Source organism: Leucoraja erinacea, chromosome 6, assembly GCF_028641065.1.
Source record: "Leucoraja erinacea ecotype New England chromosome 6, Leri_hhj_1, whole genome shotgun sequence".
NCBI classification, from domain to species: domain Eukaryota; kingdom Metazoa; phylum Chordata; class Chondrichthyes; order Rajiformes; family Rajidae; genus Leucoraja; species Leucoraja erinaceus.
This window is the reverse complement of record NC_073382.1, coordinates 38,922,825-39,067,003: the sequence shown is the minus strand read 5'-3', so window position 1 is coordinate 39,067,003 and position 144,179 is coordinate 38,922,825. Positions and strand designations below refer to the sequence as shown.

General features: G+C 42.1%; 1 long non-coding RNA gene across 1 annotated transcript; it reads left to right on the top strand.

The window, feature by feature from the left end:
* Positions 1–71,139: 71,139 nt before the first annotated feature.
* Positions 71,140–132,061, top strand: LOC129698000 (uncharacterized). The gene is made up of 3 exons (XR_008723605.1): positions 71,140–71,806; positions 71,920–72,176; positions 128,416–132,061. It is a non-coding gene; the product is annotated as an uncharacterized LOC129698000 (long non-coding RNA).
* Positions 132,062–144,179: the final 12,118 nt, after the last annotated feature.

The following is a 144,179-nucleotide window of genomic DNA, read 5'->3' as shown; positions in this document are numbered from 1 at the left end:
TATATATGCCTGGAGGAGGTTCTTTGATAATTATTCAGCAATTGCATTCATCTTGGGGTTGTGAACAATTTATTTCTACTGTTGAATATAGCAGCAAATGTGACTAATACTGGAACTTTATCCGTGTGGTTGAACAACTAATAGTCTGAAGGACATGGTCTCTGCTTTGTAAGCAACTGTAGATAGTTTTCTAACTGATGGCATAATATGAAAATTATGCAAAAAAATCTTATTTAGTCATGCCCTCTTCTTGCTAACAGGCAGTTAATATAGAAGCCTGAAGCCCCACACCATCAGGTTCAGGAACTGCTACTTTTCAATAACCATCAGTTTCCTGAACTAATGTCCACAATCCTAATACTACCTCTGTAACAGATCACTAAGGACTACATCTTACGCTACCATGGACTTGTTTTCTAATTGTGCTTTTGCACTGTCTATATTTTTATACAGTTTTTTTTTATTTTTGCTGTCTTGCAGAACCCATATATGTAATTCATGTATCATTTATGTATTTCTGTGTTGGCTTGAGTATATGTGTGTGTGTGAGGCTACTTCAAACAAGTTTTATGTTGAACCTGTACTTCATTATACCCATGAATATGACAATAAACACAGCTTGACGATATAAAAAAATGGATCCCCATTCAATTCAGATTACTTTGAAACTAATTTTCCCTATGTATGCCTGGAGGCGATTATTTTAGAAATGCACAGGCAGTGTGGCACTTTTGATAATATTACCTGCTTCTCATCTGCCTGAATATATAACAGGAATTGCTAATATTTTTGACCAAATTACCCATTACGATTGTAGAAAGACATCCTTTAGAAAGAGAATTCAAGCGCATTACCATATATTAACAAACATATACATGCAAAATGCGAATCATAAATAAATACAGTACAAATTCATTGTTCAGATCATTGCATCAAATAACTTATAGATGAAGATATGTGTCTGTAAATTCTTGCAAATTTTATGACATACATGCTTCTCTGAGTACTTCCTCTAGTGATTGACACATGTAGAAAATACCTATTTTCAGTATAGGACCTGTATGTCTTTTCATCATTCATCATCCAATACGGGTTTGGTGCATTGACAGGAAAATCTAGGTCAATTTGATTTATATCAGACCAGTGAAAACTGCCAACAGCAGTATCGGGTTTTGTTGCCTCTTCAGCATCTCAACTTAAAGGGCCAGCCACACACATTGATTAAGTTTCCACAGAAAAACACTTGAGGCTATTGCTTACTCCGAAACTGTTATCTTTCAAACGCTGACAGCTGGTCGATCTTCACTGACATTTCAACACTTTAACATTCCTCAAAATGTGTCCATCTGTTGTCCCACTGAGTGTGGAACTGCAGGACATGCATCAGAGGTAGGAAGAAGAGGGTTAGAAGTTTTTAAAGAGCTGAACTAGAATGGGTCATGTATTCACACCTGTTTGCAAAGCCTAGAAAATACAGGAGCATACTCTCTATTTAAATCTTTCCAACGTGTCATATTTCAGAGGTCAAGTGATACTGCAGATCTACAACCTTTTTGCCACCATTTTTGCAGCAATACTCCCTCGTCGGAGTTATTCTGAATGAAGAATTCCAAGCTACAATCAGTCTTTATTCCTTGTTCAAGAAGGAACTGCAGATGCTGGAAGATCGAAGGTACACAAAAATGCTGGAGAAACTCAGCGGGTGCAGCAGCATCTATGGAGCAAAGGAAATAGGCGACGTTTTGAGCCAAAACCCTTCTTCAGACTGATGAGGGGTGGGGGGAGAAAGAAGGGCTTTATTCCTTAATCACTATGTCAATCTCATAATTTTGGGTGAACTTTGAATATCTCACAATTGTGCTGGTCACTGTAGATTTCGGGAGGGCACTGATGCTCAATCAACTGATTCTCTTCTGCATTGAACATGAAACAAAGTGAGTTAAGTACTTCACCAATATTAGGCAGTACTACATACAGCATTCAGACTCTTATTGAAAACCCAAAGCTACTAACAGATTGGGTGAACCATTATTGTCTGAATGTATGTCGTGTTCAATTATGGCTAACCTCGAATACCCTGGGATTTTGCATAACTCATTCATTCTTAATCATTTCACCTAGTTTACCATTTATTAGAACTGCCAAGTGAATATTCAAAGAAAGTAATATTCTCCAAGCACAAATGGGAAATAGTTGAAAGGCATGTTGAGTGAAATGTCTAACAAAAGGTATTTTTAAATGGCAATAAAGACTGCCAGCTCAGGTAGATAGGGTGGTGAAAAAAGGCTTTTGGCATATTGGCCTTCATCAGAGTATTGAGTATAGAAGTTGGGAGGTCATGTTGCAGTTATATACAATAAGGCGTTGGTGAGGCCGCATTTGGAGTATTGGGTTCAGTTCTGGGCACCATGTTATAGGAAAGATGTTATCTAGCTGGAAAGGGTACAGTGAAAATTTACGAGAATGTTGCCAGGAATTGAAGGTTTTAGCTATAGGGAGAGGTTGAGCAGGCTGGGACTCTATTTCTTGTATCACAGGATGATGAGGGGTAATCTTATAGAGGCGTATAAAATCATGAGAGAGATAGTCAGGCAGACACATAGAGTCTCTTTCCCAGAGGACATAGATTCAAGGTGAAAGGGGAAAGACAATAAGAATCTGAGGGGTAACTTTTTCACACAAAAGGTGGTGGGTGCATGGAACGAGTTGCCAGAAGAGGTAATTGAGGCAGGGACTATTGCAACGTTTAATAAACAATTGGACATGTACAAGGATAGGATAGGTTTAGAGGAAGGTGGGCCAAACACAGGGAGGTGGGTGGGACTTGTGAAGATGGGACTTGTTGATCAGTGTGGGCAAGTTGGGTTGAAGGGCCTTTTTCCATGCTGTATCACTCTATGACTCTATGACTCTAAATGCTGAATCAATAAGAGTCGTCACGTTAATGTATGTAGGTTGTAGTGACAGATTTTTATATCATTTCAAGGATTCTTTCCTTTATGCCCCTGTCCCACTTAGGAAACCTGAACGGAAACCTCTGGAGACTTTGCACCCCACCCAAGGTTTCCGTGCGGTTCCCGGAGGTTTTAGTCTCCCTACCTGCTTCCACTACCTGCAAACTCCAGCAACCACCTGCAACCTCCAGGAACTGCATGGAAACCTTGGGTGGGGCGCAAAGTCTCCAGAGGTTTCCGTTCAGGTTTCCTAAGTGGGACAGGGGCATTAGTCACTATGATTGAAGACAGGGGTTCAGCAGATAATCAAAATGCCCTCACAAGCTCTTCACTACACATTCAATGCCGTCGAAAGATAAATCGTCCAAACACAGTCTCGTAATTAATACTTTCTTTATTGTAGTAGTAAAAACAGTAATATATTCATCCAAACTTGTATATTTGACTTTTGATATTTGATTGACAGCAGCAGCAGGGTACTTCTTCTGGTTCCTGCTTTCGTTGTTCCTTCTCAAGGAGCCATAGTTAACCCATCCCAGTAGTGTTTTCACAGCAAACGGTCCATCCCCTTGGCTCCTTGCAGTCTGTATAGGTTCCAATGCCTTCAAAGCATAAGTAGGTCGACACCAGAGTTTATTTTAGGTATCTTGACATCCTTCAAGTAAAGCCATTGTTTCAAGTCCTCATGTCCGGGTATATTTTGATGACAAACAGGCATGGTTTCATGTGTAAACACCTCAGATATTGGTATAAAATTGTCTTCATCCAGATTAGATATTTCCATATTTGTCTATGGAAATGACTATCGCAGGATTTCACCACATTCATGGTATGCAATAGAACCTTAACCTCTTCTCATGTAATGTCCAGCCTTCTCATCAAGCTTTCTGTACAAAAGGTAGTCGAGCTACCATGATCCGAAAATGCATATGTTTACAACACTGTATTCCCCTGGCTGCACCTTACCTGTACTGGTAAAATAGAGAAGATACAGGTATCTACACCAGCCCCAATATTGGCAGTTATCTGAGGTGAGATGACAGCATCACTAGTAGCTGGCTTCTCCTTCTGTTCTATTTGCTCTGCTTCTTCTGCTCAGTGTGAAGTGCCACAGGGTGACCTTGCTTGCACTTATCACATTATAGGACTCTTGCAGTCTTTAACCATGTGTCCGTTCTTCAAACATCCAAAGCAGATTCCCTTCTCCTTTAAGAAGTTCATCTTTTCTTTATATGCCTTCACCTTGAATCTTTGACACCACCTTAAGGTGTGACCAACCTCATCACATAACAAACAAAATCCTTTTTGCTTGATAGTAGGCAAATCTCCTTTCATTCCTCCTGTCCTTTCCATAGGTATTATAGCAGTAGCAAAACTACCTTTCTTCGGTCCTTATCTTCCTTTTGTTTTAGTAAAGGTAGAACCTTTAACAGTTGCTTGTTTAGGATCTTGTTTAGGCTCCACAAGAACCTGCGGATATGGAAATGTATATATAGAGGGGATTGCAGAAAACATAAAAATCGAGAAACTAAATCAGTTAATATTTTTACATGTAACATACAACATTTAACATCATCTGGAGTAGAGACACAAGAATCTGCAGAATCTTAAGCAAAATATTGAGCAAAAAAACCCCAAGAGGAATTCAGCGGGCCAACCGAGATCCTCCAGCAGTTTGTTTTTTGCTTATAATCTGGAGAGGTTGGCGAGGCAGTCATTCCTGGATGAAATACTGGTCATTCAGAAAGGTAGACTGGACATTTCTAATCACGTGATTCTTTACAATTTTTCCCAGCAGGTGATCTGTTCCTAATTATTCCAGCATTCCCTAAATGTCCATCTTTGTCCTTCCTGGCATAAATTGTAACCTAAGAATGCATCTATGTGTGTAATATGACAGTCTGGCAGCATAATGCCGCTACCTCACATGTTCAGTAACCTCGGTTCGGGAAGGTTTAAACTGGAATGGCAGAGGGGTGACAACAGGAGCAGCAGATCAGCAAATAAAAGAGGTGATGAGAGAGTGAAGTTTATTACAAGTAAGTCTCATAGAAAGGACAGGGCAGGGAGAGCTTCATGAATATTAGAATAATGAAGGGATGAAGTGAGTTTACTTCAATGCAAGGGGTAGTATGGGTAAATCTGATTAATCTAAACCCTGGATCAGTGCTTGGAATTATGGTTGTGACTATTACAGAAACTTGGTTGCAAGAGGGACATGATTGGCAACTTGGGTGCACTAATCTTCTCCCACATTTCAAATGTGCCAGTGATATGGATTATTTGGAGTTAAATAATTATGTGGATTAATACAAATAAGAAATGGTCTTCAAAAAAGACCAAACCCATTTTAATCGCATCAGTAATCAGTTTAAAATTTAAAAAGTTGTGTGTCAAATAAACTACTGTCCACAGATTACAGTGTACTGACTCACTGCAGGAAGTCACTCAAGAGATGTGGTTTGTAAATTGACATGATGTTTTCATATGCATCAGCCAAATGTAAGGCAATTAGCTAACAACAAAGCAGGCATCAGATAATTTTGGCTCCAGTTATTTTTCACCACAGTGATAAAAGTCAAGGAAGCTCCTCGACCAGACTTGTTTTGCCATTTGACACATCAACTATGGTCATAGTCATATTAGCTCTCTCTGTGAATAATTGAGATAGTTGTGCATTCAGAGAGTTGACTCTCACAACATTAATTTTGGGAATCTTAAGAAGGGCCTTGGCCCGAAAGGTCACTTACACATGTTCTTCAGAGATGTTGCCTGACATGCTGAGTTACTCCAGCACTTTGTATCCTTTTGTATATTAACCATGTTTCTACTAATTTTAGGTGTCAGTGTTAGACCATCCATGTGAATTACTTTGTCCCAGCAAAGGTAGTAGAATAAAGACATCTTGGTGGTTGAAGCATGCTTCCATTGTTAATATGTGATTCAATAGAACCATTGTCAGAGTCAAAGTATTACAGTAAACAGTGTCATTGTAGTTATTGAAATTGCATCGAATCACCTGCTTTTAGCTTTGCTCTTAAGACTATATAAAAAATGGATTTACTTTGAGTTTGGAGACATTTTACTGAAAGAAATTATGAGAAAATGCCTGCTTGTCATGATGAATTTAAAGCTTTCAAATTTCCAGTTTCAATGTCTCCATTGACTCAATCCATAGTCATGACAAATTCAGGTTAACTGGCTACAGTAAATGACCCTTAATGCGTTGGTGAATGGTAAAACATAGAACATAGAACAGTTGAGCACAGAATACTGATTGGGTCATGTATTGACTTTGGTGCCTTCCCTCACAGTGGGAAACTTTTGATTCTGCTGTGTGGTGATGTTTTATGTTTAAATCTATCGTGTGTTGTGTTCTTTATTTTAGTGTATGGTTGTATGGTAATCACATTTCACTGTGCCATCTGGCACATGTGACAAATAAATGTATCTTGTATCTTGTATCTTGTATTCCTTCAAGCTTCCTGATGTCAATAACTAGCTGCTTTGTCTTGTTGACATTGAGGGAGAGTTATTGTCCTGATACCATATCACTAAAAATAGACACAAAAGGCTAGAATAACTCAGTTGGACCACTAGCATCTCTGGAGAGATGGAATGAGTGACGTTTCGGTTCGAGACTCTTCTTCAAACTGAAGAAGGGTTTCGACCCGAAACGTCACCCATTCCTTCTCTCTAGAGATACGATTGTGTGGATTCATTGTGTCTATCTTCGGTTTAAACTAGCATCTGCAGTTCCTTTTTACACATCATATCATTAAGGTCTCTCTCTCCATCCTGTACTCTGTCTCATCATTGTTCGTGATCCGACCCACCACAATGGTGTCATCTGTAAACGTGTAGATGGAGTTATAGCCAAATTTGACTGTGGAGTCGCAAGGTTTATAAGGACTAAAGTAGGGGACAGAGTCCTTGCTAGGCTCTGGTGTTGAGAAATATTGTAGCGGAGGTGTTGTCACCTATCCTCACTGATTGCGGTCTGTGGGTCAGAAGGTCAAGGATCCAGTGGTCGAGGGGAATGGCGATTCCTAGATCCAGGATTTTGGAGATAGTTTTAGATGGGATTTTCGTGTTGAAGACACAGCTAAAGTTGAAGTGTAATGTAAGAGTCTTCGTTGTTTAGATATTCCAAAGATGAGTGTAGGGAGATGGCATCTGTCATGGATCTGTTGCGACGATAAGCAAACTGCAGTGGATCAAGGCAAGCTGGGATGGTGGAGTTAATGTGCGCCATCACCAGCCTTTCAAAGTATTTCATAATGGTGGATGTCATAACCACTGGACAGGTAACCATTAAGACACACTATCTTACTTTGACACCTAGATGATAGTCGTCTTTTTGAAGTAAGTGGGGATCACAGAATAGTGTAGTAAGAGAGCAAATATGTCTATAAATCTGCCAGCTGATTCAGATAGCTCATGAGGATGTAGACATGAACTCCATCCGGGCCAGCTGCTTTCTGTGGATTCATTCTCTGTAAAGTTGTTCTTACGTCAGCCACAGTAACCTCTGGTACAGGTACACCCAAGGTTGATGGAGCGGATTACATTCCTCCACAAAACGTCTGTTCAAAGTGGGCATAGGGTGCATGGAATTCATTGTGAAGGGACCCATTTTGCCAGAGATACTGCCCTCCCATCGCAAGCCTTATCAAAATCTATGAATCTGCATATCATTGCCTCAGTACTCCAGATTGGTCCAAAAGTCCCTCTTGGCATCCTTAATGACTCTGCGAAGGTCTTAGGAAGATCTATTCTACTCCTCAGGATCATTTCATTTGAATGCTGCAGAATTGGTAAGCCTTGAATATGGATCAGCCCATTGACTCAAATGAGTCATAAAAGATTGCATCTGTTTCCTAGGATCAGCGCCTGCATGAATTTTTATACTGGATCTGCCCGCTTCAGTTTCTGCTTGTTAGCAGTGATTGGAAGCACAGCCAGGTGATCAGATGTACCAAAGTACAGGCTGAAGTCTGTTTTGTGCATGGGAGCTTGGGTGCGTGCCGCGAGCACCGAGACGGTAATAAATAAACGTCTGTCCCCACAGTGGGGGTGAATCACCCTGGTGTGGGGGTTGAGGTTCGATGGTGGTGCATCGCGATCAGTGACTGTGGGACGCTTCCATGGGTGGAGACGGAGAAGAGAGAGAAGGGGGAGAGAAGCGAAGAGAGAGAAGGGAGAGAGAGGGTGGGGAGAAAAAGAAATGGGAGAGAGAGAGAAGGGGGAGAGCGAAGGGAGGGAGAGGGGGGAAGAGGGGAGTGGAAGAGAGAGAAGGAGAGTGATAAGAGTAGAGAGAGAAGGGGGGAGAGAGAAGAGGGGAGAGAGAAGAGGGGAGAGAGAAGAGGGGAGAGAGAAGAGGGGAGAGAGAAGAGGGGATAGTTGAAGGGAGAGAGAGGCGGAGAGAGAAGGGAGAGAGAAAAGTGAGTGAGAGAGAAGAGGGAGATGGGAGCACGGGGTTCATTTTTCCACACAAGCCATAGGTGACTGGGTAATTTGAACTCAAGCACCAAGTTGAAAGATGCCGAAGGTGTGCATCCCTCGGGACAGCCCCCACTCTCCCACAGCCACCCTCCGCGGGCTGCGGGTTGGGTGGAGTGGAGGTTTGGGTCAATGTTCATGCCATCACAGTGATGTGATGGACGCGGGGGTCTGGACCAATCACTGACAAGTCTCGCCCCCCGGCAACGTAATGCCCGTTATTGGACTTTTCTGTTGAGCGGCAGTCAGTCCTTTGGTTTGTAGGCGACGCCGCCTTTTGGGTAGGTGGGGTTTTGACAGCAGCCATTCAGTAAGTTTGCTTTTAGGCAATGCAGCTTTTCGGTTCGTTGGCTTTTAGGCATCCCGCCCTTTCGGTTAGTTTGCATTTAGGCGTCCCATCCTTTCGGTTAGTAGGCATTTCGTCTTCGGACGCTTTCGGTTTATTAGAGTTTCGGCCTTGTTTCCATTCGGTTCTTTGGCTTCGACTTCTTTGCTTCGGCTTCTTGTCTGTCGGCGCCACGTCCGGGTACCGTGGCAATGCGTTCCACAGATTCACCACCTTCTGACTAAAGACATTCCTCCTCCTCTCCTTTCTAAAGGAACATCCTTTAATTCTGAGGCTATAACCTCTGGTCCTAGACACTCCCACTTGTGGAAACATCTTCTCCACATCCACTCTATCCAGGCCTTTCACTGTTTAGGCATACGACGATAAATACTTGACTAATTGATTCGTTGTTTGTGCAGCACAAATAGCTTCTGAATGCACAATCCCTTTGACCTTGAAGAACTATATCAGTGACCATCTCTCTTTATTTATTGGCAAACAAAATCTGCTCATGTGTGGGGTCTCTCTTTCCAGTGAGACTTTCAATAAGCTTGCAGGTGGTATATCGCTCTCTGGATTAGCTCCAAGTTATTTTTACATGACCGTGTGAAGCCATCTGGCTGATGGAGACAGAAAACGGTGTGGCAAACTTCTGGAATCATAAAACGGTACAGCATGAAATCATCCATTTGGCGCAACTCTTCTACGATGACCAGTGGGCATCCTTCTGTATAAAATCCAGCACCCAGCACTTGGTACATAGCAGTCTGTGCCGAAGCAATTCAGTGCTTATCTCCATGTGTTTACAAGCTTCAACCACTCTCTCAGGCAGTGCATTCCAGTTACTTGTCACTCTCTGCATGAAACCAAATTTTGTTTGAATCTCATGTGAGGTTCAAATGACAAATAAATGGTATTGTTTTGTATTGTATTGTATTGTATTGTATTGTATTGTATTGTAAACGGTCCCCTCATATCTCATATAAGTTTAGTTTAGTTTAGCTTAGCATGGTTATGTGTACCAAGGTATAGTGAAAAGATTTTGACCACCTCTCCTTTGGCACCATCAATGTATACAAGGGTGTGAGTGCCACTTTGACTCCTGAAGTCGATCACAATCTCCTTTATCTTATTTTGCTCAATCTCTTTCCTGCACTCTGTCTTGTCATTATACCCCAATATCCAGGCTTCCCTGTATTTGTTACCCTAAGCTTTTAATCTTACAGAAATATGAAAGCTTTGATTTCTTGGTATTTTATTTCCTTTGAATGTTTATGTGTAGATGGAGGCTTACCTGCAAACGGATGTTACCAATCTACCTTTGCCAGCTCCATCCTTATATTATTGTAATTGGGCTCTTACGAGTTTGAAAATGTTAGTAATGGTCCATCCCTTTCTTTTCACATTAACATCAACAGAGTTATGGTTACTATCTCTAAAATGATCTCCCACTAACACTTCACTTCCTCTGAGCCATTAATGCCTACGAAGCCCAAAAAACAACATTCCAGCATCATCCTCTGCATCCTTCCATGACCTAATTTTCTATCCAGCAACTAGCTCTCTCTGGATCCCATGGGTTCTAACTTACAGAGTAATCTACCATGTGGAAATGGTTCAAATGCCTTGCTCACGTCCATATAGACAAGGTCTACGGCTTTTCCCCCATCAATCTTTTTGTTACTTTTCCAAAAATCTCAATCAGATTCATGACACACAACCTACCATAAATTAAAGATGCTAACTGTTGCTGCATATATGTATGCATATATACCTTATCCCTCAGAATACTCTCCAGTAACTTGCCTGCCACATCTCAAGTCAAGTCAAGTTTATTCGTCACATACACATACGAGATGTGCAGTGAAATGAAAAGTGGTAATGCCCGCGGACTTTTGTGCAAAAAGTCTGTCCGGTTCACATGTCTCTTGTTTCCAAGCTTATGCTTGCAGGCCTTCTAATATAATAACATTAGCCACCTCCAGTCTTCTGGCACCTCATTTGTATCAAATTCACATAGCACAGCCAGGCCATCTGACAATTCTTCTATAGCTTCCTGTAGTGTTTTTGGATATATCTGATCAGGCCTGAGAGATACTTTTTTGTTGTATTCCCCTTCTCTGCCTCCATCTGCGCTGAGGCCTAATGGTGAACCTGGCGACCTCAAGGCTCAGGAGGCAGAGCCCGCCAGGACTCACCCTGAGCTCGCTCCAGTGAGGACGGTCCGGCTCGGGGCTGGAACAGTGCTTCCGTGAGGGCGGCCAGCACGAGGGAGGAACGGTGCTCCCGTCGGAGTGGCCGAGCTCGGGGAGGAGTGGCGCCCATGTCGGGGCAGCCCAGCCCAAGGGAGGAGCGGCGCCCGTGTCGGGGCGGCCCAGCCAGAGGGAGGAGCGGCGCCCATGTTGGGGCGGCCTGGCATGAGGCTGAGAACGGTACTTACGTGAGGGCGATCCGGCTCGGGGCTGGAACGGTGGTCCGGTGGCTGGGATGGCGTTCTGGCGGCGGTGACCTGAGTCCGGGGTTCGGCCGCGAGCCAGCGGCTGCGTCAGCGAGGGACTGTTTTTAACATCGCCCAGTGAGGTATCGCCTCAGCGCAGAGGGAGAAGAGGAGGGAAGAGACTGCAGACCTAAGACTTTTGCCTCCATCACAGTGAGGGTGTGCTAGGTGGACTCACTGTGGTGGATGTTAATATGTGTTTGTTGTTGTTTTTTATTGTATTGTATGCATGACTGCAGGCACAAAATTTCGTTCAGACTTCGGTATGAATGACAATAAAGGAAATCTGTAAACTGTAATCTGTAATGTCTATCTTCATATGCCTTAGGATGTTCAGCACCTCATTGATCATAATATTGGTCCTCACCGACCATTGATCTGCACACAAACACTATCCTACACACACTAGGAACAATTTTACCAAGCCAATTAGCCTACAAGCCTGTACGTCTTCGGAGTGTGAGAGGAAACCGAATCACCTGGGAGAAACCCATGCAGGTCTCGGAGAAGACGTACAAACTCCATACATTCAGCACCCGTGGTTAGGATCAAAACCGGGTCTCTGGCACTGTAAGGCAGCCTCTCTACCGCTGCACACCGTGCCCCTTTTAATTCATTTTTCTGTTCTGGGGAAGAACCGTGCATTTGTCCATCTTGGAGAAATCAATTGAATTAGCCAAGCCTTATTAGTCAGCTGCTAGGCAGCACAGCGATTACGATAATCTGAAAGTGGATGGAAAATGCTCAATAGACAATGGACAATAGATAATTGGTGCAGGAGTAGGCCATTCGGCCCTTTGAGCCAGTACTGCCATTCAATGTGATCATGGCTCATCATCCACAATCAGTACCCCGTTCCTGCCTTCTCCCCATATCCCCTGACTCCGCTATTTTTTAAGAGCCCTATCTAGCTCTCTCTTGAAAGCATCCAGAGAACCTGCCTCCACCGCCCTCTGAGGCAGAGAATTCCCCAGACACACCACTCTTTGTGAGAAAAAGTGTTTCCTCGTCTCCGTTCTAAATGGCTTACTCCTTATTCTTAAATGGTGGCCCCTGGTTCTGGACTCCCCCAACATCGGGAACATGTTTCCTGCCTCTAGCGTATCCAAACCCTTAACAATCTTATATGTTTCAATGAGATACCCTCTCATCCTTCTAAACTTCAGAGTGTACAAGCCCAGCTGCTCCATTCTCTCAGCATATGACATCCCGGGAATTAACCTTGTAAACCTACGCTGCACTCCTTCAATAGCAAGAATGTCCTTCCTCAAATTAGGGGACCAAAACTGCACACAATACTCCAGGTGTGGTCTCACTAGGGCTCTGTACAATGCAGAAGGACCTCTTTGCTCCTATACTCGATTCCTCTTGTTATAAAGGCCAACATGCTATTTGCTTTCTTCACTGCCTGCTGTACCTGCATGCTTACTTTCATAGACTGATGTACAAGGACCACCAGATCCCGTTGTACTTCTCCTTTTCCCAACTTGACGCCACTTAGAAAATAATCTGCCTTCATGTTTTTGCTACCAAAGTTGATAACCTCAGATTTATACATTTTAAACTGCATCTGCCATGCATCTGCCCTCTCACCCAACCTGTCCAAGTCACCCTGCATTCTCATAGCATTCTCCTCACAGTTCACACTGCCACCCAGCTTTGTGTCATCTGCAAATTTGCTAATGTTACTTTGAATCCCTTCATCCAAATCATTGATGTATATTGTACATAGCTATGGTCCCAGCACCGAGCCTTGTGGTACCCCACTAGTCACTGCCTGCCATTCTGAAAGGGACCCGTTAATCCCTACTCTTTGTTTCCTGTCTGCCAACCACTTCTCTATCCATGTCAGCACTCTATCCCCAATACCATGAGCCCTAATTTTGCCCACTAATCTCCTATGTGGGACCTTATCAAATGCTTTCTGAAAGTCCAGGTACACTACACCCACTGGCTCTTCCTTGTCCATTTTTCTAGTTACATCTTCAAAAAATTCCAGAAGCTTAGTCACGCATGATTTCCCCTTTGTAAATCCATGCTGACTCAGACCGATCCTGTTACTGGTATCCAAATTTGCGGCTATCTCATCTTTTATCATTGACTCCAGCATCTTCCCCACCACCAATGTCAGGCTAACTGGACTATAATTCCCCGTTTTCTCTCTCCCGCATTTCTTAAAAGGTGGGATAACATTAGCTACCCTCCAATCCACAGGATCTGAGCCTGAGTCTATAAAACATTGAAAAAATATCAACAATGCATCCACAATTTCTAGAGCCACTTCCTTAAGTACCCTGGGATGCAGATCATCAGGCCCTGGGGATTTATCAGTCTTCAGTCCCATCAGTCTATTCAACACCATTTCCTGCCTAATGTGGATTTCCTTCAGTTCCTCTGTCACCTCAGATCATCTGGCCACTATTATATCAGGAAGATAGTTTGTGTCCTCCTTAGTGATGACAGATCCAAAGTACCTGTTCAACTCATCTGACATTTCCTTGTTCCTCATAATAAATTCACCTTTTTCGGTCTTCAATCCAACTTTGGTCTTAACTAATTTTTTCCTCTTCGCATACCTAAAGCAGCTTTTACTATCCTGCTTTATATTCTTGGTTAGCTTACCTTGGTACCTCATCTTTTCTCCCCATATTGGCTTTTTGGTTATATTCTGTTGTTCTTTAAACATTACCCAATCCTTTTGCTTCCCACTCATCTTTGCTACGTTGTACTTCTTTGCTTTAATTTTTATACTGTCCCTGATGTCCCTTGTCAGCCATGATCGTCCCTTTCTCCCCTTGGAATCTTTACTCCTCCTAGGAATTAACTGATCCTGCACCTTCTGTATTACTCTTAGAAACGCCTGCCATTTTTGTTCCACTGTCATCCATGCTAGTGTTTCTTTCCAGTCAACTTTGGCCAGCTCCTCCCTCATGGCCCCATAGTCCCCTTTATTCAACTGCAACACTGACACCTCCGATCTACTCTTCTCCCTCTCCAATTGTAGAATAATCCTGACCATGTTATGGTCACTGCCTCCTAATGACTCATTAACCTCGAGGTCCTTTATGAAATCCGATTCATTACATAACACTAAATCCAGAAATGCCTTCTCCCTGGTAGGCTCCAATACAAGCTGTTCAAACAATCCATCATGAAGGCACTCTACAAAGTCCCTTTCTTGGGGTCCAGTGACAACCTGATTTTTCCATTCTACCTGCATGTTGAAATTTCCCATATCAACCACAGCATTACTTTTACTACATGCCAATTTTAACTCCTGATTCAACGCGTCATTCCATTTAGACTGATAGGAGTCATTAAATTCAGATAACTGGAAACCTGACTAAACAGTTTCTCAAGTTAAAGGAGATGAATAGATGAATAGGACAGGTTGAGCCCAAAGTTTCAATGTAAGATTTGGAAGAGGTTAAAGTAATTAGCAAAGATATATTTAAACTTGCCTTTCTTAGCTGATTTTTGTGACAAGACCAGCAGTGTTTGCGTATTTGGGTCTGGAGTCAATAATGTAATTGGACCTTAATTACATCATAAGCCCAGATCAATATATTGAAAGAATGACGCTGGTGTCCTTGGTGCTGCCATTTTAAACGTTTGCTTTTTCAGTCAGAACAAGTTTTTCAGAGAGTGGGTGGATAAAAATACACTAATTATTATTTCATGTTTTTTTAACTGTTAACCTATATGAGCGAAGGATACCACCTGGATTACTCCTAGGGAGTTTTGCTGGCCAAGAATGCACAAATATTATTTAAACTACCTTTTTCAGAAATTCATACACAATATAGATTTGAACTTCCAATGTTTACACCTAACGGATAAAACTCTCAACTGGCAGAGCTGAAGTGTAAAATGTTCCCTGTGGTCTCCTAGCAGAGTAAAGCTGAAACAGTACCTTATGGGCTAATATCTGATGCAGACATATTAATTAGAGTACCTTGGCAGAATGCTGCTTAATTAATCACAGATAAGAATACATTCCTAACATGGCCTTTTATAAGGCAACAATTAGGTTTCATTAAATGTAATATTTATGCATTCTGCACCACTGGGGGAAGCTTGCCATCAGAAATGCACATTGGAAAGTTGGCCACACACCACATGATTTCTGATAAATCTAAATGTATAATCAGAAGATCCTACTTAATGCTCACATAATTTCTGCTTCCAGCAGACAAGAGGTTGGAATTTAACAGTTGGTACCTGGTAGGTTGCATCAAATTTAAAAAAAATATATCTAGGACTCCGATCTGGATTGGGATGTTGGGCAGTCAAACAGACCCAGGAGGCAATTTGAATAACTTAATATTTTAAAGAGATTGGCAGACTCTGACTTGACTTGTTACCGGTTGAACTGTCACCTATGGGTTTTGCTTCAGTTGAGGCATCAAACAATAATTCAGGGAAATTAAAAGTACATATAAGTTAAGAGGGAAGGCATATTTGCTCCAAATCTAGCAAGCTTCTCCTTGCACACAATTCCCAGTCTCACAAACTCCCCACTTCATTAGATACTTTTTCCCATTCAAATTCCACTGGGGTCAGTAGCCAGCCTCCCCTTCCAATCACCCCTCCACCCCTAACCACACACCTCCAGTAGCTACCATATGTAGGTAGAGCTATACAGCACAGAAGCAGATCATGTGGCCCAACCCATACCTGCAAACCAGCTTTTGTACCTGTTAGTCCTATTTGCCTGCATTTTGCCTATGTTGCTTGAAACCTTTCCAACCATGTCTCTGTGTAATACATCTATTTTTAATATCATTATTTTACCCACCTCTACAGCTACCTCTGTGACATATCTGCACCATTTTCTGTGTGAAACATTGCCCCTCAGGGCCCTTAAATCTTTATCCTCACACTTTAAAACGTTGCCCTCTACTTCTGGACACCTCTACCTTGGGAAACCAATCTGGAATCTTCCCTTGAACCAGAAACTACTGCCTAATCCATGATCAGATCTCCTTGAAGTGCATTTGATGGCACTGGGCCAGTCCCTGTTGGAGTTTAGAAGGATGAGGGGGCACCTCATTGAAAGTTACCGAATAGTGAAAGTGGATGTGGGGGAGATGTTTGCACTAGTAGGAGAGGCCATAGCATCAGAATAAAAGGATGTAATTTTAGAAAGGAGATGAGGAGGAATTTATTTAGTCAGCTGCAGGTGGTGAATCTGTAGAATCCATTACCACAGACAGCTATGGAGGAAGAGTCATTGGGTATTTTTAAGGCGGAGATGGACAGATACAAGATTGGGTTTCAGGGTTTATTGGGAGAAGGCAGGAGAATGGGACTGAGAGAGAAAGATAATTCAACCATCTTTAAATGGCGGAGTAGACTTGATGGGCCGAATTACCTACTGCTCCTCCTATAACTTATGAACATGAAATTCCCTTTCAAATGGGATTTTTTCTACCACCGACATGAGGCTCACTGACCTACAATTTCCTGGATACTCTCTGCATCCTTTCTTAAATAAAGGAACAACATTAGATACTCTCAAGTTTGCTGGGACCTTGCCTGTGGCTGGAGAAGATGCAGATATCATTACCAATGCTCCCGTAATATCTTCTCTTGCCTCTCTTAATAACCTGGGATAAATCCCATCATGGCCATGGGATTTATCCACCTTAATACTCTTCAAGAACCCTCCTTCTTACTATCAAACTATACTTGCATATTAGTATTCTCCACACTGATCTTACTATCCTCCAAGAGTTTCTCCTTGGTGAAAACAAATGCAAAGTACCTGTTTAGTAACTCATCTACATCCATAGACTCCAAGCACAAATCTCTCCTTTAAGCTTGAACGGTCGTACCTTCTCCCTGGTTATCCTTTTGCTTTTAATATAGGCATATAAAGCTTTAGGATTTTCTTAAATCTGACTTTCCAAAGCCATTTTGTTGACCCTTTTGATGCTTCTACTTACCTGCATGAGTTTTTCCTCTTTTCGTTATATTTCTCAAAGGCCCTCTCTGATTTCATCCTCTTAAACCTTGCATGCACTTCCTTTTTCTTTTTGATTAAATTTACAACTTCTTTGGTCATCCAGGTTTCTCTTACTTTGCCACCCCTATCCCTCCTCCTTACTCGAAAAGTTGCTTCTGAACATCAATCAACTAGCCTTTAAACAACTCCTACATGTCAGGTGAACTTACCCAATGACAATTGCTCCCTGTGTACCCTTCAGATATCCTGTTCTATAATATTGTAGTTTGCCTTGTTCCAATTTAGAACCTTCATGCAATGCCCAGCCTTCTCCCTATTCAAAACAATCTTAAAACATATATTTGTGATGACTATCCCCAAAATGTTATTCCACTGAAACACCTAGTCAGGCTCATTTCCCAACATAAGGTCCAGTATGTTCCCTTCTCAACTATTCACATATTGCTTCAAGAAACCCTCAGAGACACCTCACACATTCTCTCCCATCTCAAACTTTGCCACTGGGCATGTCCCAGTCAATACGGGGAAAGTTAAAATCACCAACTAAAACACTGTTACTTTGGCATTTTTCAGTAATAGGTCTCCATATCTTTTCCTCTATCTCCCACTTACTATGGGGGGGGCTATAGTACAATCTCATTAGAGTGCTTGCAGCTTTCTTATTTCTAAACTTCACCCATACTACCTCACCAAATGAACCCTCCAGTATGTCCTCTCCGAGTGCATGATCACCTTGATCAGTAGTGAAAATTCTCCACATCTTTTACCACCTTCTCGATCATGTCTGATGCATCAAAACAAGAGAACATTGAACTGCCAGTCATGACTCTCCTACAACCATGTTTCCACAATGGCCACAACATCATAGTCCCAAGCTTCAATCCAGGCTCTAAATGAATTTGCTTTCTCGACTACACTCCTTGCAATGAAATAACACAATAGACAATAGGTGCAGGAGTAGGCCGTTCGGCCCTTCGATGTGATCATGGCTGATCAGCTCCAATCAGTACCCCATTCCTGCCTTTTCCCCATATCCCCTGACTCTGCTATTTTTAAGAGCCCTATCTAGCTCTCTCTTGAAAGCATCCAGAGAACCTGCCTCCACCGCCCTCTGAGGCAGAGAATTCCACAGACTCATCACTCTCTGTGAGAAAAAGTGTTTCCTCGTCTCCGTTCTAAATGGCTTACTTCTTATTCTTAAACCGTGGTCCTGGTTCTGGATACTCCCAACATCGGGAACATGTTTCCTGCCTCTAGTGTGTCCAAATCCTTAACAATCTTATATGTTTCAATGAGATACCCTCTCATCCTTCTAAACTTCAGAGAGTACAAACCCAGCTGCTCCAACACACATCTGCCCATTGTTTAGTTTAGCTTTGTTTATTGTCACATGTACCAAGGTATGGTGAAAAGCTCTTGTTGCATGCTAACCAGTCAATAGAATGACAAGACATGATTACAATCAAGCAATTCACAGTGTACAGATACATGATCAAGGGAATAACAGGAATAATGTTTAGTGCAAGATAAAGCCAGTGAAGTGCGATCAAAGATAGTTCAAGGGTCTCCAATGAGGTTGATGTTCAGGACAGCTCTCTAGTTGTTGGAGGATGGTTCATTTGCCTGATAACATCTGGGAAGAAACTATCCTTGAATCTGGAGGTATACATTTTCAGACTTCTGTACCTTTTGCTCGATAGGAGAGGAGAGAAGAGGGAGTGGCCAGGCTGCGACTCATCCTTGATTATGCTGTTGGCCTTGCTGATGCAGCATGAGATGTACTTGGGAAGAAACTGTCCTATCTTCCTATTTGTACCCTCACTATTACAAAGTAATCCAGGGATTACTGCTCTCAGTGTCCTGCTTTTCAATATTCTGCCTAATCCCTAGATTCACTTTGCAGGACCACATCCCTGTTCCTACTATTTGTGCCAATGTGCACCATGGCTTCTGGCTGCTCGCTCTCCCTCTTGAGAATGTTCTCCAACCACTTGGAGACATCCTGGATCCTGGCAGCAGGGAGGTAACACACCATCCTGAAGTCTTGTTTGCTACCACAGATCTCCTGTCTGTGTCCCTATCTAACAAGTCTTCTGTCACTGTGGCCCCATCGGAGCTTTACCTTCGCTGCTGTTCCTCAGACCCAGACCTGACACTGCAGGCCAAATGACTGCTGCTGCTGCTCTTCCCTGACCAGTCCTCCGCCATGATAGTATCCAAAGGAGCATACCTGTAATCAAGGGTTACAGGCCTGAATCGACAAAGTCTCTTGAGTAAAAGTCTCAGTGCTGCAATGTCCCTCAACACAGCACTTTGCCTCAACACAGCCTCTCAACCAACACAGCCAAACACAATAGTCTGCACTGCTAAACCTTCTAATTTCTTTTATTGGCCATTGCGTCTCTTCCTCAGCCAAAAAAACATCTGTTTTTAATAGCCTGCCTTTGCTTCAAACAAAGCTTCTCTTCAATCAAAACATAGCTTTCCCGACACTTTCTCACCGATTTTTTTCAAAAATTCTTTCTCTCCTCTCAAAATGGCTGCTCATCATCGCTCTCCTTGTCTTTTAAAGTATAAACAGAACTCTCATCCCTTCTAACAATTGGATGAGGTTGACTCTAGAATCAAACACCTCCTGGTAAAATTGAAGAAGAGATTTTCCAGTAAGCACAAAGTTTTAATTGAGCTCCCGAGATGTTCACTCTGATATTTGCATTTTCTCCGTGCCACTCATGCACATCTGGAAAGCAACCCTATTATAATATCGCTACCACTTATATCATCTTTATTCACATTTAGGTTCATATTCAACATTGAAAATAATCTGTGAGGATTTGTTAAAAATGAGATCCATTAAAAAGCCAATTGCCTCAACCCTTTCATTTCATAAACGCAATTAAAAAAAAAAGTTTATATTCCTAATAATCACTGATAATATCTTGGAGAATCCTATTGTGAGTTAAATGAACATACCTGATGGACATTGATAATGGTGTTCAATATTTAATTTGATTAATTTTCTCACTTTGAAATATTTGGCATAAACTTGCTGATGGCAATTTTCCTCCACAGTGTTTAAAACATTAATGATACAGTGATGCATAAAGACAGCTTAGTTGGTTTTAGCTTTCAGCATTTTATTAGTTCCCCTCGAGACATTTAGCCAATCTCTTTCTTTAATACTAACTGATCAATGGATAACTGAATTGCTGCTGGATTAAAAAAATAAAACCTTAATTTGAAATTACCTTTCAAAACAACATACGCATTTTAATATAGATTTTTAAATGAAAGATAAAGCTCTTATGAAGCTTAAGGGTACAAAAGAGTACTATATTATTCATTGTCAAACTTATTATATTGTCAAATCTGAAAGCTGGAGAAAAATTACATCATTATCATTTCAAAATGGTCTAACCATGTTATAGAAATCCATCCCTACTGTATGAATGAACTAACATAAAATCTACATACCACTCAAAATTAAATGTTGATTGCCATGTTTTTAGATATCTTTTTACTAATTACTGAGTCAAGCAACAGAAATATCCATTGGACTCTTCATCATACCGAGTCCAGTGCCTTGTCAGTTCAACATTACGCGCTTGGAAATTAAGTCAGATTAGGAATGGGACAGGAAGTCAGCTCCATTTAATCCACAACTATCAACAATATGTTGCAAATAAATTCTCAGCAAAAAAAATCTCCAGGGTCCTCTTTCTGTTCACTTTCATCTGTACCCTATTCATTCATCTGCAATATTATCGATGTTGCTGATGTAATTACTGTTTCTTGAATGTATGCATTTGATTATTTCATTCTACAGTCACTTCCACATGCTTTAGACCTATTTAGTTTTATATTTTGGAAACTTAGAAACATTGATTGAAATAAGCTTAATTGGTATTTCACAAGAAATGGGTAAATTAAGATCTCCGAAAGCCATATTGTTGCTAATAATTATTGTGTTTTTTGCAGAAAGGACATTTCATGTGAAGCATTAAACTTAGCTTAAATATTGACAATTGCAATTTTTATCCCATGAAAGCTATTTTGTATGTGCTTCTTAAAATTAATGGCTTGGATTATGCAGTGAAAATAATGCGGTAACTATTATTGCTACCAAAGAGTAAATCAACTAGAAAATTCAACTGATTGCACATGTAACTAAAAGTCACCAGTTCCCCGAGAACATTTATAATAACATTATTTTATGAAAATAATTGACATATGGAATACCATGAAATTGTAATGCTTGAGCAGCAGAATAACACTAACATTGGAGAGAACATTAAGGGTTGTTTTATTTCAAGGCAAATTCTAAATAACATAATTAATATTAGTTACCAACAGACGATCTCTGTGAATTTTTCATGAGTGAATTTTCAATCCTCAGACTATAATAAAAATTGGAAATTTAAAAAAAATGATAAGATATACTGTATATTTTAATCATTTGTTTCCTTCTCACTTCTGTCATCTCATCAACATTCTATCCCTTATTTTACTTTCGTACATATTCTGGCATAACATTTAATATTTTAACTTATATTTTCTACCCCATTATGAATTTTTATTTTACCTAAACATCTATCATATTTCAATATTTTTTTAAAATGGTAATGTGGAGCTAAAGATACAACTGAAAACTATTTTATTGAACGCCCCGAATTGTCAAATGGCATGTGGCACTGTCAATCAGATTTTATTGGAAGAAAACTGTGAAACTAAATATAATATTTTTTGTTTAATATAATGCGGGATGGTTGCATTGAGTTAGATAGCTCTTTTTCAACTGCTGCCATCATAATGGGCTGAATAATGGACTGAAACTAAAAGAGTCTGATGGCAAAACCTATCATAGGTGGTCCACTACACTTGACAGAATTTGTAGTGAGATGCGAGGTGGCTCAATGTTTGGTTACATCTTTCACAGCCTCCTCTTTTATAGGCAGCTCCTCAGGTACAGGGTGACTCGTGTTCTATGGGGTCTTGAGGGGAATTGGGTTCTGATGAGAACAATTGTGGGTACGCCAGATTTGACACAAAAGGGACAGGTGGGTGAGAAGTAAGGGAATGGTGTGCCCCTTCTGTCATTTTATGTTTTGATATAAAGGACATTGTACATTTGCATTCCAGTGTGCTCCTTTTCAATCAGACCAGTCATGGTACAGGTACTGTTAGAAATCAGTGAGGGTGACCACTTTAGCAACAGGCTTAAACCTTATTTTTCAATCTCGGTCATCTCTTGCTCTGATAAACCTTGGATTAGATTACCTGTTTAGAGATTTTGGTGTCAGGTGTATTAATGTGTCAGATGTCCCACCATTGGAAGTGGTTAAGAACCAATTGTCCCTCCATTCAGAGGGTGCTTCCTAGTTATGGTGGAGGCATAAATCAAAGCCCCCTGGATTCCCATTAATCAGGGTGAAGCACATCAGGATCAAACCACATGCCCACAGAAGTTGGCAGCTTTGGTGGGACCTGGGGTTTTATTGTGGCTACACACACTAGGGACAATTTACACTTATACCAAGCCAATCAACCTACAAACCTGTATGTCTTATTATGAGTGTGGGAGGAAACTGAAGATCTTGAAGAAAACCCATATAGTTCAGGGGAGAACGTACAAACTCCGTACAGACAGCACCCATAGCCGGGATCAAACACGGGTCTCTGCCACTGCAAGCGCTGTTAGGCAGCAACTCCACCGCTGCGCCACTATACCGTGCTCTGTAAACATATATCGTCATCCTCAGTGAAATTATGACATTGGAATTTCACCGTGTTTGATAAATTTCCATAAGAAGAGTAGCTAATAGAAAAACTGAGTTTGCTAAAATATGGGAAATAATATGGAATGTTGGAAAAAGAGATTGAGTTTAAAGGGTATCAATTAATGTCAATAAGATATGGCAATAGTGATCCACAAGGATATGTTTCAGGTCCCGAATTATTTAATATCTCTATTGATGAACTGGTTGAATGAATACTGTTTTGTATATTTGTTAATAATTAACAAGATATTAGAGACCAGGGCAGTAGTCTAGATAGTTGCAGAAAGTAGGATACAAAAACAGTAAAACGTGCAGAATGTAGGATACAAAAACAGTAAAACAGTGGCAGATAAAGTGTGGAATGTTAGTGTGAGATCATCTGCATTTGGTGAGAAAACTAAAGAATAATTTTATTTTTTAAGTAATAGAAAAGTCGTCATTGTAAAAGAACCAAGAAATGTGTCAAATGAATATAATTTTAAGAAATCAGACAGATACAAAAAACAATTAAATAGTCTAATAAAATGTTAGCTTTTATCTCATGAGGGCGGGAATACTAAGTGGAGGAAGATAAATGATAATTTTATGTAGATTTGGTTTAATCCTATCATGTAAACAGTTTTCACTAGATTTCATTAAAATTATGTGAACCTGGAGAGGGCGTAATATAGATTAATCAGAAATAACTTATCATGCTAACTGGTCTTAAAAGGTTCAATAAATGGAAATTAGGATGAATTCATAGTTGCATAGAGTTAAACAGAAAAAAAAAAAAACCTTCGACTCAACTTATGCATGTTGACCATCATGTCTTCTAAACTAATTCCATTTGCCTGCATTTGTCCCATTACCCTCTCAACCTTTCCTATCCACATTCCACTGAAAAAGATTTTTGTAATTATACCAGGGACTGGACCAAGGGTTTTGAGCATGAAACGCTTGGCACCCAAAATATACTCTTTTTATTACAATGATACTTGGATATACAAACAACCAGAATGTTAAGTGAAAAAACTGACATTACTGCCACTAGTACACATGTACCATCCTGCACCGCCCGAGCCACATTTTCCCACATGTTCAATGGGCATTTAATAAACACATGTATGTCTTTGGGGTGCATCTGATGAATTTCAATCATTTTCTCCAAACATTTATTCAATAGACACCATAATAAAAAATAAAAATAAGTCATTAATACAGTAAACCCTTGCAATAACAGACCGTGGAGAGGAGGATGGTGTCCATTATTGCTGATTGTCCGCTATAACCGAGTGAGGGGGCTAAAGTTTGACCTGTGATAGGAGGGAAGAATAGCAGGGCTTTTGAGGGCTGGGGGGTTTAAACAAGCAGGAATTCACAGGTCCAGGAAATGCAGAGCCCCCACCCCACACATGTTACGCCAGGGATGGGTGCGGTACTCACTCCTTTATGCTGCTCACGCTCTCTGCTCCTGCAACTGGAAGAATGGCACGTAGCACCTTCTCTTTCAGTAACTGGCTGAAGTATGGTGGAGTAGTGGGGGGGTTGCAATGGGAGCTTCGGTCTGCTATAACCAAAATCCACTATATAGAGGTCCATTATTACGAGGGTTTACTCATTATAAAAAAAACAAATAAACAATATAGTGCAAAGCCAAAACAATACCCCAAGTCCTTACTGCAATCAAGGCAGTTTGTAGTTCAGAGTTTAAAGAAAGTTCGTAGTGTTAAATAATCTGATGATTGTTGGGAAGGAGCTGTTTCTGAACCTGGACACTACAATTTTCAAACTCCTATACCTTCTTCCTGATGGCAGGAATGGAATTGAGACCAAGGCAAGGGTGGTGTGGCCCTTGATGATGCCGACTGCCTTTTCGAGACCTATACATCCCTTCGATGGTGGGGAGGTTAGCACCCGTGATGGACTAGGCAGAGTTCACCACTTTTTGCAATCATCTTTGTTTCTGGGGTTCGAATTCCCAAACCAGGTTGTAATGCAACCAGTCAATATGCTCTCCACCATACACCTGTCCAATGTTGTGCAAAACACACCAAGTACCAAAATTTCACTAGAGAGCATGCCTCAAACAATTTGCAAACAATTAATTGGTGTAGTCAAGACATTTGACAAGGTTATGCATGGTAAGCTGCTCTGGAAGGTTATCTCACATGCGATCCAAGGATGAGGGATGATCTTATAAAGGTGTATATGATCATAAGAGGAATAGATTGCATAAATCCACAGAGACTTTTGTCCAGAGTATAGAATCGAGAACCAGAGGACATAGGTTTAAGGTGAGGGGGGATGTATTTAATGGGAACCTGAGAGCAACCTTTTTACACAAAGGTTGGTGGGTAGTTGGAACGAGTTGCTGGAGGAGGTAGTTGAGGCAGTTACAATCGCAATGTTTAAAAAGCATTTAGACAGGTATATGGATACGATAGGATAGGCTAGGGACATTGGCCGAGTGTGGGCAGGTGAGACTAGTGTAGATTGGACATGTTGTTTGGTGTGGGCAAGTTGGGTTGATGGGCCTGTTTCCACGCTGTATGAGTATATGACTCCATGACAGTCACTGGTGTAATATAAAACAACTTAGCAGCCAATGTGTGCACAGAAAGATTCCAAACAGCAATATGATACTGATCTGATCAAGTTTTACTACTTTTAATTGAATAATTAGTATTGGCCAGATCACCAGATATGGCTCAACTGCTCTTTATGAAAACAGTATTTGATGCATGTTCAAACAATAGTATCCCTGACAGAATAGATGAAGGTGTGGCACTTCTTCAGTACTGGAGTGGACAACAAACCACTTTATTTGGAAATGTATTTGGAAATCAAGCTTCTAGACCTTCCTGAAACGTATAATGAGTCAGCTGCAAGCTTGCTTGTAGGCACATCTGGTGATGATTCAGTATTCTTCATAATGCCTCTGCAATTTAAATTAAAGTAGGTATATATATATTTTTTTATGAAACCAATATTGAAGTTGAACCACAGGACAAATTAAGTTTGGTTAAAAATGAAGGATTTAAGAAGAAGCAAAGTAAATCCAAGAGCTGGGGAAGTTAAGGATAACAATTCAAGGTCTTTGGAGTGTTGCAGTTGAAGTTTTAATCATCAACATGACTCATAGATTTGCACAACATGAAAACAGTGCTGCCAGCCCTCCATGTCCAAGGTGATCAACAAGAACCCATTTACATTAATCCGACGTGGACCCATTTTATTTTTTCCATTTTCCTATCAATTCCCTCAAATCTCCTATCCACCTACCCACATGAGACAATGCACAGTGGTCTTCCCAACTTACCAACCCAGGCATCCTTGGAATGTGGGAGGAATCCAGAGCATGAGGAGGAAATTTGTGCAGTCACAGGAAAAATGTAATAACTCCACAAAGACAACTCTGGAGATAAGAATCCAGGTCCTTGGAGCTATGAGGCAGTAACTTTAAAACACTCTTCAGAACCAAAAGATTGAATGGTTATGAGCTGGACCAGTGGTTTTCTTTTCTGTTTGGTTATTTCTTGTTTATGGACTGCTCAACAGACTTTGGGTCCATTTGTTCCCATTATTTTGTTTTTCCATGAAACTGTATAGAAAATAAGAGGGGGTAGGACCAGAAAAGTTTTCGAACTTCTTCTTACCCCTTTTGAACATGAACGATATTATTTGTATTATTTGAGTTACTTATTTGTTTGTTTTCATTTGTGTTTTATTTTATTTTTTATTGCTTATAAGTTTATTTGTGTTTGTATTTTTTAACATGGTCAATAAATTAATAAAGTAAAGTAAAAACTATATAACATGTACCATTGGATTATAATTAAAACTCAGGAACAATCGAGGAACTACATAGTGGAACACAGATGCTTCAGAAAGATGCTGGGTTGGAGAAGATTAATGGGCTGGATCATGTTGGCTGTTGATTCTGATGGAAACTGCCAGTGTTCAGCTGTTCTGAACAAAAGCGGACTTGAAATAAGTCTGTAATGTGCTGAGGCTGATGTCAGCACATTTGCCAATCTGCCCCATTGCTGGATTCCATGTGGAGTTCAAGGTGGACCAAAATATGCTGGCATTCCCCATAATTGGAAATATGCCTCTGTGCTCCATAGCCGGCAGACTTGTTACATCAGAAACAAAATAACAAATTGTGTGAGGAATTTCAAGAGTGTTTTATTGTCATATGTACTGTAACTGAACAAGGAAATTCTTACTTGTAGCAATGTAGATATGCAAACATATGTACAGATATTGTACTGTACTCTGTAAACTATAAATACCATAATAAACAATAACAATATTTAGTATATACTAGACTAATTGGGACCCGTTAGGTCCCATGTTCACATGGGAGGGCTGGTCCCCCAATGCAATATTCCACCTCTCCACCAATTCCAATATTGATGGGGGGGGGAGGGGGGGGGGGAGTGCTAGTATGTGTGTTGTGGGCTGAAGGGACTGGTTTCCAGAGGGCTAGTATGGACATTGTGGGTTGAATGGATTCTTGGGCTGGCGGCTCAGTCACTAAAGCCTGGTGTGCTGGCAGCTCACTCACTCAAGGCTGGTGAGCTGGAGGTTGACTCACGGCTATTCCTTGAAATGCCACTTCAAGCAGGGTGCAAGGCCACCAAATTCGAGTGCAGTGTCATACCACTTCAAGCAGGATGCAAGGCCACCAAATTCGAGTGCAGTTTCCTACCATTTCAAGAAGGGTGTAAGTGATCTAAAGACAGAGAGTCATGACCTCTCCCTCCCCCTTCTTGCAGAGACTAAGCCACGCCCACACTCCCAGGTTTTATAGTCCCTCCCACCAGAAGGGGCGTGGCCTTCATGGTGTGATTAACAGGAGAGAGAATTTCAACATTTTTAAAACACATAACACTTTTGCATTTTTAAACTTCATTTTCAAACCACATTATGGGCACTGACAGCTCAGTAAAACCTCTCACAGTTTACTTGACGTGGGTTCAGTGTTATTCACAGCTCAGACCTCTCACTCCCCCATCTTGCAGAGAACCGAGGCACCTCCACACTTCCGTGTTTTATAGTCCATTCGGAAGGGGCATGGCCTTCAGGAGAGAGAATCTCAAACTTTTTTAAACATTAATAATTATTTTATTTTTCATCGATGGGAAAAATTGTCTCATCCTGAGCAGCGGAGGGGGACTCTGAGTAAAATGGCCAAAAATCACAGCTGTAAGTGGCAGTGTTTTTTCTAAAATCAATATAGAGTGCAACAGGGAGATGTCTAGATGAGACTTTTAATAATAATAATAATAATAATAATAATAATAATATATTTTATTGTCATTGCACATCAGTGCAACGAGATTTGGTATGCAGCTTCCAACCGATGTCAAAAATAAATAAATAAATAAACTGCGACGTGACCATCTGAGGGAGACAGTCCAGGGGGGGCACTCAGCAGGGCTGGTTCAGAGCCGCTATAGCTCTGGAAATGAAGCTGTTTCTAAGTCTGGAGGTTGAGGCGTAAAAGGCCTTGGAACGTCTGCCGGAGGCAAGTAGTTTGAACAGTCCATTACAAGGGTGTGAGGAGTCTTTATGGATGCTGACAGCCTACCTGAGGCACCGTGTGTGGTAGATGCTCTCCAAGGCTGGTAGCTGTGTCCCAATAATCCTCTGTGCTCTTTGGACGACGCGCTGAAGAGCTCGCCTCTCCGCCTCAGTGCAGCTGAGATACCACACAGAGATGCCATACATTAATATGCTCTCTGTGGTGCAGTGGTAGAAGGTTGTCAGCAGCTGTTGGGGCAGACCAGTCTTTTTCAATGTCCTCAGGAAGAACAGTCATTGCTGTGCCTTCTTGACCAGTGCAGTGGTGTTGGTGGACCATGTGAGGTCCTCTGAAATGCGAGTGCCCAGAAACTCAAAGCTGGACACTCTCTCCACACTCTCCCCGTAGATGGAGATTGGGGCGTATTCTCCATTATGGGACCTCCTGAAGTCAATAATCAGCTCCTTGGTCTTGGAGGTGTTTAGTGACAAGTTGTTACGTGCGCACCAGTCCGCCAGGTTCTGGACCTCCGCTCTGTATTTTGTTTCATCACCGTTGGTGATCAGCCCAATCACTGTTGTGTCGTCTGCAAACTTCACGATGGTGTTGGTGTCGAATGCAGGAACACAGTCGTGAGTGAAGAGGGATTAGAGCATGGGGCTTAGTACACAGCCCTGTGGTGTGCCGGTGCTCAGGGTATTAGTGGAGGGCAGGTGCGGGCCCAGTCTCACTGCCTGCGGTCGCTCCGTCAGAAAGTTCAGGATCCAATCGCATATCGGTGAACTGAAGCCTAGCTGGTGGAGTTTGGTGGTGAGCTTGGTGGGGATGACCGTATTGAATGCAGAGCTATAGTCAATGAAGAGCATCCTTACTGCCCTGTTTATCCAGGTGAGTCAGGACAGTGTGAAGAGCCAGAGAGATGGCATCCATATTATAAATAAATTTAATATTAAATTAAATATTTAATATAAATATATAGATATATTTAGCATTCTCAAACCAACTTTTCAATTAGGCAAGGCAACATGAGCATTCTCAAACCAACTTTTCAATTAGGCAAGGCAACTTTAGCATTCTCAAACTTACTTTTCAATTAGGCAAGGCATTCTCAAACCAACTTTTCATTTAGGCAAGGCAACTTTAACATACTTAAACCATCTTTTCAATTAGGCAAGGCAACTTTAGCATTCTCACACCAACTTTTCAATTAGGCAAGGCATTTTCAATTAGGCAAGGGCATTCTCAAACCAACTTTTCAATTAGACAAGGCGACTTTAGCATTCTCAAACCAACTTTTCTATTAGGCAATGCAACTTTAGCATTCCCAAACCAACTTTTCAATGAGATGAGGCAATGCAACGTTAGCATTCTCAAACCAACTTTTCTATTAGGCTAGGCAACTTTAGCATTCTCAAACCAAATTTTCAATTAGGCAAGGCAACCTTAGCATTCTCAAATTAACTTTTCAATTAGGCAAGGCAATTTAACATTCTCAAACCAACTTTTCAATTAGGCAAGGCAACTTTAACATTCTTAAACGTACTTTTCAATTAGGCAAAGCAACTTTAGCATTCTCAAACCTACTTTTCAATTAGGCAAGGCAACTTTACAATTCTCAAACCTACTTTTCAATTAGGCAAGGCATTCTCAAACCAACTTTTCAATTAGGCAAGGCATTCTCAAACCAACTTTTCAATTAGACACAGCAACTTTAGTATTCTCAAACCACCTTTTCTATTAGGCTAGGAAACTTTAGCATTCTCAAACCAACTTTTCAATTAGGCAAGGCAACTTTAGCATTATCAAACCAACTTCCCAATTAGGCAAGGCAACTTTTGCATTCTCAAACCAAAAAACCCTTTTGCGTTTTCAAATGAAAAAATACTATTCATTTTCAAACTACATTTTCAAACCACATTAAGGGCACAGACAGCTCAGTAAAACCATTCACAGTTTAGTTGACATGTGTTCAGTGTTATTCTGAACTGAGGCACCTCCACATTTCCGTGTTTTATAGTCCATCCGGAAGGGCTTCAGGAGAGAGAATCTCAACATTTTTAAAACATTAATAATTCTTATATTTTTCATCGATGGGAAAAATCCTCTGTCCTGACCAGCGGAGGAGGACTCTGAGTAAGATGGCCAAAAATCACAGCTATGTGACAGCGTTTTTTTCTAAAATCAATATAGAGTGCAACAGGAAGATGTCGAGATGAGACTTTTAGTTCGCACATCTCTGAATAAGAGCCAGCTAAAAAGAAAATGATGGGCCAACTTCAGCCCACAATCACACACACTCACTCACACATACACTCACAAACACATACACACACATTCAGTGACTCACACACCATATATATGGCAGTAAACTTTCTTGAATACTCACATGGCTGAGCGCGGCCTCTCCACTTTGGGGCTTCCGCAGTCAGCAGCACTTCCGCAATCATCGTGATCTCTGTGCTTACCTGAAATGACGCAATCAGCGCGACCTCTGCAATCACCGGAAGTTACGCAATCAGCGCGACCTGTCCACTAAGTGGAAGTCACAAAATGAGCGGGACTTTTGAACTAAACACTGTCGGACCTAATAAAGCATTTATTCCTTCCAAACACAGTCGATCCTAAAAAAGCATTGCAGTTTGAAGCACAGGCAGGGCAATAGGCCAAACAACTCATGGCATTGTCATTAACGGCTAACAAAGCATTTACTGCAAGTACATTGTAGACTCACAGTTCAGTTGATTCACATCTTAGAATGAGAGTGTGGCTTCTCCCTCACAATCTTGCAGTGACTGAGTCATGTCCAGGCATCCGGGGGTTTTATAGTCCTGCCCCCCTCCCTCCAGAAGGGGCGTTACCTTCATCACAGTGATTGACAGGCGAGAGGATCTAAACACACATAACTTTTTTATCTTTCATCGATGGGAAAAATCATCAGGGCCTGCTCAGCGGAGGAGGACTGTGAGTAAGATGGCCAAAAATCATAGTGATATATGGTAGTTTTTTCTAAATTCAATATACAGCGCAAACAGGAAGTGGTCAAGGTGAGACTTTTAATTATTTTGGTGCGGTCTGATACCACTGTTACATCATAGTGCCTCTCCGCTCTTAGACCCAGGTAAATGTAGGAGATTGGTATCCATGGGCAACAGGTCTAGATGGTATATTAAAACCAGCTCATTGCAGCGCACAGATGAATGGAGGAGCAAAACCATGGAAAAAGTTTAAAAAATATATAGTATGACAATTTTGAAGCAAAGCATTACTTCAGATGGAGTCAAGACAAATTATTTTGCTTGGAGAGTGGGAGTGTAATGGGTGAACAAATATTTAGTGTTGATGACGACTTTAAAGCAGAATTGTGATCTGACTTTATGCAAAGAAACATTGAAATAGCCAACCGGGATTACATTAGAATCTATCAGTTTAAAAAGATGTACAAAAACACTTTTTTTAAAAGGATATTGGGATGAGGATAGGTGATTGTGAGTGGGATATTTGTTATACTGATTGTATTGGGAAGGGTGATTATAGGGTGATGGGTTGTATATATGACTGATACTGTATAGTATATGAGGGTTTTTTCTTTTCTTTTTTTCTTTTTTTCCTCTCTTTTTTGTATGGCTTAGTATATATTTGATTAGTGTATAAATGTAAATAATTTGGTGTACATATAGCTACTGGTGTACACATGGTGTACATATAGCTGCTAAATTTGTATAAGATAATTATAAGCATATAATTATAAGGGGTGGGAATTAATAGGCTTTGGCTTCTTCCTGCTCCTTTTCGGACACAATTTCATTTATTTATAGATATAGTTTATGACACTTTATAAATATTCTTGTTTTTTGGGGGGGGTTTTTTGTATGCTGTTTCACACTTGCTTTTTATTCTTTTATTCTGTTCGAAATAAAGAATCAAATAAATAAATAAATAAACATCTATACATAACTACAACTCTCATCTTGTTATCGTCCGATTTGCGTTGTTTTTACATTTGCACTTAAACGGTACATCATAGTGCTATGATCTTTCGCTACCTTACTCACCATTCTCCTGTGCTGCAATGCAACATGTTTTGTTCTGATTGGTGGTATATTTTAAAAGTTATTAAGGTTTATAAAACCTTAAAGACCGCAGATGCGCAGGTTGGTCTCTTCTCCTGTCAGTCACTGCTAGGACGGCAGAGCCCCTTACTGCACCACCTTTGCACAGATTGACCGTTTCCACGGTCAGTCACCGGCGACGCCTGCCTCTGTCCAGAGGTGCCTGGCACGTCTTCTGGTCGGCGGGTCTTCCAGTTGGCGTGTCTTCCGGTCGGTGCGGCTTCAGGTTGGCACAGCTTTCGGGTCAGCGCGGCTTCAGCTTTACACAGCTTTCGGGTCAGTGCGACTTCTAGTCGGCACGGCTGCCGGCCGGCATGGCCTCCAGTCGGCAGGGCCTCCGGTCAAGGCAAACTCCAGTCAAGGCAACCTCCGGTCAAGGCAACCACTGGTCAGAGGATCGGCAACCTCGAGATCCTGGGGAGGTGAGGAGGGAGTGTGAGGGAAGTAAGGGAGAGGAGGGGATCGAGAGGGGGTAGGGAGGGAAAGTGGGGGATGTGAGGAGGGAGACTGGGTGGAATGAGGGAGAGGAGGGGGTAGGGAGGGAGAGGGGGTAAAGTGGGGGAGGGGGGTAGGGATTGGAGAGGAGTTAGGGGGGGGAGGGAGGGAGGGAGGGAGGGAGGGAGGGGAGGGAGGAGGGAGGAAGGGAGGGAGGGAGGGAGGGAGGGGGGGAGGGAGGGTAGGGGAAAGGAAAGGGAGGGAGAGGTGAGGGAGGATTTAGGGGAGGTGAGGAGGAGAGGGGAAAGAAGTGGGAGGGTGAAGAGCAGGGGAGAGAGTTCTGGGGATGAGGGGATGAGCCGCGTCTGCGCAGTTGGAGACTATGCTTGAGTGGTGGAATATTGCATGGGGGAACGGGTTGTGTTGGGGTCTAGGCCTCCCATGTGACTGGTCACTTAGTCTCATAGTTAGAGGACCAAGATGAGAATTGTTTTTTCCACACAGAGAGTGTGAATTCTCTACCACAGAAAGTAGTTGAGGCCAGTTCATTGGCTATTTTTAAGAAGAAGTTAGATGTGGCCCTTGTGGCTAAAGGGATCAGGGGGTATGGAGAGAAGGCAGGTACAGGATACTGAGTTGGATTATCAACCATGATCATATTGAATGGCGGTGCAGGCTCAAAGGGCCGAATGGCCTACTCCTGCGCCTATTTTTTATGTTTCTATGTTTTTATGTTTCTTATCGACCACAGGCTGTCGGACTTGTAGAAAGGGCAAACCAGACCCTTAAAAACAAATTAGCCAAATTAAAGGCGGAGACAGGACTTGGATGGATTAAATTACTCCAAATAGCCCGGTTTCAGATGAGAGTCATGCCTGCAGGAAAATCTAGTTTAAGCCCAGCTGAAATTATTTACGGTAGACCCTTGGAAACCCATTGCAACCAGAATGCAATGAAAATAGTTAATTTCCACCATGCGACTTCAGAGATGACCAACTATATAAAGGGATTTACATTGTAGAGTGGGAGCAGTCTATGAGGATATGGCTTAATTAGTAACTCCCATTAAAGTAAAACCTGGAGACTATCTTTGTGAAGAATTGGTTAAGGAAAGGATCAAAAGTTCATTGGGAAGGACCATACCAAGTTATTTTAATGACTCTGACCACAGTAAAGGTAGAAGGTAGATCTTTCCTGGTCCGAGAATACTAATGAAATTATCAAGAAAGCTCAACAGCGCCTCTACTTCCCGAGAAGAGTACAGAGAGTTGGTTTGTCAAGGAGGACCCTCTCTGACTTCTACAGGTGCACAGTAGAGAGCATGCTGACCGGTTGCATCGTGGCTTGGTTTGGAAACTTGAGCACCCTGGAAAGGAAAAGACTACAAAAAGTAGTAAACACTGCCCAGTCCATCATCAGCTCTGACCTTCCTTCCATCGAGGGGATTTATTGCAGTCGCTGCCTCAAAAAGGCCGGCAGTATCATCAAAGACCCACAACATCCTGGCCACACACTCATCTCACTGCTACCTTCAGGTAGAAGATACAGGAGCCTGAAGACTGCAACAACCAGGTTCAGGAATATCTACTTCCCCACAGCCATCAGGCTATTAAACATGGCTCGGACAAAACTTTGATTATTAATAACCAATTATCTGTTATTTGCACTTTATCATTTTATTTATTCATGTGTGTATATATTTATATTATAGCATATGGACACATTGATTTGTTTTGTAGTAAATGCCTACTATGTTCTGTGTGCTGAAGCAAAGCAAGGATTTCATTTTCCTATCAGGGACACATGACAATAAACTCACTTGAACTTGAAGGAAGAAATGCCTGGGTGCATCTTCATCATTGTAAAAGTATTAGTGAAGGTATCTGTAGTTAACTTTTTTTCTCCATAGTTTTCTTAGGAATTCTAATCAAGGATCAATGGACCACCAAGATTGATGGATGGGAATTCACATCCATGAAAACTCGGGATATGAAGACTCATCAGATGGAAATTGTGAAGTTATGCCCATGAAAACTCGGGAAGCTCGATGAAATTCTGAGAAGCTACATCAACATCTTCTTGATAGAACATTGTTAAAGTATAGCAGTCATCATTGTATTCTGGAGTTATCATTTATAATGAGGGTTATCATGGATGATAAAACGGGGGGAATGTTAATATTGACTAAATTAAAGACACCATAAAATGGAGGATCCCTGCACTTGTCAGAATTGCTTAACTCTTGTTAGCTGAACTTTACAGGCTTTGATTGGCGCAAGCCAGTCTAGGCTCAGACTGATATGCAGGATGGTGAGGGGTCCAGGTGTTCTCATGGATTCCCTTATATTGATAACATGTATATCAGTTTTGCAAACTACCCTTAAATGCATCATTTCTATTGGATCGCTACAAAAGAATTGTAAATAGTATAAATATTGTTGCAAGACGGTCATCCGGTTAATTGATGATTGGTCGAACTGTTGAGCCTTGGAGAAATTCTTTGATTCTCAGGACACAGGTTTCAATGTTTGTTCTTATTTACTTCCTTCTAGAGCTTTCTTTCTTATACAATGGGCGGTAATGGTGGCACAGCGGTAGAGTTGCTGCCTTACAGCAAAATACAGCGTCAGAGGCCTAGTTTCGATCCCGACATCGGGAGCTGGCTGTATGGAGTTTGTACGTTCTCTCCATGATCTGCGTGGGTTTTCTCTGAGATCTTCGGTTTCCTCCCACATTCCAAAGACGTACAGGTTTGTAGGTTAATTGGCTTGATTAATTGGCGATTAAAAAAAAGTAAAATTGTCCAAGTTGGCGATATGCAGAGTACTGCCCTGCCGACTACAAAATTCAGAAGGTTCAGAAGGTTCAATGTATTCGATGCTGTATTATTGGGTTAGGGAAATGTCTGTTATGTGTGGGGTTAATCGATATCTGTAATTGGTATGTGGTTCGGCCCCTCGAGGTCCCGGGACCTAGAAAAGTCCACTGCCATGAGGTCCCATGTTGATCTTCTGGGAGAGCGCTTCGGACTGCGTGACCTTCTAGAGTGTCTCTGTTTGAGCGAGGCCTAGAGGGCTTGACAGACAAATACAAGGATCAAACCCACGGTGGTTCGGTACAGTGGTGGGAACTGTAATTATGTTTTGTTAAAATGAAGGTTAGTTGATCATGTGCTTGATACAGTGCTTTTTGACTGAAACTAGACTGGGGAAACTGAGAATGAGCAATTTTTAAGAGCATCCTTCCAGTTTGCCCATAGCTCAGCGTCATTGTCTTTTGTGTAATAATTAGTATTAATATAATAATGTCAATGGTGAAGCTATAATGTGTATTATGATTTAGATCTCCAATAATGCACACACTATATCTGAAGATTTTTTGATAGCTCAACTTTGATTGGTCTCTGAATCTATTTTATAAACCAGCTCCACCAGTAAAGGCATGTCTATCACACATTTCACTGATTAACTAGCTATATAAAGCAAAAAGGAAAAAAAAAGAGAGCTGGAACTGACCGAAATCCTTCATGAACAAAATGTTCCAATGGTCTGCATTATTTTATGAAGTACAGTCATTCTTGCTGGGTCCCATGGCAGCAATGAAATTAATAAGCAGTTCTCAGCCTCAAAATTCATTCTCTACTAAATGGCTGTGTTAAACCTACACAGGAGATTTGAGCTGTGTCCAGGAATAAGTGCTGGTGAAGTTGGATATGATGTCTAAGTGAGACCATCCATTATATTTTGAGCTTCCATTACTTTGATATCCTTATTAACGCACAATGATCAGTGCTGCAACCAATCAATCAATGTGCTAAATAATATCATAAGAAGTCCTGCAGTCAGATGATGTTAGCTAGAATGGATTACCTAAGAGGAACTAACTTTGACCAAAAAAATTAGTGCAATTCTTATCCCAAGGTACCGTGGGGAACTCAGCAGATATACTAAAGATTTCAAACCTTTTTTTTCAATGCAAACATAAACTTTTTGACATATACACTGTGACAATGTCACCAAAGTTACAAGTCATGGTAACTATATAATTAAAAGTCTCATCTTGACCACTTCCTATCTGCGCTGTATATTGATTTTAGAAAAAAACACTACTGTATCACCTTGGCTTTTTGGCCATCTTACTCACAGTCCTTCTTCACTGAACCAGCCCCGAGGATTTTTCCCAACGATGAAAAAAAAAAAAGTTATGTTGTTTACAGTTGAAAAAAAGGGATCTGGGTATACCCGTGCATAGTTCCTTGAAGGTGGAATCAGCTGATAGGGTGGTCTTCTCGCTAGCCTTTATAAATCAATTGAGTATAAGATTGCGATGAAGGTAAAATTGTACAAGGCATTGGTGAGACCACTTCCAGGGGGGGGTGTACAATTTTGGAGCCCAATTATAGGAAGGATGTAACAAAAAGAGTACAGATGCCTGGACGTGAATCAGTAACTCTGCAAGATTGAATAAGTTAGGTCTTTATTCTCTGGAGCGCAGAAGGTTAAGGGGGGACTTGATAGAGGTCTTTAAAATGATGAGAGGGATAGACAGAGTTGATGTGGACAAGCTTTTCCCTTTGAGAATAGGGAAGATTCAAACAAGAGTGACTGCAATGTACTTGCAATAAATGATTTGTTTGCCCTTAATAACAATGCCATGAGTTGTTTGGCCTGCCGCCCTGCCTCTGCTTGAAAGTGCAATGCTTATTTGGAAATGAAATGAAATGAAATGCCAATGCCATTAGTTGTTTGGCCTGCTGCCCTGCATGTGCTTGAAACTACAATACTTTATTCGGGCTGACTCTGTTTGGAAGGAATAAATGCTCTATTAGGTCCGACTGTGTTCGGAAGGAATAAATGCTTTATTAGGTCTGACTGTGTTTGGAAGGAATAAATTCTTTATTACGTCTGACTGTGTTTGGAAGGAATAAATGCTTTATTAGGTCTGACTGTGTTTAGTCCAAAAGTCCCGCTCATTCCACTTAGTGGACAGGTCGCGCTGATTGCGTAATTTCTGGTGAGCGCAGAGGTCGTGCTGATTGCGTAAATTCCGGTGAGCACAGAGGTCGTGCTGATTGTGTAATTTCTGTGGAGTGCAGAGGTCATGCTGATTGTGGAAGTGTTAAAAAGTTATGAAGGTTTAAACACCTTAAAAACCGCCCCATCCGGCATCCGCTGTCAATTATTGGCGGCGAGGAGAATAAAGCTGAAGGAGCGGAGTGAGCTGAGTGTGGAGAACGAGCTGCATCGGTCATTACGGCGAGCTGCCGAGTGAGGCCGGCAGGCAACCACTGAGTGAGTGGGGCCAGCCGGTGAGTGAGTGCGGCCGAGAACTGGTGAGTGAGTCCAGCTGGGAGCCGTTTAGTGATGCTGGAGCCGCTGGGTGAGTCCGTACAACCCGGCACACCCTCTCCCACACACACCATTCCCACACACACCCCTCACGCCTCCCACAGACACCACCCTTCCCCTCCCGCAAATGCCCTCTCGCCTCCCCACTATCCCCCCACTCGACCCCTCCCCCCACATGTCCGTTGCCCACACACCCCTTGCCTCTTACCCCACCCCCCTCCCCCCCATCCCCCCCCCCCACACAACGTCCCCCCCACACCCCCCCAACCCCCCTCCCCCCCCCTCCCACACACAACCCTCCCCTACACCCCACAACCCCCCCCCCTGCTGCAGAACGTTCCCCACCTATCTGCACCCGTGTCTGCCCGTCTGCAGCTGTCCCCTCCCTCAGGCTGCAGGACACTCCCCCCTCCCCCACTGGCCCCTAACAACCCCTGCCTGAAGCCGTCCCGCTCACCAGGCTGCAGGACCCCCTCCCCCTTATTGGACCCCGACAGCCCCCGCCTTGAGCCGTCCCCCTCCACAGGTTGCAGGACCCTTCCCACCAGCCCCTGCCTGAAGCCTTCCCGGTCCCTTGGCTACAGAACCCTACCACCGGCTTCCCCCACCTGAATCCTTCCACATCCCCAGCTGCAGGACATTTCCCCCCAACCAGCCACCGCTTAAATCCTTCCCCCTCCTTCGGCTGCAGGACACTCCCCGCTGGCCCCAGCCTAAAGCCGTTCCACTCCCCTGGCTTTAGAACGCACCACAACTGCCCCACCCTGCAGCCTACCTCTCCCCCGGCTACAGAATGCTCCCTGCCAGCCCCCGCCTGACGCCGTCCCCGTCCCCAGCATCCCCATCTCCATTCGGCCCACAACACCCGTACTGGCCCCAAGAAAATTCCAGTCGGCCCACAATATCCTACTAGCCCTCCAGAAACCAGACCCTCTGGCCCACAAAACATGTTGTGGCATATTAGGAAAGGGGGAGATGCAACGAGACCTGGGTGTCATGGTACACCAGTCATTAAAAGTAGGTCTAGATGTCAGCTGATTTACATCGGGGAGACTTAGCGGAGGTTGGGCGATCGTTTCGCCGAACACTTCCGCACAGTCCGCAATAACCTGCCTGAACTCCCGGTGGCTCAGCACTTCAACTCCCCCTCCCATTCCCAATCCGACCTCTCTGTCCTAGGTCTCCTCCATTGCCAGAGTGAGCAACACCGGAAATTGGAGGAACAGCACCTCATATTCCGCCTGCGTTGCTTGCGGCCGGTTGGCATGAAAATTGAATTCTCCCAGTTTTGCTAGCCCTTGCTGTCTCCTCCCCTTCCTTAACCCTCGAGCTGTCTCCTCCCATCCCCCCGCCCTCAGGCTCCCCCTCCTCCCTTCTCCCCCCCACCCCCCCATCAGTCTGAAGAAGGGTTTTGGCCCAAAACGTCGCCTATTTCCTTCGCTCTATAGATGCTGCTGCACCCCCTGAGTTTCTCCAGCATTTTTGTGTACCTTCCAAGAGCAAATATGTAAGGAGATTGCAGATATTAGTAGTAAACACAAGGTAGTGATTGTGGGAGATTTCAATTTTCCACACATAGACTGGGAAACACATTCTGTAAATGGGCTGGATGGGTTGGAGTTTGTAAAATGTGTGCAGGATAGTTTTTGCAGCAATACATAGAAGTACCTACTAGAGAAGGGGCGGTGTTGGACCTCCTGTTAGGAAATGAGACGGGTCAGGTGGCAGAGGTATGCGTTGGGGAACAGTTCGGGACCAGTGATCACAATACCATTAGTTTCAATATAATTATGGAGAGGGTCAGAACTGGACCTAGGGTTGAGATTTTTGATTGGAGAAAGGCTAACTTTGAGGAGATGCGAAAGGATTTAAAAGAAGTAAATTGGGACAGTTTGTTTCATGTGGAAGAGAAATGGAAGACATTTAAAGGTGACATTTTAAGAGTACAGAATCTTTATGTCCCTGTTCGGTTCAAAGGAAATAGTAAAAATTGGAAAGAGCCATGGGTTTCAAGGGAAAATGGACACTTGGTTCGGAAAAAGAGAGAGATCTACAATAATGATAGGCAGCATGGAGTAAATGAGGTGCTTGAGGGGTATAAAGAATGTAAAAAGAATCTTAAGAAAGAAATTAGAAAAGCTAAAAGAAGATATGAGGTTGCTTTCGCAAGTAAGGTGAAGGTAAATCCAAAGGGTTTCTACTGCTATATTAATAACAAAAGGATAATGAGGGATAAAATTGGTCCATTAGAGAGTCAAAGTGGACAGCTATCTGCAGAGCCAAAAGAGATGGGGAGATATTGAACAATTTATTTTCTTTGGTATTCACCAAGGAGAAGGATATTGAATTATGTGAGGTAAGGGAAACAAGTAGAGTTGCTATGGAAACTATGAGATTCAAAGAAGAGGAAGTACTGACACCATTGATAAATATAAAAGTGGATAAATCTCCAGGTCCGGCCAGGATATTCCCTAGGACATTGAGGGAAGTTAGTGTAGAAATAGCAGGGGCTATGACAGAAATTTTTCAAATGTCATTAGAAACGGAAATAGTGCCGGAGGATTGACATACTGCGCATGTTGTTCCATTGTTTAAAAAGGGGTCTAAGAGTAAACCTAGCAATTATAGGCCTGTTAGTTTGACATCAATGGTGGGCAAATTAATGGAAAGGATACTTAGAGATAATATATATAAGCATCTGGATAAACAGGGTCTGATTAGGAACAGTCAACATGGATTTGTGCCTGGAAGGTCATGTTTGACTAATCTTCTTGAATATATTGAAGAGGTTACTGGGGAAATTGATGAGGGTAAAGCAGTAGATGTTGTATATGTGGACTTCAGTAACGCCTTTGACAAGGTTCCTCATGGAAGGTTGGTTAAGAAGGTTCAATTGTTGGATATTAATGGTGGAGTAGCAAGATGGATTCAACAGTGGCTGAATGGGAGATGCCAGAGAGTAATGGTGGATGGTTGTTTGTCAGGTTGGAGGCCAGTGACTAGTGGGGTGCCACAGGGATCTGTGTTGGGTCCACTGTTGTTTGTCATGTACATCAATGATCTGGATGATGGTGTGGTAAATTGGATTAGTAAGTATGCAGATGATACTAAGATAGGTGGGGTTGTGGATAATGAAATAGATTTTCAAAGTCTACAGAGAGATTTATGGCAGTTGGAAGAGTGGGCTGAAAAATGGCAGATGGAATTTAATGCTGATAAGTGTGAGGTGCTACATCTTGGCAGGACAAATCAAAATAGGACGTACATGGTAAATGGTAGGGAATTGAAGAATGCAGGTGAACAGAGGGATCTGGGAATAACTGTGCACAGTTCCCTGAAAGTGGAATCTCATGTAGATAGGGTGGTAAAGAAAGCTTTTGGTGTGCTGGCCTTTATAAATCAGAGCATTGAGTATAGAAGTTGGGATGTAATGTTAAAATTGTACAAGGCATTGGTGTGGCCAATTCTGGAGTATGGTGTACCATTTTGGTTGCCTAATTATAGGATGGATGTCAACAAAATAGAGAGAGTACAGAGGGGATTTACTAGAATGTTGCCTGGGTTTCAGCAACTAAGTTACAGAGAAAGATTGAACGTTAGGGCTTTATTCTTTGTAGCGCAGAAGGTTAAGGGGGGACTTGATAGAGGTCTTTAAAATGATGAGAGGGATAGACAGAGTTGACGTGGATAAGCTTTTCCTACTGAGAGTAGGGTAGATTCAAACAAGGGGCATGACTTGAAAATTAAGGGAGAGAAGTTTAGGGGTAACATGAGGGGGGACTTCTTTACTCAGAGAGTGGTGGCTGTGTGGAATGAGCTTCCAGTGAAGGTGGTGGAGGCAAGTTCGTTTTTATCATTTAAAAATAAATTGGATAGTTATATGGACGGGAAAGGAATGGAGGGTTATGGTCTGAGTGCAGGTATATGGGACTAGGGGAGAATACGTGTTCGGCACGGACTGAGTCATGTCTGTCACATGAGTATTTTATGCTCATAATGTGTAAAATAATACAACAATGCCCATAATTATGAATTGTAATTGATAAATGAACAGTATGCTTCTGCCTATTCATCTGAAGTTAATATTGTTTTAGAGGAAGTTGGTGAAAAATTTTGTGACGATTACCATTCTCGCTGAAAATCACCAGTTTTTCCGGCAGTAAAGTTACGAAGGTTTAAAATAAATGAGTTAGACTGAAAACTTTTTTTTTTGGTAGTTTATTTGAGGAAGATACTCTATAATTTGAAAGACTGTGACAAAAATTTGATTTTATATTCTTTAATGTTATATTTTACAGTGTTTTACAAAATGCGACGGATATGACTGAATGCAATGGGCAACCTGGAAAAAGTAGAGGAAAAATTAATTAAATTCTCTAAAAGATTGCTCCAAACACATTTTTCCCATAGTAGAGATCTTTGTGAAACAACATTCAAATTTGCAAAAATATAAGTTTTATAATCGGGTTTCCAGAAACTTCAAAGTAGACACTCACTGAAGAAACACCCTGGTAGGTGATGGACTATCCATTCAGCAGCTCAGTTTGCTTGTTATCACCTCTGACCCAAAACATTGGATTAGGAATAAGGATCAGCTCAGAAGGAAAAATTGTGCCTGCCTCAGTGCCATGAGAACAGAAACTCAGTTCAGGTTTTCACTTCACATATTTTTTTCCATGGAAATTCTAGAAAGACATTTGATGCGCATAAGAAATCAGATGTAGAGAAGATGTTATTATGTTAATGCTGTCCCATTGTCAAGTGCATTTCACATGTGTGTTTCACACATGCATCCTGGTCTCAAATATCCGTAAACTCACACCAGGATTACTGGCAATAACCTGTATTTAGATAACTTGTAAGCAGGTACATTTCAGGCCATTTATCATCTGATTCTCTCTTTTAATCCTGTTGTCACATAAAGGTGCTGTTGTATTATTTTCTCTATCGATGTCCATTATATGGGTGCTTTGGAACAAGAAGACAATAAACTTTCAATTTTCATAGTTGCATATACAAGTATCTGTGGAATAAAAGGTTGCCTAGCAAAAGAAAACTTGTGAATGTGCAGTTATATGTGCCGCTAATTGATCTACATAATATGGTCAAAGCATGGCAGCTTGGTGGCACAGCACTAGAGTTGCTACCTTAGAGTGCCAGAGTTCCATCCTGAGTGTGGGTGCTGTTTGTATGGAGTTTGTACATTCTCCCCATGACCTGCGTGAGTTTTCCCCGGAATCTCCGGTTTCCTCCCACACTCCAAAGACGTGCAGTTTTGTAGGTTAATTGGCTTTGTATAATTGTAAATTGTCCCTGGTGTGTGTAGGATAGTGTTAGTGTACGGGGATCGCTGGTCAGCGCAGATTCGGTGAGCCAAAGGGTATGTTTCTGTGCTGCAATTCTAAACTAAACTGAACTACACTAAACACTGCCAGTGCTGCAAAGGTTAGCTCAACGTCTGCACCTCTGGATCATTAAAAAGTGCCACTGGTGAAGCTATCTATATAAATCAATCCACAGTCTATCAGTTGTGCAGTGGCGCACACAGGGATTGATGAACGCAACCTATAACTTCCTGGATCTTCAATAAAATTACAGAACTTGTGATGGATGTATTATTTATATAGGCAACAGTTTTTTTTTTAATGGCACCTTTCTCTGGCAAAATTTTGCAAGCAGCACAATAGCAAAGTACCAAATCTGGCAGTTGTGAACATTTGGATAAGAGAAACAGCACAAATCGATGCCATAATTAGTAAACTGCTAATCATTTAAATTGATTAGCAATATTGTGATCTACTGACAGCAAAGGAGCTGCTGCTTGTATGGGAATCTGTAGGATTCCCGACCTCGCGTAGGATAACAGGTACATCGAGTATGGTGCCAAGAAACACTGGGGTGGCCTCCATTCATTGTGTCCATAAATGTGGCCGGCGGGCAGGATTACAAGTAGGACTGAAGCACGGGGGACTATGACCCCCATACCTCCCTACCATTCTACTGGCCAATGTTCATTCACTAGAAATGAAAAAAAACTGGAAGACGTAAGGGCATTGGCTAGTTTATCAAAAAAGAAATGAGGGAATGCTGCGCCCTCTGTTTCACAGTAACATGATTCAGCCCCCATCTCCACAGACTCAGACATCCAGTCTGAAGGATTTTCCATTTATCACATGGACTGAACAGAGACATTGGGAAAAGGGGAAGGCAGTGGCACCTGAATCCAGGTAAACTCTTTGCAGAGCTCACAGTGTAGCAGTCCTGCCCCACACCTGCTTTCCACACCTGGGATATCTGGTGGTGAAGTGCTGCTCTTCTTCCTCCTGAGGGAATTCACCTCCATCATCATGACCATGGTTTACATGCCATCTCAGGCAGACGTTCATCTAGCACTGGAGGAGCTGCACTCTGTGGTCAAAAAACACCAGTTGGCATACTACGATGCCTTTCCCATCATAGTCGGAGACCTCAACTAAGCCTGCCTGAAGAAATCATTCCTTAACTATCACCAGCATGTGTCCTGCACCACCAGAGAATCAAACACCCTCACCACCAGAAATGCCTATTGCTCAATCCCTCACCTCATTTTAGGAAATCTGACTACTTGGCTGGGTTCCTTCCAGCACATAGGCAGTGACTGAAGAGCACACCCCCAGCGGTGATGACTGCACAAAGCTAATCAGAGGAGGCAGAGAAATTACTCTGGGACTACTTGGAGTCAGTAATCTGGGCGATGTTCAAGGACTGGCAGACTCAGGCAGGTGGGACTAGTGTAGATGGGACATATTGTTCAGCATGGGCATGTTGGCCTGAAGGGCCTGTTTCCACGCTATATGACTCTCTGACTATGACTCAGCTTGGAGCTATTGTGATTACTATATTTACATATATTTTGTGCTGCTGTAATTAAGAATTGCATTGTTCTGTTTTGGGACATGTGACAATAAAACACTCTTGACTCTCTCAGGAACACCTGGGAACAAAATAAGCCACATTTCACCATCATTTCAATGGTGCGGAAGGGTTAAATATAACACCTACACACTAACGCAACGTTTCTATTTGTGTAATTCCAAAATATCTTACCCCTCAACTATTTCATTAATTCATAATAATCGGGACACAATTCTGCATACCATGAGGTACTTCAAGCCAGCTCTCAAAACACTTTCATTTTAAGGCTGCCTAATCTCCCCAATGATATTTGATCCACCCAGACAATAACACTACCCTGTAGATTCATGGATAATTACACTTCTACAGCATCCCGGGGCATCATTGAGCATGGGTATAATGTGGCATGTTTTTTCTATTTGAGTGATCATCAGGTACATCAATGGCACATTGAAGAAGCACTTTATTAATAGGATTATTGTTGCATGCTTAATGCTGCACTTCATTGCCTTGGGAAGGTTATTATAACAAAGAAACCAAATGACATCTACAATAACCTGTCATCAAGATAACACAGAAGAGGAATGCTATGCTGTGCAGTTCTGGTTGGCATTGGTCTCACAAACGTGATAATCAATTAATTAATCTTCAAGTACCACTACTATTTCATGGTCTCAGACACTGCTCTAACTCTGTCCGCAAAAATTCACCTTTAGTTAACAATTGATACTCAAACACAAGTTATAACAATCATGTTTATTTTTGTCTCTCTTGCCGGACAAAATGTTATGAAAGTAGAGACAGAAGCATCTAACTAGCAGTGGACAAATGCAATGATGTTTTAACCCAATGAAGTTCACAGCTATCGCCATCGTGGAGTGGCCATTCCTGAGGCTGCAGCATATACAGGGGTGAAAGGTAAGCATTTAGCAAAACGTTCATCCCAATTCCTCCTTCACACAACCCTATTTTACCAAACATATTGCACAGCCAGCTTTGTTACTCTCATGCACTCATTCTCTTCAGCCTTCACTAACCACAAACTAGATGTTTGTGCATTCCTCTTATCAAGACGTTAAGATTAGAAGTCTGGCCAGACAGGAGCAAAATGCATGTGAGAATGGATATAGCACAGTGTCATCAACTTAGATACTGATAATGAAAATGATTTAAAGTTTAACATGGCCGCAGCATCCAAAGGAGGTGAAAAGCCCTGTGGCTTGGATAAGTGAAAAGGGAGTGCAGGTGCCAGCTCCCCAAACACCAATGTCTGGTAAATGTTCTGCTGCAGAGTACTGATAACTGTTCTGATGCAGCAGCCTACAGAGGCAGATTGATGGATGTACACACTTAAATGCTTTCAAGAAAGTCAGACCTACTTGAAACCCTGTTTTTGTTACCTCATGCAAAGTCCAGCAACAAACTTGCGCAATGCTATGTGCCTGACTTAGAATTTATCCTGGATAATGCCTGATTGAGGACCTGTTTCCTCTCAGTCTTGGTTCAGTTTAGAGATATGCCCTTCAGGCCACCGAGTGTGCGCCAACCAATGATCACCCATACACTCGTTCCATCCTACACACGGGGAACAATTTACAGAAGCCAATCTGCACATCTGCAATTATCCTGCATGTCTTTGGAATGTGTGAGGTAACCGAACCACCCAGAGAGAACGTAAAAACTGCATACAGTACCCTTAGTCAGGTTCAATCCCAGGTCTCTGGTGCTGTATGTCAATAGCTCTACCACAGCACGAGTGTGCCACATTGACACCAGAAATATCAATTTACTTCCTTCACCTTCACAAATGCTGCATGACCCATTGGTTTTTCCAGCATTCTGTTTTTGTTTTCATAGTTAGCATATGCAATCTCATTTGGTTTGGAGATTATCCTGACCAGCAATAAACTGGTGACTTATTCCTCATGGGCCCAATCATAATGCAGTGGTTCACTAATGTCTCAGCTTTTATTCCATTTCATCAAAGCTGTAGCTTCTCAGTCTCTAGCTTTGCAGCATTATTATTAAAAAGCAGCATTTATAAAACAAAAACGGAAACACAAACAGAAGAGCTGTGTTGTGGCAATGAATGGGACAGAGAAACTGGATATGTAGACTAAAAGTCTCTATTCAGCATGGAAAACAGGTGCTTGGGAAGATGTATGTCTTGGAGAAGCCCTGCCCAATCTCAACATCATAGTGAGGTGTTATACTTTTTAAGTACAAAGATAATGATAAATGATTAAATACAGATTAAATGGTTATATTGTCAATTTAATTTCAACATTTTAGCTATAGGCACTTAACTTGCTAGAATTGAGACACAAGGAACCGCAGATGAGGATTTACAACTAAAGCCACAAAGTTCTGGAGTGCCACAGCAGTCAGGCGGCATCTCTGGAGAATATGAATAGGTGATGTTTCGAGTCATGACCCTTCTTTAGACTAAAGTATTGATAAATGTTACATTGTTTAATAGAGTATCATTATGTGAGTATTAATGTACGTAAGGTATTGCCTTGTAATTTCCCCCCAAAAAATCTCTTATGTAGCCTCACTGACAACACCTAAAATTAAGCATCCCGGCCTTTGAACTCTGCAGACAATGACATCTGTGTGATTAATGTAAGGAAGTTACATGAAATAGATTTATTCTTGAAGACCGGCTCATTTGTATTTATAGAATGCTACCTCTCTCCGATAATGCCTACAAGATGTCCCAAATCTAAACATCCCAAACATACTGGAAGAACTCCACCACAAAAACAGCAATGGTGGGAAGAAAATCATGTTAACATTTTAGCTCAGCAACCCATCCTTGACATGTCAATAATGTCCTGATATATTTTTCCAGCACTGTACATGTATTCCTCTAGTCTTCCTCTAGGCATATATCAAATTTGCCAGTACTGCAAATTGTTGCACATAAAGTCTCAATACTATTTGTATACTCTCCCGCCCCCTCTAATCTGAGTTTCTGCTGTTTGTTTACTGTGGGTGTGTGCCCTTAAGGGCTGATGCCCTTCTTAAATTGCTATGCAGAAAAGTTGTTCTGCCTCTAACGGTACTGGGTTTATCCTGATTTAGCAGATTAATGTTGGGCAAGTGATTGTTGCCAGTTTCATCATTTTTTTGGAGGTTCCCAATTTGTCACTAAAGTTATACAACATAGTTTAGCGTAACTAAGAAGGTGAAATTCAATTTTTTTTAACAAATGCTTTGATAAAAAGCAGGTCTGCAAGTTGCCTTTGTCTGACATTCAACATCACAAACGCAGTTGGTGTTCAGTCTCCTACCATGCAAGTGTAGATTGTTGCTATGGCTGTGAATTTCAATGTTCAGAGATGTTTTCTGGGTGTCACAGCAGATTAGCATCCATCTTCCAAGAGATTTCAGGCAATGGTAATTACCGCATGGGGCACCATTCTGTCAGAATGACAACATTCATGATTTCAGCATTGCCACTCTGTTGGTGGTGTAACTGTTTACTGTCAGCTGACGAGTTCAATGTTCTGCTGCTCAGGCTGAGAAACTGCAGTCGAAAGTTTTGAGTCCCAGAGCTGTTAAAAAAAATCCGTCAGTCTAAGTGTAGCCTCCTCCACTCTATCATCTGTCTTCCACCCAGCAATTTGGCAGCAAGCAGTGGAACCCTGTATTTTAGGACCAGGATATGTATAAGCAGGAGTAAGACAAAGCCAAATGGGTTCATAATGATGCCACAAAGGACCAGATGCTGGTTTACAAAAAAAGACAATGTGCTGGAGTAACTCAGCAGGTCTTGCAGTATCTGTGGAGAACATTGGACCCTTCTTCAGTCCCAACCCAAAGCCTCGCCTATCCATGTGATGCGATTGATGCTGTGTGACGTGTCGACTTAGTTCAGCTCTTTATGTCTTTTTCTAGTTCATAATGATGTTTATTTGATTCATCCATGCACTGTAAAATGTTCTTATTTAAAAATAAATAGTTTCCAACTTCATCTTTTTTTAATTTTTGCATTGTGATCAAGAAGACATTTTGAAGATCAACAGGAGAGGGAAAGTAATGTATCAGATCGTTAATAAATTGGCAATTGGGTGGTGTTTTACTCATATCACTGTCAAACGAGTTGCTAACCAATAGCTTCTTCGGTAAAGTTCCCTTCAGTCGTCCACCAATTCACCAAAACTAGCTGACAGAGTTAAAAAAATTATAAAAAAGAAAAAATCTATTGCATGGAAGCCTCTAAAGGCCCAAAAGTGATTGATTCAGCCTAATCCCATGAGGTCTATTACCCGGAAGGTTATTGCACTTCAAGGCTCATCAAATACCTGTTGAATGTGTTGAGGATTTCTGCCTTCAGACTTCTTGTTGTTCCTCTATGGCAGAATGATGTTGGGCAAATTTCATCACATAATCATGTATAAATGATTTTGTGCTGAATAAAATGCGCTTATTTCAGAATTTATAAAGTGCTGTTTGCATCAATAGATCTGAGCATTAAAATACAGCACGGGGTGTTTTCTCATCATTTTTCATGGAAGCTTTCACTCAAGAGGTTAATATGCTGGTTCCATGAAGGGACTTGCGCAAACTATTTTCAGTGTGATTGCAAAAATAATGTTGCAACATTTTAAAAGGTGCTGCACAATGATTTCAAAACTTGCTTATTAGGTACTTTTTAGTGTTACACAAAAAGCTTTACAGATGCAAAGGTTTTTGGATTCACTTCTTTTTGTTAGGGTTACATATTTTTAAAATTGGATGGAAATATTTTTAAGCAAATGTTCATATGAGGAAGCTATCATTGAGATCAGGCTTAAAATAGAGAATTGTGATTATAAGATTAGTTAATGATCCTATCACAATTTTCAATGGAAAAATCTCACTGAACCAAAGATTTACAGGCATTGAAATTTTATTTTTCAGCATCTGCACTCAGGTGATATAATGGTCTTCGGTGCAGTAACTGGAGAGTTGAGCAGAACACACATTCAAGGATAAAACCATCCAATTTCTCTCCATTCACTTAAATAAATATCCTGCTGAGTACTTCCAGCATTTTCTGTTTTTATTTTAGATTTCTCTTGTCTGTAATGTTTTGTTTTTATAGCCTCGAAATTACTTGGCGTTTTGATGAATTATAGTGAATTATAATGCTTGATTTATTTGCACATGAACAGAATATTAACAGAAAATACCATTTGTCTGCCTTGTTCTTCTGACTTTTGAGAACAGTAATGTTGGATACATTTTAAATATAATTATCACTGCCATAATTGGCCTGTAACCATTATTCTTCCATTATTCATACCCAATTGTGTTTATGGCAACATTTACACACCGAGGGTGGTAATCTACAATGAGCTGCCAGAGGTGGTAGTTGAGTCAGGTACTATTTAAAAGACATTTGGACAGATACATGGATAGGAAAAATTTAGAGGGATACTGGACAAACACAGGCAGGTAGGACTAGTGTACTGTAAATGGGGCATCTTGGTCGGCATGGGCATGTTGGGTCAAAGGGCCTGTTTCCATGCTGTATGATTCTATGATTCTATGACTCAATTATGTTTGTCTACATACACATCAGCAGCAAAGCTCTGTGAATGGGTCATCTGAATTTGACTCTGCAGTTAATAGCTAATCAAAAATCAAAAGACCGCAGATGGAAATCTGAAATCAAAACAGAACTTTAAAGTAGTTCTGTCATTGTGTACGTCCCCAAGCCTCTTTCTTTCATTAGTGACAGCTGACCTTTTGCACCTGATCTTTCCAACTCTCCTGAGAAATTAAGAGGTAAGCTCCAAAAGTAAGATGGTCTTGGTTGATGAATGTCAATCATTTCAGCACAGCAGCTCATTGTAAGAACTTTTCAAGGCAATTTCATAGTCCTGGTAATTTTCAGCTGATTCATCAATGACCTTCTCCTCCAAGCTTGCCGTCCCATCTCAACTCTTCAGATAATTAAGACATCAGATAATGAAGTATGGGTGTCAGGGATTATGAGGAGGAGGCAGGAGAATGGGGTTAATAGGGAAAGATAGATCAGCCATGATTGAATTGTGTAGTAGATTTAATGGGCCAAATGGGCTAATTCTGCTCCTATAAGTTATGAACTTATTGACTTATGAACGTATCAGTGCTCATACCCAGCAACGCTTGGACAGCATTCATGCTTCGGTGATGTGCTGCCCAAAATTTGTATCCATAACTACTAGGAATGCCCTTCCCACAGTATTAACATCACCAAGACATGGACCACCAGCATACTAGGGTTCACTATTATATACAAGGGTGGGTGGAAATTTCGGAGACATTAACACCACTTCATAAAACATTTCTGCCATCCAAAAGACATAAGTCAAGAATATTACTGATGAGCAGTATTCTGGATGAGTGCAGTTCTGACATAATTCATGACGTTGCCTGATACAGAACAAAGCAGCTCCCTTGATTCTTGTGGGACTCTCTCCACAAGAACTGCACAATTGGTGGCCTGTGTCTTTTCCAAATCACTTTAAATCTTCTTCGCTGGTCCAGAAAGCATTCAACAAAGCCAACAGCTTCTCCATGGTTACCTCCTTTAAGTCTGTCATGATCCTGTACAATTAAATCTCCTGTCAAACTTCTTACCAAGAAAAAGAACACCAAGATTTCCACTCTAAAGATGAGGTTGAAATTCCCCTTACCTGAAAATATTCCTGTAACTCTATTCTGCATTGTCTGTAGTACCTTGATATACTCATTAAAGTGTGCCTGTGTATCATATTTTAAAACACTTCTCAAATTATTACCAGGAAACATTTTCAGTAGTCTGGTCCTAAATTTGCAATGTTATTGACAGTAATACATTCAGCGTTCATTGTCATTACTGCACAAAAGATACAACAACTGTCATTAACACCTGCATGTAAATGCATAAACAGGAACATGTTCCTCCAGAGTCAACTCACAGTAGGGATATGGCTTTATTTACACTGTAGAACTAAATTATTAAGTTCTGTGAAGCAACCACTTCAGCCCTGCAAATTTAACATGATCTGAACAGATGCCTGTCTCACATAATATTTTAATAATATGGTTATAACCATGGTTTTAAATATAATATTTTTAAAATAGATTTGTTCAACTTCTATCCTCATACCATGTAGTATCTTTATTTCACTTTAATAAGTTCATGTGATAGGTGCAGATTTTGGCCATTCAACCCATCATGTCTACTCCACCATTCAATCATGGCTGATCAATCCCTCCTTCCTAACCTCATTCTCCTGCCTTCTCCCCATAACCTCTGACACCCGTACTAATCAAGAAGCAAAAATAAATTTCTGCAAAAATATTTAGATATGCATTCAGTTCAATACCTCCCATTTTTTATGTTATAAAATGCCATTAGTGATCCAAAAATGGAATTGGTGGTACATAAGAATTTTCTGGGGCAAATTCCAGCAGACACCAAATTTATGAGGAAGTTAGTGGACATGTGATGAAGCATCCAAAATGGAGAAAGAATTATGTCAACGCTTTGCATTGCTGATTTAACATCTGTCCTTTCTATCTGGAACTCAAAATCCCCCTTGTGAAGGAAATAGGCAACGTTTCGGGCCAAAACCGTTCTTCAGACTGAAGAAGGGTTTTGGCCAGAAACGTTGCCTATTTCCTTCGTTCCATAGATGCTGCTGCACCCGCTGAGTTTCTCCAGCTTTTTAGTGTAGTCTTGAATAGTTTCAAGTTTGCCCCAGACACAACACTGCTTGGAATTGTAAGTTGTAAGGAGGGTATAAAGACATTTCAAAGCTATGTGGGCATGTTGATTAATTGAATACATGGATCTACACACATACAGGTATTGTTATCATTTTTGATGGAAAAAAATAAAGTCAGAGTAAAAGATAAATAATTTATGAGACCTTTATGAATCAAGTGACACAAAGCTGGGTGGCAGTGTAAACTGTGAGGAGGATGCTATGAGAATGCAGGGTGACTTGGACAGGTTGGGGGAGTGGGCAGATGTGTGGAAGATGGAGTTTAATGTGGATAAATGTGAGGTTTTCTATTTTGATGGCAAAAACTGGAAGGCAGATTACTATCTAAATGGTGTCAAATTGGGAAAAGGGGAAGTACAATGGGATCTGGGGGGTACTTGTTCATCAGTCTATGAAAGTAAGCATGCAGGTACAGCAGACAGTGAAGAAAGTGAATGGCATGTTGGCCTTTATAACAAGAGGAGTCGAGTATAGGAGCAAAGAGGTCCTTCTACAGTTGTACAGGGCCCTAGTGAGACCACACCTGGAGTATTGTGTGCAGGTTTGGTCCCCTAATTTGAGGACGTGCAGCGTAGGTTTACAAGGTTAATTCCTGGGATAACAGGACTGTCATATGCTGAGAGAATGGAGCGGCTGGGCTTGTACACTCTGGAGTTTAGATGGATGAGAGGGGATCTTATTGAAACATGTAAGATTGTTAAGGGTTTGGACATGCTAGAGGCAGGAAACATGTCCCCAATGTTGGGGGAATCCAGAACCAGGGGGCAAAGTTTAAGAATAAGGGATAAGCCATTTAGAATGGAGATGCGAAAAAACTTTTTTCACAGAGTTGTGAGTCTGTGGAATTCTCTGCCTCAGAGGGCAGTGGAGGCCGGTTCTCTGGACACTTTCAAGAGAGAGCTAAATAGGGCTCTTAAAGATAGCGGAGTCAGAGGATATGGGGAGATGGCTGATTGAGGATGATCAACCATGATCACATTGAATGGGGGTGCTGGCTCGAAGGGCTGAATGGCATACTCCTGCACCTATTGCCTATTGTCTATATTGGATGTTCTTCTACACCAGGACTTGATAGCTAATATTAACAGACAGTTAACAAGGGCAAATTGTTTGGATTGGAGCCCAAAAACAAAAATGCCTTATTACAAATGATATCCGGCCATGGAGACACACCAACAAGAATATTGTATTTAGAATTGATCTCTTTACCACAGAGGGACTGCTAAAATGATCACCTAAAATGATTATTGGCATAGCATGATGGGTATTTGAGGAGAGATTGGGTCAATTAGCCTATATTCACTAAAGTTGAGAAGAAAAATAGGTCACATTGAAATGTTTGGAATAATGAAAGGTATAGAGAGATTAGATATGGAGAGGATGTTTCCAGTAGTGGGAGAGGCCAGGATTAGAGGGAACAGCCTCAGAATGAAAGAACATCCAATTTATTTGACCAGAGAGTGGTGAACCTGTGAAATTAATTGCCGCAGACAGCTGGGGAAGCTAAGTCAGTGGGTAATTTTAATGCGGAGATTGATAAGTTCTTGATTGGTCAGAGTATCAGTTATGTAGAGAAGGCAGAAAAATGGGGTTGAGATGGAAAAATAGATTTGCCATGATTGAATGACAGAGCAAAGTCAATGAGCTGAATGACTTAAGGGTCGTGTTGACTCGCCAAAGTAAAAGACCACCAACGACCTCCTACGACTATGTCTACGACCTCCTACGACTATGTTTACGACCTCCTACGACTATGTTTATGACCTCCTACGACCCCCCTCAACCTCAGTCTTCCACAACTAAGACCAACTACAACTAGCTATGAGTGGAAAATGATCACATGATAAAATGAGGGTGTTTGCATTTTTTTCTCAGGCCAGTTACTGACCTATGACTACCTACGACTATCTGCGACTAACTACGACTACCTGCGACTACCATCACGACTACCATCACGACCTACTATGACCAACCTACGATCTACGTACGAGTAAAAAGTGTCAATTATTTCCATGCCAACATTTTTTTTACTCGTTGACATTTTTTATCAGAAAAAAAGCCTCGACCTACTTGAGGCCACAAGTAGGCGGAGACCACTCACGAGAAAGAGTAAGAGTTACAAAGACCTACGACCTCCTACGACCTCGTGGCAACCATGCTGCGAGTATAAGTCAAGGGCAAACTTGGCAGAGGTCACCAATTAGGTCGTTGAAATGGGACAAGGGCTTTAATTCTGCTCCTATGTCGTATGGTCTTATGGTCTTGTAAATGGACTTGAAAGTCTGGATGCAAGGATATTGTTTCAACTGGCAGTATGTATATAGATCCACAAATGCTGAAACAAAGCATTGTGGAGATCATATCACTGAAAGTATCTAAGAAGAAGATGGAGAGATGTCCAATCACGAAATATTTCAAAGGGCTCGACCAAAGACCAAGATTAAGCTATTGAGATAGAGGATCAAGGTTTCAAGGTTTCAAAGTCAAGGTCAGTTTATTGTCACATGTACAGTTAAGGTACAGTGAGATTTGAGTTACCATACTGATATACTGAGTGAAAAGCAACAAGACAGACACCCACATAAAATAAAAGTTTACATAAACATTCATCACAGTGGATTCCACATTCCTCACTGTGATGGAAGGCAATAAAGTTCAATCTTCTTCCTCTTAGTTCCCCCGCAGTTGGGGCAGTCAAACTATCTGCAGTCGGGGTGATCAAAGCACCCGCAGCCGACGATCGAAGCCCTCGTTGGGGTGATTGAACCCCGCGTCGGGGCAGTTCAAACTCTCTCTGCTGCATGGAGCTCCCGAGTCGGCCTTTTCTTACCAGAGACTGTGGGCTTCACAATGTTAAAGTCCACAGCCCCGTCGTTGGAGCTTCGATCCCCGGCAAAGGGATCGCAAGGTCCGCGATGTTAAAGTCCCGCAGACTCCCGCGCTTGGAGCGCCAGGTCGGCCTCCAGGAAAGGCCGCCAACTCCAAAATGTTAGGCTGCAGTGGGAATGGAAATACAATACGTTAAAAAAAATCGCATCTCTGTCGAAGTAAGAGATTGAAAAAAAAAGTCAACTATGCTTGTACTGAATTGTAGCCAACAACTGCATCTTTATTTTTTTAATTTATATGTAAAGCTTCTGCACACATTAGTTGAAACTCCTGCTTATTAGTAGACATGTATTCCATACCCAGTACAGAATTACTTTGAGAATAATCACAGGGAATTGAGAAGAAGGCTCCACGATTAAGGTCACATACAGACTGGCTGGGTTCAATTTATCCTCTAATTGAATCTCATATAGCATATGAAGAAGCATTCACGTTACTCTATTGCTTTTTCATTGAACTTAATCATCACAATGGCAAATTCTTGTAGGTATGTTGCAAAGCCGACCTGAAGTGTCGCTGAAAATCTGCCCCGACCGCCATCAACGGGTTGGATCTCATACAGGGGACAACAGAAGGTAGGCTGTTTATTTTTACATTAAAAAGGGCTTCTTAAGATCCCTTTATACAAAGTTTAATGTTGCGAGTAGCTCATTTTGGCCCCATTATATCCCGCAGTATTTTTCTGGGCATTTGAGGGTACAAATCTAGAGCAATGTGAACGTTCTAAACCAGCGCGTTCACAGGATCCCACTAGAAAGCTGATTTAAATGGACTTTAATTTACAGCAATTGAACACTAAATTCCTTCCATTTGGCCTATAAATTAATGTAAATGAGATTTAAAAATCATGTTTTATTGTGAATTATTTGTGAATATTATTTGGACACTTAGGCTATTTAAAAATGTTAATCATTTATTAAGAAATAGATAGATGTTTATATCTAGTAATTGAAGTTTGAAATTAGCTCCAATTGGGTAACTAACTAATTATATGCTTTAATTTCAGGTCATCCAAGTAAGATTGTTTTATATTTGTTTCAGAATGCTTCAATCTATGATAACTGAAATTTTCATTCAGTTCTCTTAATTTTTAAGAAAGTTATGGGCTTTTGACTGTCCTCGATCACAGCTTTTTTGTTATGTCCATAGAAAATCAATAGGGAACAAGATGCTAATTTCCGAGTATGAAAATGGCCATAACTTTTTAAATACTTGAGATATGAAAGTGAATTAGGTGTCAAATTAAACTTCTTTTTATGCTTTATCTGATGGGATAAATTGCAGACTTGATTTTTAAAATCTCAACATTTTGTAACATTGCTAATTCTTGGGGCTTTACTCCTGTCACTGACATTCCCAGCATGTCCACAGTAAATGTATTCATCTTTATATTTCTATTTTGATATTTTTGGTATTCTAAGATGAGGTTGTATTATACAGGCCTCGTCGGAATCTTGCTGAATGCAATATGTCATACCATGCACTACCATTCCCTTCAAACTGAAAACAGAAGTAAACGTCAGCAAATAATGACAGTTAACACCACAGAAGATGTCGCTGTGCACCATAGTACAGGAAAGTGAAACAACAACAATGTTTTGATTTTAAAGATTTCTTTCCTTGAATGCAACATTGGGGGAATAAATCAGCTCTCACCAAAATATCTTTTTACCTATAATTTATCGCAGATAACTTAATCCTCAGTAACAATTAGTACGGGAGCACCTCAAGGCTGCGTGCTCAGCCCCCTGCTTTACTAACTCTATACCCATGAATGCATAGCCAGACATAGTGCAAACTCCATCATCACCGATGACACCACTGTTGTTGAATGAATCACAGATGGGAATGAGTCAGAATATAGGTGAGATCGTCCTACTGACCAAATGGTGTCAGCACAACAACCTGGCTCTCAACATCAGTAAGACCAAGGAATTGATTGTGGACTTTGGAAGGTGAAGGATGAGGACCCACAATCCTGTTCACATCAATGGGACAATGGTGGAGAGGGTAAAAAACGTCATATTTCCAAAGATCTTTCCTGGACCCAGCACACCAATGCAATTATAAAGAAGGCACATCAGCGACTCTACTTCCTGAGAAGATTACGGAGATTCAGCATGTCGAAGAGGATTGTCCTAAACTTCTACAGGTGTATGGTAGAGAGCATTCTGACTGGTTGCATCGTGGCCTGGTTCAGCAGCTTGAACGACCAGGAGTGAAAAAGACTACAAAAAGTTGTGACCACTGTCCAGTCCATCACTGGCTTTGACCTCCCCTCCTTTGAAGGGAACTATTGAAGTCGCTGCCTCAAAAAAGCAGCCCAAATCATCAGACCCACACCATCCTGGCCACACACTTATTTCACCATTGCCATCAGGAAGAAGGTACAGGAGCCTGAAAACTGTAACGCTCAGAAACAGCTTCTTCCCTGCCGTGATCATATTGAATGGCGGTGCGGGCTCGAAGGGCTGAATGGCCTACTCCTGTACCTATTTTCTATGTTTCTATGTTTCTACACCCATCAGACAATTAAACAAATAAGTTCTGAACTGCAAAAGACTATGCTATTATTGGACTATTTTTGTTATTTATTGAACTTTGTCTCTTTTTTATTCTCTTCCCCCATTATGTACTATGTTTACATATTCACATATTTTGTTGTGCTGTAGCAAGTATGAATTTCATCGTCCCATCTGGGACATATGACAATAAAACATTCTTGACTCTTGTCTTGACTCTTGAGAAATTATACCTCCAAAATGGCAATTGAACTACTTGTGAAGTATGAACGTACCATTATTACAACCATATATTGATTGGCCAATTTTCTTTTAATTCCATCCTCCTGCTATGTATGAGTTATTTTTGAAAAATTGTGCATGTCTATCATGTCTAAACATAGCACAATGAATACTTTCCTAAAAAAAAAGAATAAATATGGCTTCAAATCTCCTCTCCCACATCAGCTACTCCTCACAGGCAAAGGCTTATTTTCCAATGGGATTGCCATAAAATCAACCATTTCTATGTGAAATTCAATTTTGGATAAAGCGGCCTTGATGAGTTATATTGCATAGAAATTAAAATAAACTGTTTCACTCATAAATAAATAGTTTAGTTGATTTTTTATTATCATTTATGTTATTTAACATTGCATTTGCAATGTTTTACAATGAGTAAATTACACCGTAAAACAATTTTAAAGTACAAAGTGTTCCTTCTGCTCATTTCATAGTTTGCTTTGTTGTTATTCTATTCAGCAAATTCTAAAAAGGAACAAAGCGTGGGGATAAACTGGGAGAAAGGTACTTTTGTCTGTTACCAGATGTATTTTATACCTTTATTAAAAATTAGTGGCAATGGGTACACACTATCATGCAGACAGAATATGTGCTCCAAACGTGGCAATCAGGGTGTATTTAAGAGCATTTCAAAACTAAATTTGTTTTAAATGGACTCCCTGGTGTGTTTGAAGGATAACACACTGCAGTTTTCTTTTATAAATGTTAAATGTACTTAACACCAAACAATGAGCATTTTAGTTACATTAGTATATTACCTAAAGGGCCTGTCCCACTTAGGCGATTATTTAGGCGACTGCCAGTGACTAGGCTGTTGCCACAAGGTCGCCAGGGTGTCGCCTGTATGGTCATGAGTAGTCTCCTCAGTCGCTCAAAGAGTCGTAACGTTTTTCTGGTCGCCGCTGGATTTTGAAATGGTTAAAACTTCTTGGCGACAGCTGGCGCACGACCGTGGGCTTGTCGTAGCTTGTCTTCCCCTGACGTAGGTGCTGTCGTAGGTTGTCGTAGGTTGTCGCCAGGATGGCATAGGTTGTCACCAGCATGACGTAGGTTATCGCCAGGTGACGTAGGTTGTTGCCGTTGCTGACTTTGGTGAATTCCATTGTTGTAGTCGCCGGCAGTCGCCTAAAAATGCTCCTAGTGGGATGGGTCCTTAAGGGTGATATGTAAGAAGTAATTTTAACCACCTGTGGAAAACAAGTAAGAGGCAGAAGATAATCAGGCCAAACATGCCCATGACTCCTAATTCTTCCTGATGGGTATTTTGGGCCATTTAGAAAGGCTATTTTCATTTTGTTCCAGAACAGCATGTACTAATATTTCCTTCGCTCCATAGATGCTGCCTCACCCGCTGAGTTTCTCCAGCATTTTGGTCTACCTTTGATTTTCCAGCATCTGCAGTTCCTTCTTAAACAACTAAGCTATGTTCAGTTATTTTAAGAGCACATCTGTCACTAATGACTTCTCCAGCTTCCAGAGTATCGGATAATATAACTCCGGCAAATTTGCAGGACCAACGTTCCTTCAAATTAATTCCCCACACATCCAGAGCAAGATGGAGGTGATTAGCACAGCTAGAGTGCAGCAGGCATACTTCCTACTGTGAAACACTAGATGGCACCTGCAAGTTATTCACATGGTGACATAAGAAACCGCAAATGCTGGAATTATGAGCGAAATCCAAACTGCTGGGGGAATGCAACGTGTCAGACAGCATATGTTAAGTGAAATGGACACTCAATGTTTCCAGTTGAAAACATTTTTTTGGACTAAAACAGTGGAGGGGACATAACCAGTATAAAGAGAAGGGGAGGGGGCATGGCAAGAGCAGGCACATGACAGTTATATTCAGGTGAGAAGGCGTGGATTGGTGGATGGTCAGGTGGAGGAGAGAGGGGTCAGGGCAACAACAGAGGTGGGAACGTCATGGGTGGCAGTTACCAGGGGCTGAGGATGTTGGGATCAGGTGGGAAAGGAGGGCAGAATGTGCACATATGGGAAATAAGAGAAGTTGGGTGGGCAGATGGGAATGGAGGTGCTGACGAGTGAAAGGGGCAGAAGTGAGTGAGGAAGATGCATCTGAGAAGGAGCAGGGGGTTGTTGGAAAGAAGATTATGCCTGGGATGATTAGCATTGAAAGATGGACTGAAGGAGGGGGCAGGTTACCTGAAATTAGAGAATTCAATGTTGTGTACAACCGAGATGGCATATGAGAACCATTTTGGTCCCCTTGTTCATCCCAATCCTTCTATACAAACTCTTCTTAACTGCAACACTCCACTCTCTCTCATCCTGGTACTGCCTCACCCACATCATTCCCCCATTACCAACACACTAATCTCATCGAACCCATTGTCTCCCTATTACCTAGGGATCGCCGGGGGCGCCGTCGTGTACGGGTGTGGCTGCCCAGCCTGCAGCTGTTTGTTTTTTCTCGCTTTTTTAAATTTTTAGTTAGTTGAGTTTTTTGTTTTTCGGAGTTCTAGCATTTTTATGTGGGGGAGGGTGGTGGGGAAGAGGGAAACTGTTTTTTAGGGTCCCTACCTGGTTGGAGAGGCAGCTTTTCTCAGGGCTGCACCGTCGACCCGTCCTCGTGGCCTACCAGCGGGCCTGGAGCGGCGTTTCCTGTCTGGGACTAACCAGAACCTCATCTTCGGTGGCGGCACAGCGCTGGAGCGCTATCGCGGAGCGGGCGATGCCTTGCCCAGGTTGCCGCGCTGGAACTCCGGTGAGCTGAGACTGCCGAGTAAAACATCGCGGAGCTGCGGGTCTGTGGAATGGCCAGCTGCAGGCGGCGGCACTGAACTTTACATCGGGAGCCTGGGATCTCTCGCCAAGATCGCCAATGGCGGAGCTCCATCCAGCGCGGCCTTGTTGGCTTCGGAAACCGCAGTCTCCAATTAGGAAGTGGCTGTTCCAGATGTCCCAAGCCACTGAGAGGACTCTCCCGACAACGGAGCACCATCACCCGGCGAGGATGACTTGGAACATCGGGCCCCGTAGCGGCAACTGCGGAGGCCTCAATGGGTCCGACTATGGGTGGACAAGGGGACGGGGACTGGACTTAGTGCCTTTCCTCATAATGGGAACCATTGTGGGGGGATGTTTTTATGTTTATTGTTCAATTCTTTAATGTTGTGTCTTATCTTTATCTGTGTGCTGCATGGCAAGACAAATTTCACTACATCAATTGGTGTGCGTGACAAATAAATGTCTTTTGTCCTTTGTCCTTTGTCCTTTGGCCTTACCACATATCCTACATCACACATTTGGTCCCATTCTTTATCTTCCTTTCCCATCAGATTCCATCATCCTTACCCGATGGTTACCTCCTCCTATCACATATCATCTCCCAAGCTTCATTATTCCCACCCTTCTCTCACCCACCTGACTCCATTCACCAATCTATTCCTCCTTACCTGGATTCGCTTATCGCACACCAGCTCTTGATCCACCTCTGCGCTTCATTTTATCCTGGTTATATCCCCTCCACTCTTTCTGTCCAGAGGAACGGTTTTGACTGCAAACATTGATCTGCTCAGATTCTATAGCAGATTGTTATTTTGCTCAGCTGTTTACTGTGTTAGCTGGTTCACTGTGTCCAATTTGGCAATGTTGGCATCGAATAATATTGCTGGCAAAACAATGCCATGAACTACTCACTCTGTATTTCTAGTCTGCACCAACAGTACATGCACTTCACCAGCTACCATTTAGGCAGACATTGTGAATCACACAAAAAATATAAATCATCCAAGAAATTCAAATTACATATTCACTAATCCTTCAAAACTCCTTCTGAATTTTAATTTACAATTGTGCTGCTAAAATCTTAAGTTTTAGGATGGTTTTCTTGCATTCATAAAATGGGCATGGTTGATGTTTTTATTTTGTTGACTACAGAAATACTGACTTAATTTGCCTACAATTTACACTATGCCATTATTTAACTGCACACGGTGGGTTTTTATTTTGAAATTATAGGAGACTTTGGAGAATTACAAAGTTACAGTTTGAACATTTTTAATTGTCTTAACAGCATGTCGGAAATGTTTCTTTTTGATAGATGATTTCTCTTCACTAACATGTTTGCACAAAGTAATTAACGTTATAGAATCATAGTCATACAGCATGGAAGCAGGTCTTTGGCTAATTCATCCATGTTAATCAAGTGATCTCATCTAAGCTAGTCCTATTGCTCGCTTTTGGTACATATCCCACTAAACATTTTCTATCCATGTACCTGTCCAAATGTTTTTTAAACATTGTTATTTCCTGTGGCAGCTTGTTCCATAAAAACCCCACCCTTTGTGTGAAAAACATGGCCCTAATGTTCCTATTAAATATATTGCCTCTCACCTTAAATTAATGTTGCCTGTATCATAATTCCCCTACCCCAGAGGAAAGACTATGTGCATTCATTCTATCTGTTGCCCTTGTGATTTTATGCACCTGTAAGATCATCCCTCAGCCACATATGCTTCAAGAAAAAAACATAGCCTGCCCAATCTCTCCCTGTAGCTCAGATCTCAAGTCCTGGCAACATCCTTGTAAATCTTCCCTACACTATTTGCAGCTTAATGGCATTGGAGCTCCGACCAGCGCGGCCTGTGGACTTTGGGAGCCGCGGTCTCCGGGGAGGAAGCGGATGTTCCGGACACTCCAAACCATTGAGAGTGTTCTCCCGATGCTGGAGCTCCATCATCTGGCGAGAGAGTCTGTAACATTGGGCCGCTGTTGCGGCGACTGCGGAGGCCTCAATAGGCCCAACCATGGGTGAACAATGAGGAAGAGGACTGGACTTTGTTGCCTTCCCTCAGAGTGGGAACCATTGTGGGGGGATGTTTTTACGTTTAGTGTTAAATTCTTTGATGTTGTGTTTTGTTTTTATTGGTGTGCTGCAGATGGCTCGGAAAACCTGGCTGCTGGAGGTGAGAGTGAACGCTGGTGCGATTGGCTGGCGCTGCTCTCTCTCCGAATTGTGTATTGTTGCTGTATGTTGTTTTTGTTCCATGCTTGTTTTAACTGTAAGGTGTCATTGAGAGTCCTGAAAGACGCCCATAAATAAAATGCATTATTATTATTATTATTATTTTTCCTATAGTAAGGTGACTAAAATTGAATACAATATTCAATTTTCAAGGTTTCAATATTTCAAGGTCAGTTTATTGTCGCATGTACCAACACAATACTCAACAATAATCAAAGTATGGCCTTGTATAAGTATAATCCAAATATCTTGCACAACTGTAGCATAATGCCCCAAACCACAGCAGGCACAAGAAACTGCAGGTGCTGCTTTAGAATTAAACCCCCCAAGTGCTGGAATAACTCGGTAGGTTAGGCAGCAGGGGGAGTTGGGGGGGGGGGGGGGGGGGGGGGGGGGTTTGAATGGCAGATGATTAGGCACAGGCCAAAGATGAAAATACAAAAAGTGTGAAGGTAAGGAAAGAAGAGGCATGAAATGTGAAGCCAGAGAAAGTAATATCAGTGGAAGGGAATGGGGAAGGGCAAGGGTTGGGAGAGGAGTATGGAAATTAGGTGCACATCCAGATGGGGCACAGAGAAGAGAAGCCGAGAAAAGTAGATGGGGAGGATATTGCTGGTTAGTTAGCTGAAGTTAGGAGGATTCCCTGTTCATACCATTGGGTTCTAAGTTACACAATATGAGCTGCTGTACCTTAATTTTACTTGTGGCCTCACTCTAGCAGTGGAGGAGGCCCTGGAAAGTAATGTTGGTAGGGGAATGGGAAGGGAAGTTAAAATAGTTAGCAACCAGAAGATCCAGAGGGCCTAAATTAACCAAGCATGTGTTGATTGAAACAGTCACCTAATGCACAGTTGGTCTCACCGATGTCCACATCTGGAGCATTGAATGCAGTAGATGAGGATAGAGGGGGTGCATGTAAACCTCTGTCTCAATGAATGTCTGCTGGAATCTCTGGATAGATGTGAGGGAGGAGGTTTAAGGACAGATTTTGCATCTTCTATGGTCGCATGAGGAAGTAACCCCACCTTTGTTTCCCCTCTCTTCTCTGTGTGCTACAATTTCTCCGGGTTTTTGTGCCTTTTGGCTTCTTCCCCTCTCCTGCCTTCATCCAACCATCTAACAATCAAAAAATCTCCACAATATTCAGCCTCATATATAAAACAAGTAAACAATACTGGACAAATATGAACAGTATTGAATAACAACAAATCTTTTCGGAACCATTTTCTGAAGCATCTTATAAAGATGTATAAAATCATGAGAGGAAAAGATCGGGTAGTCTCGTGCCCAGAGTAAGAATTAGGCAGATACATGGATAGCACAGATTTGGAGGGATATGGACCAAACACGGCAGGTGGGACTAGTGCAGCGGGGACATGTTGGCCATTGTGGGCAAGTTGGGCCAAAGGGCCTGTTTCCACGCTGTATCGCTCTATGACTTGTACTTTATTGAAGGCCTATTTCTGCCGATTATCATATTTTCTAGAGTTTTCATTGATCACCCTTTTACAATCTTGGTGCCAGGATGTCCAAAGTCTTAATTATTCTCTGAACCTTTACCATTATATCCACAATATTTTTACTTCTTCTTGAACCATTTCTCATGGGATAAGGTAGTCCAGTCATCTCCAGTATCTTACAAATTAAAATGAATAGTAACATTAAACGAGATGATGCGACATCCACCATCTTTTTTGGGTTTAGTGAATATATTTGATACGAATTGCAAGGGTTCAGGTTTTCCCATGATACCCTTTGTAATTATTCTCACCAGTTCAGCTTGTCCCTCTTGTTTCTTTAACGGAGAGGGGAAAAATACCCTCTGGGGTGAATGTTGACCTGGTGGCAATTTTTCTAGTATGAACTGTATTTGTATTCACTAATGCCATTGAGTATATACTGATCACTCATGATAGACTCCCATGTGTTAGTATTACTCTATATACTGGTAGGAACCAGACCCACCTACCTCCATGGTTATGGGTATTCTTCTGTTTCCTGCCGGTCCAACGAGTGTTGCACGTCGTCTGACGTGGCGGTGACGTTGGGGGGTGGCATATTTTCCATGGGGTTCGCTCTGGGCCCTGGTCTATAGAAGACTTTCGGTGATAGAATGTGGACCCCGAGCTTTCATCAGTCCGATATGGTAGACGTTGACTGATGGACACGATGGGGTGCTGCTGCGTAGGAATTACTGTTTTTGGTTTGCTCGTCCCGGCCCTGCCGTCATGAGCCGAACGTTTTGTAAAACCTCTTGCATGACTTTCATATGCTTTGTGAGGTTTTTGCCAAAGAGCAGTGGGTCTGGCTCAGTGGCTGGGGTATGCACAACCCTGCAATGTAGGATTTATGGCAGGTCTTATGACTTGTTTATGAAGATTGTGGTCATCTCCGTATTTGTCCATGGAAGGAGGAGAAATGATGTGATGGCTGACGTCAGGCTTTTAATGGCCTCCTGAATGTGGGGTTTCCACGTAGCTATCCACCACACCTAGCAGCTCTTCCTGTTCCTGCACCCCTTGCATACTCCCGAGATCTTCAGCCATTGCCCCTGTTCTTGACCAGCCCAGCCCTGGTCACCAAAGCTATCCTCTGGAAAGGAGGAAGCAATGGACAATGCACAAGGCACTGTGGAGGGAGTGCCTGACGCCCTTCTGCGAGAGCGCTCCTGCTCCAAGAGCCGCTCCATGCGGCTCAGGTAGCTGTCTCTCCCCCGCCTGGGTGGAGAAACATCCCCGTCCGATAAGTCGGAGCCACCGGCCTGGACGCCTCTTCCATGGCTTTACTTCCAACCTGCTGCTCAGGCGCAAGCAGGCTGGGCTTGGCGCGGTGTCGGGGTATAACAGACCGCCCGGTAAGCGGTCCTACTGCCTTGTTGCTGCCCCCGCGAGATGGAATGCTCCTCCGTGGAGTCGAGCGGGGGCAGGTCTGTTCAGGCGGCTGTCTTTCCCCCCGTGCGGGTGGAAAGATGTCCCGTCCGACAAGTCGGAGCCATCGGCCGGACACCTCTTCCGTGGCGGTACTTCCAGCCCGCTGCTTTGGCGCTAGCGGGGCTGGGCGCGGCATGGTGTCGGGATAGCAGAGCGCTGGGTAAGTGATCCTACCGCCTTGATGCTGCCCCCCAGATGGAATGCTCCTCCGTGGAGTCGAGCGGGGGACAGGTCTGTTCTACAGCCTTTCTTCTCTGCCTGAAAGCAGAAGGCTCCCTGTGAAAGAAAACCCGACGTCAGCTTACCTGACGGTCCGTTCTTTCACCTCCGTAGCGGGAGCGCCTGACTCCCGCTGTGCCGCTGTTGCTCTGCTGGATGTAATGTCGCGCATGCGTGCTGAGCAGGTTCTTCACGGAATCACTCACGTGACTCCGAAGTAAAATGGTTTATTTTAGGAGTGACTGAATAATCCATCCAAAGCTTTGCTGATTTTATCTGAATTCATGAACTATAAAAGCTTAACATTTGTAATTAGTAGTCATTGGAACTATGGATATCGGTCAAGAAGAATAAAAACACCAGGTTTAATTGAATTGATTAAATAATTAATTGCTGGTGTGAAGGAGGATTAAATAATGGACTAAGGAAAGTTTGCTATTCAGCAACTTTCCTCCCCTATTGTTTCCTTTTTTACTCACTTTCCCTTTGAATTTATGTAGTTGAATATATGTAACATTTGATTCAAGATTCAAGAGATGCAAGAGAGTTTATTGTCATGCGTCTCATGTAGGACAATTAAATTCTTGCTTTGTTTCAGCACAACAGAATATGGTAGGCATAAATAAATACAGAACAGAACAGATCACTGTGACCATATACCAATGAATATATATATATATATATATATACACGCATAAATAAACAGACTAAGTGCAATGGGCTATTTAATGATCAGTTTGTTTTGTTCATAGCCTGATGGCTGTGGGGAAGTAGCTATTCCTTAACCTGGATGTTGCAGATTTCAGGCTCCTCTACCTGCCTGAAGGCACAGGGGAGATGAGTGAGTGGCAGGATGGTATGTGTCTTTGATGATGCTGGCAGCCTTTTTGAGGCAATGACTGTGATAAATCCCCTCGATGGTGGGGAGGTCAGAGGATGGACTGGGCAGTGTTTACAACTTTTTGCAGTCTTTTACGCTCCTGGGCGCTCAAGTTGCCGAACCAAGCCACGATGCAATCGGTCATCATGCTCTCCACTGTGCACCTGTACAAGTTTGAGAGCGACTCTCCGTAATCTTCTCAGAAAGTAGAGGTGCTGATGTGCTTTCTTTATTTTACATCTGTTAATTATAAAGGAATCAGGACAGGTGATAAATTCATACAATACAATACAATACGGTTTTATTCGTCACAACGCACATAAAGTGCAGGTTAAATGAATTTGCCAGCAGCGGTGCAATGATAAAGAACACACAAACACACTAAAAATGTAACACAAACATTCATCACTGTGGTGGAAGGCACAAAAATTGACCAGTCCTCCTTCATTTCCCCCCGTGGTCAGGACCTCAACCCTCCGCAGCCGTCGCTGCGGACGTCCAGATGGTAAAAGGACAAGGTAAAAAGTCCAGGTAAGTCCAGAATTGGCTTTTCCCCACCAGAGACCGCGGCTTCAGGTTGGTGTAGGCCGCAGGCCGGTGGTCGTAGATTTAAAGTTCCCGCCGCAGCCAGAAGCATGATAGTTAAAAGGATCTTTTAAATAAAAGTGCTGACATTGACAACTAAAGGTAATGAATTAGACTGTTGATGGCTGCTTGACATCAGTGCAGAACCCATGTAGGAAGAGTGAGCACAGAAGTATTAGGGGAGGGGTATTACACTTGTCTTTACACCTTCCCCCTCACCACCATCCAGGAGAATGCTAGGATAAGCGTGGATGAGGTTTCTCAGATTGATATAATAGAATTGAGGGCCATGAAGTATTATGTGCACCTATTTTAGAAGGGGCAGACTGCAGGGATCCCAAGGCTGGGTTGGAAATTACTCAGGTAAGCGTTCATATTTTTCGATGTGGCTTTAGTTTCTTTTGAAATTACATAGCATGTTACACTGAAGCTTTGCAATTTCTAGGTCATCCACTTACAGGTTGAAAAGAAAGTACTATGAATAATTTTGTTTCAAGTTTTACATGAGACAAATAAATGATAATCTTGAAAATGCCTGGAATAATTAATTCTTCATTGGTACATTTGGAATTGCTATATTATACTAGGAAATATTTCAATTGAAGGCAATTAAAATTCGCTCGACAGCTCCAATAAGCCTCTTATCGGTGCTACCAACAGACGGGAGGTACAGATGCCTGAAGTCCCACATCACCAGGTTCAGGAACAGCGAGTTGTTACTTATTTTTGCTTCTTGAATCAATGGGCAAAACCCTAATTGTACTTCAGCAATGGAGCACATGGACAACCCCCTGTACTACCATGAACTTATTTTCTAATTGTATTACATTAGGAGCTCGCAGGTCCCTGGTGGGAGACCGCTTTTCGGAGATCCCGCAACGGAAACTTCTCCTGCCGGAATCGTGGGGTTTAAATCTCGAAGTGAGGCCTAACATCACCTGGCACGCTTTAAAAACAGACTTACCATCGCCTGCCGGGGGCTTTAACATCATGAGCCCTAGTTGCCTCGACGCTGCAGTTGGACAGCTGGACCGCGGGAGAAGAACAAGGGGAAGAGATAAGACTTTTACCTTCCATCACAGTGAGGAGGTGTTGGAAATTCACTGTGATGGATGTTTGTGTAAATAGTGTTAAGTGTGTGTCTTGTTTTTTTTTGTAATGTCATGACCGTAGGAATGAAATTTCATTCAAACCTTGTAAGTTTGAATGACAATGAAAGGCATTCCATTCCATTTGCACTCATTTATTGTCTTTGCACAGATTTTATCCTTTGACTGTCTTGTATAATATGTATAATTTATACTTTGTGTTTTGTCTGAGTCTGTAATGCTTCTGCAAGATTTTATTTGTACCTGTACCTTTGTACCTGTATCTCAGCATACTTTAAATATGCCAAAAAATTGCACTTGACTTGCTTGATAGTACATGTCAGCCTTGTGACCGAACCAAAGGATGTTACAGAATCAGCATTACACATTTGTGTAGAAAGGAACTGCAGATGCTGGTTTAAATTGAAAATAGACATAAAATGCTGGAGTAACTCAGCGGGAAAGGCAGCAACTCTGGAGAGAAGGAATGTGTAACATTTCGGGACGAGACCCTTCTTAAGAGTCTGAGTCTGAAGAAGGGCTCGACCCGAAACATCTCCCATTCCTTCTCTCCGGAGATGCTGTCTGTCCTGCTGAATTACTCCAGCATTTTGTGTCTATCTTCAGCATTACACATCTAATGGGTTGTCAGAATACAGACAGGCCTCAGTATCCCTTTCAATATTTAGTGCAAGAATCTTATCATCAGCTTATTATAGAAGGGTGGAAGATAATTGTCGGAAGGGTACCTTGACCAGATACTGTATGACCTGATGCCATGAGCTTTCATGGTGCCTGTGGGGAATCCCTGGCCCTCAGAGTTTTCCATTGCTATGCTGCTATCACTGGTGGTACTGTTATGCCAGTGAGGCCAAGTAGGCAGACATAGGATGAAGGAACAATTTATGAAAGTGTACCGACATACTTTCTCATGATGCTGGAATTTTCCATGAGAGATATGTCCAAAGAAGAGAATATTCCATGGTTGATTGGTTTGTGTTTGTTTCATTATGTCCCATGCAATGTCTCATTCCCAATTGCTCCCTCATTTTACATTATGGCAGGCATACAATTAATTCTAACGCAAAACACCTAATATGGTACAACCTGCAGATTGCCACATCTTTGATCTTGAGACTTTTCATGAAGCAATACTTTGTGTATCCACATGTAGTTTGGTTTAGAAAGATACAACATGGAAGCAGACTCTTCAGCCCACTGAGTCCAGGCCGACCATCATTCACCCGTTCACACTGGTTCCATGTTATCCCACTTTCTCATTCACCCTTTACAAACTAGGCACAATTTACAGAGGCCAATTAACCTACAAACCTGCACGTCTTTAGGATGTGGGAGAAACCGGACCTCCCGGAGCAAAACCACATGATCACAGGAAGGATGTGCAAACACTACACAGCACCAAAGTCAGGTTCAAACCCAGGTCTCTGGCGCTGTGAGGCTACAGCTCCACCAGCTGTGCCACAGACTATGTTAATAGTTTTTTTTTCTCTTGAATGTTTATCATAAATATAAATAAATTTATTTCCTTCATCAAAATATGTCTAATAAATAGAAGTATTCACTACATTTCAAAAGGTAACTACTTAACCTCCACATACAGTGTTTATATTGCAGCACTACTTGCCTAGAATAATGGTTTGTTATTCCGATTCAGGATTTCATTCTAAAAACTGAAGTGATACCCTGGTTTAGTATTTAGTGAGTGGTGTCAAGAGAACTGACCCTCAGCTGAAGTGTCAAACTAATGCCCAAAATACTAGATAGAAACCATCTTTCAGCCAACAACAGCAAAAATAGCTCACGGTTCCTTCATGTGAGCTGTACTCTTCATAATTGCTTCAAAACAGCCTTTTGTCTGGAGAACAAGAATGCCTGCATTTCAAGGTAATAATTATGTGCAAAGTGCTTGAGATATTTCCATTATGAATGGCAATGTACTTCACAAAATAGTTTTTTTTTCATTTGAAACGATAGTAACCAAATAACAAATTATTTTACAGAATGCTGTTTAAAGCAGCAGCAACACACCAAAAGCAAAGCAGTTGTTTAAAATACCAACTGTAACTGCCCCACATCGGCAGTTAGTTAAATTCTAAACCTCACGATTTTTGGTTCCTACCTGTAATAATAGCGTTCCTAAGGGCGGAACTAATTGCCGACTTAGTTTCCGGGGGGCACGATTCTTGGCGCACCTTGGAGGGCAGCAAAGAAAAAGGAAGCAACACAAAGGGGATACACCGCCAAAATAAGTTAAATGTTAAATAAGCAAGATCATAAAGAAAGACAGAAGACCAAGAAATACCTCTTAAGTAGTAAGCAGTGGACGAGGTATGTTGTTTATGTGCTTGGTTAGTGTGGTGTTGTGTTGCTGTATGGACGTACATGCATGTATTTTGTAAACTGCATTTTTATTTTTGTTTGTTTCCTCGTTTTTGGCTCAGTTCTCATGGGTTGGTTGGAGCCGAAAATAAACCCCATATTTAACCACGACCTCGGGCCTCGTGTACTGCTTGGGAGCTACAGTGAGAACTCAACTGCTTTGCATGAGTAGCCTAGGAGGACGTCACCTGACGGCAGCAGCCGAGAAGAGACGAACCATATCCATGCTGCGTGTGTATCTTCTACCACCACCTACGCCGAAACACAAGAAGAGCAAGCCCACAGGAAGGCCATGGTGCCCCTAGTGTGAATATTGCTGGTGGGTGGTGTGTGGGGGTGGGTATGTGTGTGGAAGGTGGTGTGTGGGGGGGGGTGTGGGCGTGAGGGTGGTGTGTGTGTGTGTGGAGGGGGTGTTGTGGGGCGGAGGGGTTTGCTGGTGAAGGGGTTGTGGGGGGAGAGGTGTGTGTGCGGGCGGAGGGTCGTGGGGGTGAAGGGGGGGTTGTGATGGCAGGGGGGTTGTGGTGGTGGGGGAGTTGTGGGGGCGGGTTGGGGGGGGCGGGGTTGTGGGGGCAGGGGAGTTGTGGGGGAAGAGCCATGGGGAGAGGGGGGCATCACGGAGTGGGGGGAGGAGCCAGTGAGGTAGACCAGAGGGTTAGTGGCTGGAATTGGCAGTGCGATGGGGACTCACAGCGCGCGCTGGTCGCTGGTCGTTCTGCTCCACCGGGATCAGAGTCTCTGCTTTCCCTTTGGCGACACCAACTCTGGGCTTGGTCTATGACTCTGAGCAGGGATGGGTCTCGCACGCTGGGCTGTGCAGGGCAGGGTCTCTGATGCTAACTTTTACAACATCGGAACAAAACTTGGTGCACTCGCTGCACAGGGGAACGGTGAGTGAACTGGTGAAAAATCGTAGCACTATCACGAACCGTTTTTGCACAAATAGCAAGACCTCCAAACCAGAAGATAACAAGATCAGAGTTTTAGTTATGTATAGATATAAATATGTTTTAATACTGCTTGTGTTTAATCTGAAATAATTACAGCACACAAGATGGCCATTCACGTCTTGGTTTCTTGGTCCTCCAAAATATTCCAAATGGAATTTAAACTGGAGGTGGTGAAGGGAGGGCTTAAGCCAGAAAGGGTTATTGGGAAGAAGGAACTACTTTAAATTTAGTCAACTGCTCAGTACTGGAGTTCATGCTTCATAATGATTTTTCACCAAATTCCTAAGAAAATATAAGGAATATTCATTTTGTTCTTTCTTCCTAATGTATCTTGGTTCCCCATAAATTTATCAATCTTATGCCCCTGTCCCACTTAGGAAAACTGAACGGAATCCTCTGGAGACTTTCAGATTCAGATTCAGATTCAAACTTTATTGTCATTGTGCAGTGTACAGTACAGAGTCAACGAAATGCAGTATAACGAAATGCATACAACAAACGACTTTGCGCCCCACCCAAGGTTTCCGTGCGGTTCCCGGAGGTTTTTTTCAGTCTCCCTACCTGCTTCCACTACCTGCAACCTCCGGCAACCACCTGCAATCTCCGGGAACCGCACGGAAACATTGGGTGGGACGCAAAGTCTCCCGAGGTTTCCATTCAGGTTTCCTAAGTGGGACAGGGGCATGAGTTATCTCAACTACTTTGTATATAAGCAAATTTTTCAGCTTAACACATTCCTATATTTAAATAGGAAATTAAACAGGGACTTATATACTTCACTGTAGATGTATCTCTGTTGAGTTTATCTTCTATTTGTAGCATTTCATTCTTCCCTCCACCACAAGTGAACATAATATTTCTGTGCTTACCTTATCAAAATACTTCATAATCTCAGGGTAACGTCAGCTCTTCTGTTCTCCTATCCTTTAAGTCCATTTTGCTATTTCTGAACTTTAACTTCCGGTATTATTCTTACAAACACTTTTTTCTTCTTCCTCTCAAGTCTCTGCATCCTTTTTAATATACAATAACTGGAACTGAATGTGATGAACTATTTGTGGTCTAGCTAAGGTTTGATACAAATTTAACATAAATCTTTTACTTTGACAACTAACTTCCAGCTAGTTTGATGCCCAGTGTGAAATCCCCAATACCTTATGTCACTGATGACAGAAATTTTGGCACAAACTGTGCAGTATAACTGAATTAAGGGATGTTTCAAAATAGCAGAGCCCCTCAAGTATTTGCATTTGAATGAATGCAACAAAGCAAAATGAACATGTCTATTTTACTTCGGACTCACGTGAGTGACTACGTGAAGACCCCGCCAGCACGCATGCGCGGCGTCATATCATCTCTCGCATTGCGCAAACGACAGGCTGTTGGAGCTCTGCTTCCAACAGCTCGGACCTGAAGGTACGTTTTTAACTTTTTAAGGACTCTTTTTTACTGCAGGAAGCGTTCAGAGCTCCTGCTGGAGGTCCAAGGTCGGAACCCCAGCGTTACCCGGCTCCCTTCTACAGGGACCGCCGGGGGGGGGGGGTTGGATCCCAGCTGCGAATTACGGGGATCTCCGAAGCAGACCACAGAATCGCGAGGAAGCCCTTTATCAGGGACCGCGAGGGAAACCCCGTTTACTAAGCCACGCCGGCTCAGGGGAAGCTCAAAACCAAGGGAGCATTCAAAGGGGAAACCCTGGCTCCGGACACCGCAAGGATCCCTGCTACAAGGTTCCATAGATGCTGCTGCACCCGCTGAGTTTCGCCAGCATTTTAGGTCCCAACTACTAGGGCCGTGGGGTATGCCGACCGCAGGAAGAAGCCTGGCAGCAGGGACCATGGAACCTATGAAGACTGCAGGTAACCTGCCTTCCGAGACTGGGGAAAAACCGCGGGCAACCCGTTCTCCGAAACCGCGGGAAGACCGCGGGTAACCCGTTCTCCAAGACCGCGGGTACCCGACTTCAGAGACCGTGGGAAGACCGCAGGTAACCCGACTTTGGAGGCCACGGGAACACTGCAGGAACCCGACTTTGGAGGCAACGGGAAAACCACAGGTAACCCAACTTCAGAGACCACGGTAAACCACGGATAATCCGACTTCAGAGACCACGGGAAAACCACGGGTAACCCAGCTTCAGGGACCGTGGGAAGACTGCGGATAACCCAGCTTCAGGGACCGTGGGAAGACTGCGGATAACCCAGCCTTGGGGGCCATGGGAAGACTGCGGATAACCAAGCTACAGGGAACTTGCGAAGAACACGGGTAGAACCGTGCTTGGGGGAAACCTCAGCTACGGGGATCGTGGAAGACCATGGGCAGAACCGTGCTTGAGGGAAACCTCAGCCACAGGGACCGTGTGGAAGATCACGGGTAGAACCGTGCTTGGGGACACCCCAACTATGGGGACCGTGTGGAAGACACGGCTAGGACCGCAGAAGAGCGGGTAGCCGGCAGCGAATTCAGACTCCGGCTGCCCGAGGAGGATAAGAGCTAAAACAGGAGACTGAAGAGCTAAAACTGGAGACAGGGTACGTCCTCGGACGTTTTATCCATCCTAATTGGCCAGGGATGGCCATAGCAGCACTGGTCTCCTCGAGAGCCTGTGGCAGCACCCTTTTCAGGGCTGCCTACAAAACACCCTTCTGCGAAGGTAAGTGCGATGAGTCAGTTGGCAACTGACTCTGAACTTGGAAGCATGTCCGAGGAACAGGTGCCGGCTGGGAGTTACCATGCACCTGGAAAAACATGGGTGCACATACACCAGCAGCCCTATGCTCCAATCAAGGATGGAAATCGAACCCGCATCGGGGACCTTTTGGGCTTACCATAAAACCACCATGACAGTAGGTGGGTCTGGTTCTTTCGAAACGTGGGGTTGTGGACCATATACAAGAAGGTTGGATGAGATAGTTTATACTGCACAGTACAAGCGAGACATTCTAGGAATATGGCTGGAGTTGCCTCTTTAGGCAGGCTCACTATTATGACAAATGAGGCCTGTTTATTATCAACAAGCCCAACTTGCATGTGCAGTATAGACATTGAAACTTCGTGACTATTAATTCCCATGGGGTCAGCTTCATTCACAGGGCACCGGAAATATCTGAAATTTAACTGGATGGGGCAATGATACAGTTAAAACATTGCAAAATAGGCTAACTTCAGTTCCCAGGTTATATACTAAATGAGTGCTTCGGCTGCTGAGAGTTAAAAATACTGTTAAGAACTGTCTGGATGAGATTAAACGCTGTATTTTGCTAACTTAGCTGTATCAGCCACCAAAACCCATTTGAGAAATTGGGTTCTCATCTGTTCAGATAAATTTAAGTTGATACCAACTGAACTTATTGTTGATTGGGATTACCTTTAACTCTATTTAATCATCAGGGACTCCGCCCTGAGGTAAGGGATTGGAATTAATTGAAGCCCGTAACAAAACTGATCAAGCAACCTTCTGTTCATCAAGTATAATTGGCTTACAGCTGTGCTCTTTAGGCCTTTGCACAATCAGAACTATACAGCATGCAAAAGAAGTAAGCACTCAAGTACCATGTGGTCATTGTTACCAGCTCTATGCTATTCCACTAAATCAGTAAATCTTCAGTTAAATTACAAACTGATGCTATTTTTCAGGATGAGATATTGCTCATGCCATCTAGTTACAGATGTGGATGGGAGAGTTACCAATTCCTCAGTTACATGGTATCAACTACCTATAGACACTGGGTGCATTCTGTGGATTAAAGGTTTATGCGAATATGCCTAATCTGCATGCTCTAGTCCAAGTTGATACACTTCGGTGGTGGCAAATGCCTGTTTACATGTGTGCAAACAAGTCAAAATATCCGGTGATAGTTTACCCAAACCTCATTACGGTACACAATATGGGTGTTGGATCACAAAGTATTAAAATACATTGTGAACATTAAAGACCAAGAAGCTTGCATCCAGGCTCAATCACCAGTGGAAAATATGTGGCATATTGGTAGCATTGGTTACATCCTAGCTACACTAAGGAGGAATGTTCTTTTATCAGACGGGTTTGCAAAATTCAGCAAGTTCCAGCCTCAGGCATTTTTATAGTGCCTGCAGGGCTTAGCCAGCCATGGTTCCCACTGATGTGGGGAATGATAGAACCATATATGGTTATTATAGACACAAGTATTGGTCTAGCCGTGTGTCTTTTTTTTTTTTTTTCTTTTTTATTTTGTATGGATTTATTGACATTTAATCTGTTCAATTAGTTTAATCAATCTCTGTAAAGCACTTTGGTTCAAAGTGATTTTGTTTAAAAGTGCTATATAAATAAACCTCAGCATGATATAATCAATTATTTTTGACTTACAGAGACTGAGAAGACCGTTCCTGCGGCTGAGGTTGTTAAACCAACCATGAACGCGCTCACTGCAGATCGCAGGGATAGCACTAAAAACAAATTAAAACAAAATATTTCCTCATAAGGAGATGGGAGGTATTTGTTTTATAATTATATTACATATTCGGCACGGATGACTGACGTCTTGTAGTTCAGGCTCATATGAGGGCTTGACAAATCATGATGTCTAAAGTGCCATCTGCCACACCTAAGTGCTTCATCATACTGGCTGAGAGGAGTAGAATCCACTCTGGGGGGGTCACCCTCTGAGCTCTAGATTATGAAGGAAATCTGCAACTCGAACACTCCCAGGCCTAGGGACGCAGAGATATGGGGTGTTAACGTTGTGCTACATCGCTTCGCTGAAGGGCTCCAGCTACATCCCTGTCCTTGGGCTAATTCACTTATAAGTGGTTATGCTCATAGCCCTGCATGCAGCACTACGGGTCTAGTCATTACATAAACATTGACTGGATAGGATGATTATATCTGCAGGCTAAATAACACTTATGTTATGACTTAGTCAAGCAGTATAGACCAGGGGCACCAGATCTCAAACTAGATATACACATATCCCATGAACCTTCGATTGTGTATGGTCACACATCTACACCAGAATGTTAGATCAGTAGAGCCTAGAGACTCTGAACTAGCAATATTGTTAGTTACATCTAGCGTCAAAAAAAGGTATCACTTCAGACCATCTTCAGGTGGTTATGGGTCTGGCTTATGCAGGAGTAAATACTGACATTTCAAATCACTCCACCAAGGCTGTAACAACCTCAGCAGCAGGATTATGGAAGTTAGCGGGACCACATCCTAGCGGTTGCAGGATGGTCAATCTAGCAATTTTCCACACATTTAGTACTAACCCATTGCCAGATGGGGGGGGAAGGGGGGGTATTTATGAACTCTATGTTAAGTTCTGTTCATAGTTCCTCCCGGGTGAGGGAGGTTACTATTGTCATTATTCATGTCTGAATACGATAACATACTTCCTCTCCTGGTCAACTAAGGCAGTGAGTGAAGCATGGACTCGTTCCACGGCATGAAATCACAGATCTTTAAAATCTTCACGTAGTCACTCATGTGACTCCAAAGTAAAATAGTAAGATTAAACGAGAACTTACCAGTTTGAAGTTTAATCTTTATTTTATGAGGAGTTACGATGAGGGATTACGTGCCCTCCGCTCATGCCCTCTATCATAAAGGTCAACTGGTATTCTAGTTCTTCTTATCTTTCTATGTTTATTTCATCTACTGTTGTCTGTGATTTCACACCGCTGCTTTGAAGAATGTCGTGCATGAGTGCTGGCGGGGCTTCACGTAATCCCTCATCGTAACTCCTCATAAAATAAAGATCAAACTTCAAACTGGTAAGTTCTCATTTAATCTTACTATTTAAATTAATGTTTAAAAATGGATACTTTATAGCAGTATTCCATAATGAGTATTTTATGAAATAACTGGTATTGGCAGGTATTTTAAATATGAAGTTAAATAATGAATTACACTTTGCTGTGGAAAATTTACCAAAACCTAATTTGTGGAATTGTTGTGAGCAGTCCCGGAAGTGGCTGCAGCGGCTCATCGGCAGTCCTGTTTGGTTTGTGTTTTTTGTGTTGTTTATTTTGTTTGGTTAGTCTAGATTTTGGTTTTTTAGTGGTGTTTTGTGGGGGGGGGGGGGGGGGGGGGGGGGGGGTGGGAACGGGGTGTGCAGTCTCTCGGCGACCTCGAGGCTCCGGAAGCAGAGACCGTCAAGACTCGCCCTGAGTTCGCTCCCGTGAGGGCGGTCCGGCACAGGAGAGGAGCGGCCAGCCCGAGATGGAACGAGGCTCCCGTCGGAGCGGCCGAGCTCGGGGAGGTGCGGCGCTCGCAGCCCGGGGGAGGTTCGGTGCCCATGTCGGGGCGGCCCGGCCGAAGGGAGGAGCAATGCCCATGTCGGGGCGGCCCGGCTCGGGGGAGGTTCGGCGCCCAAGTCGGGGCGGCCTGGCCCGAGGCTGAAGTCGACAGATACTCACAAGGTGGCTGGGACGGTGTTCTGGCGGCGGTGGCCTGAGTCCGGGGTTCGGCCGCGGGCCAGCGGCTGCATCTGCAGGTCTGGGTGGGCGGCAGCTACGAACACCCTGGGCCGCGGTGTTGAGCCGCGGGACTGTTTTTAACATCGCCCGGGGGGGGGGGTTATCGCCTCAGCGCAGAGGGAGAAGAGGAGGGAAGAGACTGTAGACCTAAGACTTTTGCCTCCATCACAGTGAGGAGATGTTGGGTGGTCTCACTGTGGTGGATGTTAATATGTGTTTATTGTTGTTTTTTATTGTATGTATGACTGCTTAAATTTCGTTCAGACTTCGGTCTGAATGACAAATAAAAGGCTATTCTATAATGAGACTTGTTATAGACAAATTGGTTGTTTTCCAAACATGACAATTTGCTTTAAAAATAACATACATTATGCAGATTAATTGGCTTCAGTCATACTGGGCAAGCAATGAGGTCTGTTAAATTAAATTACACATTACACCATGTAATTGTGGTTCAATAATATTTTAATTCTTTCTTTGGTATGGGAGCTCAGGAGGGGCGTATTGGCAGAAAAGAACCAGGAAGGATTACCGATTTCATAGGTTATTGTTTGTCTGTCACAAACAGCAGAGTCACAGCATTTTATCCCAACATGTTCATACTGACCGCTAACTATCTCTAATTTGTCAATACGTGATCCTAAGCATTGTCCTACTGTATGCCTTGGCAGCTTTAAGGTGAAAATGGAAAAGTTTAAAGGAGATGTGTGGGGCCAATTTGTAGGCTCTGTGAGTGGTGGTGGTGGCAACTATGAGAGTGGCATTTAAGAGTCTCAGTGAATGGAGGGATATCAATCATATGCATTCAGATGTTGCATATGTTGCACTTAATCTCACCCATTTATCCAAACATACAAACCTCCAAAATCACTGCGGTTCACCTTTTGGTGCCTCCAGGATCATTATTGCTCCTCCATTAAAATCAATGACTTCAACTGTCTAAACTTTGAAATTCTATACCACTCTATCTCTATTGCTCTTGGCATCATGTTCAGCACAAATATTATGGGTTGAAGATCCTGTTTTGGTACTATACGGTTTTAAGTTCTATGTTATAATATCAATATGCTAGGGCATTTTGATATCAAGAATTAAGTGCTATTGGGACTCATAAAGAGCATTAATGTAGATAACTCAACCAGGGCCTGATGAGATCTATCGCAGGTTATTTAGGGAGACAAGAGAGGAGATTGCAGGGGCCTTGATGAATATATTTGTATCTTCTCCCGCCACAGAGGACTGGAGAGTAGCCAATGTTATTGCTTTGTTTATGAAAGGAAGTAAAGATAATCTAGGAAATTATGGGCAAGTGAGCCTCACGTCAATAGAGAGGATTATTCGGGGTAGGATTTACTCTCAATTGGAAGAGAATGGGCTAATAAGGGACAGTCAGCGTGGCTTAGTCCACAGCAAGTCAGGTCTTATGAATTTGATTGAGTTTTTGAGGAAGTGACAAAGATGATTGATGAGGGTAGGGTAACGGATATTGTCTAGACGGATTTTAGTAAGGCATTTGATCAAGTCTCTGATGGTATGCTGATCCCAAATGACTAAGATGCTTCGTATTCACAGTGTAATGGTCATTTGAATTCAGAACTTGCCTATTCACAGAAAACAGACAGTTGCGGTGAAAGGCTGGCTGGAGGACTGTGAACAATAGTTCCATAGGGATCTGTGCTGTAACCTCTGTTGTTTATGTTATATCTACATAATCTGGATGCAAAAGTAGATGGGCTGATTCGTAGGTTTGCAGATGACACCTAAATTAGCGGAGATCAGACAATGATAAAAATTATCAAAGTATATAGTGAGATATATTAGCTGTAGAAATGTGTGGATAAATGGTAGATGGTGTTTAAACCATGCAAGTGTGAGGTGTTGCACTTAATCTCACCCATTTATCGAAACATACAAACCTCCAAAATCACTGCGGTTCACCTTTTGGTGCCTCCAGGATTATTATTGTTCCCCGGTTAAAATCAATGACTTCAACTGTCTAAACTTTGAAATTCTAAAACACTCTATCTCTATTGGTCTTTCCTTCTCAAAGTCACTTCTCAAAACCTAATTCTTTGACCAAAACGTTGGCAATCTTTCCTAATTCTTAGCATGGTCTGAGAGAAACAAATTACCACATTAAAAATGCTTAATAAATGGAATTTGATATTTTAAATAATCAACAAATTAAATTTTATTTTGAGTTACTCAGCATAATTTTACAAATGAGCAAAATAACAATGGTATAGGAATGAACTGCAGATATTGGTTTAAACCGAAGATATACAATAAATACTGGAGTAACTCAGCAGGTTAAGGCCTGTCCCACTTGGGCGACCTAATGCTCGAGTTCTGGCGAGTTTGCCCTCGACTCATACTCGCAGCATGGTCGACACAAGGTCGTAGGAGGTCTCATTCATGCTTAAGAGTGGTCTCCACATAGTCGAGGCCTCAGCTAGGTTGCGGCGTTTTTTTCAATATGTTAAATAATGCCCGCGTGTAAAAAAAGGTCGCCATGGAAAAAATCAATACGTTTTTAACTCGTAGGTTTAGTTGTAGTAGGTCGTAGTAGGTCGTAGTAGGTCGGCATGTTAGTCGTAGGTAATCGAGGGTAGTCGAAGGTAGTCGAAGGTAGTCATAGGTAGTCTTCTTCATAGTCGAAGGGAGGTTGAAGGGAAGTCGAAGGAGATCGAAAGAAGTTTTCTACATGTAATTCACTCTCCACTATTCGGTGTCCAATTTTCCTGGTTAGTCATAGCCAGTTGTAGCTAGTTGAAGCTGGTCTTCAACATAGTCGAAGGAGGTCGAAGGAGGTCTTCTACATAGTCTTCAACATGTAATTTTTTCAAACTCTTCTAAACTCGCCAATTAGGTCGCCCAAGTGGGACAGCGCCTTTAGGCAGCATCTCAGGAGAAAGGAATAGGTGACATTTCAGGTCGGACCACTTCCTCACACCCTGAGTCTGAAACGTCACATATTCCTTTTCTCCAGAGATGCTGCCAGATCGCTGGTTTAATCCAGCATTTTGTGCGTATCTTCAACATAATCGTGGGCTGTGCTCCCACTTGTAGTATAGGTTTAAAAAGCTTACTTATTATGTCATACAATGGAGAAGTATTGGAGATGAGAGATCTCCAATAGGATGAACATGGGTTAGGTTGGACAGTATGCTACTTCACGGAACTGTCATCTGCTAATCAAACACTAGATGGTGTAGCATTTTGAAAAGATATAGGATAATGTTGTCTGTAAAAAACACGCGTGACGTTGCCTACAGTACAGGAAAACTAATAAATGAAATAAAGAAAATATTTTCACATTTCTGGAAAAACAGTTGGTGGTTTGAAGTGCCCGATTAGTGCTATCAACTCACACCTTCATCCTCTCCTTGTCATGCTGAAGCTAAGGGCGGTGAAAATAGAACAGTCTGGTGGTTTCATCAATCTTCAGCACATAACATTTATCCTGGAGCTTTTGTTCTATAATTATAATCTGAAGTTTTATTTGCAGTTAGGAGGAATCCAGCACAGATAAGTAGTTTTTGTTTAAAGGAAATAAACAACAATATTACAGGTTAGCAGAATGGTGGAGCTAATTGACTAAAGAGAAGAATCTAAAATTAGAATGGCATAAAATTCAATATTCAAATAATGAGAGAAATAAAATAATTTGACTTTCACTTGCATACTAGTGGGAATTATCCTGGATAAATGTTGATTGTTTATGTGGCTTAGAATTTCAGTGTTCCCTCCAGATGATTAATGTAATGGTTTATAACAAAATCAATCTTTGTACTATAATATAAAACCCTCTCACAATGCAATGAGGTGACATTTTAACCTCTCAGCAATTTGTAATGCAGTTGCAACATCAATAATCACAAAACATATCCGTTCACTATGGATCAGTGATCAACAATGCACACTGTAAGCTGAAATATATAGATGAAACAATAAGCTGTAAGTTGAAAGAACCTCAGATAAACTTTAGAATGCTTTGATCAAAACCACGGGGTTTGAAATTGAATATTATTGGATTACCAGCATGAAAGACTTGCATTGCAATGACTAGCTTGTGGCATAGTTCATTTTGGCCCTGGGACTCTTTTATTCAGGTTGGAGAATTGTGGATCCAAAATGACTTAAATTTCAAATAAAATGTGCCAAGAACCTAGATAGAAAATCCATCAAGGTGAAAGCAGAATGGTCCTCACAACTTGATGGATGGAAAAATATGATTCCATTATTTAAGGAAGGAGTAAGAAACAAACAGGGTAATATAGATCTGTGACCCTGACAACAGTCAGAGAAAATACTGGAATATGTTATTAATAGAGGCAAAAAAGGGCATTTAGAAAATAGTATTAGGACTGGGCAGAGTTAACATGGATCTAACAAAACAATATTATATTCAACAAATATATTGATGGTTTTCTTAGCATGTATCTGTCAGAATACATAAGGTGAAACCAATGAATATGATGCCTGTGGAGTTAAGAGACCTTTAAGCTCTATTCACAAGAGTAATGAATAATATTGGAGCAGATCATGTTGTGGTAAAATCCTAGTGCGGATTGAGGATTGGATAATGGACAGAAAACAGAGTAGGAATTGACAAATCCTTTTCAGGTTGGCAGTCTGTAGTTTTGCATGTGTCAGTTGGCAATATTTGCTTGCTAACATCTTCTTACTCTGTTCCCCATCATTACTGCATATTCTCTATGTGCTCCCATTAAAGGGGATAGATCTTTTTCTTTCCAACGTATATTTTGTCTCCTTTTTGAGGCGCAGGTGAAATGTCTTTGTTTGAAAGAGACCAAACCCCTCTTTGTCCATCCTAAGATTGTATGTAAAATCCCTCATTCTCATAATGATTCTACTCTTTCTCAAGAACAGTGGGTGTTGAGCAGTGAGTGTTGCCACAGTATTGTTCTGGCAATCTGGGATTCAAACATGAGCAGCAAGAAGCTGTGGTTTACATTGACACAAATGACATGGGTAGGAAAGGAGATGCCACCCTGCAAAGAAAATTATGGGTGTTAGGAGCAGAACTTGTAATCTCAAGATCACCACTCGTGCTATGAACTCATGAGGCAAGACGTAGAAATATAGTGCAGTTCAATACATGGCTGAGGACCTGGTGCAGGAGGGAGGGGTCTAAATTTCAGGACATTAGCCCCCATGATCTTCTCCATGGTAAATAGGGATGAAATATTTTCATGTAAGGTCTTGCATATCTTCTGAATCAAACTGACCCTTAAGGGGACTCTCTTCCTAGCTATCAATTTGTTCTTAATATAAGTATGGAACCTCTTAGGATTCTCCTTTCCTTTATTTGTCGAGGGTAACATTAGTCTCCATTTTGCCCTCGTAATTTCCTTCTCAAGTGTACTACTAAATTGCTTTACTCCTCAGCTGTATCCCTGCTGCATAAAACTGCCTTTTCTGTCCAATGTCTCAATATCCTTTGTCAGCCCGAGTTCCTGAATCCTGCTAGCTTTGTCCTTTAAATTCATAGGAACATGCTGACCCGGTGCTCTTCCTATCTCACTTTAAAAAAACACCCACTTGCCCAACATTTATGTATCTGCAAACAGCTTCTCCCAATCAATCTTTTCATGGTCATTTCTGATGCCAACAACATTCATCTTGCCCCAAAATAGGACAATCATATTCACAACCATACAATTATCACATTCTTGATTAGTACAGGTGTCAGAGGTTATGGGGAGAAGGCAGAAGAATGGGGTTAGGAGGGAGAGATAGATCAACCATGATTGAATGGCGGACTAGTCTCAATGGGCCGAATGGTGCATTTCTGCTCATATTCCTTATGATCTTATGACCTTATGATTTGAACTGATAGAGTATTCCTATCTTTTTTTCCCATAATTATCAGAAAACAAATACAATTATAGTCAATGGTTTAGAGACCAAGTCCGCACCAACAACAATACTTGTATATTAGCACTATCCTATATGCTTGGGACAATTTACCATTTTTACCAAAGGCAAGTAAACTATAAACCTGTACGTATTTTGAGTGTAGGAGGAAACCGGAGCAAACGGAGAAAACACACACGCTCCTTACAGACAGCACCCATAGTCAGGATTGAACTTGGGTCTCCAGCGCTGTAAGGCAACAACTCTACCGCTGTGCCACCGTGTTGCCAGGTCTCAAAGTACTCCCCACTGATACTTCAGCCATTGGTCCAGCCTCATTTCACAAGAGGAGGTTGGCTGTAGCCCTTTCTCTAGTACGGCCATCTACATATTGCTTCAGAAAATGTTCTTAGACACATTTAACTCAATATTACTCCATCTAGTCCCTTTGTACTTTTTCAATGAGTGACACTCAACAATTAACAATAATGTTTTAATTACTGTTGAAAAACTTATCAAAGTTATGCTAAGGGATTGAAATTTAGATGCTAAATTTCTAAATTTAGAACGGATCGCCCTGATTCATTGAGCAAAACAAATGAAGGAAAATCAAAGGGGAATGTCAGACATTTATAGTTTGATTCTGCAGGAGTTCCTGTATGTTTAAATCAATGTTGAACAGAATGAAATGGGCTTCACTAAAGAAGCATTATTTGTTCATTCAGCCCATCCCACTGTTCGGCCCGAGTGGTTGCTCAATTTTTAATTTGAATGATGGAAAATCTGCTCTTTGGCACAAATACGTGGTATATTGCAAACAAATACATTCATCATCTTTAAGACAATGCCAACATAAAATGAGATTCAGAAAGACTTACATTTCAGAAAACATAGACTACCAATAAATTGAACCAAGGTAGATGTGAAAGGAAAAGTAGTTGTTTGTGGGATCAAAGAAACAAAATAAAAATATATCACATAAAAAAACAAGGCTGCGAGGATAAAGGTAGAACAGTGCATCACAGCAATTAACCACAATTAAATATAAGCAGTCAATGTTAGTACTGTATATTGATAAATATTGCACTGATCATAATACACAATGTCTCTCAAATTAATTGCATAACTAGCAATTGACCAGCATTTAGGAGCGAGGGTACAATGTGTTTGTGCTATAGCATGTTATCTGCTCCTTAGCACTGACAAGGGATACATTTCTAGGCAATAATATCATATATTTTTAAATGGAGATAAGACTAAGAAAGGTGCTCAGAGTGAAATTTTGCTTTCAAAAAGAAAGAAAACAAGGTACAAGATGAATCAGCTGAGATCTCCTTCCAAAGCTCAGTTAAGCTTGACAGAATGTTCTGCTTTAGGAACCTTGTTGCACTGTGCTGAGGGTAGATATTTCTCAAATGTAGATCCTATGAGGTAAAAAGGTACAGTAACTTAGGCTCCAACATGATTGTGTTATCCAGCATTCTCTGAAGCTCTAAACCTGACATTGATGTGTCTGTTATGGGCACTTTAAATCAGACAAAACAAGTCTGTAATAGGATGTATAGAGTTTATGTGTGTGGATAAATAAGTGACAGATGGAATACCCTATGGTAAAATGAAAGGTCAGTAGCTTGGGTAGTTAGAATAGATTAAAAAATTAACCTGGTTCAATGATCTTGGTGTATTGTTTCACAAAGCACCAAAAAATAACATATCAAGTGGAGCAAATGACCTGAAATTCTCAGCATTGTAGCCTCAATTCCATAGACAAAGTCAAATGCTCATGATGGGGTTGAGGTGAATCAGACACCCATAATTCAGGAAAGACCGTTCAGAAGTTGAAACCAGAGGAAAATAAGTCTGATGGTGCATGTTTTCAAGCTCAGTACCTTCTGCCAGATAGAAGCAGAAGAAGAAAGAATGACCAGGGTGGGACAGGACTTTGAATATTTTGGCTGCTTTTCAAAAGCAGCATGAAGTATTGAAGGACACTGTGGTAGGAAGGCTTATCTGTGTGATGGACTCAGCTACATCTGCAACTCTGAAATTTATTGCAATCTTGGGAAGACCTGCTCCAAAACTAAGCTGTGATCTGATCCGACTGTGCTTTCTATGGTGCTTCTGTAGAAGTTTGTAATAGTCGCTGGAGACAAGCCACATTTCCTTAGTCTCCTCAGGAACTAGAGGTGCAGTGTGCCTTTTTGGCCATGGCATCAATGTGGTTAGTCCACGATATATCGGTGGTAATAACGCCAAAGAACCTGAAGCTCTCAGCCTTTTCCACTTCCATACCATTGATGCTGATTGGGACATGTTCTCCATCATGCTTTCTGAAGTCAATAACTAGCTCCTTTGTCTTGCTCACATTGAGGGAGAGGTTGTTGTTCTGACACCATGTAACTAAGTTCTTTCCTGTAAGGTCTTGTGATTGTTTGTGATTCGGCCACCACAGTGGTGCCATTTGCAAACTTGTAGATGGCGTTAGAGCCAAATTTGCCCATACAGTTGTGAGTGTATAGGGACTATAGGCGGGGACTGAGAACTAATCCTTGTGAGGAACACACAAAATTGTATTAAGTGGTTTACTTGTGAATTGCCAAGAAATTAAACTGCGAAATTGCTATCGCACCTATGGTAATACTTCTAACGGAATAACTGAACACACAGTACATTTATTACCAGGCTGCTGTATGAAGCTGTTGTGCCAGGCAAGATTTATCAACAGTATTTTGCTTCAGTTTTAATTGTGCATGTGAAGCATTGGTATTGCTGCATAGCAGAGTGGCATAAGCTGTGATTATGTGGGAGTACTGCAGACTACATCTTTGTAGGTCATGATTTAATGCATCTGTTTTGGTTGATCTACACCAACACTTTTACACACTTGTTTGAAAACAATTTCACAATCTTCCTAGAGGGAACCTGGCTTGGCAGCCAGCACTACACACATTTTATTGCACCATTCTTTGGTTGGTTTAGCTCTTGCAGCAGCCCTGCTTGTACTGGAATGACCAGAGAGACTGGATGTTGCCAATCCAAAGTTGGGCCCTTGAAGACTGAAAAAGGTGAATTTATTATGAGGAACAAGGAATTGAGTTGAACAGGTACTTTGGATCCGTCTTCACTAAGGAGGACACAAACAATCTTCCTGGTGTAATAGTGGCCAGAGGATCTGGGGTGACGGAGGAACTGAAGGAAACCCACATCAGGCTTGAAATGGTGTTGGGTAGACTGATGGGACTGAAGGTTGATAAATCCCCAGAGCCTGATGGTCTGCATCGCAGGGTACTTAAAGAAGTGGCTCTAGAAATTGTGGATGCATTGGTGATAATTTTCCAATGTTCTATAGATTCAAGATCAGTTCTTGTGGATTGGAGTGTAGCTAATGTCATCCCACTTTTTAAGAAAAGTGGGAGAGAGAAAACAGGGAATTATAGACCAGTTAGCCTGACATCGGTGGTGGGGAAAATGCTGGAGTCAATGATAAAAGAGGAAATAGCGGCATATTTGGATAGAAGTAACAGGATTGGTCCGTCAGCATGAATTTACGAAGGGGAAATCATGCTTGACTAATCTTCTGAAATTTTTTGAGGATGTAACTAGGAAAATGAAGAAGGGAGAGCCAGTGGATGTAGTGTAGCTGGATTTTCAGAAAGCATTTGATAAGGTCCCACATAGGAGATTAGTGGGCAGACAGGAAACAAAGAGTAGGGTTTAACGGGTCCCTTTCAGAATGGCAGGCAGTGACGAGTGCGGTACCGCAAGTCTCGGTGCTGGGACCGCAGCTATTTACAATATACATCAATGATTTAGATGAAGTGATTCAAAGTAATTCTTGCCATAGAGGGAGTACAGAGAAAGTTCACCAGACTGATTCCTGGGATGTCAAGACTTTCATATGAAGAAAGACTGGATAGAGACGGTTTGTACTCGTTAGAATTTAGAAGATTGAGGGGGGATCATATAGAAACTTACAAAATTCTTAAGAGGTTAGATGCAGGAAGATTGTTCCCGATGTTGGGGACGTCTAGAACAAGGGGTCACAGTTTAAGGATAAGGGGGAAGTCTTTTAGGACCGAGATGAGAAGAAGGTAGTTGTGGCCAGTTCATTGGCTATATTTAAGAGGGAGTTAGATGCAGCCCTTGTGGCTAAGGGGATCAGGGGGTATGGAGAGAAGGCAGGTACAGGATACTGTGTTGGATGATCAGCCATGATCATATTGAATGGCGGTGCAGGCTCGAAGGGCCAAATGGCCTACTCCTGCACATATTTTCTATGTTTCTATGTCTATGTTTCTATGTATCATTAGCAAATTTGTAGATGACAGAAAGCTGGGTGGCAGTGTGAACTGTGAGGAGGATACTATGAGATACTATGAGAATGCAGGGTGACTTGGACAGGTTAGGTGAGTGGGCAGATGCATGGCAGATGCAGTTTAAAGTGTATAAATGTGAGATGGTAGCAAAAACAGGAAGGCAGATTATTATCAAATTGGTGTCAAGTTGGGAAATGGGGAAGTACAACAGGATCTGGGGGTCCTTGTTCATCAGTCTATGAAAGTAAGCTTGCAGGTACAGCAGGCAGTGAAGAAAGCGAATGGCATGTTGGCCTTCATAACAAGAGGAGTTGAGTATCGGAGCAAAGAGGTCCTTCTGCAGTTGTATAGGGACCTAGTGAGACCACTCCTGAAGTATTGTGTGCAGTTTTGGTCCCCTAATTTGAGGAAGGATATTACTGCTATTGAGGGAGTGCAGTGTAGGTTTACAAGGTTAATTCCCAGGATGGCAGGACTGTCATATGCAGAGAGAATGGAGCAGCTGGGCTGGTATACTCTGGAGTTTAGAAGGATGAGAGGGTATCTTATTGAAACATATAAGATTATTAAGGGATTGGACACGCTAGAGGCAGGAAACATGTTCCCGATTTTGGGGGAGTCCAGAACCAGGGGCCACTGTTTAAGAATAAGGGGTAAGCCATGTAAAACGGAGATGAGGAAACACTTTTTCCACAAAGAGAGTTGTGAGTCTGTGGAATTCTCTGCCTCAGAGGGCGGGGGAGACCCGTACTCTGGATACTTTCAAGAGAGAGCTAGATAGGGCTCTTAAAGATAGCGGAGTTAGGGGATATGGGGAGAAGGCAGGAACAGGGTACTGATTGGGGATGATCAACCATGATCATATTGAATGGCAGTGGTGGCTCGAATGGCCAAATGGCCTACTCCTGCACCTTTTGCCTATTATCTATTGTCTATTTTTTATTGTCATGCTTAGTTTGAGCACGAGACAAGGCAAATGCCAGGCAAAATGGTGACAAACTTGAGAAGAGAGGTGGTGAACTCTGAACTAATAGTGTTATATTTGATGCAGTACACAGAACAAGGTGGATGAACTTATAGCGCAGTTGGAAATTGGTAGGTGAGACATTGTGGGCATCACAGAGATGTGGCTGAAAGGGGATCATAGCTGGTAGCTGAACATCCACATAAACACATCCTATCTAAAAGACAGCCTGAAGTCTGATCAATCTGAAGAAGGGTTTCGGCCCAAAACGTTGTCTACTTCCTTCGCTCCATTGATGCTGCTGCACCCGCTTAGTTTCTCCAGCACTTTTGGCTACCTCCTATCTAAAAGATATGCTGGTAAGCATAGGGTACGGTGTGGCTCTGTTGCTAAGGAATTAAATTCAATTCTTTGCAAGGATATCAGAAGCTGGAGAATTCTTGTGGGTAAAGAAACTGCAAGGGTAAAAAGACCCTGATCTGAGTTAGATACAGACCCTCGACAGTAGCCAAGATGTAAGGTACAATTTACATCAGGAGATACAATTGACATATAAGAAAGGCAATGTCACAGTGGTCGGGGGATTATAAATGCATGTAGACTCGGCACTAGATCCCAAGAGAAGAAATTTGTAGAGTGTCTATGAGATGGCTACTAAGATCAGTTTGTGGTTAAGCCTACTAAGGAAAATGAAATTCAGAAGTTGGTATTGTGTAACAAACCAGATTTTATTAGGGAGTTTAAGGTAAAGGAACACTTAAGGGCCTGTCCCACCAGCATGCAATTGCATGCGTCTAGCGCTACCAAATGTAGTGGTGGCTTGAGGTGTACGGCCTCGCGGGGCCGGTCCCACTTCCAACCGCGGAGCCATCTGGAGTTTGCGGGGCTATTCCCGACATCATATTCACCAATCAGACGGGCAGGATGCGGGCCGACTGAATTTGGACGTCGCACGGCGTCGGGCGGTTACGTCATCAAGCAACGGCATGCCGGGTGGTGACGTCATCACGCAACACCATGCGCTAGGCATACGCCGTCAAGACGCTGCATAAGGCATCAAGACGCTGCGTATGGCGTCAAGACGCTGTGTACGGCGTTGAGACGCTGCACACGGCGTCGAGACGCTGCGTATGGCCTCAAAGCGGCTGCGGGCCGACAAGCTGTTGTCGCGCGGAATTTTTGGACAGTGTCTGTTTTACGGAGCCCTGCGCGATGTCGGGACCAGCCCCGCACAACTCCATACGGCTCCGGTGATCGAAGTGGGACCAGCCCCGCGAGGCTGTATGGCTCAAGCAACCACGTTAGGTCGCGCTAGCCGCATGTGGTCGCATGCTGGTGGGACAGGCCCTTTAGGAGGTAGTTTACCATCTATATTACTAAATCGCTGATGGTGACCGCTTTTGGCTGACTGTGCTGCGATTTCCAAGAGAACGCCGCCACCTACGGCCGTCCCTTTTGGCCACCTCGCTCAGAGCCCCCCTCCGCCATATGAGTGCAGAGGATTTTTTCCGTCATTGAAAAATGAGAGCGATATTAATGTTTTTACAAAATTCCCCATTCACTCTGCTGCCTCCGCTGGCAGCAGGGGGAGGGACTATAAAACCAGGATGTGTCGTACCTCATTCAGTCTCTGCCAGTCCAGGAAGCGAGAAGGTCACGGCTCTCTGAGCTGCGAATAACACTGAACGCACATCTAGATGAGTCCCCTCGATGCGGCTGTAAAGTGGCTGCAGCCCTTTTTAACAAGTTTGTGTTCACAAGTGGCTGTCTGCAGCCCAATTGTTTGCAACAAGTTTGCGTTCACAAAATTAATTTTGGTTGTCGGGTGTCTGCAGCCCAATTGTTTGCCTCGCCTTTTTTTTTAACAAGTTTGTGTTCACAAAATGAATTTTGGTTGTCGGGTGTCTGCAGCCCAATTGTTTGCCTCGCCTTTTTCACAAGTTTGTGTTCATAAAATGAATTTTGGTTGTTGGGTAGCTGCAGCCCAATTGTTTGCCTTGGCTTGGCTTTTAAAATTGTTGCAACAGTTTGATGCCTGCCCAAGCATCCATACGGCGCACAATGTCTAAACTAGCCCTCTGGAAACCAGTACCTTCAGCCCGCAACACCCATACTAGCGCAACAGACAGCCCCACTCCCCACTGGCGAGCAGTATTGGAATTGGTGGAGAGGTGGAATATTGCGTTGATGACCATCCCTCCCATGTCATGCTGGAACCCAACGGGTCCCAATTAGTCTAGTAATATGATAAAATTCAACCTGTAATTTGAGAGGGAGTGGATGAAATCAGTAGTGTTGGTATTACTGTTGAGCAAAGGTAATTACAGACACGTGGCTAAAGTTCATTGGAAAGGGAGCCTAACAGGAATGATGGCGGAACAGCATTGGCAGGAGTTTCCAGGAATAATTTGGAAGACAGAGGATCTTTTCATCCCAATGAGGAAGATAGGGGAGGATGAAGTGACCGTGGGTGACAAAGGAAGTCAAAAGCAACATGGAAGTAAAAGGTATATAATAGTGCAAAGATTAGCGGGAAGCTAGAGGATTGGCAAGATTTTAAAAACCAACAAAAGGTAACTAAAAAGGAAATAAGGGGAAGAAATATGAAGTATGAAGGGTAAGCTTGCCAATAATATAAAAGAGGTAACAAAAAGATGCTTCAGATATATAAAGATTTAAAGAGAGACGAATGGACATTGGACCACTAGAAATGGTGCTGGAGAAGTAGTAATGGGAAATAAAGAAATGGCAGACCAATTGAATACGTTTTCTGTGTCAGTCTTCACAATGGAAGACTGCAACATGCCAGAAATTCAAGAGAATCAGGGGGCAGAGGTTAGTGGAGTTGCTATTACTCTGGAAAAGGTGCTTTGGAAACTGAAAGGTCTGAAGGTGGATAAGTCACCTGCACCAGATGGACTACACCCCAGACTTCTGAAGGAGTCAGGAGTAGTCACAGATGACTGGAAATTTGCAACAGTTACTCCTCTAATCAAGAAGGGAGAGAGGCAAAGGAGGGGAATCTATAGGTCGGCTAGCTTCACTTCAGTGGTTCGGAAGATTTTAGAGACTACTAGACTAAATGGGACCCGTTGGGTTCCATGTTCACATGGGAAGGCTGGTCCCCCAATGAAATATTCCACTGCTCCACCAATTCCAATATTGGTGGCCAGTGGGGGGAGGGCTTTCTAGAGCGCTAGTATGGGTGGTGTGGGCCAAAGGGACTGGTTTCCAGAGGGCTAGTATGGACTTTGTGGGCCGAATGGATTCTTGGGCTGGCCGCTCAGTCACGCAGGCCTGGTGGGCTGGCAGCTCAGTCAGTCAGGCCTGGTAGGCTGGCAGCTCAGTCACTCAGGCCTGGTGGGCCGGCAGCTCAGTTACTCAGGCCTGATGGGCTGGCAGCTCAGTCACTCGGGGCTGGTGGGCAGGCAGCTTAGTCACTCAGGTCTGGTGGGCTGGCAATTCACACGGCTATTCCTTGAAATTCCTTTTCAAGCAGAGTGAAGGCCACCAAATTCAATTTCATGGCATTTCAAGCAGAGTGCAGGCCAGCAAATTCAAATGCAATTTCATATCATTTCAAACAGAGTTCAGGCCACCAAATTCAAATGTAATTTCATACCATTTCAAGCAGAGTGCAGGCCACCAAATTCAAATTCAATGTCATAGCATTTCCAACAGAGTGCAGGACACCAAATTCAAATTCAATTTCATAGCATTTCAAGCAGAGTGCAGGTCACCAAATTCAAATTCAATTTCATAGCATTTCAAGCGGAGTGCAGGCCAACAAATACAATTTCATAGCATTTCAAGCAGAGTGGGGGGGGGGGGTTTGGGGGGGCTAGTGTGCAGTGGATGGAGTAAGACGTGCTATCAAGAGCTCCCCTCTGTTCGGTTTAAAATTGTTTAAAATTACACTCTTTCAGTAGAGTTTGCCCTCAGAACTTTTCACAGCCTGTTTATCCACCTCGGTGTGGTCCAGACCTGCATAAAAAGCCCTGCAAATGCCAGACACACGTAAGGGAAGAGCTATGTAAAAACCGCTAGCAACCATGGCTAACAATGATGAAGACAGTGACTAATGGCGATGCAAGCGATCATTCCGCACCAACAGGGGCAATGCTAAGAGAGATGTCAGATGCAATTTTAAAGGCCATCAACAACCGCTTTAACCAATTTGAAACCAAGTTTTCATCTCTTCAGTCCTCACAAAATGCCTTGGCAGTCCAAATGGATTCCATGGATGAGATAGCTGGAGAGCATGACACCCGCCTGACGCTAATGGAGAAAAACATAAGCGAAATACAAAGGGAAAACACCCTCCTGCGAGCAAAAATCAACCTAGAGGGCCGCTCGCGTCGAAATAACATTAAAATCGTGGGTATTCCAGAAGGAGAAGAGAAGGGGAACCAACAGAGTTTATCAGCGTACTCATCCCAAAACTGCTGGGTGGGGTACATTTCCAAAAACCACTTATCATTGACTGTGCACACCACACCCAACAGCCAAAGCCCGCGGAGGGAGCCAGGCCTCGCACACTCATCGCCAGGGTCCATTTCTTTCATGAGAAAGATATGATAATACGACTTGGTCAACAACGGACTCTGGAATACAACATAAGGTCAGTCTTTATTTTCCAGGATTACACAGCTGAGGTAATGGAGCAGCGAAGAGGGTTCCGCGAGGTCATGCAGACCCTGCGGGAGATGGAGGTGAAATACAGCCTGCGCTTCCCAGCCAAACTCCAGCTTCAACACAATGGGCAACCAAAGGTCTTCCCTTCTCCCAGAGAAGCAAAGAAATTTGTGGAAGGGCACCTGAGACACAATGTTGGAAATGGACAGACAGGATGATCCCACAGGACAGAGGAGATATTCGCTGAGAGCATTAAAGAACATTTTGCTTCAACACACCTAAAGACGGTATCATTTGACATTTTCAATATTATTTGAATAAGCGGAGGGGGCGCTTGGCTTGCCTTAGCTGGTTTATTTGTTTATAGACTGGTTAGGTAGTGGGCCTGAGAGCTAATTTTACTTGCCAAATGCCCGGCGGTCCTTGCTAAGCAACAAGGGGGAAGGTGACGCTTTGTTTGGGGAAGTAGCTTTTTGGAGGGGTTCGGGTTCGTTAATGTTAAATGTTTTTAAGAGCTGCCAGACTCTTTATTTTTTATTTTTTACATTCTTTTATTTCACCATGGTGTGCCTTTTTTTCCTTAGCTGAATATGTCAGGATTTAACAGTGTAAAACAGGTCAATGTGAGTAAGATAACGTTGGTCTTGTGGAATGTACGTGGCCTAGGGCATGCAGTCAAGCGGGGTAAAGTGTTTGTGCATTTGAAATCTCTTGAATCAGACATAATATTTCTTCAAGAAACCCATATTAAAGATGCAGAGCAGAGGCGACTGAGAGCTAATTGGATCTCTCAAGTTTATCAGTCACCTTTTACATCCAAGAGATGTAGCCATTCGTTTTCGTAAGAATATTCCATTTCAACTTGTTTCAATGGTTACAGACCCAAATGGCAGATATATTATGATCACTGGAAATATTAATTCACTTCCTGTCATACTACTGAATATATACGATCCAAATTATTTCCGCAAAGTGTTTGATTTAATTCCAGACCTCAATACCACCAATTTGAAAATGGGCGGAGATTTTAATTGTTACCTTGACCCATATCCTGACAGGCTCTCCACCCGCAGCCCACCCACAATTGCATGTGTTCAACCATTAAACAACCTGATTAAGTCTAGAAATATTGTCGATATCTGGAGGATACAACATCCAACGGACAAAGACTGTTCATTTTTTTCTCATGTCCACAAATCATACACAAGAATTGATTATTTCCTAGTGGATGCAAAATTAATATCTAGAATTGAACATACCAAATATCATAATATATTGATATTAGACCACAGTCCAGTATCACTAGACTTGAAGCTTGCTCTGCCTAACAAAGCTGTTGTTGGGACTTTGACCCGTATGTGCTCACAGACCAAGTGTTTATTAACATTTTGACTGCAAAGCTTACATAGTTCCTTGAGACCAACGATACAGGGGATATATCAGATTCTACGCTTTGGGAGACCCTTAAGGTAGTAATGAGAGTTTATATAATATTCTATGAAGCCTCCAAAAAAGGGAAAAGTGCCATCAATTGGTAGAAATTGAAAATGCACTTCTAACTCTTGAACAGATCTACAGGAACTCTCCCTTACAAGAGGATTACAACAAAATCTTGAATTTAAAATATGAATATAACCGTATTCTTAGTGGAAATGTTGGTAAGCTTCAACTCAAGCTCAGACAGAGACACTTTGAGTTGGGCGAGAAACCAGAGAGGTTGCTGGCCAGACTATTAAAAGGGGAACTGGCGAGCCATGCAATCCATAAAATTAAATCCAAAACAGGTAATTTGCTTCCCAATCCTAAAGAAATAAACAATTGCTTCAAAGTATTTTATTCAGAATTATATATTGCTAAAACTCGGGCCGCTAATGCAGATTTTGCAGGTTTCTTTGACTCCCTCAATTTCCCAAAACTAGTTGAATCAGTCAGGCTAGAACTGGACTCAAATTTCTTAGAGAGCGAGCCCCTCACAATATGTATCAGGAGTCACCCAAACATCAGGGGTATTAAGATGAAGAACATGGAAAGTCATGTGGGGCTTCACGCCGATGACACATTATTATATCTCACCTATCCAGAAGCCTCTGTTCCTCCATTGTTAGATTATATTAACTCATTTGGCAATCTTTCCGGATACACTGTCAACTGGATAGTATATTACCATTTTACATATCTAGGACTCAAAATACCCCTAAACCTCAAATTTATATTTAAACTCAACTACGCTGATAAGATTACAAAGATAAAACTGAACATAGAGAAGTGGAATATTTTACCCTTGTCCATAGTGGACATATTAACGCTATCAAGATGGTGCCTCTTCCTAGATTATTATATTTATTCCAAAATCTCCCTATTTATCTTACTTTGTCATTCTTTAAAAAACTGGGCTCCATTATCCTTCCATTTATTAGGGGAAATAAAGCCCACCGCATATCAAAGGCGCATCTTCAAAAGCACAAAAATGAGGGAGGCATGGGCCTTCCTGTATTTAGACACCACTATGGGCAGCCAAAGTTAGAACTTTGATTTACTGGCAATGGGAATTCCCAGATGAACCTTTGAATAATAATAATAATAGTAATGCCCCCTTGTGGCTAAACATTGAAAGCACAGCAGTGAAAAATTCCTCCCTCTGTACTTTGCTTTTTTCAAAACAGAATCCCCACACAAGTTGGTTGGTGAGAATTTTATTTTAAATTAAATTAAATTCTATTCAAACTTTAAATCAGATAAGAAGTTTCCGTACATTGTCTATTTACACCCCCATGTGTCACAACCACTCCTTTTTGCCATCACAGGCGGATGGGGTGTTTGCTGTCTGGAGGGACAAGGGCCTTGCAACCCTCAGAGATTTATATATAGACAAAAAGTTTGCTTCAATCAAAATTTAACCTATCCAACTCTAATTTTTTTCACTATCTCCAAATTAGGCACTATGTTAAAGACCAAATTCCAAATTCTCAAACCATGCCTGACAGTTGCCCACTCTACGAGCTCCTGCAGCTTCCGCTGGACTCCAAACATATAATATCTTGCTTTGTGTGTCTATTCACCACCTCTGTATCCACTAACCATCTGAAAGGAGCCTGGTCTATTGAGCTGAATTTCGAGGTGTCTGACGAAATTTGGAATGAAGGTTTGACCAGAATCCAAACTTGTTCGATCAATGTCAGGTATAAACTGATTCACTTAAAAGTCATCCATAGACTCCATTACTCAAATACCAAATTACATCGAATCTATCCATCTATTTCTCCATTTTGTGACAGATGCAAAGCTGCAGATGGTTCTTTAACACACATTTTCTGGCTCCGTCCTCATATACGAAGATACTGGTCTGAAGTGGTTCTCTGGGGTCTATGGAAAAGATATTCCCACTGATCCAGAACTGGCACTTTTTGGATGCTCAGAGACTGCTTTGAACTTCACGTTTGAAGAACAACAAGCACTGATGCTTGGTATGGTGGCAGCCAAGAAACTTATCATAACAGACTGGAAATCATCCACACCCCCCTGCTTCGAAAAACGGCTCAATGAAATGATAATAATCATACAGATGGAAAGGATACGCTTCCACAACTCCAAGGTACCCAACAACTTTTTAAGTGTTTGCGGACCATTTATCAACCATCTCAAAGACCAATAATTTCATATTTTCTGCAGCGATGTAGTCCTGTGCTCTTTACTTGTGCTATTGCAATGCCTGACTGTGTAGCACCATGTGGATTGTACCAATAGTGTTATGTCTGGCAGCTTTTTCTGTTGTCTTACTTTTCTTTCTCTTTTTTGTTTTGTTCTGTTTGTAAAAAAAATGTATATATATATTTTTTAAATAAAATAAAAGCAGAGTGCAGGTCACCAAATACAATTTCATAGCAGTTCAAGCAGTGTGTAGGCCACAACATTCAATTTCATAGCATTTGAAGCAGAGAGCAGGCCACCAATTTCAATTTCATAGCATTTCAAGCAGGGTGCAGGCCACCAAATTCAATTTCATAGCATTTCAAGCAGAGTGCAGGCCACCAAATTTCCAAACAACTCATTGTATTGCCATTAAGGGCTAACAAATCATTTATTGCAATTACGTTGCAGACTCACAGTTCAGTTTATTCACAGCTTAGAATCACAATTGTGGACTCTCCCTCGCGATCTTCCAGAGTGACTGACTCACGTCCAGGCATCCGGGGTTTTATTGTGCTGCTCCCCCTGGAAGGGGCGTTACCTTCATCGTAGTGATTGACAGACCAGAGCCTGATCAGCTGATTTTTTAAACACTCATAACTTTTTTATTTCATCGATCTGAAAAATCCTCAGGGCTGCATGAGCAGAGGAGGACTGTGAGTATGATGGCCAAAAAATCATAGTGATATATGGTAGCGATATTTCTAAAATCAATATACAGCGCAGACAGGAAGTGGTCAAGATGAGACGTTTAGTTATATAGATTGTGAAGAATCAGGTTTCTGAGTACTTAGAAGCACATGATAAAATAGGCCAAAGTCAGCATGATTTTGTGAAGGGGAGATATTGCCTGACAAATCTGTTGTAATCCTTTGAGAAAGTAAATAGCAAGGTAGACAAAGGAGTGTCAGTGGATGTTGATTATTTGGATTTCAGAAGTGCCGCACGTGAGGCTGCTAAACAAATTGAGAGCCCATGGTATTTGGGGGAAGATACCAGCATATATAGAAGATTGACTGAATGGCAGAAGGCAAAGTGTGAGAATAAAGGGAGGCTTTTTTGGGTGGCTGCTGGTGACTGGTGGTGTTCCGCTGGAGTCGGTGTTCGGTCCACTGGTCTTTACGATGTATATTAATGATTTGGATGATGGATTTGATAGCTTTGTGATCAAATTTGCAGATGATATGAAGATATGTGGAGGGGTAGGTAGTGTAGAGGAAGCAGGGTGTCTGCAGAAGCACTTGACCAGATTGGGGGAGTTGGGAAAAAGGTGCGCACATGGAATACAATGCAGCAAAGTGTGCAGTCATGCACTTTGATAATAGGAATAAAGATGTAGACTATTTTCTAAATGAGGGGAGGATTCATAAATCAGAGGTTTAAAGGGACTTGGGAGTGCTGGTGTAGGTTTCCCAAAATGTTAATTTGCATATGACAACATTGTGCCTGTACTCACTGGAATTTGGAAGGATGAGGAGGGACCTCATGAAACTTACCGAATAGGCCTGGATAGAGAGGATGTGAGACTGTATTTCCACTTGTGGAGAGTCCAGGACCAGAGGGCACAGCCTCAGAATAAAATGATGTACCTTTAGAGAGAAGATGAGGAAAAATGTATTTAATTAGAGGATGGTGGATCTGTGCAATCTATTGCCATTGACTGCTGTGGAAGCCAAATTATGTAGGTATGTTGCTAAACTTACCTTCAGCGGTGCTGCAGTTCTGTCACTGCCCATGTGCGCGTCTTTGGGGCCTTTGAGAGGGGAGCGGGTTTAAAACGCCGTTTCCGCCAGGCTGTTTAAATCAATGTTGATCAGCCTGTTTAATTGGTGACGAAAAATCACTGCGATTGCCGTTCTCTGCACTTATTTTTAAACTAAGTTGGATAATTTAATTGCTATAGTAAATTAAAAATCATCTTCTAAAGCCGCGAACGCCGACAACAGGACGGATCTCACGCAGGGGACAAGGCAAGGTAGGCTATTTATTTTTACATTAAAAAGTGCTTCTTAAGACCCCTTTAATCAAACTTTTAAGTTGCGAGAAGGTGACTTGGAGCCCATCCGATCCGGCAGTATTTTTCATGCCGACATGGGGCTCACTGCAACTGCAACGATCCAAACCATCGCGTTCCAGAAAAACCCACTCGCAAGATGATTAAAATGGCCATTAATTTGCAGGTATTAAACACTAAATTCCTTCCATTTGGCCTATAAATCCATGACGACAATGAGATTTAAAAATCATGTTATATTGTGAATTCTTGTGTGTATGTTATTTGGACACTTAGGCTATTTAAAAATGTTGATCTTTTCTTAAGAAATGGATAGATGTTTAGATCTAGTAGTTGAATTATATAATTAGCTACAATTGGGTAACTAACTAATTATATGCTTTAATTTCAGGTCATCCAAGTAAGATTGTTTCATATTTGTTTCAGAATGCTTCAATCTATAATTAAAATTTTATTTCAGTTCTCTTAATTTTTAAGAAAGTTATGGGCTTTTGACTATCCTCGATCACAGCTTTTGTGTTAAGTCAATGGAAAATCAATAGGGAACAAGATGCTAATTTCTGAGTATGAAAATGGCCATAACTTTTTTAATAGGAGATATGAAAGTGAATTAGGTGTCAAATTAAACCTCTTTTTATGCTTTATCTGATGGGATAAATTGCACACTTGATTTTTAAAATCTCAAAATTTTGTAACATTGCTAAATTATGGGTATTTTTAAGGTGGATATTAACATGTTCTTGATTAATAAGGGTGTCAAGGGTGACGGGGACAAGGGAGGAGAGTGGGGTGAGAAGGAAAGATAGATCAGCCATGATTGAATGGTAGATTGGACTCGATGGGCCCAATGGCCTAATTATGCTCCAATGACTAATGTACTTATGTACCATCTGGGAGAAAGAGAGCTTCTTGGACAAGACGAATAGCGAGATTGTAACGTCCAGATAACGGGCAGAGATAAGGTGGGTGACCACAAGGAAGGGAAATAGCCATGGATTGCAGGTGACTCCTATGACCACCCCCCCCCCCCCCTTTCAAAACAGGTGCACCTTTTTGAGTGCTGTTGGAGGAATGACATAACAAAGTTGAACAGTAGTTCCAGGCAGCGCTGTAGCACCGAACTCTGAGGCACAGCAAGGAAGAGTAGCATCAGGCAGATCGATGATAGTAGGTGACACTTTAGTTAGGGGCAGCAATTGAGACTCCAGGATGGTGTGCTGCCTCCCTGATGCCAGTATCCAGGATGTTTCAGAGCATCTGCATGACATTCTCGAAGAGGAGGTTGAGCAGCCAGAAGTCATTGTGCCTGTTGGCAAAAATGACATAATAGCAAAAGGAATGAGGTACTGAAATTTGCGTATAAGGAGCTTATAAAAAGCTAAAATGCAGGACCTCCACGGTAGTCATCTCCGGATTGCTTCCAGTGCCATGTGCTAGTGAGGGTAGCAACAGAAAGGTAGGGGAGATGAATGTGTGGCTGTGTATTACAGTCAAGGAGGTGCTGAAGGTCCTGATGTGTACGGAGGTAGACAAATCTCCCGGGCCTGATCGGATATATCTAAGGATAGTGTGGGAAGCTTGCGAGGAAAATGCAACTTTCTGTTTAATAGTTTAATGAGGTCCGATAGAGAGAGAAAAGAGGCAAAACGACAAATTAAGCTGTGAAATGCAAGTCTGACAACAATAGGAAATTGGCTTCATGGAAAGAAGAAGAAGGTTTCAGGATCCCTTAAGGTCCTATTTCCGGTTGTATTTCCGATGGCGCTGGTGCTAGCTGCCTCCACCTTTTTGTTTTTTTGTTATGTTGAAGTGCATTTTTAATGTTTTTTTTAATGTCTTTATATGGGGGAAGAAGGCACGGTAAGGGGAATACTGTCCTTCAGTCGCTTCCTGGAGAGGATGCGACTATTATCCGAGTCGCAACCTCGCCCCCCCGCCCCTCCCCCCAGGGGCCTACCTACTGGATTGGCGCGACCTTTCCTGCTGGGACTGACCAGAGCTCCAGCAGCAGCAGCGGCGCAGCGTTGGAAACATCGCGGGGCAGGTGATGCCTTACCAGGGATCGCCGTTTGTAGCCCCATAGTGCGGGGCCTGCTGCACCGACATCGCGGAGGTGTGGTTCGCGGAGCTCCCAACGCGGGCGGCACTGATCAACAACGTTCGGCCTGTGGACTTGGGAGCTGCGGTCTCCAGTGAGAGGTAGCTGATCTGGAGGTCCGGACCGCTGAGGATGTTCTCCATCGGGGTTCGGCGTCGGTGTTCCATCATCCCGGTGTGAGGGCCTGAGCATCGGGCCGCCCGTGGCGGCGACTGCGGGTGCTCAGGAGGCCCCGACCACGGGTGAACATCTGGGAAGATCGGAGGGGAGGCTGGCTGGACTATGCTACCTTCCTCAACTTTGGTGTCACTGTGTTGTGTTGTGGTTATGTTGTGTCGTGGACTTCTGTGTTTGTGCTATTGACATTTTTTTAATATGTTTTATTTATTTATAATTTATTTATTTTTATGATACTTGACTTAAGGAAAATTCATTTCATTGTCTCTAATATGAGATAATGACAATACATTGAATAAAATACAATACAATACTAATGTTCCTACCCTCACTGGCGAAGGTTGTTCGTTTGGACTGGAGGCCTGTGATGAGTGGTGTGCCTTTGTGTTTGGCACTGTGCCCATTGCTGTTTTGTTATCTATATTAATGATCTGGATGAGAACCTATATGATTAGCAAGTTTGCAGATGACACTAAAGGTGTCCAAGATGCATAGCAGAGACAGATGAAGGAAGACTTGGTGGGTCGCCTCCAGCCGTTTGTGGCATCACACAAGGCTCGCTGTAACGAAAAAGGACTCAGCAGGCCATGGGCTGCAGGGCGAAGCTCAGCCTTGCATATCGTGGAGTTGAGGAGGAGGGAGATGTTTATGATGACAGTCGCAAGGAATGGGCCGTTTGGAGAGGGACCGCAAACTAGTATACTAAATTTATCACACTTAATAGAGGAATTTGGATCTTTTTCAGGTTATAGAATAAACTGGAATAAAAGTGAAAGTATGATGTTAAAGCCTCAAGAATCGACACATTTATTAAAATTCCCCTTTAAAACTGCAACAGAAAAATTTAAATACTTGCGTATCCAAATTACTAGAAAATATAAATAATTATTTAATGCTAATATCACACCGTTATTAACTAAATTGAATGTGCAGATTAAATTCTGGAAAACACTGCCGTTGTCCTTAATAGGCAGAATAAACGCTATAAAAATGATTTTTTTTTACCACAAATATTATACCTATTCCAATCAATACCATTATACATACCAAAAAACTTCTTTAAAAAACTAGACTCTAATATTACAAATTTCACTATAAATCACATAGAATCCAAAGAAAATATTTGTGTAAACCCAAAGATGCTGGGGGACTTTCACTCCCGAACTTCGTGAACTACTACTGTGCAGTGCATATAAAAAATATAATTTACTGGTTTGACAGTTCTGCCCAACAGTCAGAATGGATAAGAATGGAGAAAGAGGACTGTTCTCCTTTTAATATTGGAGCGATCCTCTTCTCCCCGACAAAATTGAACAACACAATATATAAGAAGAACCCAATCATCCATAATACAATATGAACTTGGAAACAAATAAAATCAACTTTAAAATTAAGAACCTATCACTTTTAACTCTATTATTTAATAATCCAGCATTTAATCCATATTTCACTAGCAAAACATATAGCCATTGGGAAAAATTGGGAATTAAAAGGATCGGTGATACGTATGAAATGGGAAACTTGTTATCATTTCAACAATTACAATTAAATTACAAGCTGAAAAATAACCAATATTTTAAATACCTTCAGATCCGTGACTTCCTGAAAAAACATATACAAGGATACCAAACTTTAACAATAGAAACTTAGAAACGTAGAAAATAGGTGCAGGAGTAGGCCATTCGGCCCTTCGAGCCTGCACCGCCATTCAATATGATCATGGCTGATCATCCAACTCAGTATCCCGTACCTGCCTTCTCTCCATACCCCCTGATCCCTTTAGCCACAAGGGCCACATCTAACTTCCTCATAAATATAGCCAATGAACCAGCCTCAACTACCTTATGTGGCAGAGAGTTCCAGAGATTCACCACTCTCTGTGTGAAAATGTTTTTCTCATCTCGGTCCTAAAGGATTTCCCCTCTACCCTGGACTTCCCCAACATCGGGAACAATCTTCCTGCATCTAGCCTGTTCAACCCCTTAAGAATTTTGTAAGTTTCCATAAGATCCCCCCTCAATCTTCTAAATTCTAGCGAGTACAAGCCAAGTCTATCCAGTCTTTCTTCATATGAAAGTCCTGACATCCCAGGAATCAGACTGGTGAACCTTCTCTGCACTCCCTCTATGGCAATAATGTCCTTCCTCAGATTTGGAGACCCAAACTGTACGCAATACTCCAGGTGTGGTCCCACCAAGACCCTGTACAACTGCAGTAGAGCCTCCCTGCTCCTATACTTAAATCCTTTTGCTATGAATGCTAACATACCATTCACTTTCTTCACTGCCTGCTGCACCTGCATGCCTACTTTCAATGACCGGTGTATCATAACACCCAGGTCTTGTTGCATCTCCCCTTTTCCTAATCGGCCATCATTTAGATAAAAGTCTGCTTTCCTGTTTTTGCCACCGAAGTGGATAACCTCACATTTATCCACATTATACTGCATCTGCCATGCATTTGCCCACTCACCCAGCCTATCCAAGTCACCATGCAGCCTCCTAGCATCCTCCTCACAGCTAACACTGCCCCCCAGCTTAGTGTCATCCACAAACCTGGAGACGTTGCATTCAATTCCCTCGTCCAAATCATTAATATATATTGTAAATAGCTGGGGTCCCATGAGGCTATCGACTCATTGGAAGAAGCAATGAACAATAAGGCTGACTCAAGGAAATTAATATCATATTTATATAATAGCATCTTAAATATAGAATTACCACCGATAGAGGCACTTAGAGAAGAATGGGAATGAGTACTACTGATGAAAATCCTGAAAGAAACTTGGGAAAAATACTTGATATATATACATAAATATTCGATTAACGCAAGACATACTTAAAATCAATTTAAAATTCTACACAGATTATATTATTCGAAAACTAGACTGCACAAATTCTACCCAAATACTTCCCCCATTTGTGACAAATGTGTATCGCAGAATGCCAATATAACACACTCTTTTGTCTCTTGTATAAAACTTCACAAATTTTGGAGCGAAATCTTTGAAATTTTTACAAAATTACTTAAGATAAAACTTTCGGATTACTGAAAGATGAGAATAAATTGAATATCTTTCAAAACTCCTTCCTTAATTATGGTTTAATAACAGCTAAAAAACTTATACTGACATTTTGGAAAAATACATCGATACCAACGCTTAAAATGTGGATTTCAAACAGTTTGGAAACGTTACATCTTGAAGAAATGCGATTCCTCCCAACAGACAAAGTAGACCAATTCCTAAGGATTTGGTCTCCATTTCTCGACTTCTTACAAGCATATGGTGCAACACAAACGTAGAAATGATCTATTTCAGGATTGGGTGAATGGTGGTCAAGAATAATAAATAGCTATCTCCTTTTTATTCTTCTACTTTCTACCTCTTCTTCTTTTCTCTCTATTTTCTTTCTTTTCTCACTTTCCGATATCACACACCTCTCTATTTCTTTTTTATTCTCTTTCTGTCTCCTTTTTACTGTTAAAACTTTAAAAAAAAATAAGAAGCTGTACATGAACTGTAACATGTCAATATATACTAGGTATCTACGGTACCATATTATTGTACTAACTTCTAATTAAAAAAAATATATATTTTAAAACGAGAGGCACAGGTGGTCAGGCTAGGAAAGGAACTTTGGTTCATGGGCCGACGGCGATAAGGAGCCCCTGCAGCAGCCTGGGGCTTACCTGGGGCTGCTCACATAGTCAGGACTTTGGACTTTTATACATGGTGCCAAAATATGGCTACTCGTGCATGTGTGATCTATGCAAAAAGAATTTCACTGTGCAGTGCACATGTAACAATAAAGCACCATTAAACCATTAAATGATTTAAGTGGGTGGTATTGTACGTAGTGAAGATGGTTGTCAAAAATTGCAGCAGGATCTTGCTCAGCAGCACAGTGGCCTGAGAACTGGTTAATGGAATTTAATATAGCTACTAGAGTAAGTGGGACCCATTGGGTCCCATGTTCACACGTGAGGGCTGAATATTCCACCTCTCCACCAATTTTAATATTGGAGGCCAGTGGGGGGGGCCTTTTTGGAACGCTAATATGGTTGTTGTGGGCCAAAGGGACTGGTTTCCCGAGGGCTAGCATGGACGTTGTGGGCCAAATGGATTCTTGGGCTGGCAGCTCAGTCACTCAGGCCTGTTGGGCTGGCAGCTCAGTCACTCAGGGCTGGTGGGCTGGCAGCTCAGTCACTCAGGGCTGGTGGGCTGGTAGCTCAGTTGCTCAGGGCTGGTGGGCTGGCAGTTCACACACTCAGGGCTGGTTGGCTCGCAATTCACTTACTCACGGCTGGCAATTCACTCACTCATGTTTTGTGTTAAATTTTATTGTGTATTCTATGTTCTTTTAAGTGTATCGCTGCAGGCAAATTCATTTCACTGCACCTTTGGGTGCATGTGACGAATAAATAAGGGGTTGGACAGGCTAGATGCAGGAAGATTGCTCCCGATGTTGGGGAAGTCCAGGACAAGGGGTCACAGCTTAAGGATAAGGGGGAAATCCTTTAACACCTCCACTCGGTCCGCAATAACCAAGCTGACCTCCCGGTGGCTCAGCACTTCAACTCCCCCTCCCACTCCGCCTCCGACCTCTCTGTCCTGGGTCTCCTCCATGGCCACAGCGAGCAGCACCGGAAATTGGAGGAACAGCACCTCATATTCCGTTTGGGGAGTCTTCACCCCGGGGGCATGAACATCGAATTCTCCCAATTTTGTTAGTCCTTGCTGTCTCCTCCCCTTCCTCAGCCCCCCTGCTGTCTCCTCCCATCCCCCAGCCTTCTGGCTACTCCTCCTTTTCCCTTTCTTGTCCCCACCCACCCCCGCCCCCGATCAGTCTGAAGAAGGGTTTCGGCCCGAAACGTTGCCTATTTCCTTCGCTCCATAGATGCTGCTGCACCCGCTGAGTTTCTCCAGCTTTTTTGTGTATCCTTTAAAACTGAGGTGAGAAGAACTTTTTTTCACACAGAGAGTGGTGAATCTCTGGAACTCTCTGCCACAGAGGGTAGTTGAGGCCAGTTCATTGACTATATTTAAGAGGGAGTTAGATGTGGCCCTGGTGGCTAAAGGGATCAGAGGGTATGGAGAGAAGGCAGGTACAGGATACTGAGTTGGATGATCAGCCATGATCATATTGAATGGCGGTGCAGGCTCGAAGGGCCGAATGGCCTACTCCTGCACCTAATTTCTATGTCTATGTCTATGTTTAAAATTGACTTTGACTTTGAAATCCCGAAACTATGTAACCAGATCACGCTGATGGTTTGATTATTTTGATACCCTCTACCTTTTCCAGCTGCTTTGGATTATTTGTAACATATAAAGTACATGCCACAGATTTTAAATAAGCAAAAATAACAAAAATGTTTTGAATTTTTTAGAATGTATTTAAGTTGTATGAATTAATTAAAACATTATGAATTTAAGAAGAATAGTTGCACTTATTTACAGTACGCGCAGATCAGCAAAATGCTGCAGTAACTCAGTGGGTCAGGCAGCTTCTCTGGAAAAAATAGATGGGTGACATTTTGGGTCAGGACCCTTCTTCAGACTGATTCAGACTGAAAAAGGGTCCCAAACTAAAATGTCATCTATCCATTTTCTCCAGATATGTTGCCTGACCTGTTTAGTTACTCCATCAATTGGTGTCTTTCTAGGTGAAGTCCATCAGGCATACATGGCATAACACCAAGGAGGCAAGTATAATGTTATCCAGCCGCCTTCATTCAAGGCCTCTGTGTTCCATTCCAAATCAGTGCCACGTCCAGAGGTGGAGCAAAAGCTCAGAGGTGTTAATAGTTGATAATACTCATGTTTGCAGACTCCAGAAGCAAACAAAAAAGTACAACTGGACTAACTCAGCAGGTTGGGCAGCATCTGTTACATGAATGTATATGCGATGTTTTGGGTCGAGATTTGAAGAAGGCTCCCAACCTGACAATTCACCTATTGATGCCCTCCACAGATGTTGCCTGACCTGCTGAGCTCCTCCAACACTTTGTGTTTTGCTCTAGTTCATGATCGTGGTATTACAAAATGTTTTAAACAGCTAAACTCTAAGGAGGTTTGTGAGAGATTTCTGGTGTTAGTAACTGAAGGTAAAGTAATAAAGTCAAGGTTTTCTGGCCTGAACAATAATCAATCACTGTGACTGGATCCACTCAAGCCCAGTCAGGCTCTGCAAGAATGAATGTCATGTCAAGATAGCATTGCACCAGTGACAAATGGAAATGGATTTCAGCTAAGTTTAACAAGTTTTCAGAAAGAGTGAAAAACTCAAATACATACAAACACAAGTCTTTGGATATTAAGTGGGATATTGTTCACAGATAGTTCAGGTTTTACAAATTCTTAGGGACATCAAGGTAGGGTTTTAATCTGCAATAAAAACAGAGAATGCTGAAACCTCTCGGCAGGAAAGATAGCACCTGTGCGAAGAGAAACATAATTCATATGTTGGTTTGAAATGTCACCATCAGAACTGGTAAGTGAGAAAATAGGATTGTTTTAAATTGCAGACAGGATGCAAGAAACATGCTGGTTGGGATCAGTAGGTCAAAATGAATAGCGCAGTTGGAGTGAATTTAGGTTTGCGGAGATGATTTTACTATTTATGCAGCTTTCTGTTTAGATTATTGAGGACAGATAGAGAGAGAAAAGAGACAAAATGACATATTAAAGGACTAACTGGACTACACTTCTTCCCACCTTGCTTCCTGTAAGGACTCTATCCCCTACTCCCAATTCCTCCATCTACGCCGCATCTGCACCCAGGATAAGGTGTTCCAAACCAGGTCATCGGAGATGTCCTCATTCTTTAGGGAACGGGGTTCCCCTCTTCGACCATAGATGAGTTTCTCACCAGGGTCTCCTTTATATCCCGTAGCTCCACTCTCACTCCCCATCCCCCCACTCATGACAAGGACAGAGTTCCCCTTGTCCTCACCTTCCACCCTGCCAGCCGTCACATACAACAGATAATCCTCCTACACTTTTTCCACCTCCAACGGGATCCCACCACTAGCCAAATCTTCCCATCACCTCCCCTTTCTGCTTTCCGCAGAGACCACTCCCTATGTAACTCCCTGATCAATTCATCTCTTCCCACCCAAACCACCCCCTCCCCGGTACTTTTCCTTGTAACCGCAGGAAATGCTACACTTGTCACTTTACCTTCCCCCTCGACTCCATCCAAGGACCCAAGCAGTCTTTCCAGGTGAGGCAGACTTTCATCTGCACCTCCTCCAACTTCATCTATTGCATCCACTGTTCTAGGTGTCAACTGCTCTACATCGGTGAGACCAAGTGTAGGCTTGGTGATTGCTTCGCCCAACACCTCCGCAATAACCAATCTGATCGCCCAGTGGCTCAGCACTTCAACTCCTCCTCCCATTCCAAATCAAACCTTTTTGTCCTCCATGGCCAGAGTGGGTCCCACCACAAATTGGAGGAGCAGCACCTCATATTTCACTTGGGTAGTTTACACCCCAGCGGTATGAACATTGACTTCTACAATTTCAGATAGTCCTTGCTATCTCCCTCCTTCCTCTCCCCTTCCCAGCTCTCCCGCAACCCACGTCTGAAGAAGGGTCTTGACCCGAAGCGTCACTTATCCCTTCACTCCATAGATGCTGCCTCACCCGTTGAGTTTCACCAGCATTTTTGTCTACCAAACGAACATATTAAGCTATGAAATGCAAGTCAGACATTGCTGAGTCCTGTAAAACAAAATGAATCAGCAAGCCAAGTAGCATGGAAACAGAACCCTCAGTGTATCTAATCTGCACCCACCTTCATGCACCCAATTACACTAATCCTACCTGAACCCATTTTATTTTCTTCACACTTTGATCAACTCTGCCTCTCTCTCCCACTCTCTGCCACCCCAAAAATTCTACTCCTCATGTACATGCAAGAGGCAATTTAGAGTTTCCAATTAACCTATCAGTTTAGTTTACTAATTGATTTAGTATACCCTAATAATGACACACACATGGAAGACAATTTACAGTGGCCAATTAAGCTATCATTCTGCATGTTTCAAAATGTGAGAGGAAACTCAAGAGTCAAGATTGTTTTATTGTCATATGTCCCAAATAGGACAATAAAATTCTTGCTTGCTGCAGCATAACAGAACATGTAAACATAGTACATAACGGGAGAAAAGAAAAATTCAGTGTGTATATATACACATGCACACATACTCTATAAAACTATACTATTAGAGGAAGAATTTGCAAATTCCATACTGAGGTCAGGATTGAGCTTGGGACATTGGAGCTCCGACTAGCTATGTTGCTGTGGTGCCCAATGAGAATACTGGCTATCTCCAGCATTCTTTAATTTTGAATTTCTCTTGATCTATGGTACGTGGTGAACTCAATTTGATACAAGAATACACCTTGGCAAGGAACTCCTCTGAGATGATCAAGGCCCTGGAAACAAAATTAACCAATGTTCATTAGGAAGCTGAAAAATAGCACTTCAATTAATAACCTCTTTGAATAGCTACTCGATGAACTAAAACAAATGGTTTATTGATGAGGATTGCAAGAGTTACATAAAGCCATGGTCATTTTTTTTACAGTACATTTATTTCTGATTATTAATGAGCTATGAAATGCTCTGTGAAAAATGGCAGGATGTATATTTGTATTTATTAGTGGCAACACCATTTTTTGATTTTCCTTACATAGATGGTAGTAAGCAGCTTATTGATTCATTGTGTTCAGCTGGTGGAGGTGCTCCCACAGTGTTGTTGGGTATACAGTTGTAGAGTTCAGATCCTAGGGTGCATTGAGTTGGTCTGGTGCAGATTGCTATGGTACTAGCTTAAAAGCAGTCAACAGCGCAAAAATAAAGCGGGAGAAAGTTGAAAATGGTTGCACGTGGTTGAACATGTTTCTCTATGTAATATTTATAATGACATTTATTTTAGTAGTACAATGTAAAACTGAGCTGAAAGAGGTTCTGCAAATGCCCAGTACATTGTTTTAGAATGTGTAAGCAACCAACAACATATTGCTGTCAATTAGTGGTGAATGATATTTCAGATGAGAATCAACTAATTATATACATTTAGGTCCCTGTAGATTTCAGAACTTGAAATTCTAGAAACAAATCCTTGGATTTGTGCTACATAGAACTTTCTGAAACACCATCAAAGTATTTCAAGTCCTTGCCAATCCACATCAGAATTAATTAGCAACAGTAAGAAGAAGAATTAACTTTTGCTAATGATATCATTACATTGAAGAATCTGGACTACTCTTGAACTTTTGGCATATTTTGTGATCATGGATTCTCTAAACTCCTTCCCTTGGTCCTGCAGCCATTCTGAAATAATCTACTCTTTGTCAACCAGTACACATCTCCTCTTTATTGGATGTCTTGAGGCTAATAAAACTGTTTCATGAAACCTATTTCTAATTAGTGCTTGAGTGCTAAATACATTAATGTTTGCTTTAACACCTTCAGGGTAATTTAAATCATGGTAATTAACAATTAGCTCCAAAACTCTGGGATTAAAACAGATTTTTAAACAAGCACATTAGATCAGATTCAGATTCAATTTTAATTGTCATTGTCAGTGTACAGTACAGAGACAACGAAATGCATTTAGCATCTCCCTGGAAGAGCGACATAGCAAACGATTTGAATAAATAATAATAAGTGCAGTCACCGAGGTACGTTGTTGAGTAGAGTGACAGCCGCCGGAAATAAGCTGTTCCTCGACCTGCTGGTTCGGCAACGGAGAGACCTGTAGCGCCTCCCGGATGGTAGGAGGGTAAACAGTCCATGGTTGGGGTGAGAGCAGTCCTTGGCGATGCTGAGCGCCCTCCGCAGACAGCGCTTGCTTTGGACAGACTCAATAGAGGGGAGCGAGGAACCGGTGATGCGTTGGGCAATTTTCACCACCCTCTGCAATGCCTTCCGGACGGAGACAGAGCAGTTGCCATACCATACTGTGATGCAGTTGGTAAGGATGCTCTCGATGGTGCAGCGGTAAAAGTTCACCAGGATCTGAGGAGACAGATGGACTTTCTTCAGTCTCCTCAGGAAGAAGATGAGCCTTCTTGATCAGAGTAGAGCTGATGAGCCTTCTTGATCAGAGTAGAGGTATTGTGGGTCCAAGAGAGGTCATCGGAGATGTTGACTCCCAGGAACCTGAAGCTAGAAACACGTTCCACCTCCGTCCCGTTAATGTGGATGGGGGTGTGCGTGCCGCCTCTGGACTTCCTGAAGTCTACAATGAGCTCCTTGGTCTTCTTGGAGTTAAGGCACAGGTTGTTGTCAGCGCACCATGCTGCTAAGTGCTGGACCTCCTCCCTGTAGGCCAGCTCATCATTGTTGCTGATGAGGCCAATCACCGTTGTATCATCTGCATACTTGATGATGGTGTTAGTACCATATACAGGTGTGCAGTCATAGGTGAAGAGGGAGTAGAGGAGAGGGCTCAGCACACAGCCCTGTGGAATGCCGGTGTTCAGGGTGAGGGTTGAAGAGGTGTGCTTGTCTAACCTCACAGACTGGGGTCTGTTGGTTAGAAAGTCCAGTATCCAGTTGCAGAGGGAGGGGTCGATGCCCAGGTGACCGAGTTTGGTGATCAGTTTTGATGGTATAATGGTGTTGAATGCTGAGCTGTAATCGATGAACAGCATTCTTACGTAAGTGTCTCTGTTGTCGAGGTGGGAGAGGGCGGAGTGAAGTGCCGTTGAGATGGCATCCTCCGTACTCCTGTTCTTGCGGTAGGCAAACTGATAGGGATCTAGTGTGGGGGGTAGGCAGCTTTTGAGGTGTGCCAGGACCAGCCTCTCGAAGCACTTGGTGATGATGGGGGTAAGTGCAACTGGGCAGAAGTCGTTGAGGCTTGCCGCAGTGGAGTGTTTTGGCACTGGCACGATGGAGGTGGTTTTAAGGTAAGTGGGGACAACTGCTTGGGCAAGTGACAGGTTGAAGATGTCAGTCCAGACGTCTGTCAGCTGCACAGCACAGGCCCTGAGCACGCGCCCGGGGATGCCGTCAGGGCCAGCAGCTTTACGTGCATTAGTCCTACTCAGTGCCACGTATACGTCGTAGGGGGTGAGTGTGAGGGGTTGGTGATCGGCAGGTAGCACAGCCTTGATGGCTGTCTCTAGATTGGCCCTGTCGAAGCGGCCATAGAAGTGATTAAGCTCCTCAAGGAAGGAGGCGTCGCTGGATGTGGGGGTGATGTTGGAGGGTCTGTAGTCCGTGATGGCCTGAATGCCTTGCCACATGCGTCGGGGGTCGGAGTTGTTGTTGAAGTGCTCCTCAATCCTGAGCTTATGGCAGTGCTTGGCCTTCCTGATGCCCCTCTTCAGGATAGCCCTGGATGAACTGTAGGCTCGAGCATCGCCTGACCTGAAAGCGGTGTCCCGTGCTTTCAGCAGTAGCCTGACCTCGCTGTTCATCCATGGCTTCTGATCCGGGTATATGGTCACCTGTTTGAGGGAGGTGACACTATTGATGGTGGAGTTTATAAAGTCCAGAACAGAAGATGTGTAGGAATCAATGTCCGTGTGGGAGTCAAGGGCGGCCTGGGCTGCAAACTCCTTCCAGTCAGTGTTTCCAAAACACTGCTGAAGTGTGAAGTCCGCTTCCTCTGACCAGACTTTAACTGTCCTCACAGTTGGTTTAACCCGTCTGATGAGTGGGGAGTACTTAGGGAGCAGGAACAATGAGACGTGATCAGACTGACCAAGGTGGGGGAGGGGGATGGCTTTGTAAGCTTCAGCCATGTTGGTATAGACTTTGTCCAGTGTCTTGTCTACTCTAGTGGGGAAGAATACATGTTGGTGGAATTTGGGGAGTACAGTCTTCAGGTTAGAGTGATTGAAGTCACCCGCAACAATGCGTGGTACAACATTCGCATTGTGCTTCACTTGTGTACATTTACTTGTACTTTCTTTATCTTTTACCAAAATTAAAATCCTCTGTTTCTTTACTTCAATCATGGGGCAATAACCTTTTTAATCATTTTCATTTTCATGCCTGGTTCTGAGTTTTCTGAGGTAAAGTTTATTGAAATGAACTTTTTAGTGTAAAATAATAATAATAATAATAATAATAATAATAATAATAATAATAATAATAATAATTATTATTATTATTATTATTATTTATTATTATTAAACTTTATTTCAGACTCAAGGTCCAGACAAAGGACGACATTATGTAAAATACATTGCATATAAAACACCATAAAATACATAACAAAACACCATAAATTACATATAAAATACATATATAAATTTTAAGAATAAGGAGTAAGCCATTTAGAACGGAGACAAGGAAGGTTCTCTAGATGCTTTCAAGAGCGAGCTAGATAGTGCTCTTAAAAATAGCGGAGTCTGGGGATATGGGGAGAAGGCAGGAACAAGCTCTCTCTTGAAAGTATCCAGAGAACCGGCCTCCACCACCGTCTGAGGCAGAGAATTCCACAGACTCACAACGCTATGTGTGAAAAAGTGTTTCCTCATCTCCTTTCTAAATGGCTTACCCCTTATCCTTAAACTGTGGCCCCTGGTTCTGGACTCCCCCAACATATGGTAGGCGGCGCAACTCTCGTCAGCAGCGGCCTCTGCAGACCGTCCGCGTTTTCATTATTTTTTTGTCTATGTTTTTATGTAGTTTTTGTTATTTAGGGGGTAACTTTTAAATCTCTCCCTGCACAGGAGACCCGACCTTTTCTTGTCAGGTCTCCGTTGTCGTTGGGGCTGCAACGAGGAGCGGCCTCCAACAGGAGAAGCCCGGCGGCTCTGGTGCCGACGACTCACCTCACCGTCGTGGAGCTGGCCGAGTCCAGAGCGGGTGGAGCGGTGGTGGAATGCTGCTGCTGCTGCGGCCCGACCTCCGGAGATTCGGAGGCTGCAACTGCGGGTCTGGCGGACGGCGGCACTGGGAGCCCGCGGGTCCCTGGAGGGAGACCGCTTTTCAGGGCTCTCGCAACGGCGACTTCTCCCGCCCGAGTTGCGGGGTTGAAGAGCTCCTGGAGCGGGGCCTGACATCACCGCCCCGCGCGGCTTGGAATGGCCGCGGGACTCTGCGAGCGTACGCCGGGGGCTTTAACACCAAGACCCGGTGTGCGACCTTGCATCACCCGGCGTGGCTTTAATGGCCGCGGGACAATCGCCATCGCCAGCCGGGGGCTTTGACTTTGACTCTGACATCCGGGGGGGGGGGAGAGTGCAGTGGAGAGATACGTTTTTTTGGCCTTCCATCACAGCGATGTGATGGATGTTTATGTAAATTATGTTGTGTCTTGAGTCTATTTGTTTGTAATGTATGGCTGCAGAAACGGCATTTCGTTTGGACCTCAAGGGGTCCAAATGACAATTAAATTGAATCTTGAATCTTGAATCTTGAAACATCGGGACCATGTTTCCTGCCTCTAGCGTGTCCAAATCCTTAATAATCTAATATGTTTCAATAAGATGCCCTCTCATCCTTCTAAACTCCAGAGTATACAAGCCCAGCCGCTCGATTCTCTCAGCATATGACAGTCCCGCCATTAACTTACACTGCACTCGCTCAATAGCAAAAATGTCCTTCCTCAAATTAGGAAGCCAAAACTGCACACAATATTCCAGGTGTGATCTCACTAGGGCCCTGTACAACTGTACAAAGGACCTCTTTGCTCCTATACTCAACTCCTTTTGTTATGAAGGCCAACATGCCATTTGCTTCCTTCACTTCCTGCTGTACCTGCATGCTTACTTTCATTGAGTCATGATCAAGGACCCCCCAGATCCCGTTGTACTTCCCCTTTTCCAAATTTGACACCATTTAGATAATAATCTGCCTTCCTGGTTTTGCTACCAGAGTGGTTAACTTCACATTTAACCACATTAAACTGCATCTGCCATGCAGCTGCCCACTCACCCAACCTGTCCAAGTCATCCTGCATTCTCATAGCATCCTCCTCACAGTTCACACTGCCACCCAGCTTTATGTCATCTGCAAATTTGCTAATGTTACTTTGAGTCCCTTCATCTAAATCATTGATGTTTTGTGTAAATAGCTGCGGTCCCAGCACCGAGCCTTGCGGTACCCCGCTAGTCATTGCCTGCCATTCTGAAAGGGGCCCGTTTAATCCCTACTCTTTGTTTCCTGCCTGCCAACCAATTTTCTATCCTTGACAGCATACCATGTTCCTTACTTTTGCCCACTAATCTCCTATGTGGGAGCTTATCAAATGTTTTCTGAAAGTCCAGGTACACTACATCCACTGGCTCTCCCTTGTCCATTTTCCCAGTTACATCCTCAAAAAATTCCAGAAGATTGGTCATGCATGATTTCCCCTTTGTAAATTCATGCTGACCCTGTTACTGCTATCCAATTGTGCCACTATTTCATCTTTTATGATTGACTCCAGCATCTTCCCCACCACCGATGCCAGGCCAACTGGTTTATAATTCCCTGTTTTCCCTCTCCCGCCTTTCTTAACAAGTGGGATTACATTAGCTACCCTCCAATCCACAGGAACTGATCCTGAATCTATATAACATTGGAAAATGATCGCCAATGCATGCATGATTTCTAGAGCCACTTCCTTGGGATGCAAACCTGGGGATTTATCAGCTTTCAGTCCCATCAGTCTACCCAACACCATTTCCTGCATAATGTGGATTTCCTTCAGTTCCTTCGTCACCCCAGATATTCTGGCCACTACTACAACAGGAAGATTGTTTGTGTCCTCCTTCATGAAGACGGATCCAAAGTACCTGTTCAACTAATCCGCCATTTTCTTGTTCTGCACAATAAATTCACCTTTTACAGTTATCAAGATTGTTTGTGTCCTTAAACTTATTTTTTTTCTCTTCCAACCTTTTTTCGTACTGTTCAACTAACTTTGATCCGCCAGTTTCTTGCCCTCATTAACTTGTTCTTGATCAAGTGTCCAGCAGATTCCTTTTTAGTTTCCTGTATGAAGGTTCGTAGCATCTTACAAAGCCTGCTGGTTCTTTAAAAAGATCTTTCAGGTCCCCACTTGATGTGAATAGCCTGTTGTACGCCCTCACTGTGCACTCTTTTGAGCGTCGAGTGGGACACCGGCAACATGTGTGGACAACGATTAGGACGCCAACTGAGTCCTGTGTCCATACCAATCACTGGACCACCCGATGAAACATTGTTCATTTGTCTTCTGCCATCACGGGACATGACCCTGTTAGTATCTGCCAGTTGATGGTGACAGGCTCTTCAAACCAGAAGCCGGTGCACCTTAGTGGCTTACTTGAAACTCTCAGTAATAAAATCTACTGACACCGGGTGTCAGTTTCTTGTGTCCTCCTTGTGGGGGGAAGATCAAGCAACAAATTGACGGGTGCCAGGACACACATCCTCTTGTAGGCAAGCTCATGTGGTGTACCATGTTTGACACGCCATCCCCCCTATCTTGCAGACTTGCTTGCCACAAAGATATTTTTTTCAGGTCAACATGCGTTGTGTCTTTCACTTTGCCACACGATGCAAGCGCCATTTTTTCCAGTCATTTGTCTTTTGCCCAGCATAGCGATTTGATTTGATCTCCCCGTGGTTTAGTTTATCTGGCCATTGTTGATTTTTTCCCCTTTCATTTCCACTTTCTTTGTGATCATCTTCCCTTTTAGCGGCACTTTGGTATCCAGAGTGTTACTTACACTGATAATAACATCTGATTTTATTAAGTGACTGACTTTTGTCATTCATCTCTGTCCCGTGCAGCATTTCAAGTATAGCATCCATACCCAAGTTTTTAAACATCGCAAAGGCTTGTTTTGTGAGCAATCTGCAAGATTTAATTGCAACATCTGAATGTTTATTCGGGGGTTCTTTTGTCCTGCACTTGTCAGTTTTTTGGCAGTGTAGTAATCCACGCTTCAATCATGGGCTTAGCTGAACGATTTTCTCAGTGACTAAGATCGCTCTCTGTTCCTCCCGTTTCTGTCCCGTGTTGTCAAGAGGCCTTATCTGCAAATTGGATTTCTGTTTAACGAAGCCCTGAATGTCATAGTGCTACCACGGGTAGTGTTGCGTCCTGGACACGCAAGACTCTCGAGGGCTTGTTTTCTCACAGAGACATGAGATGGCTAAAGTTTAATCATGAAAGGAGGAATCATATTGGAGAACCTCTCAGACAGAACGCCCATTATGCCAATATACCGGTTGTCAAGCCCTTTTTTATGCTGATATGATAAATTCTCTAACATGACCTTAATAGATAACTAACTCTTACATGAATCTATTATCAAATTGCTCTCTGTCACAATTTAAATTTGGGGATAATATTGTCCACATGTTATGGTGATACTCTATTACTGGATTAGAGCCTGCTGGTATTATTACAATACCACTGACTGCAACTCGGCAGATAATAAACATGATTTTATTAAGGTGTAATTGTGATTTGCAAACATCCTTCAGTGGGTATGTGCAGGCCCAATGTGCATGATAGCTATTGAACACACAGGTCAGATGGAGTTATTAAAAAATAAATTAGTGACGTAGGGTGGTGAGTATAATGACTGTGACTGAGCATCTGAGGGGAGTGGAAATCATATGCTAAATGCAACAAAAATGTCTTTATTCGGGAATATACAGTATGTCTAAAGTCTAAATCATGATAAGCAGGCAATCTCTTGGAGACCCTCTCAGTACATTAAGTTCCAGGCATACACTGGCCCTATCCCCGAACTCTACCTGTGCTACACTGACAACTGCATTGATGCTAAATTCTGCACCCATGCAGAACTCACTGACTTAATCGACTTCACAACTAATTTCCATCCTGCACTCAAATTCACTTGGACCAGCTTTGACATCTCCCTACCGTTTCTAGATCTCACCGGTTCCATGACAGGAAACAAACTATTGGCTGACATCTATTACAAACCCACTGACTCCCATAGCTATTTAGACTGCACTTCTTCCCACCCTGTTTCCTGTAAAGACTCTATCCCCTACTCCTAATTCCTCTGTCTATGCAGCATCTGCGCCCGGGATTTGTCCATACCAGGTCATCGGAGATGTCCTCATTTTTTATAGAACAGGAGTTCCCCTCTTCCACTATAGATGAGGCTCTCACTAGGGTCTCCTTGAAATCCCGCAGCTCCGCTCTTGCTCCACCTCCCCCCATTCGTAACAAAGGCAGAGCTCCCTTTGTCCTCACCTTCCACCCAATCAGCCCTCGCATACAGCATATAATCCTCCGAATTTTTCACCACCTCCAACGGGATCCCACTATCTTCCCCTCCACCCCTTTCTGTTTTCCGTAGAGACAATTCCCTCCACAACGCCCCGGTCAACTCGTCCCTTCCCACCCAAACCACCCACTCCCCAGGTACTTTCCCCTGCAAACGCAGGAGATGCAACACCTCCCCCCTCGATTCCATCCAAGGATGCCAACAGTCTTTTCAGTTGAGGCAGAGGTTTACTTGCACCTCCTCCAACCTCATCTGCTGTACCCGCTGTTCCAGGTGTCAACTCATGTATATCGGCGAGAACGAGCGCAGGCTCGGCAATCATTTTGCTGAACACCTCCACTCAGTCTGCTTTAACCTACCTGATCTCCCGGTTGCTCAGCACATTAACTCCTCCTCCCATTCCGAATCTGACCTTTCTGTGCTGGGCCTCCTCCATTGTCAGATTGAGGCCCAGCGCAAATTAGAGGAACAGCACTTCATATTTCACTTGGGTAGCTTACACCCCAGTGGTATGACTTCTCTAACTTTGTAGCCCTTGCTTTCTCTCTCTCTCCATCCCCTCCCCCTTCCCAGTTCTCCCACCAGTCTTACCATCTTTGACTACGTTCTATCTTTGTAACGCCCACTCCCCTGACATTAATCTGAAGAAGAGTGTCGACCCGAAACGTCGCCCACTCCTTCTCGCAAGAGATGCTGCCTGATGTTGTTTGTCCCGCTGAATTAATCCAGCAATTTGTGTCGATTTAAACTCGCATCTGTAGTTCTTTCCTACTCATTAAGTTGTTATACTCTTAAGAACAAAGATAGCAGCAGGTGATTCAATACAATTTTATCTATCAAAATAATTACATTATTTACAAATGTTCCCTTTTGTTTGAAGAAGAAATCTCCAGGAATCATAAAAGGGGAGAAAGTTTGTAATATGGTTAATCTAAGTGTCTTGCACACCTGATAACAAATTAGAATAACAAAGCTCTGGAATAACTCAGCGGGTCAAACAACATCCTTGAAGAAAATGGATAGGTGATGCTTTGGATCGGCACTCTTCTTCAGACTGACTGTAGGGGGAGGGAAAGAAAGCTGGAAGGAAGGAGGGGCAGGACAAAGCATGACAGGTAACAGGTGAATATAGACAAGTGGTGTTTTTGTTAGGCAGTTGCTTGAACAATGGCAAGAGATATTTAAAAAAAACAGAAAATGTGAGAAAAAAGGATTGAATTGTCGTGAATTGTGAAGCCATTGTAAGAAATGATGGTGGATAGAGATAGGGAGGGGAGAAATAGGTGTTATTCCAAGTGGGGCACAAGGGGAGGGGGGGAGGGGGAGAAACGGTATGTCTTGCATGTCCTAGAATGAAACACCTCATCTTGGGAGAAGGTGCAGTCGACATGGAGGAATTGAGAGCAGGGGGGTGACGTCTTTGGAAGACACAGAGTTGGAGGAAGTGTAGCCCTCTATAACTGTGGAAATTGGTAGGTTTGTAGTAGAAGTCAGTTGATAGCCCATCTCCTTAGATGGATAAAGAGATCAAGAATGGAGAAAATGGTGTCAGAGATAATCCAGATAAATTTGAAGGCAGAGTGGAAGTTAGTGCTGATTTTAATGGTCCATGAGTTCTGCACAGGTGCAGGAGGTAGCCCCGACGCAGTCGTCCATGTAGTGGAAAAAGAGACGGCACATGGTGCCAGTTTACACTTGGTTCAAGGATTGTTCTATGTAACTGCCGAAAAGGCATGCATAGTTGGAGCCCATGCGGGTGCCCATGGTTACACCTTTAACTTGGAGAAAGTGAGATGTCAAAAGAGATGTTGTTGAGAGTGCGGACCAAGTTCTGCCAGGCAGAGAGTGTTAGGAAAGGGAAGTTGATTAGGTCTCTGTTCGAGGCAAAACCGGAGGGCCTTGAGATCTTCCTTGTTGGGGAATGGAGATATAAAGGGACTGGACGTCCATGATAAAGATGAAGCAATTGAGGCCAAGTAATTGAATATTATTAAAGAGTTGAAGGGTGAGTTTGCTGTCTCGGATGTAGGTGGGTATCGACCGGCCAAGGTGGGATAGGTGTTTGTAAATTAGTTTAGTGGTGAAGGAGAAGGCAGAAACAATGGGGCACTCTTCCAGGGCACTCTTATTTGTGGATTTTGGAGGGGATAGAAATGGGCAGTGCTAGGCTTGGGATCTATGAGGTCGGAGGCTGTGGAGCGGATATCGCCAGAGATGCTGAGATCAGAAACAGTCTGGGAGATGATGGCCTAATATTTGTTTGTGGGGTCAAGGTCAAGGGGCAGGTATGAGGAGGTGTCAGAGAGTTGATGTCTGGCCTCAGCATGAGAGAGATCCACATGCAACTTTTGCAAAGTGAATATTATAAAGCACTGCAAGAATTTTGGGACAGTATTGTGGATGGCTTGATTATATTTATGTACAGTCTGTTCTTTGACTGGATAGCATGCAAACAAATGCTTTTCACTGTGCCTCGGTACACGTGACAATAATAAACTAAACTAAACTAAACTATCACTTGAAAATGCTCTCTAGATTTTAGTGCAATAAATCCAATCAAATAAAAGATGGGAGACTAACAATTGCTGCATGAGATTTTTTTTGTGTGCTGTCCCACTCTGCAGTAATTAAGAGTTGCCTCACCCTGCATGAAAGCCTGATCCAAGATGCAGATCAAAAACACAAATCCCTCCAACATTGAAGGTAGACACAAAATGCTGGAGTAACTCAACAAAACAGGCAGCATCTCTGGAGAGAAGGAATGGGTGACGTTTCGGGTCAAGACCCTTCTTCAGACTGAATCCTCCAACATTGGCCATCTAAAAGCTACAGAACTAAAGTAGAAACAAGTCAGTCCCGAGGTACTGCTTAAGAGATTATTAGCACATATCTTACATTAACCTTTTGATTAGCTCAGAGTGTGATTTTGTATTGCACTTGATTGTACTACCGACTTAAGCTCTCTGCTGATGCCAATTACACCATAATAAAGCCATGTTTACTGTCTGCCTGGTTCTGATCATACAATAGCAACAGGCTCTAATCGAGTCATTATCACTGCAATATAAGTAGAAGAAAATCCCCAAATTAAATTGAAACCATTTGTGACAGTGAGAAACTATTCAGCAAAGAGATTAGATGAAAGAGTAGGTTAAGGCAAAGCTCACGTGAAATATAGATAAACAAATCTGCAGCTTTGTGGGTCTTACAACTACTGTTAATCAGCTGCTTTCTGAATTTGACAGTAAAATGAAAGGCGGTTAACAATAACTGTGGAAATGTGCCCCCCCAATTGCATGCTGAATGACTGCTCCACTAGAGCCTGTGCTAGTTTTTATCTTGTCTCCTTCAGTTCTTGGAATTGGGAGAATCTGTTCAATTCAGTTCAAATTTTCAATATTTTCTTCAAAGGGCCCATGAATGTGTCAGATATTGAAAAGCATATTTAAAAAGAATTGGCATAACCACAGATGAAAGCTTCTCTTCAGGCTTCAATTATAAACATTCTTTCAAGACTAGAATTCAAGAATTACCACATGTGGCAGTATTAACAGAAGCTAAATATCATTGAGTTAATTTATGTTAGATTTCTGACCTGAAAGTTAAGTTTAAGTTTGGAACAGCCTGGGTGTTGATACATTTAAGGACATTGTTTCATTTAATTCTAACTCATAAAATAGCCTTTGTTGGATATTTTGCTTTCCTGGCTAACATTTCTGCATGGATTCAAACACTATATCAGTTCTGTGTTATTCCCAGAAAAGGAGTTTTCCGTTAGCTTTCTGTAAGAGAAAGAAATAAATGTATATTTCAACTCTTTTCTGGAGTGCAGTGTTCTAACCATATATCAAGTTAAGTCGATGTACTGAAATTTGTGATAACATTCAATACTCAAACTTTCAAGAATCCATAAGGTACATGTTAATTTTGCTTTCTGCTAATTTGTTGGACTTAATGTTAAGGAAATCCTTCATTGCTTATTAAAATATATTTTTGGGAAATTAGGCAATACAACATGGGCTAATTTATGCCCATTCTTAATTGCCCAATGAGTCTTTCTGTTTCCACTGTTGTGAATAACTATTTGGATAATGTGCCTATAATATAGGTAGGTTGCATTTCCCTGACTGTTATTGAGGTTTACACGAGTTGTTGGAGCTAAACTCATCTAGTCAAGTGGAGAGTATTCCTACACACACCAGGCATGCTTGGCAGGTGTTGCAAAGGGATAATAGGAGCTGAGTTATTTGTGAATTATGTGCAACATGAATCAACATTTCTGGTTGATTATAGCATTATTTTCTCGCTGTACTCTATCATAACATTTGTTCAAGATTGATGACAAGGACAGGAATCCTAACGGAAATAGCTTCATATTGATGGTTTAGTTATTTTTCCCTTCTTATTATGCACTTCCATGGATAATCTAGATGAAGGGATAGGATGAACAGTTGCCAAATTTGCCGATGACATGAAAACAGTTTGGAAAATAAGTTGTAAAGAGGACAAATTAAGTTATAAAATATATTCAAATTATATAAGTGAGTGGAGAAAGATCTGGCAAAAAATCTGCCAAAAGTGGGAATATGCAAAATTCTCTATTTGGTAGGAAATGAAGAAGAGAAACATTTCTAAATGATGAGAGATTGTATAGCTTTGGCGTACAATGGGATTGTCCAGGTAATCTAATTCAATCTGGTGGATACTATATTTACATATCTGTTCTCATTTGATTTCTGATTATATCAAATGAGAACACAGATTTGTTACTACAGGGGCACAACCTTTTATCCGAAAGCCTTGGGACCAGACACTTTTCGTAATTCGGAATTTTTCGGCTTTCGGATTGGAAGATTTTTAGCGTAGATTTTAACGGCTGGCTCAGTGGTAGAGTGCTCGGCTCATATCCGCAAGGTCGCAAATTTGCGCCTCGATCCCGGCAGTTACTCGATCGCGAGTTTGAGTCTTCAATGTAGTTTTTTTCTTGCAGAATAGGAGAGAATAGGGAGGGTTAGGCTGGGATCATTCTCTGCGAGATAATCTTAGTGCGGGAGACAAGTATAGGAGAGGCGTACTGATTGTGTGGGCAGAACTTTGGAAGTGATTGCCCACCATTCTCAAAAGTCGCTGTGTCTAACTGTCACTCCAACTACAGAGGAATCCGCTCCCCGATGGGCCGCTACGGCGACAAGTGGCAGTTCGCCCACAGCCCGAGCTGCGCCACCCCAAGAACAAGACGTAACTTGCACACCATCAGCTTCTGCCCCTACGGGGAGCGTGTTCCTCTGGAGTTGGAGCGGGGCTGGGCTGGAGTTGCTGATCTGGAATCTCCATGCTTGCAGTGGGCCTGGGGGTCGGTGTCCTGATGAGGGGGCGCAGCTCGGGCTGTGGGCGAACTGCCACTTGTCGCCATAGCGGCCCATCAGGGAGCGGCTTCTGGTGGTCCTGACATCTTCGGCCACCCCCCTGTACAGGAGCTGAGACTGGGAACTGTACCACCCTTGCAGGTGAGCAGGAGAGTGGGGTTGTTTGCAGTTGCAGAGGGAGGGGGCAAGGGCGGTACAGTTCCCAGTCTCAGCTCCTGTCCAGGGGGGTGACCGGAGACGTCACAGCCCGAGCTGCGCCCCCTCATCTGCAACCCCAAGAACAAGACGAACCTTGCACACCATCAGCTTCTGTCCCTACGGGAAGCGTGTTCCTCTGGAGTTGGAACGGGGCTGGGCTGCTGCTGGCTGTGGGTCTCTGGGATCTCCGTGCTTGCAGTGGGCCTGGTGGTCGGTGTCCCGTTGGTCTTGACGTCTCCGGTGATTGGTACTGACCTGCTGGCTGGCATCGCCGATGTGAAGACAGTGCAAAGCCCCCGCGCCGGTGCAATGAGCGGGGAACTGGAGAGGGGAGGGAAGGGGTCACACACATGGCCGGGAAGCAGAGGGGTGTAGGAGGGGTGAAACTGAAGGGAGCGACAATCTGCTACTGCCTGCCCGTTAAAACGTTCCCACACAAGACTCACGATACACTGTGTATCGTGAGTCTACCGTGGGAACTTTTTTAACTCAGCGGGCAGGCAGCAGCATATTGTCAATTATTAACCCTCCCGCGCAATATACCCTCACCTCTTTTATGAATGGGGATTTAGTTCCCCTTTCTTCGAGGACCAACCAGAGGTTCCGCTGTCACCTCTGCGGGCCGCCCTCGGTGAACGTCTTCAAGGACCTTTCTTCAAGGACTGAAAAAATGTCCGCTATTCGGAGCTTTTCGTTATTTGGATCTTCGGATAAAAGGTTGTGCACCTGTACTGCCCATTTGATGGTAGGAGATTTAACAATGATAACAACTTTACATGTCAAGGGCTGATGTCTTGATTTTTTTCTTGTCGAAAATTGTGATTACCTGGCACCAAATCAAAGCATTCTGTTAGCTTTCTTAATAGCTTGCTCTTCTTACAAAATATCTTTTGCAAATCCTGGTAAGGACAATTCCACTCACTCATCCACATTTACTTGATGGAGTGCAGCACTAAACTCTGGTCACTTCCAATTCAACAATATTGAAAAAAACAGATATTACTGGTATATCATCAAGCCCAAGACCAAGCCTCCAGCCAGTGTATAGTATCCTCCGCTTTGCTCTACTTCCAATTTCTACTATTTTTTCATAGTTTTCTTTGCTTTCGCCATCTTTTTTTTCTTCTTGCAAGGAAAATCCAACATGCCTTGGGGAAAATAAAGTATGTGCAAATAAAATAACCAGTACAGCAAAATTAAGTCAGTTTTCATACAAATAAAACATGCCAAGTGTCCAGAGGGAAACCAACAACCTAACAAAATAAAATTGCTGCTATCCTTTTTGGGGTGGATGAACCCTTTCAACAGCAGTTATACATTGTCCTCAACAATGCTTTAATTTGCTGAATGAGTTTATGACATGATGATACAGGGATTTAAAATGTACAAACTATAAAGGAACCTGCGTATATTTCATAATGGTTTAGTTCATCTCAGAAAATATGGTCTGATCTAATGGAGTTGGGCCATAATTATGGTGCAGCATGTGGGTGTATCTACCCAAAATTGTTTGTTTTATCGAAGGAAAGTATGGAATTCCTTGGTCCAAATTCTGAAATGTAACAGCAGTTTTTATTTCCTCCAACAAATATTAAGCATTTTGGAATATCTGTTTGTTTAAGCTGAATAATTAGGCTAAAAATATATTTTTTAACTCGAGTAAATGATGAATATTTCCTTTACCAATTTTGTGACACCTTTTAACATGAGGTGAATTCACTATAATATATCTTGCATATCATGATGAACTGGACAGTCCATTGCATCACACAATCCCTAGCTCATTTGCCCTACATGAAAAGATCTAGTTGCTTCAAAAAAGGAATGAATTTTCCAAGCATTTTGATGTAATGACTGATTGACCTTCACACATTTGTATACGTACAGGAAATAGAAACAGCCTTGTTGATAGATGGACTCATTTTATGTTTGGTTATCTTTCAATCATGAGTTAAATGTTAAAATTGTACAAGGCATTGGTGAGGCCAATTCTGGAGTATGGTGTACAATTTTGGTCGCCTAATTATAGGAAGGATGTCAACAAAATAGAGAGAGTACAGAGGAGATTTATTAAAATGTTGCCTGGGTTTCAGCAACTAAGTTACAGAGAAAGGTTGAACAAGTTAGGGCTTTATTCTTTGGAGCGCAGAAGGTTAAAGGGAGACTTGATAGAGGCCTTTAAAATGATGAGAGGGATAGACAGAGTTGACGTGGATAAGCTTTTTCCCACTGAGAGTAGGGAAGATTCAAACAGGGGGACATGACTTGAGAATTAAGGGACAGAAGTTTAGGGGTAACATGAGGGGGAATTTCTTTGAGTAGTGGTGGCTGTGTGGAATGAGCTTCCAGTGAAGGTGGTGGAGGCAGGTTCGTTTTTATAATTTAAAAATAAATTGGATAGTTATATGGATGGGAAAGGAATGGAGGGTTATGGTCTGAGCACAGGTATATGGGACTAGGGGAGAATATGTGTTCGGCACGGACTAGAAGGGTTGAGATGGCCTGTTTCCGTGCTGTACTTGTTATATGGTTATATGGTTATAATCAGTCATACAATCATCACATTTATTTTGTGTTTAAACATTTGCACATTGTGCTTGTAGGAAAACTACAGAGGAAGACTTGAAGCAACAAAAAGATCAGAAGAGGCCTGGAAATCAAGCAGTTAATGTATATTTCTGTGCATGTTTTATTTCAGCACTACATGCTGTAAGAAAGATATCCATTCAAATCAAAAATCTCCTAAGCAATGTAATAATGTTCCACTAACTTAAGGGGAAACGCAATAGTTAATGGACCATTTTTGCAATCTACTGACAAAATTAAAATACCAACAAAAATACCTCTCAAGGTCTATGACTGACTTGACAACATTGAGAGAAATACTGTGGATGGCTCGATTGTAATCATATATAGTCTTTCTGCTGACTGGTTAGCACGCAACAAAAGCTTTTCACTATATTTCGGTACACATGACAATAAACTAAACTAAGAATAGTATTGAAAACATAATTAGATATTCTATCTGAAATAAAATATTGCAGATGTTGGAAATTTAAAATTAAAAGGGAAAATAGCTTACTTGGCAGCATCAGTGGAGAGAGAAACTGGTTGTAAATGAAACAAGTTTTAAATTGCAGAGAAAGATGAGAGTGGTGGAAAGAATGAAAAATAATGGTCTGTGAAAGGATAGAGATAAGCAGGCATTAAATGAAATAATTGGTGATGATACTATGTCTGGAGCAGGTGAAAACAGCAGGAGATGAATGAATACATTAGTTAAAACAAATGTAGGTCCCTTGCAGTCAGAAACGGGTGAATTGATCATGGGGAACAAGGACATGGCAGACCAATTGAATAACTACTTTGGTTCTGTCTTCACTAAGGAAGACATAAATAATCTGCCGGAAATAGCAGGGGATCGGGGGTCAAATGAGATGGAGGAACTGAGTGAAATCCAGGTTAGCCGGGAAGTGGTGTTAGGTAAATTGAATGGATTAAAGGCCGATAAATCCACAGGGCCAGATAGGCTGCATCCCAGAGTACTTAAGGAAGTAGCCCCAGAAATAGTGGATGCATTAGTAATAATTTTTCAAAACTCTTTAGATTCTGGAGTAGTTCCTGAGGATTGGAGGGTAGCTAATGTAACACCACTTTTTAAAAAGGGAGGGAGAGAGAAAACGGGGAATTACCGACCAGTTAGTCTAACGTCGGTAGTGGGGGAACTGCTAGAATCAGTTATTAAAGATGGGATAGCAGCACATTCGGAGAGTGGTGAAATCATTGGACAAAGTCAGCATGGGTTTATGAAGGGTAAATCATGACTGACGAATCTTATAGAATTTTTCGAGGATGTAACTAGCAGAGTGGATAAGGGCGAACCAGTGGATGTGTTATATCTGGACTTTCAGAAGGCTTTCGACAAGGTCCCACATAAGAGATTAGTATACAAACTTAAAGCACACGGTATTGGGGGTTCAGTATTGATGTGGATAGAGAACTGGCTGGCAGACAGGAAGCAAAGAGTAGGAGTAAACGGGTCCTTTTCACAATGGCAGGCACTGACTAGTGGGGTACCGCAAGGCTCAGTTCTGGGACCCCAGCTATTTACGATATATATTAATGATTTGGACGAGGGAATTGAATGCAACATCTCCAAGTTTGCGGATGACACGAAGCTGGGGGGCAGTGTTAGCTGTGAGGAGGATGCTAGGAGGTTGCAAGGTGACTTGGATAGGCTGGGTGAGTGGGCAAATGCATTGCAGATGCAGTATAATGTGGATAAATGTGAGGTTGTCCACTTTGGTGGCAAAAACAGGAAAGTAGATTATTATCTGAATGGTGGCCGATTAGGAAAGGGGGAGATGCAAAGAGACCTGGGTGTCATGGTACACCAGTCATTAAAAGTAGGCATGCAGGTGCAGCAGGCAGTGAAGAAGGCTAATGGTATGTTAGCATTCATAGCAAAAGGATTTGAGTATAGGAGCTGGGATGTTCCTACTGCAGTTGTACAGGGTCTTGGCGAGACCACACCTGGAGTATTGCGTACAGTTTTGGTCTCCTAATCTGAGGAAAGACATTCTTGCCATAGAGGGAGTACAGAGAAGGTTCACCAGACTGGTTCCTGGGATGTCAGGACTTTCATATGATGAAAGACTGGATAGACTCGGTTTGTACTCGCTAGAATTTAGAAGATTGAGGGGGGATCTTATAGAAACTTACAAAATTCTTAAGGGGTTGGACAGGCTAGATGCAGGAAGATTGTTCCCGATGTTGGGGAAGTCCAGAACAAGGGGTCACAGTTTAAGGATAAAGGGGAAATCTTTTAGGACCGAGATGAGGAAAACATGTTTCACACAGAGAGTGGTGAATCTCTGGAATTCTCTCCCGCAGAAGGTAGTTGAGGCCAGTGCACTGGCTATATTTAAGAGAGAGTTAGATGTGGCCCTTGTGGCTAAAGGGATCAGGGGAGAGAAGGCAGGTACAGGATACTGAGTTGGATGATCAGCCATGATCATATTGAATGGTGGTGCAGGCTCGAAGGGCCAAATGGCCTACTCCTGCACCAATTTTCTAAGTTTCTATGTTTCTAGGAAAGCTGAAGTATACTTGAAGAGGTGAGAAGAAAATAAGAAAGCTAAAAATGTTTGTCACTCCAAAATTGTTGAATTTGACATTGATTATTGAAACAAGTTTGCACTCAGTGATTGCCATCACTGCATTGTTCCCAGCAAAATGACATAAATAAATCTCACTCTCACATATCACCAAATGCACATTTTTGTACCAACTTTAAAGTGATGGTGATATGTTTTGAAACATTTATTGCTAATTAATTTGAATTAGATATACATTCTGTCCTATGTGTCACCTCCTATACATGATTTACAAAAAATGTTCCGGCTATAAGGAAAGATTTGCATCAAAATTGTCATTTACAACCTCAAGACCTCAAATCTCTATGCAGTCAACAATATCCATTGAATATGATACCAAAAAACCTGCAGATTCTGGATTCCTGAGCAAAAAAAAAAACATGCTGGAAAAACAGTTGGAGCAGCAAGTCAGGCAGCATTTATGGAGGTAATGGACAGACTATGCGTAGAAAGGAACTATATATGCTGGTATACACATATATCACAGATGCTGGATGGTCAATGTCACTGCAGTAATTGGAGATGAAAGTTCAAAAGAGGGTAGAAAGCCAGTAGAGGGAGTAGAAAGAAGGTTCCCAAACCAAATTGCCACAGACGGTGCTTTATCTCCTGATTTTCTCCAGAGGTTTGTTTTTCATTCAATCTATATAACTAAAAGTCTCATCTTGACCACTTCCTGTCTGCGCTGTATATTGATTTTAGAAAAAAACGTTACCGTATATCACTAACATTTTTAGCCATACAGTCCTCCTCCGCTGACACGAAGTGCCTTTCCCAGAAGGATTTTATCAGGCTTTATCTTGCATTAAATGTAATCGAGTTTCACTGTATCTTAATTGGTACACGTAACAATAAACAGACCTTTGAACCTTTGACCTTTGAAACTTTTTATCCTATAAATGTTCATTGTAAACAGCTTGATAGTAATTATGTATAGTCTTTACATTGACTGGATAGCATGCAACAAAAAGCGTTTCACTGTACCTCAGGACACGTGACCATAATAAACTAAACTAAACTAAACTAAACTAAACTAAACTAAACTAAACTAAACTAAACTAAACTAAACTAAACTAAACTAAACTAAACTAAAGTAAACTAAACTAAACTAAACTAAACTAAACATGTAGCAATTCAAGATGGTACAATAGTTGACCACCAATTTATCAAGGATAATTGGAGATGGGTAGTAAATGCTGGCAGTACATAAATATATAACATAAACTGAAGCTGAGAGCTAAAAAATATAAGAGATATCTTTGAAGTAGAGATCAAATGACCAAGGTGTTTATGGGGGAGGGGAGGTGATAGTTTATGGGGAGGAGGAAGAGAGACATAGGTGGTCACATCTTTGTAAACAGATGGTCTATGTTTATGAGGGACCAAGTGACAAAGAAGATATACGATGTTTTTAGTATATCTTGTACCATGTAAAAAAAAAAGGTTTGATGTGATGCATTCTGTGGAAACCTTTTCCAGTACTTCTGACCATGACTAATGTCTGTGGAATGTGATAAGGGGACAAAAAACCTATTTAAAGCAATGTAATTCTGTTGTTCGGGGAAGAGGACTGGGGACAGTTGAGTGTCTACATTGGTCACTTAGCTGGAATCCTCGCTCCCTTCCATCGGCCGATGTTAAGTAAAGTTTTGAACTGGTCTACCAAACCGTTTGTGTGGTGTCTGTTTATTAAGAAGCGAACCTGGTTTAGTAGTTAAGATAAGTAGCTTTTTCATTGGCGTAGTTATGCAGGCCTCGCTGGGACCACATCAACGGCTGACTGTGCAAGAGGTTGCGGAGGTTGCCGGGATTGGAAGGGAGATAACTGAGCTCTATCGGTCCCCTTGTAAGACCGACTCCCTAGAAACTCCCGGTCACATCTGTGATCCTTCATCAGAAATTGAATTGGTTCCCTGCCGAGGTTCTTAGCAACAGACAAAGGTAAGACCAGTTGGGCTTTATATGGGTTTTTTTTACAGAAGGGATTGTGTATGTATTTTTAAGACAGAATTGTGCATGTATTTTTAAGAAAGGTCTTATGTATATTGTTAAGAAGGACGTGAGTGGTTCCTCTTTCTGTCTATCTCTCTTTGTTTTCTCTTTTTCTCTCTCTACTAAGGGCTCATCAGCCTTGTTGAGATATCCGTGATTTGTCGGGTTGAGATACGGGGGTTGAGGTGTGTGTCTGGCTTATTGAGACATCCGAAGAGTTGTCGGGTTGAGAAATAAGTGACGTTGTATATTACAGTATTAAGAAGTCTGCCAAGTTGAAAAGAAACTGGGGTCTCGGTTAGAGGGTCTGCTTCGTTGAGACACTTGGGTCGTATATTAAGGAATTAAAAAGTCAGCCAAGTTGAGAAACTGGGGTCTCATTTAGTGGGTCGGCCTGGTTGATATATTTGGGACGATTCGGAATTAAGAAGTCTGTTTTCTCTCTCTCTCTCTTTCTATCTATCTATGGGGAATGCTCTGGATACCGGTCCTATATATGTGTTATTTGAATCCTATGTATAATAAGAAATTTAGAATGTTAAGTTACAAGTTGACCAAACGGTTGGGGGATGAAGCCTGGCCAGTAGGGGGCACATGGAATGTTGAGACAATTAAATAAGCAGAGGTGTTGATATGGGAAAGGAAGACAGGAACCCACTAGAAAGCCGATTTAAAATAGAAAGCTTTAGTTTACAGCAGTTGAACACTAAGTTCCTTCCATTTGGCCTATAAATTGATGTAAATGAGATTTAAAAATCATGTTTTATTGTGAATTATTTGTGAATATTATTTGGACACTTAGGCTATTTTAAAATGTTAATCATTTATTAAGAAATGGATAGATGTTTGGATCTAGTAATTGAAGTTTGAAATTAGCTACAATTGGGTAACTAACTAATTATATGCTTTTATTTCAGGTCATCCAAGTAAGATTATTTTATATTTGTGTCAGAATGGTTCAATCTATGATAACTGAAAATTTCATTCAGTTCTCTTAATTTTTAAGAAGGTTATGGGCTTTTGACGGTCCATGATCACAGTTTTTTTTTATGTCCATAGAAAATCAATAGGGAACAAGATGCTAATTTCCGAGTATGAAAATGGCCATAATTTTTTTATTACTTGAGATATGAAAGTGAATTAGGTGTCAAATTAAACTTATTGTTATGCTTTATCTGATGGGATAAATTGCAGATTTGATTTTTTTTTTTAAATCTCACAGTTTGGTAACATTGCTAGATAGAGTTAAGAAACAAGGATAGCACTAGGAAAGGATGGAAATTATTGCAACTAGAATGCCAGTGGGCAGAGGAACAAGAGAATAGAATTAAAAGACAGACAGGAGGTGAGAAAAAAAGGAAATGGTTCGTAAAAAAAAAACCCAGTACTGGTAAATCCTCTGGAGGAGACTTCATGTCTGGCACGACGACCCTATTTGGTAATGAAAATGAGGAGGAGTTAGATAATCTTGTGAGATGTCCACCTCCCTATGCCCTACCAGTAGCAATGGCATCTTTACCTGGGACAGTTCCATCAGTAACATCCCTATAACTTGAAGTTCTGACCTTACAAAGCTCTCCAGGATTGGGAGCACGGGAATGCCTTTCTGTGTGTAATTTGTTTAAGGCATTGATGCTACCAGAACAGCTGATCATTATTAAATGTACTGCACACACTGGTGCTGGGGACCCTATAGCAAAAGGCAATGGGTTGCTGATAGTGTATCCAAACAGTGCAGCCTGTACATCCAAATGCATAGTGACAGCAGCTAAACAGATGCTAGCAAATAGAACGGTCCTGCCAAACATGAGGGAGGTATGTACATTACAGAGGGACGCCTCTTGTATATAATAATAACTATGGAAACAAGAGGGCTGTGCCATTGATTCAGCACACCCCGCTTGGACAAGTTGGTGTATAACGATACATTTTTACCCGTCTTACCCATGCTGGTAAGGAGGGAATGATAGGATAACAAAGGAAATGTGGTGGCACTGCATATTAGGAATGGCAACTTTATTCATTTGCATGGGGTTGCCGACCTGTGTAAAAAGTTACATGCTTGAGTTGTTTTACTGTTCATGTTTTAAACTATCTGTTATGTTTAAACTATTTAAATAGTTGTTATTTGAATATATTTGATTCCTTTTTAATGCCTTTGGCAACAAAAAAAAGCCTTCAAAATGTCATTGAGGGTGAGTCTGTAGAACACTCTGCCTGGCAATTCCTGCAGTAGGTAGGTTGTTCAACCTTGTGAGAGACTACTCAGTCTGTCCTGGGGTTCTGGTAAAAGTAAGTCTGGATGGATAACGTCTCTCGGTAGTGAGTCTCAGTTGTAGGCAAGGTCCAAGATGAACAAATTTGGTTATCTCTATGTCGAAGGTAACAGATTAAGAATGATGAGAATGACTTGGATTGGAATTGCTCCTACTTTAGCAACACGTTGTATTTGTTAAACTATTAAATAGAGGATTGATTTTGGTGATACCAGTACTATATTCAAGAACAAGTGGTTGGGAGATGTTTACACGATATGTATTGGGAATATGACAACATGTTTGAAGGGACTAACTGAGAAGTATTACATATAAGCAAAATAAGTAAAAAAGATGAGAAGGAAGGGATATTGAATGATTTTGTGTTTAAAAAAAAAAAAATTTAAAATCAGGAGAAAATGCAGATTTAGTTCTGTGGGCAAGGTGAGCTTGTAGGAGCATATCCGGAGAATTATGTGTCTTTAGCTCTCTGGCATTGAGGAAAATGATATATACATATGTTATTAATCACAAAGCTATCCAGGGGCTTTTGTTTGTGCTTGAGTTGAGGCTGGTAAAGGATGGGAAAGCAGTTTAAGGAGATAATGCCAAGGGCCCAGTGTTATAAATATTGCGTAGTAATTTTAGATTTATTTAGTAGGTGGAGTGAAGCTCTACCAACCACTGTTAATAAGGAAAAATGTGCACATTTTAATATCTGACAGCAATTCACTGTGTACACCACCCACAGGTATCTGGGATGGTGGAAAGAGTCAATGGGGATTGCAAAACAAAATTACCCAGGAGGTAAATCCTTTTTCTGACAAGCAACTCTGTTATAAAAAATTGGGGACTAATTGCCAGGTTATTTCCAGTCTCAGCTGATAGAATCCTTGTTATGTCCCAAACTAGGCAATTGAATCAATGTGAATTCCCAGCCTGAAAGTATATTTCGGGTTTATATATAAGTACTGATGAGGGTTGGAGTAGGATGAAGGGCTTTGGATTTCTGGCATTGTGGCTATTTCCAGGGACCTTTCTACAGATCGGAAAGGTTGTACCCCAGCAGCACAGGAACATTATCCCCACAGAGGTTTGCCAGTGCTGTTGGGAGAATTTAAACTAGCTTGGCAGGGGGATGGGAACAAAAGGAAATTTAAGAAGGAAAGTTGGAAAATAAAGATTAGACAACTGGAAAGCAAAATAAATAGGCAGTGGAAACAAAAACAAGTAGTAAATTAGGTTGGAGTATATAAAAATGAGGAAAAATAAGGCAATGTACTTAATTGCGTACGGCATTGCAATAAGGTAGATAAATTAACAGCACAAATAAAATGTAAATGCAATAGTAAAACACAAAGTGCTGGAGTAACTCAACGGGACAGGCAGCATCTGTGGAGGAAATCGATAGAGGATTTGGGCCTACTTTTCTCTAATAGAAATTGTGTAAGGAAAAATTAAATAAAGGCAAAAGAATCAACAAATTTTGTCAAGGGTTTGGCAGTACATTAAATCTCTTTGTGGACATTTTGTTGGGAATTCATCCCCTCTGCAATGTGGAAATGTAGTGTATTCATTAAGTACAACATAATTAAAAAAATAGATGCAGATATGGATAAATAGAAAAAGCATGAAGTACTATCATCTACATATATAGGATCGACAAAATGAATGATCAGTTATAGGTGAAGGACAAATTTGTAGAATATATACACAATGGTTTTCAGAACTATGATGTTGAGGATCCAGCTAAGGAAAAGCTTATTGTTGAATTGAGTATTGTACACTAAGGGGATTGATTAATAGTCTTGTTTTAAAGACACTTTTAGGGAAAATTCCACATAGGATGGTGGAATTTTACATTGAGTTTGATGTGGGTTAATACAAAATTGGACTCTCAAATCGAAATAAAAGGATTTATGAAGTTATGAGCAGTGGGATGGCTGACAAGCCACATTAGAAAGCTTGATGATGGATATGCAATGGCTATCATTCAAATAAATGATTTATATAATTCCTCTAAAGCATCAAAACCCAAGAAATGTGATTTGTTTTTGAATGCCAGGAGAAAATAAAGGAAGAGGCTTATAGTATTGCTAGGAATAGCAGTAGGCCTAAAATTGTGTGTTTTAGAACAATCAAATGAGAACTAAGAAATTTAAAAAAAAAAGAAAAAGGGAAAGTAAATTACAAAGAGACGTCTTTGAAAATGAAATATTATATACTGCTGGTAAAACAATGTTTTTGTATATGTACTGCTTGTAAAACAATGTTTTTGTATGTGGAATGTGGGAAATTCGAAGCAATGAGCAAAGTTGTGTGTCACTTTTTAAGAAGTTGTCCTTTAAAATGCAAATTTACAAAGTTTATGGTGTGCTAATGTGTTGGATGATTATAGATCTTTTGAACCAAGTTTAAAAAAGACTCATCCCGATTAAAGTGTTAAATGAGATTGGAAATGTCAAAATTACAGAGAAAAGTAAATGTATTATTGATTACTGATTCTGAATGAGTTCTTTTGGAAAAGATTGTTTTGATATGATAACAGAGGTTGTCTTTTAAAATGCAAATGAAGCAAGATTACTGTTTTCAAGCAAACAAAGATGTTGAAGCATGGGCTGTGTGAGAGAAATGAAGGTAGATGAAAAAAATTGTTTTATGACTTAAAAAAGGAGGTTTGAGGGAACTCACAATGAGGGATGAAAGGTGAGAAGATAAAGTAGATTGGGGAAGAGAACATATTTGGAGAATTGAATATTTAGGTGGGGAGAGCCTCTTCGGATATAATCGGATTAAAGAATAAATTCACAGGGAAGTGTTAGGAAGGAATGGAGGATCAAAGTAGACAAAAGTGCTGGTGAAACTAAGCTGGTGAACAAGATTTACAACTTTTTATTGATACAGGAAAAGCTACTCTGTCCACCCCCTGGAGAGTGGGGGGAAGCCACTTACAGGCCCTGGGCAATTAACTAATTATGTATGGTCGGCAATTAACCCATGTCTTGCCAGATCTACATTCCCAGGTTGGAGGAGCTTTGCTGGGAGCCATAAAAGCTATACGATGGGGGTGCTGGGACAAGAAGAAATTGAGACTGTTGAAAGAAACAACCAAGTGTTGCTAACAACATGAACTGCTGTAAAGATGAAAGATCATCATCGCTGGATACATTTGATTGACTGTGAACAGTTTGTGGAAACAAGGACGATGGGCTATTGATGTTCCTTTATTCTGGGGTGGCCCAGCCCACATGGACTGAACTTTCTTCAGAATGGCAAACTTGCGGACTAACCCACATTTAAAGGATGGTACACACCTCCTTTTAAACAAGATTGAAGTCAAACATGACAAGCGCAGCAAAGATACCCTGACTACAGACAGTAAGAGGTCTGCAAAGGCCAGTTAAATCTACCTGTTTTTGCCACAACCAAGGCACTGGTGTATTTTAAGGAAACAGTATATTTGTGACAGGGCATTGTTATGTTGCAAATGCAGTGTCACACAAGAGAAGCATGAACCAGTTACACCAGCACACAGGGAATTCCAAATGAAGCCGAATAAAGGCTGAGCAATTTTTATGATCCTTTTCCTGTCCTATGGTAGTAAGGTCCGGGGGAGGTTGGTGGCCATTTAAAATGTTTGGAGGGACTTGTGAAACGATTGTCCACTATGAATTGATTGGGTTACTAGTGTACTATTAATTTGTCTGATGAGATGCTTATGGTCTTTCGTATGTACTCAGCAAGGACTGTAGTTGTTATCAAAATTTTGATAAAAGGATGGAATGATGAAGCCGAATTTTAGTTAAAAATATAAGAAGATATTAAATTGGTTTCTGGGCTAGCTTACAGCTTATATTTAGTGTCAAATTAGGCTTTCCTCAGGTTGCGGGGTGTGTGAGATAACATTGTCTCCCAAGTGAAGGAGCTAGCTAAAGATATCTTTGAAGTAGAGATCAAATGACCAATGTTTATGGGGGAGGAGGTGATAGAGGAAGAGAGACATAGGTGGTCACATCTTTGTAAACAGATGGTCTATGTTTATGAGGGACCAAGTGACAAAGAAGATATACGATGTTTTTAGTATATCTTGTACCATGTAAAAAAAAGGTTTGATGTGATGCATTCTGTGGAAACCTTTTCCAGTACTTCTGACCATGACTAATGTCTGTGGAATGTGATAAGGGGACAAAAAACCTATTTAAAGCAATGTAATTCTGTTGTTCGAAGAAGAGGACTGGGGACAGTTGAGTGTCTACATTGGTCACTTAGCTGGAATCCTCGCTCCCTTCCATCGGCCGATGTTAAGTAAAGTTTTGAACTGGTCTACCAAACCGTTTGTGTGGTGTCTGTTTATATTCCTATTTTTCCAAGAAATATTTCATAGGGAATGATCTGAAAAACTATCATTAGTTCAGTCATTTCGTTTTTGAAGTTGTTGATTATAAATTGCTACTTGATCACATTATTTACCTAAATGCATGTGTTTGGTATTTACAAATGACATTCAATATCTCAGCCATAGGATTTAAGAGCCCATTACATTAAAAAATAAATCATATTAACTTTGGAGAACTATTTGATAAGGCAACTGTTTCCAGCCACCACATTCAAAGACATCCTCCTGAGAGAAACTCAGCATGCATGTCTATTATTTTGAAATAGGCTGGGCTAATCCATTGCCTCCAGCTACTGAACCAGAGAAAGCTGTATCACTCAAAATAAGTTAAGATCTCTAGTGTTGAATGCAGATCCGAGAGTTTTCTTAAAAAGGTGACACTATTTTATTTTAGTCTGATTTTAGATAGATAGAATTTAGATAGAATTTATTACCACACAACCAAGGTCGGTGGAATTTTGGGTTGTCAGCAGCGGTACAATAATAAAGACCACACAACCACAATAAGGATGTAACACAAACATCCCCCACAGTATTCATCACTGTGGTGGAAGGCACAAAAAAAAAAAAATTTGGCCAGTCCTCCTCCATTTCCCCCCCGTGGACAGGACCAGAGTCCAGAGTCAGTCCAGGATCGGCTCTTCCTCACCGGAGACCGCGGCTTTAAGTTGCTGTAGGCCGCAGGCCGACGGTCGAGATTTAAAGTCTCCGCCGCAGCCAGAAGCACCGTAGACTGCAGGGCCGGCGGTCGAAGCTCCCCTCCAGGGGTGATGGTGAGTCCATGCCGGCCCCGCGGTAGAAGTTGGCCGCGGGCCGGCAGTGATGGCTTCTTCTTCCCCCGGGTCCCCCACGAGGGATCCCGGGCTGTAGACGCCGCACCAGCTGGAGCTCTGCAGACCGCGACTTCAGGCTGCGGCTTCAGGCTGCCGACTGCCCCGGGCCAGCGAAACGGAGCGCTCCCCTCCAGCGAGCCCCAGCGAGGGCTCACCCGCTCCACAACGAGAGTCCACGCTGCGCCGGCCGCTGAAGCCCCGGGCGCGTCTCCGGGAAAGGCCGCGCCGATCCTTGTTGTTAGGCCACGGGGGAGGCGACCTGGAAAAAGTCGCCTCTCCGTGGAGGAGGCGACCAAAGTGGTTTCCCCCTTACCCCCCACACCACCCCCCACACAAAACACACAAAGGAACACTAAGCACATACTTCAAAACATACTAATAAATAAAAAAAAGTTGGAAAAACTGACGCGCTGCTGACATGGCTGCTGCCAGAGCAGTGCCCCCCCCTCCGATTTTAATCCTATATTGAAAACATTAATCAACATTGTGCCGATAGTCACCTTAAATCCAATGTCCAATACACCCTATTTCCCTGTGTGAATATATTGAACCACACTCTTTGACAACCTGATGCTGTCAACATAAATACTTTATTAAAAATAATCAGGGTAAATTAACAATTGCTGCAATCCCAGTAGAGGGCTGTTTGACGGATTCACATATTTTTACAAGCTCCATACGGGAAAAAAAGCTTGAATATTGTATTTGCCCTCAGCTTAGACTTGTGCAATAAGATTTTAATGCGATTTTTTTTTAATGTAGCTAAAGCATCAGTAAAAGCATAATGAGAAAAAAATTCCGAGGTTAGTTTTCAGGATGAGACTTGACTGTTGGTTATACATGAACCTCGATTTTCTGATCTATTAAACTCAAAATGTAAGAACATGAAAGAAGGACTAGGCTATCTGGCCCTTTGAGGTTCCTCTCCCATTCTTTATCATGGCTGATCTCATAACTCAGCCTCATTTTAAGCTTTGATTCTCTTGAGGTTCAGAAATCTTTTGACCTGTGTTTTGAAGAATGTAGCAAATGAGACTCCATACTCTCTCGAGGTAGAGAAGTCATAATCATCATCACTCTCTGTGTGAAGGTGAAGGCCGCAGATGCCAACCGGATTAACAAGCTCATCTGGAAGACTGACTCCATCCTGGGTGCAGAGTTGGATTCATGGAAGGTGGTCTTGGAGGGGAGAATGCTCCTCAAACTGCAAGGCATCTTGGACCATACAGCTCACCCCCTCCATGAAACACTGGTCAACCTGAGGAGTGACTATGTTCAGCAACAGACTGGTTCCACCAAGATACAGTAAAGAACGCCACAGGAGATTATTTTTCCCTGTGGCTATCAAATTGTACAACTCCTCCCCCTTCTGCCGTGGGGTAATTACCCTAACCCCTCCCCCACCCCCACCCCACTCTCCCCAATCTTTGCACATCCCCAATCCTTTCCACTCATCACTTTAATTTAATGTATCTTGTGTTTTATGACTGTTGGCAGACTAATATCCCTCCTGGAATAAATAAAGTTCTATCGTATCGTATCGTAAGTCATTTCTCACTAGCTCCGTTCTAAATGGCCCACTCCTTATGTTAAAAGTTGACGTCAACCTCAGCCCCAGACTCCAGAGCTAGGGAGAACAATCACCCTGCATCCAGCCTGTCCAGACTATCACAAATTGTTGGAGTAACTCGATGACGTTCTGGATCGGAACCCTTGTACAATAAAAAAGTGGGATAGGTTAATGCACAAAGTTAAAGCATCTTTAATATACCACATCTGATTCTGTTCGACATTGATTTAGATATACAGAAACACTTGCAGAATCTAATTAAAACTGTCTGATGTTCTCTTTTTGATTTTCCACTATTGATTTTGCCCAATGAATCAGTTAAGATCTAAAATAGTTTTTGGTCATAAATTTCATCCCTTACCATCATCAAAGTAACTTTGATCATTTTTACAATAATAATTAAAACATTATTGATAATTGCTGGTCAATTATTTAACAACTATTGGAAAATCCTACAAGGGATTGTGAAACTTATGCAAAGTAAAGTTTAATTTATCATTGCCAATTTGTTGCAAGATTTGGGCATATGTACATGAAAACATCCATCCTTTCTAGACTACCTGCCCCATTGAGTTACTCCAGCACTTTGTGTTCTATGCAAGAATCCAGCATCTGCAATTCCTTGTGTCTGCCATTTGCTACCTCATTTAATATAAAGCAAAATAACTTTTAAATATATCTATTGGAATCTAACATTGGTGGAATGTTCAACTCTAATGGCACAAGATGAACAAAGACAAATCAATTGGCATTACACATCCTATTTGACTTTCATCCACATCAGTTTGATTTAAAAAAAAAGACCAATTGCCAAGAAATTAAGTTGTATATAACCAGCATTGAAAAGGCAATACAATTGAACATTAATAGTTATCTAGGGTAAGGTTATTCTAGTCATTTGGAAAATCAGCCAAGATAAAATTATATTCCACAGATGCGATGACATTATTTTGCCTTTGCATTGTGTGTGTTGACATTATCAGATGCAACGCACTTGAATTGCATTGACGAATGCCTGCCATTGGCCCTTCTCAGGACCACATGGTGAAACCAAGAAATATATCCCGAACACACCCCACATCATTCCCTCAACCAATCACAACCTTCATCCATCTCTATAAGACCAGAAAAAAAGGTATGTTCTCCTTTCTATCCTTAATTTGTGTTACTGCTCAGGCTACTGCATTTTGATAAAGGGATTACAATTAGAATTGAATCTTGCTGGAATGTTATTCATTTGTAACCCAATTCATTTGATTCTTATTTATGAGCAAAAAATAGAGCAACCCATTTGCATCATTCTTATCTCATTCCTACCCACTATTTGATAACAGGAACAAAGGCCATATCAACAGCAGTATAAGGACATAAGATCAAACACTATTGACATTTTTTATGTTTAAAAATGATTTACATTTATGTCAAACACATTGTGAAAGAGAGCACGAATAAATTATGGAAGTATATTCATAGGTCAAGCAGTCCTGATATTTCTTTCTCATTTTTAATAACATCTAAAATCATGTGCATAAACATTCGCCTATGTGAAGTTTTTCAATTTTTATAATAATTATCTGTCAATCACAACAGATTTCCAATAATTGTTTAAAATATCTCAAGCATCTTTTTTGCTATTGAAATATTTACTTACCTGTGGACCACGCAGTTGCCAAAATCTGTGCCATTGTAAATTGTGTGTTCCAATTGAGGGAGGAATTGAGGGTTATGGGGAAGTGGTACAGAAGCAGACGTAAGGTCAGCAGTGATCAGCCATGATCATATTAAATGGTAGGGCAGGCTCATAGTGATTGGTACATTTATTTTCTTGTGTTCATGCACTCATGTGCATTTTAGGCTCAATCAACACTTAGCCAGAAGCCCCTCAAGAAGTTTCACTGATTGCTATGGATAGACACTAAATTGAGCCAAAGAAGATGACACACAGTTTTAAAATTTAGTATAAATTCAGATCCAGAAATATGATTGACGAGCATCTTCCTGTTATTTACTTCATTCTCTCATGGTCTTAGCCAGGGGCAAAACCCACAAGGCAAAACCCACAAAGCAAGCAGTTCCGTGCATGATCCTCCAGGTGATACTATTTGTGCCAACAGCTCACCCTGAATCATTGCAATGAAGCCTGAGATTTCAAGAAAGCAAGTGTA